At 53.5% G+C, this 139756-nt stretch overlaps 4 protein-coding genes across 8 annotated transcripts; 2 read left to right on the top strand and 2 right to left on the bottom strand.

Annotated features, from left to right (window-relative positions):
* Window positions 1-17016: 17016 nt before the first annotated feature.
* On the bottom strand, window positions 17017-33603 carry LARP7 (La ribonucleoprotein 7, transcriptional regulator). 5 transcript variants are annotated; one of them, XM_054563749.1, is made up of 13 exons: window positions 33442-33603; window positions 28017-28217; window positions 27432-27532; window positions 27272-27355; window positions 27002-27166; window positions 26824-26917; window positions 26383-26745; window positions 26113-26257; window positions 24437-24588; window positions 23521-23636; window positions 20618-20777; window positions 20298-20389; window positions 17017-17254 (listed from the first exon to the last, which is right to left on the bottom strand). In XM_054563749.1, the coding sequence occupies exons 2-13, from the start codon at window positions 28213-28215 to the stop codon at window positions 17174-17176; spliced, it is 1752 nt and encodes a 583-aa protein (XP_054419724.1). In that variant the 5' UTR covers window positions 28216-28217; window positions 33442-33603; the 3' UTR covers window positions 17017-17173. The 5 variants fall into 5 exon arrangements, with proteins under 5 accessions (XP_054419724.1, XP_054419715.1, XP_054419708.1 ...); XM_054563740.1 differs by having other exon boundaries at window positions 23521-23639; XM_054563733.1 differs by lacking the exon at window positions 17017-17254 and having other exon boundaries at window positions 20179-20389.
* A 2878-nt stretch (window positions 33604-36481) lies between these two features.
* ZGRF1 (zinc finger GRF-type containing 1) lies at window positions 36482-76293 on the top strand. Its single transcript, XM_054562166.1, has 29 exons — window positions 36482-36502; window positions 37871-37951; window positions 39093-39152; window positions 40446-40619; window positions 40921-43096; window positions 46144-46214; window positions 47586-47651; window positions 48723-48806; window positions 50276-50461; window positions 51879-51981; window positions 52077-52174; window positions 54787-54910; window positions 56369-56916; window positions 57543-57681; window positions 58142-58323; window positions 59425-59621; window positions 60695-60834; window positions 63262-63405; window positions 64430-64544; window positions 65830-66092; window positions 68060-68219; window positions 69640-69717; window positions 69916-70057; window positions 72743-72870; window positions 73313-73436; window positions 74603-74779; window positions 74904-75038; window positions 75733-75994; window positions 76124-76293. Exons 1-29 carry the CDS (start codon window positions 36482-36484, stop codon window positions 76291-76293), a joined length of 6348 nt encoding a protein of 2115 aa, XP_054418141.1.
* Window positions 76294-87308: 11015 nt separating this feature from the next.
* NEUROG2 (neurogenin 2) lies at window positions 87309-88055 on the top strand. The gene has a single exon (XM_054563762.1). The coding sequence runs from the start codon at window positions 87309-87311 to the stop codon at window positions 88053-88055; it is 747 nt and encodes a 248-aa protein (XP_054419737.1).
* A 15388-nt stretch (window positions 88056-103443) lies between these two features.
* Window positions 103444-131567, bottom strand: ALPK1 (alpha kinase 1). Its single transcript, XM_054563712.1, has 13 exons — window positions 131450-131567; window positions 129410-129564; window positions 118053-118251; window positions 115968-116027; window positions 114706-114792; window positions 114067-114143; window positions 113245-113340; window positions 111928-112032; window positions 109249-111265; window positions 107232-107385; window positions 106020-106182; window positions 104758-104944; window positions 103444-103637 (listed from the first exon to the last, which is right to left on the bottom strand). Exons 1-13 carry the CDS (start codon window positions 131565-131567, stop codon window positions 103444-103446), a joined length of 3612 nt encoding a protein of 1203 aa, XP_054419687.1.
* Window positions 131568-139756: the final 8189 nt, after the last annotated feature.

A 139756-nucleotide genomic window follows, 5' to 3' on the forward strand; every position in this document is an offset into this window, starting at 1 on the left:
GGTCCGGCAGGGCGGCGAGCCCAGTGCACGGAGAGCCAGCTGTGTGAACGGGTCATCCGAGTCCGGTTCCCTTCAGGACTCACGCGGGGTTTGAACAGCGTCCCATGGGGACAGGGAGCCTTGGAGCCCGTGGCGGAAGGGGGTGGGGGGTCGGGGGAGGGCGGGGCAGCGAGGCGGACCACACCACCCCTGCAGCGGCCACAGGGCGCGTTTCAGGAACAGGAGGGGCGCCCTGTCCACGCCCGCGCGCTGGGAGGGGGCGCAGAGCAGCCCCTGGGATGGCGCGGCGGCCGAGCGCAGCCTCCGTTTCCCTCTCCGGTGGAAGGGCCGCAAAGCGGCAGCTCGGGAAACTGAACCGCAGGCCCGCGGTTTGCGATGCGCGTAGACCGGACGCTGTCAGACAGACCCGCGAGGAGCGGCGAGAGCAGTGTCCGCGCAGGGGAAGTGGAGTCTCGTTCCCCAAACTGAACAGTTGATTCCCGTTTCTGCTCACAGTGCTCTCTCCGCTCCCGGGCTTCAGAGGTCCGTGTCTCTTAGTTCATTTCCAGGAGCAAAGTTTCCGTGTGTCCTTGAAACAGTTTCCTCCCGTCTGTGCGTCCCGTTTCTAACGGCGCAGAAGCGGCGCAGGGGAGGGTCCGGAGCCCGGGGCGCGTGCCCGCCCCCGCCGCGCTATCAGCCCTCCCGGGGCCCTCGCCTCCCGGCCTCCCTGCCCGCAGCTGCGGCAGCGCTTCCAACCGGCCTGCGCCGGGGCCCGGCGGACGCTCGGGGCGCATTTTTGCCCCCGCCCCGCGGAGGTCCCGCAGCGCCGGGCGGGGGCGCCCAGGGCGCGCGCTGCTCGCCGCCCGCGCCCCGCACACGGCGCCCAGCACGCGCGCGCTGGGTGGGTGGGAGGTTGAAGATTTTTAATGATAGCTGAGTGTTTATTATAAGCACAAAAATAGTAATCACTTTAAGTAGACATTTTCCTAACAGGCACATTGACCTCCCTGCCCCCTGGGGAGACGCCAGCCCTCCCGCCCCCGCCACCCCAACCCTCCGTGACGCGAACTCGCTCGTGGCTTCTGACCACAGCTCCGCTCTCCCGACGCCACCCAGCCTGAACCGGGGCCCGGGCTGCCACTGTGGGCGCCACCGGCACGGGCACCGGCCCAGCCCGGCCCAGGTGGCAGGCGCGGGCCGGCTGCTCTCAGAGGGGACGTGGCGCTGAGGGCTCTGGGTAGGAATGGCATTAATGGGTAAAATTTAGTGCCAGGCCACCAACTGAAATCCACCAAAATAGCCACCGGCGTTTGCGCACGCGGCTGGTCAGAAAACCGGTCACACACGCGCTGCGGGCAGGCGAGTCCTTCGCGGGCGGGTGGAGGCGCCAAGGGGACAGAACAGGAGCCTCGGCGACCGGGACCGAACCCACACCTTCCCGCGTCACCTGCGCAGGCCTGCGGGGAACAGCCTTCCTCCCTCGATTTCACCTCTAAAGTCCCTCGGCTGAAAAAATGGAGCTAAAAACACTCTTACTGGGTTGTTTGCAAACAGATTAAAATCACTGAAATAGTCAACAACAATACATTGTACCCCCAAAAGTTTGAGAGTAGCTCCTACGTCGTGTTCTTACCACAATAAAATAAAATTTAATGGAAGATAATTTAAGAACAGTTGCTTGTTTGGCATTTTCTCGTGTGGAAATGAGCACCTCCAAACTAAGACAGGGGTACAAATGAGTAGTTTGAGAAGAAAACTACATTCTCGACAAAATGACAGCTCCTCCATGTTTTACCGGCCAGGGCCTTGGGAGCCTTCAAACACTGGCGTCCTCTCCTGCCAAGCCACCTCCCGGCTGCGGCTCAGGCCCCAGGCGACCAGCCGGCTGATCTCGGAGCGTCTGTGGCGAGCACTTTATACCCATTTCATCACAGGAGACAGCAGATGCCGGTGCATTTTCGTTCCCGCTCTTTATCCTTTCATGGAGGTGCACTCGACAGAGAACGCGATGTTCGTACATCATGTTCTGTACAGCATGCTACTTCCACACTTCCATATTTTGTGGAATTCAGTAACTCCTGTGATTGCTGAACGATCACAATCGTTAAGTCTAATGAACGCCCGTCACTTCATGTAGTTACGATTTTTTGTTGTGACGAGAACTTTCAAGACCTACTCTTGTAGCAACTTTCAAAGGGGCAACCCAGTAGTCCACCGCTAACCACGGCCACCGTGCCACACGTCGGTCAGTGACTTGGGGACGTGTGACTGGCACTTTGTCCCTTCCCTACGGACACCATCCCCCCGGCCCGCACACAGGGCCTGCCCTCCCTCCCGGGACAGTGAACCTGCGGCAGCTGAACCCGGTGTCGCCCCACTGAGATGTGGGCGAGGCCCACAGGACGTCACAGAACAAGTGCAAGACAATGCAAACTATCCCCTCACTGTGGGTTATGCTGATTACATGTTGAGGTGACATTTTGTGTGTATTGGCTTAAGTGAAATACATTATTAAAATTAATTTTACTTTCTTCAACATGCTGCTGGGAAACAAGATTTCTCGCGTGCCTCCTACTGCACCTGCTGGGGTGTCAGCACAGCCCCGGGCGGCGGAGGCCGGGCACACGCAGCCCCACGGCCAGTGCTGCCCCACCTCTGCTTCCTCTCACGTACGTATCGAGTAAAGTAAATCTAGAAAATGAAATCGCAGCCCCCTCTGGGGAGAGAGCCCGTGGCGTGTCGGGGTGACCCTCTTTTTCCTTTAACGGCGTCGAGAGGAGAGCTGTGCAACCCACAACGTGTGAAAGCTGGTGTCCCGGGAAAGGCCTCCAGGGACACTGGTCTCTCTCTGGACACAATGGCCCTCTTCACTCATGGACACGGGCGGGTCTGAGCCACCGGTCAGCCCTTGTGTTTCAGCGGCACCCGGATGCCCAACCACAGCCGCCTGCCGAGAGCCACGGGGCTCCTCCCCGGCCAACAGCCCCTGGAAGTATCAGTCGCCCTGAACGGTAAAGCTGTGGCTTGGTGCACAACTTCTGTTTCATAATCAGCTATGTTTTGAAGTTGATAAAAGTATATAGTTCCAAACTGAAGAATTAAAATAATCATAGCATTTATTATTACGTTTATTGTGTCTTTTACTGCATGTTCATCTGTAGTACCTACCTTAAGGAGTGGTTTTAGAGGTTAAAAATTTTAATATATGTAAAGATCACACAGAGTTGGTACATAGTAAGTGGTCAATAAATGTTAGCCATTGTTATTACGAAGTATCATTGAACGTTGGCTCATCAGTTTCCCGAGTCCCCCAGGCTCCTGGGAGACACTGAGGTTCACGCAGCTGACGGTGCAGCCAGACTGCAGCGCCCGAGTCTCAGCTCTGTGCCCCCTGTGCCTTTCTCAACGGTGCAAATAGGTGTCTCACAGGAAAATTAAAAACAGAGAAGCAAGGAGAAAAAAATTAAAACTACTGCTCAACTGGCTCTGTCCTATTAACATCTTGATGTATTCTTCCAAATACTTTTCTTATTTAAAAAAATTCAGTCATCTGACTTAATAACATATTACAAATATTTTTTAAATATTTATTTATTTTCAGAGAGAGGGGAAGGGAGAGGGGAAAAAAGGGAGAGAAACATTGATGTCAGAGAAAAACATCAATTGGCTGCCTCTCGCATATGCCCTGATGGGGAATCGAACCAGAGGCCTTTAAGTTCACAGGTTGGCACTCAATCCACTGACCAGCCTGGGCAAATATTTTTAATGCCAATACATGTGATTCTACCACAATTATTTTTTTCTGCATAGACTTCCATTGTATGATTAATTATTTATTGTTATTTATTTTTGACTATTCAGATTGTTTCTTTTTATTTCATGATAACCTGTAAGCTATGCACTGTAATAAAAATTGTTGCAGTTGAATAACCTTACACCTCCCCGTTTATGGCCTTTGAGTGTCCGGCACTTCAAAAGGTATACAGTTGACCCTTGAACATGGGCTTGAACTGCACCATGCAGTTATACATGGATTTCTTTTTTTCAGTCCTGTAAATGTATTTTCTTTTCCTTATGATTTTCTTTCCTCCAGCTTTACAGTAAGAATACAGTATATAATTCATTCAACAGACAGCAGGGGGGCTCATCGACTATTTATGGCGTCCACAAAGCTTCTGGTCCACAGGGGGCTGTTAGTTGTTATGTTCTGGGGGAGTCACACACATTTTTGTGTGTGGGGGGGGTCAGTGCCCCAACCTCTATGTTGTTCAAGAGTCAACTGTACTTATATATACATTTTGAAGCTTTAGATACCGCATACAAATCTGAAAGATTTTATAAAATTCTATTTCCATGAGCAGTGAGTGTGTGAGTAGACCTTTCTGTGTATTTTATAAACAGTCCCCAAAGATTTTTAAAATGCCCTTCCCAGTTCACAGGTGACAGGCCGGGCATTGTTTTAACTGGTATTTCTTGATAACTAGTGAGTTGATGTCATCCTCTTGTCCAGGTGACCTTTGCTTGGCTGCAAACACTGTGTCTAGGGCTGCGCGAAGCACTTGATAGACGTTGTGTGACTTAATTTCCACAACAAGCCTGGTCCCCTTTTGCAAAGACGCTGAGGCTTGGGGAAGGTCAGCCCCTTGGCCAAGGTGAAAGCCAGTGAGGAGCCAGCTTTCTCCAGTCGGCCGGGTGCCGGGGACTGTAACAACCGCCATGGGGACTGCCTGAGGCCCCCAGACAGGCCCTGCCCCTGGAACTGCGCTCCAGGGGTCAGGGCGGCGGGAGGGCTGCAGGGGGCCAGGCCCACCTCAGGTCCTCGAGAGCGTGTCAGACACACCACCTCAGAGAAACGTCAGGTGCCTGTGACAGCCGTCGCATCTCGTCATAAGCTGTGCATCAGCTTCAACATAAATAATGTTAACCAAGACATTCACACGTTTTTAGATGTAATCTGTCAAAATGCTCCTATTCTGGGGAGCAGGCGACAAGCTGCCTTGCCTGCCAGACGTCCTGTGATTCCCATCGTTCAGCTCAGCCTAACACACGATTTGTAACACCAGCACATCTTGGAAGCTTTCGGCTTTCAGAACCGAAGTCACAGAGGAAATGAATTTAGGGTGCCTTTCTTGCAAGTGTTTGAGAGAATTCAGAGGGGAGAGCATATAGCCTTAATCTTTTGACAATAGTTGGTTCCAATTTTCAGAAAATTAATTTTGTGTCAGCAGTGAATGAACAAGAAAACTCAGCGGAGCTTAGTTGCAGCCAGGGAGGTGAGCGAGGGCATGAAGGCTACGCATGAACGTGTGGCTTCAGGTCGTCCAAGGGGCTACGACGTAGAGAGAACGAGGCAGAGCGGGAGGGCAGAGAATGGCAGGAGTGACGGATGGGAACACGATATTTTTAACAGGAGGCCTTGGCTGACCTCAGACAGGATCGCCCCAGAGGGACGGCGCAGAGGAGGCGCGCGCGCCGGATCCAGGGAGGCGCAGGTGCTGGAGCAGCTCAGCGTGGAGCGCAGGGCGGAGGGCGGGCGGGCAGGTGCACACCAGGCCACCGGGAGGCGGAGGTCGATGAGAGCCAGTCAGGCCACACCGCCTTGTGGAGAGAGGCTGCCGCCGCAGCCCTGGAAGCAGGGCCGGGGCGGCTGCTGCCCGGCCCTGGGCGCTCAGACCAGGCCCAGCCACAGGTGCTGCGTGGAGGAAAGGCCACCACGGGCGACACGCGGCCCCAGCGCCGGGACGCGGTCCTGCGTCCTTTCTGGGCGCACTTTGCAGTGTTTGCAGGCGCACGTTTTTCAGTAACGTCTTTTTCTTGATTCTAAAACTAATATTCATTGAATTTATTTTGAGAGAATAAAGAAAATATAAAGTACTATCCCCAAGAAGATAGTAAAGTCTTGAAAACGTAACTTAATATGCTTCTTTGGAACACATTTTACAAGATTTCTTCCTGTCTTGTCTTTCTCATTTGCACACAGCTGAAGATGCAGGGCACGCAGAACAGTCAACGCCACGATCTGACAGCCCTTCTTCACTCAACACAGGCTCTTAGCAGGTCATTTCAAGTTTTTCAAAACTAGGATCTTTAATGGATTCAGCTAAATTCACGTTATGAGTATAACAAACTTTTGTTGACTATGCCTACGTATCTGATTCTTTGGGAGACAAAAAATCCTGGAAGTGGAGCTTGTAGGTTAAAGGAGAGCAATTTCTTGAAAGCCCTTCGAGAGAGTAACCATTTCTTGTGAAAACAGCAGCCGTGCGCCAGCCAGCGGCGTCCGGGCAGGACACCCTCTTCTCGTTGGGCCCTGCCAGCACCGAGTGCGGACTTCTTTTAATTGCCAATATTCAAAGCAAAAGAAAAGAAAAAGACCATTCTTTATTGCTTTAATTTGCATTCCTCTGAATACTTAAGGTGTAAACCTATAGTCATCCTTGCACATCTTGTTTTCCTGTTCACGTCCTTCACAGGGGTCTCGGGTGAGGGCTCCCTGCAGGCGGAGACCACGGGGCCCCCGGGGAGGACGCCCAGAGGCCCACGTCCCGGGGGCCGAGCCTTCCTCCGGCTCCTCCCACCTGGGACCGGGACTGCTTACCAAGGACAGCTCGAGCTACCCAAGCTCACAGGCCGTAAACACTGATTTATTGTAAACGGGGTGTAGGCTCCCTAGAAACTGAACATGTGTTCTACTTGCAGATCACTCCTTTCCCATGGACTAGATATGTGGAAATCAGTTTAATCCTAAATTCATGGACAGTTAAGTGCCTGTTGCCTGCAAGTCAACGTGGGCCGCTCACAAGTAATTCGCCGGCTTTCCCTCGGACTTTACCGTCACGCGGAGGGCAGCGGATTCCCAGATGACCCGCTGTCGAAGACGAGGAGAAGGCCCACACAGACGAGCGGAGGAGGCGGCTGTCTGCTGAGCAGATGGGGAGGGGGATGGGAGGGGTTTTGCTAAAACCATAGTGGAGTACCCCCCGCAGAGCAGGACCTCGCAGGTGCCGCCGTAACCATGGTTTCCCCTGGCCTGTCAAGGACCCGAGGCCCTGCCGGTACAGCGGCCGCACAGCAGCGTCGGCGCTAGTTCTGCATCCTGCAGCGCTGCATCTTTAAGTTCAGAGCTTCGCCTGTGTTGGCAGAGCGCTGGCCACACCTAGAGGGACAGCTCATCGAGACTCCGACCTGCGTGGGGCACACTGTGTGTTAAGTGTTACAATATTTTAATACAATATTACTATCTTTTCATATATATATTAAAATATGTTCTTCAGCCTGAAAGCCTTTTTTTTCCTGTGTCCCGTGGGAACTCCAGCGCTGCCCCAGTCACCAGCTTCACCGGCAGCCAGATCTCCGTGGGGAGTGGGTCCCTGGTGGTCTGAGTCCTCCCGACCTCCCGAGCCGCCGGGGCCTGGTCCCTTAGGTGGAGGGGCTTCTCTTCGCCCTCAGAATCGACGTAACTCTTTACAGTGACCCCCAGGCCCCACACGTGGCTCGCGTGCCGCCTCTCCCCAGGGCTCCCTGCGCACGAGCCAGGCCGCTTTCTTGCAGCTCAACATCCAACGCAGCCCCACCTCAGGGCCCCTGGACTTGCGGTTCCCGGGGCTGACGGCGGCCTTGCTCCCTACTCACATCCTTCAGGCCTCTGCTCAAATGTCCTCTTCCCAACGAGTCTGACCCCAAGCGCCCTGCTTAAAATTTGTACACATATGTCCCTCCCAGGCTTTATTTTCCTCCATAAAATGTATCATAATCCAACATGGCGTATATGTATTTATACCTTTATTGCCATCTCTCTCCAGTATAAGCTCGACAAGGGCAGATGATTTATATTGTTGCCAATACTTAGCCTTTAACAGCTGCACAATAAATTGCTGAATGCGTCGTCCACATCGCCACTTGTAATGGAAGATCTAAGAAAGTATTTTAAGAACAGAACATGAGAGGAGGCATGAGACTCATGCCAGCACCTGAGGAGACAGGCACGGGACGGGGCCATCTGGTCACGATAAACCCACCCATGTGATCACGTCTCAGGAGGTGGACCCTCTCTGGTGGGCCAGGAACACCCTGTGTTAGCCCTGGCCACTGAGGAGACCTAAACTGATCTGAGTTTCCCCTGCACATTGAAACCCTTTGTGGCCATGGCTTGTTTGTGTTAACACATCTGTCCTTTTCCTCAAGGGTAACGGGGGGGGGGGGGGGGGGCGGGGGAAGCAAGCGACGGGCAGGGCCCGTCGGGAATGACTGACTAAATATAGCCGCCAAATGCTGTAAGAAATAAGGACTGACTCTGCTCAACTGGGTCCCTCCTGTCAACAGAGCACATCGCTCTGTTCCCGGCTTAACCCGGACGCAGGAAAATTTAAAAGTAATCTAAGAGAACCTGGTGATTTAATAAACCGACTAATGCCAGATCCAGCCAAGCCCAACAATGTCCGCAGAGGCCAGAACAGTCCTGCGAGCTGGGGGGACGCACGTGGGCAGTGTGCGGCGGCGCCCGCCAGGGCATAGCTGACTCTTAGAGAGGCAGGGTCTCGGGTCGCACTTGCCAGAGCCGGGCGCACAGGCAGGGCCGGCCGGGAAGCTGCTGGGCCAGGGAAACTGCGGCCCGGCCGCACCTGCGCGGGCGCCCTCCTGCCAGCGGGGCCTGCACAGCTGCCGGAGACAGACACGCCCAGACTGCGTCAGCGAGTCACTCGGATGCCTACGCCTCGGCCTCTCGACCTCCGGAGAGGAGGATGCTGGGCCCAGCGCACACCCACCGGGTGAGGCTGGGCTCCCCCCGGCCCCCGGGACTGGTCTCCCCCAGGTCCAGCCGCAGACCTTTGCCTTTGGCTCAGGTCTACGCAGTCACAGTCCTGACAGCAACACAGGTTCTTGAAAAGCACAGTACAAACTGGATCAATCTGACAGGAGGGGCAGAAAAAAAAGGTTTCAGAAATGTTTGGCAGGCCCTCCCTTAGGGCTTGTCCTCCACGCTGGGCTTGCCAGGGACACTTCTAGAAAGCTGTCCTCGGCATACAAATACTCCCAGTAATCCAGAGGAGGAAACGAAACGCCCAGCAATGACGGATCGGCTCATAAGTTAGGACAGGTAACGCAGCGGCACACCAAACCGCCTTTAAAGGCCACGAGGCTGTTGTCGGGGGACGACAGTTGGTGAGTAACAACCGCAAACCACGCACCGGAAGTGCTAGCGCCACCTCCATTGTGCACAATGAACACCTCACTAGGAGGTAGTGTTTATGGGCAGAAAAATCCTCACAGTATACTATTCAGCAGACACGGGAAGTTATGAAACTGTATAATAACCTGTAGAACTTTGGCGATTTCTTGTCCTTTTATGTTTTCTAATTTTTCTCCTCAAATATTTGTTTTAATTGTGTAACTGAAATATAATAGGAAGAATATTTTAAAATTCTGTCATTTTTCAGTTCTTGAGATAATTTTAAAACCTATTTTCATTCCTTTATTTACTTTCTTCCTGACTCCTTATCAAACTTCTTTGACTTTTTAAAACAGACGGGGCAATAGAATTGGTTTCCTTAGTAATAGCAGCTGAAGCTCCCAAACACTCTTCTTTGTTCATTACTTTCTTTTAAAACTGTTTGGACTTCCTGACTAATAGGTATGCATACTAATTATCGGTCCAATTTTATTTGAGCAACTTCAACATGATGACTGTGAAACAGCCCAATTCAACATTCAAACCAACAGTTTCAAAGCTCAAATCGACCGTCCGAAGCGGGGCACCAGCCCCTCCCAGAATTTTCAGGAGTTCTCAGCACCGCGGTGTGAGTTTAAGGGCCAGTGTCAGCGAGGGTTCTCATGGTAAACGCAAAGAGTGCATTTGAAGGATTCTTCAACTTTCTAGTCATATTTTTAAAATTAAATAAAGAAATGCATGTTCATGAAAATACGTAAACAGGACAGAAAGATATAAACGTGTCCACCCTTCCTTTAGTTCTTCACCAGAAGTATCCATGATCAATTTGTTATTATTCTAAAGTGTATTCAATGTTGTCCTATAGCATATGATATATGCTTTTATTTTTATTTAAGATTTTATTTATTTACCTCTTTTTCAGAGAGTGGGGAAGGGAGGGAGAAAGAAAAAGAGAAACACTTTCAACTGGGGACCTGGCCTGCAACCCAGGCGTGTGCCCCGACTGGGAATCAAACCCATGACCTTTCGGCTCACAGGCCTGTGCGCATCCCACTGGGCTACGCCAGCCAGAGCGTGAAAATGTGCTCTTAAAGGGAGGCAGAGTCTCTTCAATGTTCACTCAATGGGCTCATACTGCAGAACTGGCTTATGGCATCTTTTCTCCAACCTTAACTTCTGCTCAGTATTCAACCAGATAGATGTTCCATTATGTAAAGAGCTAGTCTTTTTTGGACAAGGCAGGGTCTGTCTTTGACAAACAGCCCTGGAGTGAGCAAACCCGTAACACAGAAGAACATCTAAATGTCGGGTTCTGTTTATCTAAAGCACAGAATCGGGTGGAAGTATCCCATGCTGTGAGGGTGTTTCCGGTACCTACAGTGATGTTTCTTGGGGTGGGTGCTGGGCACCCACGCGTGTTCCTCTTGTAAAACGCACTGATCGTCACTAAAACTTGAATGCAGTTTTCAGCGTCCCTGCCCTTCAGGAAGAAGCTGGAAGGTAGTCGTCAGTGTGACCACCGTTTGCAGGACTGAAGCTGATGTTCTTGCAACACAGTCATCAGCTCGGTTCCTTTTTTGCTTTAGCTCTGCATTTGCACATGTGACTGGAAACATGTAACCGGAACAAATATGGCTGACACGCCTGCCCAGCCTGTCTAGCGCAGCTTTCGGGGACCCCAGGTTCCTGGCTTGGGCCTCTTGCAGTTATCTGATCACAGGTCCTGTTTGTCCACTGGGCTGTGGGCCATTCCCCTTAGGACCCCACCCCCACACTAGTGCACGTAAGAGCTGACTCCCACCCCGCCCCACCCCCACTCCCCTCCTGAAAACCAGCTCCCGGCGCCTGCTCTCAGCCGCCGTGGTCTGCACCCAGCGACAACGCTCGGAGGGCTTTGGCGCTGTGCCTCCATCGCCTTCCGTGCGGACGGCTCCCCGGGCGTCGGCTCCCAGGGCATCGGCCCGCCGCCCACCCAGGCTCTGCACCCAGAGTGTCCTTCCATCTTCACGGGACTGTGCTTCTTCAGGATGGAAACATTCGAGTGGCTTTCTTACCTTCTCCACTTCAAATAGCTGACATACTGGTGCTGGTTTCCTTAGGCGGGTATTTCGTATCTTCCTCTAACATGTTCAGCTGCCTACAGGGCAAACATGAGTCTGACACGTAAGCGTCCATCCTTGTGGATGGAGCCTGTTCTTCATCTTTTCCCATGTTTTTTTTACCAACTGTCTCCAGCTGCCGAGGTTCATTCCCGGGTCACAAACGCGCTGGGCAGATTCCTCCTTCAGGATTTTCTCACGTGCTCTTCTCTCCACAAACAGTTGGGGTCAACACCCACCTAACAACCGGTTTGCCGGCTCCAGAAGTGACGCCCAAGGCTGCTATCCTCGTGGGTGTATCCAGGGTCCCCGCTCCTCTTGCGACCTCTGACCCAAGAGCGCCGGGCCAGGAGCTCGGCCCATCCCAGTCCCTGCCCCGCGGGCTGGTGTGTGGAGTGAGCGCCCCTGAGCCCGAGGGCACCGGCCCCGAGTCCACGGCGCAGGAAGGCCCGCCCCCGAGGGGCCCAGAGCCACCGCCAGCCTGGTGCCTCCTCAGCTGCAGGAGGCGGCCTCGTATCTTCATCAGGTCGAGCCTTGGCTCGGTCCCGGGGAGTTAGTTTCTCTCTCTCGCAACCAAAAGGGTCCTCAGTACCAGGTTTCCTCGCCTGCCCTCGCACACTCACGCTGCAAATGTCGCCGGGCCCTGCTCTGACGGACAGGTGGGGAGAAGCTGCCACGGCCGCCAGGCGCTCGCTTCGCAAGCCGGCCCCACCGGCCCGGGCGCTCTGGAGCGGAGCTCGGTCCCGGCAGTGGCCGGCGCGGCGGGCGAGTGACTAGAGATGAGCGGCGGTGCCCCAAGTGGGGACGCGGCCTCTAGGGTTTGACTCCACTCCAGGAGAGAGAAAACCAACCCGAAAGTAACCGACTAAAACCTTCGTGGGACATGGGGCTTGAGGTAGAAATTAAGTTGAATTATAGGAAAATATAGTTGTATTTCTTGTACATCTTTGTTTGGGGGCGGACATTCACATGCAAAGAAATACTGGGTTTTGTAACGTTTAGGGTAAGCACCGTGGGATGTACGCTATTTGACGATGCCCATTCAGCCCAAACTCTAACTTATTAGTTGCGCAATGAATTTACTAGCCAACCTGTAAGATAATTAAGATTAATTTTTAAATCCATTCAATTTCTGTACATACCACTTTCTATTAAAGGAAGGATGAGACGGGTGTGTGTTTGAACGGTTACTCTGTAAGTGACTCCATAAAATGTCAAGTGCAGGAAAGCAGGGGGCCTGACAAGTGTCATTCGGTCACACACACCACAGGAGACCTCTGGACGCACAAGCCCAGCTGTAGTCTAGTCAACACAGACCAAAGCAAGAGGCTTATCAGGCAGATTCAAGGCATAAAGCAGTCTCCCCTTCTCCTGGCGTCAGCTGAGCCTTCTGCAGAGACTGAAGTGCGTGGCATTCGCAGACGACTCTTTCAGTACTGAGTCACTGTAAGCGATTACTGTAAATACTACCATTGATTTTTTGCTGCACTGTGGTTCCTCCCTGTCAGCTGTCCAACCGAAATATAGTGAGTCATATACAATCATTTCCTAGTAGCCACACTGAAAAAGTAAAAATAAACATAAACTTTATTTTAATATTTTCTTTAACTCCATAAAAATATTTCAATATGTATTTAATATGAAAGATGAATTACATCTTATAACTATTATACCAAGTCTTCAAAAAGTTGGTATCTACATACATGTTCTAGACTTTTATACCTAAATTCAGGCTAGCCACATTTCAAGTATTTACCACATGTGTGCTGAAATGTGCAGCTCCAAGTAACTACAAATTAATCAAGAAAAAATTTACATAAGCTTTGGATTTCATCATTTTAGAGAGAGATGCCTTTTGCTTTTACTTCAATCTCTATAGATAGTTCCAAGACAGAAATTCATACGAAAACCCCACTAGGATGCTGTTTTACATGCCTGCACGCTCTTCAAGGCTTGGCCTACGCCCGTGGGCACAGAAGGGACCGGCTTCGTGTCTGTGCACATCTTATCACCTCCCCCACGAGGACTTCGTAATTTCCTTCTTAATATGAAAATATGCTGAAATCATACTGTCAGATTCCACATTCATTCTGAAACAGCTAAAATATACTGAGTTATTTTTTTAAAAAGATTTTTACCAAGTAATGAATGTTCGCAAAAGAGAGTACCTGCCTCCTGACATTCTCAACAGCAGGGCCCAGGTGCTCTAAAGCTTGGTGATCTCGCCCTGGCTGGCCTGGCTCAGTGGGCTGGGCGTCGTACTGCAAACCGAGGGTCACTGGTTCAACTCCCAGTCCAGGCCCGGGCCCAGGTCGTGGGCCAGGCCCCCACCTGGGCACGTATGAGAGGCAGCCGATCAATGTTTCTCTTGCATATCAAGCTTTCTCCCTCCCTTCTCCCCTCTCTAAAAGTAAATAAATAAAATCTTAAAAAAAAAAAAATCTAACAACCGTGATCTTTGCTAATTTAGTTTGTGGGAAGTGGCATACTGGTACAGTTTTACTATTTTCCTATTATGAATGCAGATTCAGAGTATTTCCACATCTCCAAGTCATTTTAGTTTGTTTTCTGTATATTGTGTTTATAGTATATATTCTCTTATTTTGCTTATTTGTCAAACTTTCCTTCAGTACAATTGTATCAGTTCACAAAGCACTATGCCTGACCACATTGGTCAACATCAAGACTTTTTATTTTTGTCAATCTAACTGACCAGAGAGGTGGGCAGGGTACATGTTCTACTTTCATTTGTGTTTCCTTCCTTCCTGGTGAGTTCAGGTGTTTGTTCACCAGGCTCATTGCCCATTTGTGCTTCCTAATCCTTGCCCGTTTTCTATTCCTCATTGATCCGTAGGGTTACAGACAAGAACACGACACTCTCCCTAAGACCCAGTCTCAGCAGCTGCGTGGAGACCAGTCAGGCTGATGCTCTGAATCAGGAAAAGCCACCTGTCCTGTGACAGCTGCAGAATCTTGGGGGACAGACCCCAGCAGACTCCTGGGTACTCCCTGTCCCTGAAGCCCTACTCAGGCAATGGTCCAGTCTGTGGGTGACAGATCATGCCTCTGCCCTGCACTGCTTGGGACAACTCACAAGGATGCTGTTCTCCGTGTCTCACGTGCTGGGTGGTCCTGTGCATAGGCCGTCAGCGCGGCAGCGTCTGGGAAGTCACCGGCCGTGGGAAACGCCCCAGGGACAGCCCTGCCTTCCTGGCACGCTGCCCAACTTCCATTCTCATTGCTTTTCTATATTATAAGCTTCCCAAGAGGCTTAACCCATCAAACGTGTGATTTGTTTTTTAAAGAAAAGTGCTGCTTTAATGGGGGTTGTATTTGGCTGCAAAGAACAAAGTCATGTTAACCCAGAAAGACCGCTGCTCACACGCCATCTGCGGACCTGAGAGTAGGAAACAGATGCAGGCGGGGCTCACAGGCACCCACCCAAGGAAACCGTTTTATATTTAGAGATGGTAACAATCACATAAAGTTCTCCTCCATACCAATCATTAGAAAAATCCATCCTACAAGAAACACGGGAGAGTAACGCACTGAGGACAAAGCATTACCAGGCAGGTGGGCGCATCGAGCTCAGGAGGACCAGCGACTCACCTGCTGGAAACAGACATTCTCGGAACCGCAGGAACGGAGGCCGGTTAGACGCGGCATGACCGGGAGTTCAGCACAGCGAATGCCCAAGCGCCCTCCGGCCCCCCGCCGCCCGCGAGGAGCTGCCCAGCCCCTGCACTGTTCCAGACGCTCCGCACCCCACCCCTCGGCCCCCGACTCCTCCTCCAGGGTCTGTGCTGAGATGGGACGCTCGCCGCAGCAGAGAGGAGCAGTGAGCCCGAGTCCCACAGTCTCTAAGTGACAGCATGTGCCTGCCTGCACAGGGCACACAGCAGTGGCTGCAGAAAGGGAAGTGAAGAAGGAAGAGGAAGGGGACAGGGCAGGGCAGAGGGAGGCATCTGGAGCAGGAGGGTCCAGACTCTGCGCCAGCCAGGGAGCAAGGGCTTCGGTTTCTTCACGTGAAAGTGGTGATGATAAAAGCACTGCCTCGCTGAGACGACAGAGCAAACACAGTAGCAACAAGGGCCAGTGAGGTTTTGCTTTGTGAAGATGATACTGAGCTACTGCAAGGTGGCCAAATAAAATCAGTTTTGCCGTTGAGGAAGCAAAGCCCACTGAGATGCACAAAGACAGCTACGCAGCAGGCATTGTAAAAACGGAAACGTGAGTCCTGAGAATGAAGATATCCTGTACGCAGCTACATCGTAACATCGGCGGCACACATTCCATGAACTGAATTAAACAAATGCCTATCAAGCAATTACTATGTAAAGTACGGGGAGAAAGACATTCACTTACCCACAGACCACACGCACACGGAGACCTGAAAGATCCTGGACAAGGAGGACTCGCCGCGTCACCTGCAATACAGGCCGACGGTCTGTCTTCCCTACGGCAGGGGCCTCGCCTCTTTGTATTTCTAATGTCTACGGTGTGAGTGTCTGATTGTAGTAGGGGCTAAATAAATATTCTGTTGGTTAAATGAATTAAAGAATAAATGAAAGCGTAAGTGCACGGGGTTTCCCCTCGTCCTTGTCTGTCTGGAGGAATTACCCAGCAACTGTGATTTGGCTGTTTCTGCTCACTGTCTCTCTCTGCCCCTGGGACGGGAGCTCCGGGACAGAGGGGTCAGAGTCTGAACACCTTCACGATCACCTCCCGTGTCCACAGGCAGGCACTTGCCCAAGGAGCGCTTATCTTGTCTTAGAAACTGCCAGGGGGAGATTCACTGCCATGTTACTTGATAACCTCTCCAAAGTCACCTTCAGACTGTCCTTCCTGAGGTCAACTGAGCTCCTGAAACACACACCTGCTGCTGACCATTCTGGACCAGCGGGAGCACAGGCAAGCAGAACGCTCACCACGGAGTCCAGCGACTCTTTGTCAGGCCTTTCCCTCCCTCCCTCCCTCCCTCCCTCCCTCCCTCCTTCGGTGTGTCTGGTGTGTCTGCGGCTCTGCTTCGTGGGCGGAGGAGAATGAGTGAGCCGCCAGGACACCCGTTTCTGGAAGGCATCCTGTTGGTTGCTGACCCCAACGGGAGAGGTGGCCACCTCCACCCACCTCTGGCCGCAAGCCCCGGAAATGCACCAGAGGGGCAGCCGGCCAAGGGACAGGGCTCTGGGCCGGGGAAAGGGCCCCGGCAGCCCCGGGCCTGTCCCAACTGCCTCGGGGGGCTGAGACCGAGTCACTAGTGGCACAGGCCCTGGGGCCCCCCCCGCCAGGGGCTCCAGGAAGGCTGCCCCTGCCCCAGCCCGGGGGCCCCAGGTGCCCTGTGAGACTCCCTCATGCTGGTGCTGGTTCCAGGGTTTCCCCTCCATGTGCTCTGTCTTCGTTTGTGGAACCCGGAGGCAGCACTTTTGAAATAGGGCATTTTAATTGAAAACAGGTCATATGGCCTGTTCAATGGAAATTCAGACGGGCCGAGTGCAATCAACAGATCGCACGCACGTCTTCGTGCAGCTGACCTGCGTGGACGCACGGGACACCCGACATGGAAGAGCAGCCTGCAGACGCGTGCAGGGGGCGTCTGCTCGTGTGTTCTCAGCGATGTAGTTATGCAGTACTGGTGGTTTTGTGGGGCGTTACTATGTTAGTAATGTAAGAACAACAAAATAACAATAATGTTCAAAACATTTATTTACTAAGCTGCTTTGAAGTTGATTTATGTAAGGTAATTTCAACAAATAAAATGTTTAATGAAAAAGTGTGGTTTACAATGTACTTGTCGCTACAAAAAAAATCTTATTTACAAGTTCTTTTAAGTAAAAGTAGGTTTAAAAAATTCATTATGCATTACTAATATAATAAAAATGAGTTTCTTAAGCGTCCAGTGAAATCTTAAGAGATGAACCAACATTTTTCATTCATACTCAGAAAATCTAATATGCTTACTTGCTTGTTGAGTCTTTGCAAGTCTAATCTTTTCAGCTTTGTTGATTAACTGCGGAGAAAAAAATCAGAAATTAGAATGTATTGTATACCTAAAAACAAAAAGATAATTATGACTAGAAAAATTTTACAACTATCAGCTTGAATAAAATTTCTTTCAAAAGATGGAGAGGAAGACAAATGAGATAGTAAGACTTAGGTCAAATCAACAGAAAGAACTGTCAAGATCATGATTTTCCATGTAGAATAGGTATTAAATCTTTAAATTATCTAAAAACCTTCCATTTTAATTCCGAGTTACTAAAAATGTTACAATAAAAAATAGCCACACTCCAGGCAGGCGATTTCTGTTACCTGCCCGGAGGGCTCAGGACCGACCGTGGGCTGCGGCCTGTCCGCTGGGGCCTGGGCAGCGGCCTGCAGAAGCCCTGGCAGGCTGTGCCACCCGCCAGCGAGTGCCCTTGAGGGCGCAGGCTTCCTGGGGGCAGACGGCACGTCTCGGGCTGAATGCTACCCAAAGGTTTGCTTACACATTTGAACTTTAAAATGTCCCAAATACAACCTGCTGCTCAGAGTACTTCTTATTCAATATTTATTACCCCAGAACACAAATCTGAATATTTTCAAAGAAGGCATGAAATTACGTGAAATGAGGAAGACCATTAAAAATGTCTAAATATTCCAGAAGCTTTCTTGATAAAAACATTTTAAGCATTTTAGTTGGCTTTGGAAGAAATGGAAATCTTATTCTCACAAAAATACAGATTCTGATGAGTCATCGCTAACAGTTTCTTTCCAGTGTCTGTGACACGTGGCCCTTGGCAGGACACTTTTCGGTCCCACGGAAGGTCTGCTCCCTGGCGAGTCGGGTGGCGGCTGCCATACCCACTCGCTCTCAGCAATGTTATGAGTGACCTGATGAGTATCTGACATACCAGTAACTGGGAGAAAACCACGACGTTGATAAAAACAACAAGCATTCAAACACGCGTCCTTTCACGCGGCGGTGGAGCAGGCTGGGCTGTCCTGCCAGGGAAGCGCCTGCGTCTCCCTGTGGGCTGCGGGCCTTCTCTGCGTAACCTCCCTCCCCTCACCGAGGGGCTTGCTCTGGGCTCTCCAGCTACACCCGTCCGCCACCCTCGCCTCCAGGCCTCTGCACTTCCTGTGGCCTCCCAGGAAGCGAGCGTCTGAGATTCCTGGCTGTCGCTCCCCCTGCGAGGCCCCAGACGCACGCAGCTGAGGAGCAGGCTCCCGGGGGAGCCTCGTTGTATTTTCCGCACAGCACTGTCCCCAGCGCCTACGCTGTCGCTCAGGGCTGTACCCTCAGTGAGTCTAACAACAGTGGACACTCAAAAATATGGACTGGCCCTGGCTGGTATGGCTCAGTGGGCTGGGCATCGTCCCACAAACCTAAAGGCCGCCAGTTCGATTCCCCGTCAGGGCACGTGCCTGGGCTGCAGGGCAGGACCAGGTTGGGGACGTGCAAAAGGCAACTGATTGATGTTTGTTTCCCCCTCTCCTTCCCTTACTCTCGCTAGAAAAATAAGTAAATAAATTTTTAAAAAATTAACTACACAGGCTGACAGAAAAGCCAGGGGGCACGATAACCGTGGCCTGTCCCTCTCCTCCGGAAAGCCTGGCAGGGCCTGTTTCGTGTGGCTCTTCTTTTCATTTTGCCAAAGGAGCCACCTGGCTGCTCTGAGGACAAGCCTGCAGGTGCAACAGGTAAGCGGGGCCGGAAAAGGACCCTGCGCCTCAGGGATGGAGCTCCTCCCGGTGCTTCAACTCACTTTATACTTTATAAACCCGCAGTTGATGTTTGTTTCCTTGCCTCAAATTTACAAAAATTGGATCTTTCTGAAAAAACAAAATTACTAATGTTACAAATATAAAATTTAAATAAAATTACACACCAATTACAGATAAAGTATGATTTAACAAAGTAGCTTCATGTCCGTGCTGAGTTGGGGATTAGTGACTTTAACATTTAAATAATCTCCAGCAGGCTTTCAAATTAGCTCCTCAGAGGCGGGACAGGGTGCCGAGGACGGAAGGCTCCTGGCGCGTGAGGCCCGCAGGCAGGGAAACAGAATTAACCACGACCAGCAGGGAACCTCCCCACAAATCATCCCGCATTCCAGTGAATGCAGGGGATGCAAGGCTGGGGAAAAACACTCGATGTTTAGGTTTAAGAAAAAAAGAATTTTATACATAACATACAAATCCAAACCAACAAACCTAGAATACAGAAACTATGACTTTTTAAGTGCTAACCAATGATAAAAGGATGTACATCTTTACAGCTTTACCTGACTTTCATAATTTACATTTTAAAAATTTGATAATAGTGATTTAGTTATTATGTACCCTGTTCTGTTCTAAGCATTTTAAAATGCACTAACCTTTGCATGTATTATAATTTGTTTTAAAATAATACACTTGACAGCTCACTAGAAACAATAATGATTTAATAAATTATTCATTGTCACTTAAAGTTATTGAAAGAGAAGCTTGCTTTACATTGGTTAATGTACTTAAATTTGTTTATATCACCTGTTGACTATTCTAGAGAAAAAGTAACAAAGCTTATCACTCATACAGGGAACATCATGCATAAAGTTGCTCAATCTTATCTCTAAAGGCTGTATCCTTAAAAGCGACACTCTAAATACTTTGTGCCTTCATCCTTAAGACAATGTTTGAACAATCATTTACCATCTAGCTAGAACCACAGCAGCCAGAGATCAAGGCTGCTTTACGTTATACAGCTAGTTTAAAAGAGGAAAAGAAAGGAAGGAGAAATACAAAACTCTAAATTAAATCATGTACCCTTGTGGGAAAAATAATTCTAATTTCGTGTATTTCTAAAATCTCGAGAATAAGAATTCCCTCTCAATCTAATGCACAGTGTGTACCATGTAAATGCCTGTTATGTGCAGCAAAACCACGGTTATTTTAGAACCGCTCATCACTGTCAGAGACCATCGGCTTCCAAAAAAGGCTTAGGCTACCAAAAAGACAAAACAAAACAAAAACCCCCACAAAAGATAATGAAATGAAAACGAAATGAAAACAAAATGAGAGCGACTGATCACCTTCTCAGTGCCTCTCTTCTTCTCCCGAGGCTGGTTCAGCTTGGCCTGCCTGTCTACCAGGATCTTCTGCCAATACCTCTGTTCACGATCCCCTGAAAACAAACGGAAACGCTGGTCACTGAACCTGAGGCTGCCTGTGAGGAAGCAGTCAAGGCATTACGCTCTCTGTAGAACCGGAATCATTGTCAGATTGTATTCAGTGCTACTTTACGCATGTAAGAGGACCCAAAAAATACTAGTTCCATTAGCCAAACTCAGAAAATATAATACAACCACCCCACAACACAACTGTTACAAAGGAGGGTTCCATGAAGGTTTACCAGAAAGAATCTCGAGTTGCCAGCAGTGTTTCTTTTTAATCTCCACATGTGCGTCTATCACTGCCTGTGCATCCTCCGGGGACTTAAACCTCACGTGGCACTCCGTGTCTCCTTCCAGCAGGTCGACATAGACCACCTCTGAGACTGCTGCCAAGGTGTCCTGCAGCAGAGGTCAGAGAGACGCGATGTGAAACAAATGTTTCACAACAACGCTAACGTTTCTCCAATGGTCATGTCAGAAAGTGTTACGCCACCAGAAGCTTAAAATGACAAGTAACTACTCTACATCAAACATTTCTTCTAAAATATATGCATATGATCTTAAAAATTGACATGGACACACTTCAGAACCAATCAGACATCGACTCTAGTCATAGCTTTCTTTTATTCAATCACATCCTTAAAAATCTCCCTGGAATGAAAACATTGCGTAAGGACAACAGACTTGCAGAGCAGAATGGACAGAAGCCTCCCTTCCAGCCTCCTGCCCACACGGGCGCCAAGCCTGGGTGTAGTCGGAACGAGGGGTAGGACTAAAAACAGGATCAAAACCCCCACAATGGACTGGGGTGAAGGTGGGTTTCTCTGCACCTCTGTACAAAGTAACTTAGGACTTAAAATACACATGCAAAACATCCAACTTTTTATAGCAATTCATGCAAAAAAAAATTTTTCAGTGAACCTACAAAAATTCTAGGTTTCTGAGTGGATCTTTGAGAAAACAGCTCAAACCCTCTCTCTCTCTGGCGGCACAGCTACGCAGCCCCCGAAACAAGCTGCAGTCCTCCACGCGGAGGAAGTGCCCCCCCCAGGCCTGCTGGGAGGCCCAATTAACAACATTCCTGCATGCGGAATCCTTCTTCACAGCAGGTTCTACAGTAAATACAATGCAATTATGCAGGAATGTTACACTAATTCTTCATTTATCAGTCTCAACTCATACAGTTAAAGAAATAACTGAAGATTCCCAACCAAAAAAAAAGAAAAAGAAACAGAAAAAAAAGATGCCTTATCCATCTCAGCCCCTTTAATTTTGATCTAAAATTTCAAGCCACAACTAATTTAGGTTACTTTTAGATGCTGGATTTTTAAAGTGTGAATTACAGGCAACTGAGAAAAAGCTAGAATTATTACTTCATCAAAGAATGAGGAACGTTTAGTAGTTAATAACGAAGGGTACATATGTAAATACCTGAGTCTACAGAAGCCAGGGACGAAGTCTTAACGCTTACATTTACAAAGGGGGCACCTAATAAATGTGTGCGAGTTCAATGAAAATAAAAGAACAAACACACTTGTCTCTTCTTCCCATTTCTTTACCTAGTTAATAGCACTAACTCTACACGAAAGGCCAAGTTGATAATATTTGACCATTCACTGGCAGTACAGCCACGTAACTGATTCTGTAGCTTACTAGAGTGCCACCGTTAGAGGCGTTCACTAAACCCGCATCCGCACCACAGCGCAATCTCTGGGCGCAACGCTCCCTGGGCTGACAACTGGCCGGGGACCCACAGGGCACGTCGCAAACAAGTCAGGCCCGCACAGCTCAGTTTTGTTCCGGCAAACTGTATGTAACTATGAGCTTGATTGATAGGTACTTTATGACTCTGGTGATCATAAATGAAGGATTTGTAATTGACAGAAACCTACGTCATTCCAAGTAACGAACTTCAAGTAGTTTTTCTATTAAATCTTCTGCAATATGACCAACCACAGCAGCGTTTCTGTCCTCCATTTTATCCCTGTCCTGTGAAATTCCATATTCTAACAACACTGCAAACTGGTATTACCAACTTGGAACAAACCAAGCCCCCGACCTGTACCCCAGGGGAGCCTAAGCTCACGGGCCCTGACAGCGACAGGAGGTGGGGAGACGGTTTCAGAGGGAGGGAGCCCCTGCCTGCCGCGGCTGGGGGGGCGGGGGTCGGGGACCCACGCAGGCTGTGCCTGGTCCTCTGTGCTGAGCGCCTTCTCACCCGACCGACCGGGTGACAGGCTGAGGAGCCGCCTCACAGAGAAGCAGTCAGTCAGAAACACTGCTGCACTCGTGTTCAAAAAGTTCTGTTACATAAATTACATAAAGTAAAAAAACCCACTGTCAAACAGCACTTGCAATGTACATTATGGAAAAGTCTGGATACACTTGCACGTTCACATAAAACTTCTATAGTTTTTTAAAACACTTGACACTTTTCTGTAATTGTCTCAAATTTTTAAAACAATGAGCATGGACTGAAAATACCAAAAAAGATTTTAAACATTAAAAAAGGCTTTTTTCTTCCAAAACACCGTGCATTTCTCAGGAAAAAAAATTTCAATTCACAAGAGAATTCATCAACAGGCAAAAAAGTCTAAATACAAGTGAAGAAAAAAACATGTACCTATTATCTCTTATTTCAAAATAGTTTTGACTTTTGGGACGGCCAAAATCTTTTACGAGTTTACTGAAAGCTAAGAGCGCTAATGAAAACAAAAAATTATCTAGTTTGCTTCAAAACCTGACAAGAGCAGGTAACTGCAATTTTAAAATAATTTGAGACCAACTCTCACGTTGATTAAATTGTCTAAAATTTCACTTCTCTGAAAACAAAACCAGTCCCCTACAAATGGGATCCTGGGGAAGGGCCTCGCCGCACCCACTCCCTCAGCCAGCAGGACGGCGGCACGGCCTCCCTGCCTGCGGCCCCAAAACGCACACACCGCGCCCTCCCCAGAGAAGGCGTCTGCGCTCACAGTAAACGTGGCCCAGCGAGGAACGTGCTCGTGGATTCTGCTGCAGGTCGAATTTAAGTGTCACTATGGACTCAAACCCTACAGAACACATTCTAATGCGATTTGTTTTCATATTCCACACGTATTCCCACCCGGGGGGCGCGCACCCTGGGGACTCTGGGCCTCACCCTGACTTGCTTCCTGCCCGGCAGGGGTTCGGCGCTGACGATCTTCACAATCACCCCACTCACAAACTGCGGCCCCGTGGCGGGGACCTGCGGGGGACAGCGCTCCTCCTCGTTTGCTGCTGATGGAGCAGGAAAAGACCAGAAAAAACTCTTACACCTAACCGTTTATCACGTAGGACCTCTCTAGAATAACATCATCATGTCTTAGGCTGCTTTAAATAATTAATTTACTTAATTTAAAACTTAATTGTAACATAATTTATGTAATTAACTTACGTTGCAAGCCATTGGGGTTCAGAACAAACTACCCTAACAAAGTCACAAGGCTGACTGTTGATTACCATGAAATAAAATACAAAAACTTTTATAACTGTAAATGCAAACTGTTACTTTTAGAAGAACACTTGTAAATTCTTCCACAAAAATGCCTCCTTTCCCTGAACCAAATAACAAAAAGTACTTAATAGAGAAATAAACAAGCATGGACTATAGAATATTCTATATAATCATTCAGATGTGAAAATTTAAAATATATCCTAATATTAAAGATTTTATAAGAATCTTGATTTTTGATTTGTTTCTGCTTGTGGGTAATACTATGGAATGAAATGACAAGTGAGAAATTACCAACCTTTGTCTATACAAACTTAATTCATAAACTAGGCACTGGTTACTAAATCTAACTTACGAAAACTAGGGAAAATGTAAATAACTGATTAGAAATTATACTGCTTTAAATGAGTCCTTAGAACGTTCTTATATGAAGAATAAGTCACACATCTGGACAACTTGCTAAATCAGTAATTTTTCTAATGACTATTGTATACTTAAGTTTTTAAAAATTAAAATTCATCCTATAACACAGAAATAGTATTTTAGTATATAAAAACAATACAAAAACTATCATAGTGTTTACATTTTTCATTTTTCATTCCAGACTTATTACTTTCTTCATGGTCTATTTCCATTTTTGACTCCAGTTTTATTTGGGATATTGTTTTTTTTAAAGAAGCCATACTGGCTTTTTGCAGTGCTAAATATTCTTTTTTCAAATCCATCCATTCGGTCCTGTAAAGAAGAAACCGTACATTAGAAATCACAGGTGATTAAATGTATCCACTCACTTAAACACTCAGGTTATTCCAAACCCACCCAGCAAACAAGCACAGGGGGCTGCCCCTGCCTCAACATTCACACTAAAGGTCTTTAATCCGCCGTTCCCATTCTTGAGCATGCTTCCACTTTAAACTTTGGAAACCGAAGTTTTAAGTTAATTAACTGGTAACATTTACTAGAACAGTCACCTCTGGGGGGAGAAAATGGGAGATTGAAATTTAAAGATTACTTGTTACATGGCTTCCAATTTCAGAGATAACATTCCTTAGTTATTTACAAGAAGGAAAAGGAATTCCTAAGGAAAAAACACCCCCTGGAAGCCACTTATTTACATGCATTCAGCACGGAGATGCTCCCTCCAGACAGAAACACAATGGCCCTGCGGGCCCCTCCGAGCCCCCATTGTCAGCCCTAATCTCGGCCATCAAACAGGCAGATAGGAGAGGGTTTTAAAAAGCAGGGGATCTTGTGGTAATGGTTTTAGCTGTTAACATTGACATCTGTATACTTCAAATAAAAAAAAAGTTCCAGACCCACCCAGGATCAGACCTTCCCTGAGAGCTGAGACATTAGAATATCAAAAGGCCCTTAATGATTCTCGAAGATAAAAAGGCAAAAGAAATTCAGAGTTAAGGATCCTATAAATACAGGAGCCAGGAATCCTTGCCTTTTAACCTTCTCGATGACGACGGGACCCTCCGGAGCCTCTGGCCCAGGGTAGTTAAGAAATGGTTCTTCCGGAAGGTTCTTCCAGAAGGTATGCGGGCCGCGCGCTTTCTCCCTCGGCTCCAGGAAGTCCAGGGCTCCCTTTCACTTTAACATGGAAGTGCTTTCTGTGACTTATGTAGTAAGTGCTTCCATGTTTTAGTAGAAGTGAGTCCCAATTAACAGCTGTGGATGGGAACCTCGCCCGTTTCCAGAAGCCACGGGGACCCCCCCTGCTTTAACATGGGGGTACCTGCTGTGTGAAACTGAGTAAGTGCTTCCATGTTTCAGTGGAGGTATCTCCAAACCCACGATCTTGGATCCAACTTTACTTTCTAAACTTACTTTACAGGTTGAAGCAAGATCAGGATTTCAAGATTTTCCAAGACTAGGCTCCCCACCACTTAAACGTGGATGTACTTGCTTTGGAACTAAACAAGTAAGTGCTTCCATGTTTTAGTGATGGTAAGTCTTGCTTTGCATTGTCTCAACCCTGACCCGCCGCCTGTGGTGTAGAAGTTCAGCTGAACTTAGGTCTGTTAAGAACACCCACTACTTTAACATGGAGGCATTTGCTTGACGGATAGAAATAAGTGCTTCCATGTTTTAGTGTGGTTGTTGCTTTTCCACCTTCCATTGTGCTGTGTGCAGATGTGGGCTGAGGCCGCCACTGTTGCTAATATGCAACTCTGTTACCACAGACTGGAATTGCACTTTAGCAATGGTGACGGCCTGGCCCGAGGGCCGACCCTGACCGCGCCGCCCACTCACTTGGATAGTACACGCAGGGGAATAACCTCTTCTCCCATTCTGTGCCTCTCCTTGTGTTTTTTCTTATGCTTCCTTTTTGTTTTTAAGAGTGACCCGTCTTTTACATCTCCCGTCTCCTTTTCCTCTTCAGTGGAGATTTCTATATCTTAAAAAAATAAAGATGGAACAAGTGTAATAGAACAACAAAAAGAGACCAAAATCAAGAAAGTTTTTCTTTTTTTTTTTTGGTTGAGCCAAACCTTAATTAAGGCTATAAAAAGCCCTAAATACCTTTGTTTTCTTTGGGCACTTCCGGGGCTTTTTCCAGGCTGTCTTTCTGGTCCACTTTCTTGACTTTGGATTTGGGAGTTGGGCAGCCTGTGTCCTCCGAGCTGCTTCGCTTCCTCTTCCCTGCCGGGGCTGGAGGTAAGCTGGTCCCTTCAGCTTTAACCCGCTTTTTCCTCTTCTTTGAGGGTGGCTTTTGGGGTTCAGTGCTCCCCCCTTCGGAGCCCTCCGACGTGGTCCTGGGCCTCTTCCCCTTGCCGGCGCTGCTCTCCTTCCCTGTGTCCGTGTTTGCCTCCTTGGTCTGCGCACTGTCTTCCTTCTTTACCCGGCCTTTCTTCTTTTTCTTCTTTTTCTTCTCTTCCTTCTCTTCTGTAACAATGCTAACATTAGTGCTCACTGCTGCAGCTGCAGCCAGTCAAATATTTTTACTTAAATGCCTTAACTCACCAGCTACTCGAAGGGCAGGAATGGGCTTATTTTTCACTGTTTTAGGAAATATCCCAGGTTTCCTCGGCGCTTCTTCTGGCGGGTTGTTAAGAAACTGAAATAAAACCAGCAAAATTTTGCTGCCATTTAAACACTTGGTAAATTTTTTATATTTTTCTTTTTTAGATTATGGACCTACCTCAATAGCTTTTGCCGCTTGTTCTTTTGTCTCAAATTCCACAAAGGCAAATCCCTTCGGATCGCCAGTCGACTTGTAGTGTGGTATGCTTACGTAAACCACATTGCCACATTTCCCAAACACTCTTTCAATCCAGCTGTGGTTCACGTTTTTGGGAAGTAACTCCTGTGATGAAAGTAGAAGCCAGGATTCTTACTGCAGGTCAGCGGGCTTTTTTACCTGGGTGTGGAGAGGCCCCCCGTGCCCGGTGGCCGTGAGCAGAAGGCTTACCACGTACACAGTCCGCTCGTCCTCGTCCTGGGGCCTCTCGCCCAGAGGCTGCTTTCTCCTGACCCTGGTGCCTTCCAAGTCCAGCTGCGGGGCATGCGCAAGGTTAGCAATCCAGTGCAGTAACGAGGGGAGAACCACACGGTGGGGAAACAGTTCTTACCTCTACGACTGCCGAGCTCTTCAGGGCTCTGGCTATTAATTTTTCATCTGTCGTCAACTTTTTCATTTTGTTAAAAGACACCAGAAGCGATATGTCAACATCTAAAGAAAATGTAAAAGTGAATTAAATTTTCAAATTACTGCAGTCATGGCTAGAAATTTCTTAACCCATGTCCCAATTTTTAAAGCTAATAAAGTTTTAGAATTTGTACTATATAAGAACACTGTCTTGAATTTTACTTCCTAGGCAAATGTGGGCCACATCTCTAATGCCCATCCATTCTCATCTGGAAAATCCACATGGTAAATCAAATTTCTAAAATTTGTCTTTAGAATGATTTTGGAATAACTGCTTTGGTTTAAAGTTCTAGAGTCCTATAAAGCCCTCAACCAAGAAGTACAGAAGTTTAAAAGTTCTAGTGTAATATGCGCATACACTCTAGTGTATAGTATATAAAACACTAAGATAGCAGTAATCTAGCGTATACTAATTAAAAGAATTAACATACTAATTCAGAAGTGAAAAAGGTAGTCAAAGGCAGCACATATGAGACCTGGCTCAATCATATACATAACTTCAACTTACATCCATCTCTAGATTTTTCTATCTGCTCTCGAAGAAATCTATCCTTGTGAAGATTTGCATCTCCAAACCAGAAGTCCACTTGCTTAGTGATGTCTGCAAGCACCTGTTTAACTCGAGACCGTTTCTTTTTCTCTACCTCTTTTTTTTCTGTATTTTCCTCTTCCATTGTCTTTTCTTGGTTTCCTCTTTCAGCTTCCATTCCTGTGAATTAGAAGTAAATACAAGTCTGGTAATAGAGGAAAATTTAGATGTCTTTAATTGTCTGAAGGGATAATGGACTCAAATTAGGCAATTTAGGCTACCAGGAGAACTTCAGAGGAGCAATTTCCAAACATTTCCAGCAATGAGCTGGGTAAACTATCATTGGTCTGTGGTTCTTTTAAACCAAGGTATCCTAGCATATAAAACCTGTATCCCTAAGCTTTAGGTTAAAGTGTAAGATTATGGAACCCCAACATTTCATCCCCACAGACCTCAAAGTTAATTCATTTACTTCCAATGAAATAACTGATTCCTGATGTTAGTTTTTAGATTGTTAGTTTTGGCTCACTACAGAGAAGGGGTGGGCAGGTCGGCTGTGGAATCGGCCCTTCTCAGGGGACCACCGCGTTCCAGCCTGAGCTCCTGGCCCCCCTCTCCTGCTGTTCTGGCCGGCTCCCTGCTCCCCATCCTCCAGCTGTTCCTCGAGCTCAGGCACTGCCTGCAGGCAACACGGCTGCTCCCTCACCTGCGATGACGAAGTGTTTCTGTGCCCTTCCGCGAGTGCAGGATGGATGAAATCAGTGTGTTTGCGTTACTTGCTGACGCTCCCGTCCCCAGTCCCTGGCACGCAGGAGTCACTAACACGCTCCCTGAATTTTGTCATCTGTACACACAAAGTGAATACCCAAGCAAAGTCTTAACATTGGGCCTGGGACTATGCCCGGCTGCCTAAGAATAGGTCAGTGCCGCTTGTGACGGTTTTCTTGGGAACAGCAGTGTTCAGATACATGGGCAGGGTTCTATCTATCTCCTCAGTCCCTATCAGCTGGAACACAGGCCTCAGCTGCGTGACCAGAGGACCTAACAGACTGGAGGGCAAAGGGAGCTGAAGCCTGCACAGACCGGGGCGACCGAGACACTGCCTCTCTCTGCGGAAGCCACACAGGCCTGCGGCAGGACCCGTGCAGCAGCTGTGGGTTACAGGCCGGGTCTGGGCAGGGGCTGCCCCGCCCCTGCTGCCGTCCCCACCCTCCCGGAAAGCTCAGCAAACCCGAGGACGCCCGCTCCTCTCTCAGAGTCTCAGCGAGAGCCTGTCCCTGCAGCAGAGGCTGCGCTCAGTGACAGAGGGCACAGAGCCCCCTTCCAATCTCCCAGCTCAGCACAGAGGACCTTGAGAACAGGCTTCAGCTGATCGGCCCAGTGTGAATTTTTAAAACAGGCCTGTGAGGAAGTATGTATTTACCTGACACTGGCGTAACACATAAGAGAGAGCTGCAGGTCAGAACGAGTTGTCAGAAAACAATCAGGTGCCTTCAGAGCTGCAGCCGCATCCCTCACCTGATACCCTCACCTGAGCCCACCCACCAGGCTCCCTCCCAGAGCAGCATCTGAGGTGGGAACTCCCTGGAGGACAGTTTCTTCGTGGGGCTTCCAGGAGAGTTTTCCTCCTCAACCTCCTCTTCCCGAGCCCCCACCCTGCTCCGCCTGCTCGGCCTGATGCCGCCCCGCACTGCCCGCATCGTCCTGGGCTCCCTTCTGACCCGCGCCCATCCTTTCAGAAGGTCCCGGTTTCAGCCGCTTGGCTCTAGGCTGATGGGGCACAAATCTCAATTCCCCAGCCCTGACTTCTCCCCTGAGCTCCCCATTCCAACACTCAACTATCGGTGTGACATCTCTACTTGTTGATCTGAACTGTGTATCTCGAGTTTAAAGTGGGAAAAATTAAACTCTCGAATTTTAACAAACTTATTTTTTGCCTCGTTTCCCACATCTCAGAAAATACCAATTACAGGACTGCAGAGGGCGAACCCCTGAAGCACCCCAATTCTCCTTTTCCTCAACCCTGCGCCCCTCCCCCGGCAGCTCGGCAGCATCCCCACCACCGGTCCGAGGCGGCAGGTCGCTGCCCTAACGTCAGCCAGCGCCGCCTCCCACCAGCACCCAGACGGGGCAACAGCCAAGCAAGCGTTTGTTTAAGTATGTAAATGAGACCACACGACCTGCTCGCACGAAATCCTCCAGAGATTTATCATCACACTCACCATAAAACCCCAAGTCCTACTCCCCTGGCCTGGGACGTCTCACTGGGGCCACCTCCCAAACCTCTACAGCCGCTCAGCGCGACCAGGACACGCCCCTCCTTCTGTCCCTGCAGCAGGCCAGGCCCTTCTCCCCTCCGCCCTTTGTACCCTGGCCATTCCCCCCTGCTTCCCGCAGGCCCCTGCAACCCTCCCTGGCTCAGACGCTTTCTCTTCACCCCGATTTAAACGCTTCCCTCCCTGCCCACCTCAACCCCACGCACCCCTGCCTCCTCTGGTCGCCTCCCCTTGCCACCGCCTCTGCCTGCCCAGAGGGTAACACGCACGATGAGGGCGGGGGCTTGAGCCTGGTCGCAACTAGACATCTGCTGAATAATCCAATAACGTATTTTAAAGGGTCTTCTGAACCGTAAAGTGTTAAGCATTACAATTCTTTTGTAAGCGGGTAGGATTACAAATAACATTCAAACGTACGCTGTGATTGTCAGTACAGAGGGATCCACTGCCGCCTCTCCTTTCTGAAAACGCCAGAAACGACAGCGGGCAGGCTACCAGCCCCGCAGCTCCCCGCCTGTCAAAGCCACCGTCCGAGGGCCGGGTGTAGCGCCGCACGCGCAGCCGCGCTCCTGCAGGGGGCAGGCTTTCCCCGCCACCCTCGCACCTGAGCCAAGAGCCCCCTCCACTGCGTCTCCTAAGCACTATTTTTGTGGCTCAGAGAGTGAAGCCAGAAACTCTTGCCCAGGTGCGCAACACATGTCTGCAACTGCAATTTAAAACGATGCTCTCTAGATACACAAATATGCCTTCACCTTAAAGGAAGGTAAGGGCTAAACAGACGGCAATGAAACCTGGCACCACGGAGCCTCTCCACGTAGTGGCTGCGGAGGACAGGCCGCCCGGCCGCGCTTTCTCGCCGCCCTGTGTTCCCCACGGGGGTGTCGTCACTCCGTTCACGCCAGGGGACTGTCCCCGCCCCGGGCTGCTGCTTCTCACCATCCTCGTCTAATTCAAGGATCCATATCCCCTGAGTTAGTCAATCAGGCTAATTACTAGCTGGTGGATTGTGAGCAAGTTACTGCATCTCTCTCCATGGGTTCACAAAATGTGGATGAAAATCATACCTACACACCAGGGTCTTGTGAAGACTAATCATGTACACAAAGCACTTCAAATGGCTGCTTTATGGCACAGGCTCAGTAATACGTAACCATTACCACTTACCGTTCACCAACCCGCCCCCAAGTCCCAGCAATCTGACCTCTGGAGAGGCTCTCATCTCCATCTGCTGTTTTCCACAACTACTGTCACCGTAACGTGGGGACAGTGTACAGACTGTCCCAAGTCACAGGAGCTGTGTAACTAAAACACATGTCTGATTTTGTGACTGGTGCTCAAACTCTCATTAGAAGTTTCTTAGCACCATCCTGTAACAGAGCACTTGTTTTTCAAACACTGTTAAATGAACCTGTGACTTTCAACTGGCTTCTAAACAAGAGCTTCAAACAAAGAATAAAAGCTACTGTGTAACAATGCCAATCAGTTTACACACAGGGTTTTAATTCCTCACCACCCCAGGAGGTAGTTTTTTCCAACTTCTTTTTCCAGAGGCTCAAAGATTCGGGGACCTGACAAAGCTTGGTGAGCTCAGGCGACGTGGGGTCGCCCATCCATTCCCTGTTCCACTCAGGGCCTCTTAACCCAAGGACACGGAATTTGAGGAATTCCCAAGTACACGGATGTCAGGAATTCTTGGGGTCCATGAAATGGTTAAACGATAAACTTTACTAGAAAGATAAAATTATGAGTCTTGTACAAATAGACTTTTAAGTAATTAATGAGGGAAATAATAGTGTTAAAGACCAAAGACAAATAAAAAAAATCAGACACACACAAATATTGGACTGACCAAAAAGTCCGTTATGTTTTTTCCGGACGCCGGCTCTAGCAGCGCTTAGCTGCCTTTAACTTCATTCAAAACAACTGTTAAGACTGTATTGTTACAGCTGTCATATCAGCATGCAATGAAAATCTAACCCAAATTGAGTTTTTTGTGGACATTTTAATGTTGAAGATAGAATAAAATATGCAACATTTCTGGTATATTATGCTTTATTATTTCAAGACAGGTAAAAACACTAATGAAACACACACAAAAGACTTGCGCCGTGTATGGAGAAGGTGCCGTGACTGACTGAACGTGTCCGAAGTGGTTTGTGAAGTTTCTCGGGGCCGCTGACATTGTACCCACAGACGCCTTTGCTGCGGGGCTGTCGCGTGCCCAGGAAGAGGCTCGGCAGCGCCCCTGGCCTCTCCCCGCTGGAAGCCAGGAGCGGGAGGCAGGTGGCACACTCAAAACATCCAAATCAATACAGTTATTGGTGAACATGAAAAATGTGTCTTTTATTTTCCGGGAAAAACATAATGGACTTTTCGGCCAACCCAATATAAGCACTGAGGAGAGCTGAAATAATTGGGTTAATAGATGCAAAACTGGCCGGGGCAACATCTGCAGAATGAATGAGCTGCAAGGCCAATTCCCATTGTTACCGTTTTCTACAAGTTACCCAGTTGCAAAGCAGCCCCGTGACAGCCAGGGCCCGAGAGCCTGGAAGGGCGCTGCCGGGGACAGGGGGCCTCTCTCCGCGGCCGCTTCAGAGGCTCGCCACCTCTCCCGGCGAGCGGTACGCAGGACGCTCTGACACCTGCGCGCATTTCCCCGGAAAGGCCCGTCCCTGGCTTTTACAGGTTTTTCAGGAACACGGCGCGCTCAAGGGGCTGACAGCCGTGGCGCTGGTCGCAGCGGGCCGGCCTCGCCGCCTCCTCGCCCGGGAAACGTCCCCGAGGCGCGCCCCCCGCCCCGCAGTCGGCACCCGGGTTTGCTCCCCTGCGCTCAAGTCTTGACAGAGAGAGTGACTTAGAGGGAAGACGCAGGTCCTCACTTCCGTTCTCCTCGGGCCACCAAAGCTCAAGCCTGTGACGTAGCGCAACTTCCCGTTAGACTCCCGCCCCAGCCGCTCAGTCCGTCGGCACGGACGCCGCAGGACCCCGCGCTCGCCTCCGCCCCCAGCCCCGCGCGTGCGCACCGACGGGCTCGCGGGGGCGTGGCGGGAAGACAGACAACTGGACGCAGTGACCTCACCGGACCCTCCCCCTCCTCAGCGGCTCTGGCTCCACTGGGAACTTACTCCGTTCGGGTCCCAAAATGCGGGCCAGAGACTGCGTCCTGGAGTCTTTTCCGCCTCCCGAGTCTCACAGTCGTGGTTGTGATCGCGTCATAGAGCGAGCGACATGCTCTCCCGGACGCCTCCGAAAGACGCTCCGAGGCGTAGCGCCGTCGCTACGTCCCAGGCGTGCGGCTCGGGCGCGGGACGTCGGCGCTTGCGGCCAATCAGAAGTTTGATTGGCGGGTGGAGACGGCTGTGCGGGCAAAGCGTCGGGTCGGCCCCGAGGAAGTGACGTCACGGCCCTTGGCGGGAGAATTGGAAGCGGGTTTGTGCTGTGAGTGAGAGACGAGTGCGCCTCCCGGTTTCCCGTGACTGAGGGCGTGGGAGCCGAGGCGGCGTCGCCGACTCGGGGGAACGGACAGAAGAGGCGACCCCAGAGCGGACGGTGAGGATGCCGTGCGGACCTGGTGGTCCCAGGGCACAGCCCCCGCGGACGCGTCTCCGCTGACGGGGGGCGGGGTCCGGGCGACGGGACCCCTCCCATCCCGGGTCGGTGGGGGCGCGGGGCCCGGCCCTTGAAATGGGACCGCGCGTTATTTGGATGGACGGTTTCTTACCAGGACATTGGTAAGAACCCATCCGAATTAGAGATTCGGAAGGAAGGCTAAAAACGTGTGGCACTGCCCGGGGACAGTGGCCGGGACGCCACGAGGGCGTCGAATGTTCCAGGCGGTGTGCGAACCGCACGTCGGGGCACCGGGCCGGCGGCCCTGCGCGTCGGCGGCCGTCGCGTCCCCCGTGGAAGCCTCTGTGCCTTCAAACCGTCCCCCAGCGGCGGGTCGGCACCGGAGTCGTTTGACAGGTGGACAGATGGGGACTTTCGGGGAATGTTTGTCCCGACACCTCTCTTAAATAGCACGCGGTGCTTTTGACTAAAGCCCTTTTCCCCGTTTCATGGTCAGGAAGCGGGGCTGACTCCTTTGAACGTAGGAAGCAGGGCTCTGCTGGGTGGTTTAAACTCCGACCGGCCTTTGCGTTTGAGGTTTAATCCTTGTCACCCAACCTGACACTTAGGAGAGTTTGGGGTCTTTGCATTTCGTTTAGGTTTTAACTCCCACGAGTAGAGCCTCTCATTTAGGGGAACAAGGTGTTGACCGGCAGTTCCCGAACGGCCGGCGCGTCCTCCGGAGCAGTCGGTTGTGGGGACCGCGCCCGCCCTCCGGGGCGTCGGGCGGAGCGTCCTGGCCGCTCGGTTTGGAGTCCTAAATCTGCCTTTTATTTACTTTGTGGTCTCAGGCAAATTGCTCACCTATTATCGAGCACAACCCCCCCTCCTTTTTTTTTTTTTTGGTAAAATAAACACAAAAGGTCATACCTACGCCTACACGGTGGTGGGCGCTTTGACCAGCACGCGGTGGCGCGGGGTCCAGGGCAGCTGCCCTTCCGCAGCGCCTGCGCGCCCCCGCCGCGTGCCGAGCACGGTGGGCCCCGTGCGGAGGGCGGCCGGCCCGGCGGCTGAGTCCGGTGGCTCCCGCGGCCGCAGCGGACGCCTGTTTCGCTGGCCCTCCGGGCGTCGTCCGGGCCTGCATCCGGGAGGGGCGGCCTGAGAGGCAGTGCGACGCCTCCGCGGCCTGCGGCTGCCCGCGGGCGGTGCGTGGAGCCGGCGCTGCCCGGAGCGGACTTCGGTCTTCGTACGGCCCCGGTCCCCGGCGTCTCCGGAAACCCGGCTGCGGCCTCGCCCTGTCTTGAGAGTCCAGGCCACTCGGCACGCGACCGAGGGCCTCTGGGCCCTGTTGTTATGGCCGCTCTTTCCGTGCCTCGCACTTGGCTCCTCCACTGCTGCTGCCTGGCGGACTCGCCCGGGCCTCGGTGCGTGCGGATTCCTCTTGGGAAGTGCCTTCCCGGGCGTCTTCCCGGTCACTGGTTCCCAGCCCACAGCTCGGCGGTGCGCCCTGCGGGCGCCGGGTTTGCTGCCCTCGGCGGGGGCGGCCCCGCTCCCGGGCCGATTCCTGCCCCATTTTACGGTAGTTACTGTGCGTCGCTCTGCAATACTGAAAATTCCTTGAGCTTGAGAATAGTGTTTTGTTCATTTTAGCCTGGCACATAGTAAGTACTAAATAAATAGTGTAATTTCTAAGTAATTTGTAGGGGCCTGTTTTATATGTATAAGTGAGAACGGGAATCCAGAATTACAAATTACAGTGTTATCGAACCCCCCGCCCCACCCCCGCCCTGGTCTTGAGGCCCGTGGCTCGAACTCGAGCGCCGTCCGCGTCGCCTGCAGGCTCCGTGAAACACTGCTGGGCCCTGACCCCAGGCTTCCCGGCGAGGTCGGTCAGGGCTGGAACCCAGCCGGCTTCCAGGGGATGCTGGTGCTGTGGGTCCGGGGGTCGTATCTGTGGAACCGAGGCTTTAGGGAAAAAAGTTTCTTTGGCATCTCCATTTCTTCACCAGCAGTGATTTTAGATTTTTCCAAGTTTGCCCACAATACAGCTTTACCCAGTGGCATAGAATAGCTACAGAACTGGCTGCGACAATATTGAAAATTATTTTTTCCTTGCAGAGAAATTATGTATGTTGAGTACGAGATAGTGGGTGGTATGTTGACTTGAAGGTGTAAAAGGAAAAATATAAAACACAGGGGGGCCCTCTTGTGGTGACAAAAACAATTCCCAAAACTAAAAATCAAAGTTCTGTACAAGGAACCCACCAGCCTGCGGGGAGGGAGACTCACGTTTCTGATCCAGGCGCTGGCACCTGGAAGGCTTTTTGCAGACCGCGAACCATTTGCATATTTTACTTTGTTTTCTCGCGTGTCCCATTCCTTCTCCACAGCGGGCTGCCACTCGCTGTGTGCCCAGGGGCAGGGGATTAGGGTTACCTTGGTAACTCTCCGACTCCTCTCTTGGGTCAAGAGTTTCTGGGGAAAATTATGTTTGATACTCAGTTTTTTCACCAGGGTTCAATATTCTTTGTCATTTTTCATTTTAGGTGTTATAAATGATTGAAAAACCACTGACTATTTTCTGGACCTTTCTAGTTTATCATTTCAGAAAACACAATGGAAAGCCAAGAATTTATTGTAAGTCTTACTGCTATTTTTTCCTTTCTTCCACATTTTACAAATGTTGCTAGAGTTTCCAGAATTGGCAAAAAAAAAAACCAACCCAACAACCCCAAAACCTAAAAGCAAGACACTTGGTTTACATGTCAGACAGTGAAGAATTCTTTAGTGTAAGTGTATGTGTTTCAAGTATTGCCCTGTAGTTTAACTGGCAACCCTTTCTCTTGTCTACTATGCACATATGTGCACAAAGTCCTTTGGAACAAAACCTTGCAAAGCTTCGGGACCAGGAGGTAATTTATTCCTCTTGCGGGACTGGCACACCACCTCTGTCTGGATCAGTGGTCTCAGAGGTTTGGTCTCAGACGTTCGGTCTCAGGACCCTTTTCTACTCTTGAAAATTATTGAAGACCCCAAAGAATTTTTTATTATGGAGCTCATGTCTATTGATGTTTTTTTTATTAGAAATGATAAGAGAAATTCTAAGAATATTTATTAAAAGCAACAAACTCGTTACACTTAACATAAATTACATTATTTAAAATGGCTGTTTTCAAAAACAATCAAAATAACAAAGAAACATTGCCAAGAGTAGCATTGCTGTTCTATTTTGCATTTCTATCCCTTTAACATTTGACATAATTCTCAGTTCTGCTTCTATATTCAATCTGAAATTGAATCTTACAGTGTTGCACATGAATAACCCATACACAGCTCCACTGTGCTTTCCCCAGGGAACGAGAGGGGAAAGGCAAGTAACTCCCTGAAATTAGTTTTGACTCATATACCCCGGAGAAGTCTTGGGGACCTGCAGGAGTCTCTGGACTGCACATTGAGAACTCACAGATCGGCAGTAGTGTGTACCTCAATACATTTTCCCTTCCCGCGATGACTAAGAAGCTCAAAATTATTTTTGTTACTAAGTTAACTTCAGTTTTTACTTAGATTTTATATCTCCTTTCTCCCCTTCCTTGCCTTTTACTACCTAGTTTCTTGTTTTAATTTTTTTTTAAAAAGTTTCACTCATTTATTTTTAGAGAGGGGGAAGGGAGGGAGAGAAATATCAGTGTGCGAGAGAAACATTGATCGGTGGCCTCTCGCACACCCCCGGCCCGCAACCCGACCCGCAACCCGGGCACATGCTCTGACCAGGGATTGAACCAGTGACCTTTTGGTTTGTGAGACAACACCCAACCCACTAAGCCACACCAGCCAGGGCTCTAGTTTCTTTTTTTAGTTGACTTTTTATCATTGTTATGATATCTGTGCTTTTATTTTGGTAAAAGATGTCTTAAATATATTTTGTTTGTAGAAGGGTATAAGATATATAACATTGAATGTTTATATTTAGAAATCATTTCTTCACTTTGTGCTTTTGGATATAAGGTACTGTATACTCATCAAAAGATGAAGAAATCAAAAGTGTGGCAAGATGGAATTCTGAAGGTCACTCACTTAGGAAACAAAGTAAGTTCAAAGCCGTCAATGACAGAAATCGAGAGCTCTGTGTCTGGTTTCAGTAGCTGGAGTCTGTGCAAGGTCATGCCCTTTAGACAGGGTTGGTCTCTGGATAGCTCTGTGCTCAGGTCAGGTCATTATCATTTTTAATTTTCTTCTTTATTGAATTTATTGGAGTGACATTAGTTAATTCTTCTGATTTGAATAGATGAATGTTCAGCCTGTTCCCATCTACATATATATCTATGGCTATATTTTTACATCCTCACCTAAGGATATATTTATTGATTTTAGAAAAAGGTGAAAGAAGAAAGAGAGAGAGAGAGAGAAACATTGATGTGAGAGAGAAGCAGCAATTGCTTGCCTCCCATGTTGCCCTGACGGAATTGAAACTGCAGTCTCTTTGGTGGGTGGGGCAGTGCTTCAACCAGCTGAGCCACTCAGTCAGGGCCCTGGCTATATATTTTTTAGTCACTTGTCTTAATCCACTCTTTGTCTTCATCCACTGTCTGATGTTAGTCTGTGTAATTTTTTCTTTTATATTCTTTCTATTTGGTTAGACCAAGTCTTCAAAATCTTACAGATTTTGTGTTATATTAAAAAAGACATCTAATTAGATTCTGAACATCCTTCATGTTTTCTTGTGATACGAAGTCATAATGTTAAAGTCAAGGTAGTGGTTTCCAACTTTAACTATCTCATGTATTTAATCTCCATTATATACCTCACACTGGTAGATTATAGGAAAACAAGATAAATTCAAATTAGCCCCCGAGATTTTCTGTGATCCGTGAAAGGTAATATCACCATATCCTCAGCCACTCCTTACACTGTTCCTCTTGCTCTAGTAATGCCTTTTCTCTGCCCATGCAAATTCTTGCTATTTTCCATTAACTGAGTTCAACAGACATTGCTGGTGGACTCATCGGTCAGGAAAGGAATGGAATGCCTACGTGTGCCTTTGTTCTCTTCGTAGAGGGAGGGACGTGCCAGACAGACAACACAGTTTCTAATCCAAGTTAACAAAGTGGGTGATCCTTTCCTGACATGATTTATGTACAGAACAATTTTAGATTTGCTATTGAAGATGTTTAAGGAAAGCAGAGTTATGTTGGGTCGCATCTTAACATTTTATTTTGTTTTAATATAGGCAACTTTATATGATGACAAAGGACAATGTTTGGAGAGTTTATTTCTGAAGCGTCCTGAGGTACTTTAATGTGTCTACCTTATTTTTAAGTATGGTTTAAAAATCTCTTTAAATATTTCTTTTATGAGTGTTGTTATTAGTATAGTGAAGGCACTAATACAAATAATTAAAGCTAGTATTTATTGGGCATTCATTATTGGCCAGACCCTGTGCTAGAAGTGTGTAGATATTGTTGGATGTGATGCTCACGCAGCCCTGTGACCGCAGGTTAGGAGTGCCGTGCAGGACAGCCTGGCTGTGGTGGGTCTGGGCTGTGGGCTCAGGCAGTGATTGGTCTGTCTGTGGCATGGCTTTGACAGGCAGAGTGACAGTAGGAACTATTTGCGGAGATGCCCCTGTTTAAAATACTGTCTCATGCATTGGGTCTGTGTGCTTCCTGCTGGAGGAGGAAGGGAGAGGAACCAAAGGCCGGTCGAGTATAAAGACTCAGGACGGTGGACTGCACGTTCCAGGTCATTTCCCACTTTCAGATCCTCCTGCAGCTCAGCGTGTGTGTCTGAGGCCCCTGCTGGACACGCCCCCGCGTGGGCATACCCCCTCCCAGCTGCTGCCGGGAGGGCACAGTTCAGGCCAGGGACTCTAAGGGTGCTCGTTTGTGTCGTCTTGTCATTGTGCTGGTTTGGGCCATGGAATTTAATCTGCTTTTAAATTTTATGTGACACTTATAGTGCTTGCGAGGTTTCTGTGTTTATCAAAAGAGGGTCAAGAAGCTCTGTTTTAATAGGTGCTCCCTGGTGGTAACTACTGTTCAGAACCATCTCACTCATTAAGCACATTATCTGTGATAGCACACAGATTTTATCAACTAGGTTGATAATTTTATTTTTATGCTACAGTCAGAGATGGTGGCAAATGCTATATTTCATTTTCTGAGGTGATCAAAGTGCTTTTTTTGGGAATACGGTTTAAACAACTAATACTTTATGATATTTAACTTGTGATAAAGCTATATTTGATATTTATTAGCTCTAGTTTTTAAAAATTATAGTTAGTTGTATGGATTCTAAGTGAACTTAAGATTGGGCATACCTTTCTTGCTTCTCTTTGTACCCGCAGCCTGTAGCAAAGGCCTCCTATGGGTCCCCAGTGTGCTGTTGAATAAACACATCGTGACGTTTTTATGGTTATTATCCTTTTATTTGTGCGTGTTGGTACTTAACTAGTACTTAATAATAGAGAAAAAATTTAGGTAATACCCATTGTGTCTTACTAGTACTAGTAAGCTTACAAGACCACATAAGCCATCAAATAATAAGAGGTATGCGATTTTGATGTTTGTTCTTTAACATCTAGGTGAACCCTGGAGATGACTTAGAAAGTGATCGGTACTTAATCACAGTGGAGGACATGCAAGTTGCTGGGAGCAGAGCTGTTCACCAGGAGGCGCCCACGCTCCATCCAAGGCAGCTGATGTCCTCTGGCCAGTCCCTCAGATGCCAGCCTGCTGGCTTGAAAAGGAAGTTCACTGTGAGTTTCTCTGTAAAAGTCCTGGCTCTGTGTATACCTGGGAGGTCATTCAGGAAGCAGTGAGTTTTGAAGCTGTTATAGTCACATTAACATGGCATTTTACAGTATACACTTAGGTAGAAAGTAAACCCTAATTAGAAAAACTCTTAATAACAATGAGTTTACACTTTAACTTTGCAAACTTTATATCTTAATTATGATTTCACCTTGCAAAATATACACATCCCTTTTTAGCCTGTTCATTTCACATTTTCTTTATAGGCAAGAATAGAACAGCTAATAATTGTTGTAATATTTTTAGGGTTTTCAAGGACCACGTCAAGTGCCAAAGAAAATGGTTATTATGGAAGATGGTGAATCTGCTGCGTCACTGGAGGCTGCAAACCATGATCCTATTTTTCTTTCTCCATTCTCCCGCGCACCTCCTTTGTTTTCTGTTACTGGCAAGAAAGACGTAAACAGTGTGCTGGTATACCCCAAGGACACTGTTGTCTACAAGGACCCAGGGAGAAATGGCCCACCTCTCTCTTCAGTTGGCTTGGCCCCGTCCTTCAAGGGCGATGCAGAGGTGCTGTGGGGAGAGGAGCACTCCGTTCCTTTACTGGCCAGTGAGCCCACGGAAAGAGGTAGTTTGGCATCTCACTGTTTAGGAGCTGCACAGAACGTCAGGAGCAAAGCACAGATCCTAGCTCTTCTGAGGTCCAAATCAACCAGTACGTCCAAGGAAGTAAATTCTGCCGTGACAGGACATTTCCCTCAGGTGCAGCCACAAGGAAGTTTAAAAATTCCCACTAATCTGAAGTGCTTAACTGAACAGGAAGAGTGTGTAGAGGGGAGCACAGAAAGTTTGCAGTACCAGCAACCGTCCAAAAATAGTGTGAGAAATAAAAGCCGGTGGGCTGTATATTTATCCTCGCAGAGCTCACCTGTTCATGCTTCTGCTGTAGACGGAAATGATCTAGAAAGGAAACCCAAACCTCTGGGAGATAGCATAAATTTAAATTTGAGAGACCTTTTGGTACAAAAAAGGATGAGTTTTTTTGAAACAGATGCTGAAAATGGGAAAAAGTATAATGAAGACAAGCTAGTAAACAATACTGATCCATCCTGGGATCGGGAAGTAAAATTACAAATTCCTTCATTCTGTGAAAGCAACAGCTTACCCGTTACCTGTGGTAATGTGGAAAATTATGGCTTAGTATCAAAATCTGATGTTCCAGAAAATACTAAAATACTTGTCAATCAAAATGACCCCATGTGCACAAAAGGCTCACTCATTAGAGAAAATGCTCAGGAGATAAATACATGTGGAGTACCCAAGAAGGAGTGTGAACAAACAGTGTCTCAGCAGCCAGAATCTGACCGTCTACAAATGGAATCTTTGCTAAGTAGCAGTTCTAGGACCTCTGATGGTGTTACTGACATGTTTTCTAGAAGGAATGCTGATTGTGAAAGTCTTAGTATGCATGAACCCAAGAGCAACGTAACACAACCAGTTTTAGCGGTAAATTTTAATCTGAACAATTTTGAAACCAGTGATAGTGAGGAGGAACCCCAGGAAAGCCACGGAATGGCCCAGGATCCAGAGGGCTGGGAAAAGGACACCTTGGCCAACGACTGCAGTTCAGGTGTTTGGAAGAATTGTGAGGCTGCACGCTGTGCAGAAGGTGGCAACGCACCTCTGCCCCCCTTAATGCCTGTTGGGGGTGAACCTACAGAGACGTTTCCTGCCGAAGAGACTCTGCCGTCACAGCTCGGGGGTGAAGCTGCAGATGGAGTGGACGTGTGGAGTGACCCAGCTCTGGAGTGGCCCAGTGATGTGTACGTGGGCAGTGAGGATGGTGATACACCCGCCCAAAAAGCGAGAAGTAACTGCCATTTTGCTTCACTCCCAAATAAATCTAAAGGTACAAATTCGAACTTACATATTCGTCATTTTTTAGACACAGACACTAACCAGATTCCTGAAAACAACCTATTTTCAGAACAGACTCAGCAACAGCCTTTTATTATGGGAAGTGACTTAGATGAAAATGATGACCAGGTTTTACTGTCGACCCCTGATAGTGACAACAGCATCCAGCTATTAAATGCCAGTGAGAGTTACACAGAAGGGTGTGTTGCTCTCGATAAATCAGACCCCCAAGTTTCCCATTTTTCATTTTACCCTCTGGGAAGAAAGCAATCTATTTCCAAAGACACAGAAGCACATGTTCCTGAATCTGAAGATGTGGGAGGGATTCCAAGTTTAGCCCATGACCATACTGAAGGAGATACTGCTGGAGAAAACAGACAATACTGGAAGAGTCCTAGGAATTCTCCAGAGCCTTCTGGATTAGTAAAGAGCATTTCCCTTTTAAAGTCGTTGTCTGAACACACTACAGCTTTAGAAGGCTTGGAAACACTGAAAAAGAAACATGCTGCCGTTGCGCTGCGAGGAGCGCTGCAGACCTGTGAGCCAGCGAGCAGCCCTGAAGGTTAGCGTGGTATGTCTGTTCTGGACTGTTCTGTCCAGAGCGTGAAGGACGAGAAGATACTTGCTCTGGAGGCTACATTAGAGAATTACAGGGTATTTCAGTAGGTGATACCCAGACATGGTGAGGTCACTTCTAACAGGAAAATGCAGTGAGAAGTGAGTCTCCTTCCTCTCACAGCCTTCAGCCCCAGGCAGCATAGTTCCCGTTCAAAAGTGTCATATGCACACGTCAAGGCCCCTGTCAGCACGCGTGTTACAGTCCATTCCCATTGTACTATACGTTTTCGGACACGTACTAGGAGCTACTTAAAACCCTTGAGTTCATAGTGGTGATCTCTGACTGCACCTGTGCACTGCAGCGTTCTCCTCTTTCCTCCATTCCATAGTTGTTTCTTTGTCCCCGGTGAGAAACGGCCCAGGCTTCCAGCCACATGGTCTGTTCTTGCCTTGGTGCTGCGATACACAGCAAGGGGCTTCTAGGCCACTGCCCCAGTACCACTGCCAGCTTAGAGCAGAACTGTACAATTCACCAGTCCTTGACAGTGTTTTCCTTTGTTTTTCGACTATATCCTACTGAGAGTATAGAGTTGCACGTTATGTTCAGAAATTACTTGGGTTACTTTTTTCTCCTCTACGTGACTGTTCAATATAAATAACAGTTAATTTCATTGTCTATATTCAGTAGTTGGGCTTTTTTTGGCCATCCATGTTGATTTATTTCTGACTGCAAAATGTTGGCCTTCCTCAAAAGGCAAAGCCACTTAAAGGCATATACTGGGCTTCCTTTCTTACGCCTTCCACCCTGTTCCTGTCTGCCTGCTGTGGGGAACCTCTGAGTCGTACCTGTGTTTCCGTTTGCAAAAATAAAACAGCTCCATGTAGCTCTTGTTTTCCCTTGTTCAGCAAAAGGCACCACACTCCAAACATTTGTGAGAACCTTGCTTCTTTTGACCTGGCAAGATGTCCTGGAAGTCCCCTCACTCGTGGGACGTGTGCTTACTCTGTTGACAGCTCTGTAAGGCTTCTGTGTGGCGGGACCATCAGTTCTGCAACCAGCCTCCAAGGCTTTGCTGTTGCAATGTGACAATAAGTAAGCTCATAAATCTGTGTAAATAGACAGGCGTTCTGAATATTGTTGGAGGTATGCAAGTACCTAGCAGTGGGGTTGCTTGGTAAAGGTGTCTTTATGGAGAACTTGAAAATTCCCTCCGTAGGAATCACACCACCTCCCACCCCACCCGCCACATACGAGTGCCCGTTTCTCCACAGCCTCGCCAGCTGGCAGAGGAGAGCTGGCGTCTCGGTGCATTTTAAGTTCGTGTCTGTGATACTGCAAGGGAAACGGAGCTGCTGCTCTTGTGTTTAAGCATCATTTCTATGTATTTATTCACGTACTGTCCTACCCCTGGTCAGTCCTCTCTAATGGTTTTTATTCTCGTTCTTTGGATCAGTTCTTTATGTATTCGCCTTTTACTGTGATATATATTGCAGATATTTTCTTCCAGTATGTCATTGTCTTTTGACCTTGCTTATGGGACATTGGCAGCACCATTTTTAAAAACAAATAATACAGAACACATTAGTAAATATACACATGAGTATGAACAGTGTACTTTATCCTCAGAAAATTTAAAATTAAGCTCTTATTTGAATATCTCAAGGGATTCCTGAAAAAAAAAAATAGGGATAAGTTATTGTACCTGCTAAGATGTGGCTGTAAAATGCAGTTAAGTTTGACAATTGTTACAGTTTAGTCTCTAAAAAAATCAAACAAGCAAAAAAATTTAAACACATTTGGGTAGATATAACAATATAACGCTATAAGGTACAACTTCCTGCTGTAAGGGTTTAAGGTTTAAAGAGCTTAGTTTTGGGAAGTTGGCTCTTGTTTTCCTTACGGAAAAGAAGGTTGCAGTTGATTCTCTTGACCTGCAGTATTTATGTTACATCAAGTCACTGGCGGAGGGACCAAGAGCTATTGCTTTTAGAGGAAATAAATTGGGTTTCTTCACACCTTACGTCGGAACATTTTCATCAACTCATCAAAACAATGCCTTGTTTTATGTGTGTTTCCATTTAAAGACACTTTCATTTACATTGTTGATGCATCAACATGGAAGTCTGGTCCTCAGGCCTGTGACAAACGTGGAAAGGTGTGCCCGACAGGCCAGGAGCAGGACACAGTTTCCAGGGCTCGTGTAAGAGCTGGGACAAGAAGCTGGAAGTGCTAATTTAGAATTTTTTTGGTGGGGGGAGGCAATAAAGAAAAAAAACAGTTTTCATCCAGTGTCTTTCTAAAACTCTTTAAATAGATAACACCAAGTTCCAAAGTCCACTTTTTTTGTGTTTCATTTAATACATTTGGAGTGTTTAACAGGGAAGTAATCAAACTAGAAATAAACAAATTGGCTAAAGATGAAGTTTTTACCAGGTACAGATATGAGGGTTTTTTTACAGTAATGATCACTTGAAAATGATCATCTTAGTGTATTTAGAAGAAATTAAGGTGACTGAATATGCATTTTTTTCTTTTAAGAAAACAGTTCTATTTTTAAACAGAGACCCGTGAGGAGGTCTGGCCCAGTCACGCCCCGCTCTTGCTCTGCTGGACCCCCAGCCCTGCCTCTGAGCCCCTTCTCCGGGGCCTGGACGCGGACCCCACGTGGCTGGGCCTCCCTGGCTTCAGGTCTCAGCCGAAGTGTTACTTCCTGTGAGGGGCCTGGCCACATCCTGCCTGAAGCTGCTCTCATGTTTCATTGATCTGAAACCCTTTGTCTCTCTGTCTGAATTTACCGGGCTTGTTTGGTTATTTTCTGGGTCCCTCCCTTTTTGAGGGACCTTGTTCGTCTTTTTCATGGTTTTTCCAGTGCTTGGCATACTAAGCTTTGAAAATAATGGAAGTTTTTTCCAACAATTATCAAGACTTTGCCACATCTTAAAATTTAAGTTATATTCCTTAATTCATTCAGTTTTAGAAACGGGTTTTAAAAATTTTAGAGCCCTGCTATGCAGATGATGAATAAAATCATTGGGTGTTGTCCATTACAGCTGGGAAACCACTGGTTAGAGCAGTTTCACCAGCTGTTTCCAAGTCTCATCTGAACCGGGATCCTCGGCAGGTACGTTCCTCTGTCGCTGTGCACGTGCTTTGGTTTTGATACAGAATGTCCTGTAATGTGTAATGCGACTGTAACACTAGAGAGGGCCCCACGCTGTCTAGTTTCATCCCCTCAACTCACCTCAGTCGTGCCTCAGCCAAAGAAGTACCTAGCAGGCCCGTGCCCCAGGTAGTCGGTGCCGCTGAACAAGTGGAGCGGTGTTGATTTTTCTGAGTTTTGAGATATTGACATGTAACATTGTATTATTGAAGGGATAAAATGTAATGTGGTACAGGTGTACATTGTAAAATGATTACATAAGTATTTAATGTTTAAGTAGACACACTACCTGGGAGCAGGTGAGATCTCTGTTCCACGCTGATTTCCCCAGGGGAATGGAGTTTCCTCATAGCGTCTCGGGACACGATGCCGCTGGAGGGACGGCCTGCGGGCTGAGCTCCCGACAGGCGTGCAGGTCAGCGCAGCCCAAAGCCCCTCGCTCACCGTGGGGCCGTGGCCGCAACGTGAAAACGGCAGCACTGGGCAGGATGAGCTGGAGCCCCAGAAGGAGCCGTCGGGACGAGTGTCCCTCGGGGACACGGCGCCTCCCAAGGGGCGGCCGCTCCACCGTGCGCGCTGCCCTGTCTGGCGGGCGGGGTGAGGGGGACGGGGGAAGTGCCCTGTTTGCCCCCGTTGTGTATCTTACTCTAGTTTCCATAGTACTGGGTTTTTTTCCTTTTAATCTTGCTTCCCTCCCCTTTTTCTAAATGCAGAAAAAGGTTAAGAAAAACAAAACCTGACCACTCAGATAATTATTAACATTTCCAGCTTTGGGGGGACTCTTTTTTAAGAAGATGATATACAAATAATTTTACATCCTTTCCTTTAATGTCATATTGTCTCATGGTGTTAAAAACCTCATAAATACTGTTCAAAGGGGGTTTACCGTTTCATCCTGTGCACACCCTATGCTTTGAACGGACAGCCACTAGTTTTGAACATTGTGGTTATTTCTAGTGTTTTGCTATATAAGTAAAACCTAGTAAGTGTTTTTACATATAAATTGTTAACCTTTAGGTTATTTTCTTAGATGGGATCCCTGGAAGGGTAACTAACCCGAAATGCTAAGAACAACTTCTTTAGGTTCTTGATATAAAGTGTCATATCTAAATACCTTACTGTTTACAAAATGGGCGCTTATTTCCCATCATAGTCACCAGTACTGCTAAGGTCTCCTGAAATCCCGGCCATGAAAATGGTGTTTAATCACCATTTAGTTATTATTTCTGCGATTGTTATGGTGTTCTTGCATGTAGAAGTCTGTATGTTGTCTGTAGAAGTCTGCATGTTACCTTGTAACTTGCTGTCGCCGTTTGGTTCCTCTCGCATTAGTGCTCTGCTCCGCCGACGGTGGGAGAAGATGCAGTTGGAGCAGGTGCACCATGGCAGTCTTTGCAGGCGAGTTAACTTCGAATGCGTCAAGGGGCTGGACGTTATTTATTACATTTGTGTGTGTGGGTGTGGCGTATAATCGTGTTTGCATTTTATGTGGTCAGTTTCCCACTCGCTCGTAACCAGTTGCCCTGTCACACTCACTGAGCTGAGCCTGCTGTGTTACGCATGAGCGTCCTCGTGGGCGCTAGGATTTGGTGAAGAGCTGGTCTTTTTTCACACAGCTGATTTTACAGCCTCGCAAGTGTCACCTGACCCACAAATTGTCATTGCAGGTCACAGCTGCACGCACAGCCCTGCTGCCTGAGGGGGACAGGAGGAGCAGTCCCTGTGCCGGTGACTCGGTCAGTTCTCACCGTGACGGTGACGCCAGGCGGCAACCTCGCTGTGTCACTTACAAATGGGCACGTCCTCGCTGGGTCTTTCTCTGGAAAAAATAGGGTGTAAACTTTTCCAAGGACAGTTATCACCAAGTATAAACTGCAAATAAACACCAACAGTGCATTTTCCTCCAGAAGGACTTGCATTGAAAAGAAATATCAAACTTTTTTTTTTTTTTTTACAAAATCTGTTGTAATCTCACAGAAATCTTGCAGCCTTTTAATTTTTTTAGCATTACTATGGGAGTACATTTGTATTTTTCTGATGACTTTACTGTCTTGGACTAAAAATGACTAGTTGCTATTGCTGATATCTTACGGTTTTGGTTGCTAAATGATTCATTCTTTCCATAAACTGTTACACTGTTAACAGTTTTCCCTCCTTTAATTTCATACTGGTTTGTGAATTAAGTAACCCTCGTTAACGTCAGTACTAGGTCTGATGGGCAATTTGCAGTGTGCCCAGTCATTTTTTTCTAGTGTCATCAGAGTCAGCTGGGTTTCAGGACTAGGATTTTGCAGTGCACGTGAGGTCAGTGCGCAGGTCCCTCCCCGGCGGCTGTGCGGCTGCTGGTCGCAGGTCTGGAGAGCAGCAGCAAGGCGGGTGGGTCGGGGTGTTCTCGGTGGGCAGCCTGACTCGGTTTCGGAGTGTTTTCCCATCAAACTCATGCGCACACTTCCTGGTATTTTATTCTAGTTCTTTTCCTTGGGAAGTGAAGAAGGGCCAGCCTTTGCAACTGTTACTCCTAAACAAATTGCAAGAGAAACCCGGGACCCTCAGGTAAAATTTGTGAAGAACACTGATTTTCTAACTCAGTGTGTTTTCCTGCTGTTTTTACACAACCATCAGAGTTTTCATAGGCAGAAGGTGGGTGAGTGGAAGGAGTTCTCCTGGTTTTAAGAACAAGGGAGACGAGGGACTCCTGCCCCATTTTGGCCTTGAGCTCTCCCTCTGTTACTGGCGAGCCGAGCACTGTGCCCACAGGGCCCCCGGGGCTGGCTGGGAGGGTGCGCAGGGCAAGTGGCGAAGGCCCCTCTCAGCCTGGGTCGGATGCGGCGGCCCCGTGTCCTCGCCCAGGCCCGAGTGGGCGCCATTCTGCAGCAGCAGTTGGTGGCGAGAGCAGCTGGCTGCCGAGGCGGTGCTGCTCCTGGAACGTAGAAGGCCTGGGGCGGGGGCGACGGGGGCGGGTGGGGGGACGGGCTGCAGTGCAGGGAAAACGAGGCCCCGCGTACTTGTGGAGAAGCGACTCCCACCCAGCTGAGCAGAGGTGCTCAGCCCTAAACAGGTGAGACTTTTACATTGAAATGTTTCAAAATTCAGAACAATGTTTTCAAAAAAAAGTCCTATGGAAGGGGATTATAGATTTGATTTTCCTTTTAGATGTGTGATTAGAATATTCGTTTTAATTAAGAGAATATTCAGATTATGCATTACTGCCATTTTGTTCATTTATCAGTTAGAAATACACCCATCCTCTAGGTACATCCCGTTGGCCCTATTAGAGGCCTTATATTCCCACGCTCTGGGAGGGCTCAGCCACCCTGCGCGGTTCAAAGTCTGGGAGCTCTCCAAGGACAGCAGGGAAAGCTGTCGGGAGCCTGCAGCTTCTGCGGGGGCGAAAGCCCCCTCCGAGCGACCTCTGCTGGGGCTCCCACAGGCCTTTGCTCTCAGGCAGTGGGATCAGATCTTTGGGAGCCAGAGCCCACTACCCCGCGGAGGGGAGCTGGTACTTGGGATCTCTAGCGGGGAGAGGCTCCCCATGCTCCGTCCCTCTCTGCTGGCGCCACGCCTGCTGACGGCCTGCTGGGCCAGCGGGGCGTGAAGTGGAGGTTGGCGCCCTGGGGAAGCCGCGGTCCTGTCCTTGGGGGCTTGCAGTGGGCCTGGTCCTCAGAGTGGTGGCTGGTGAGCCTGCAAGAGGGTGTCCTGGGACACACACTGAAGCGTGGGGAAAGGGGCAGCTGCGAGTGTCCAGCTTAAGTAGCTCGTTGCTGCAGTCCTTGTGCTCGAAGTAAAGCACTCATGTTAAACTGTTGAACTGGAACTCAGTTAAGTCAGTGCGCTTTAGTGCCTCTGACCTGTTAGAGGATAACAGTGTGTCCTGGGTTCAGCCTTAGTCCTTCACGCTTTCTGACGTTCACTAATGCTTCGTGGGAAGCCGAATGGTGTATCCTGTGCTACACCGACGCACCTGTGAGTGTGTCTGTCCATGTACACTCTGGCTGTGCTCATTTCTCGTCCTTTACCTCCAGCCCGTTGAGTTTCAAGGGCATCGAGTGCAGGGGTCGGCCACCAGCGCTGTGATGGTCCGAGGGCGCAGCTCCTGGCCGGCCTGCGGCCAGGCTGCGGGCCACTTCCTGCAGGACGGCCACGAGGCGGACGTGCGCCCTCCAGCAGCAGGGCCGCCTGGCGCTTGCCCTCAGGCTGCCTTCTTGCAGGTAAAAATATTTTTATAGTTGCATCTTGCCAAATCATTTTCTTTATGTCAATGCTAAATTTTCTAAAGGGAGTAGTATATTTAAATATTTGGACAGTTGTATATTTAAAAGGACTCTAGTAACTTGACAGAAAGCATAACATCTGAAATCAAACTAAATAAGGCAAAAATATTTTATTTGAAAGAGGTACTGCTTATTTTAGGATCAGGAATTTAAAGGATTACTTTTGTCTTGGGAGAAGACTAGGGATTTATGACCAGAGTGTGTAGGCAGGTTAAACAGAAAATTTTTTCCTTCAGTTACCCCCCAAAGTACAGCACCGAGTTGTCGTCACACTATCAGATGGAAGTCGTGCAGAGAGAGCAACACGCATGCCTTTGAATCATTGTCTCATAAAGACATTTTAAAATTTTCCTTTCGACTGAGCCATAATTACACATACAGAATCCGCACACAGCCCAGTCCTTACAACAGAGCGAGCCGCCCTCAGAAAACGGCAGGCCCAGAAACCCCCTCTCCCCAGTGTTGTTTTTAAAATTGTGTACAGCGTGGAAATAGAGTAGCAGGAGGTTTTTTGCGTCTTTTGTTAAATGGGGCAGCGCTGACAGTCATCCTGGCTGTTGCCCGTGGGGGCAGGCCGGCATTTCCGTTACGGGGGTGGGTCCCTTGTGTGAATACACCCCGGCGGACCCAGGCTTCAGGTGGGGTTCTTCGCATTTGAGGCTGCTACAGCTAATGCCACTGCAAACACGCGTGTGCTGCCGTGAACTCGAGCTCACGCGATGTGCTTCTGTTGGTTGCAGCAGCAGCAGCAGCACCTGCCGTCACTTTTAGGAGGCAAGGCCCAGCTGCTTTCCCAACCAGCAGGGCTCCCACCCCCACCATCTGGGCTCCCCCGCGGAGGCCGTTTCGGGTGGACTTGGTCCGAATCGCCAGCCCACACTCCCCCTCCCTCCCACAGATTGCGGTTCAGGGTTCCCGTTGCTCCTTAGTGTCCTTAAAGATAAAGACATGTTTCTCATGTCCTGTGTTTTTGGAGAGGAGAATACATTAGAGAGGTGCTCGTATTGGAAAAGAAACTCTTGTCCACTTGCTTTGTTTCTAACTGTTTTCTGCACGTCAGTATGGCCATGTTTACATCCTGAGTTTGTAAGAATGTTCCAAATGGCTGGACCTACCAACAGAGAAGAGTGTCTGTGGAATGAGTGTGACCAATTCCTGCAGAGAGCAGTCTCAGGGCGTTAAAAACGCTGCTTTGCGCAGCGCTCCGTGCCCTTTTATAGTTTGAGGCAGTGTTCTGTCTCAAATTACAACCACACACTACATGTAGGTGTGTAAACACAGAAAGATAAAGATTTAGATATGCCATACACACTTCTTTTTTCTAAATAAACCAATAAATGAATCTGTTTTATAGTTCCCAGATGAAGAAAACTTTCCAAAAGGAGGTGATATCTTTCATATTGAAGACAATTCTCAAGTGGTAGCTGAGTCTAATAAGGACTCAATTGAAAGTGATTGTAAGTAAATTATAAGTATGATTAACTAACATCAAAAAGTTATTTGACATTGAACAAACTGCTATGTAAAGATCTTTGTTTTTCTTTCCCCACAGCAATTTTAGATTTTCCTCCTAAAGATTCAGAACTTTCACATCATTATTTGGATTATCATTTTAAATCAGCAGAGAGGACTTCATGGGAAGCATATAAGGTATAATGTCAAAAAGTTTTACTAGTGGGGAGTAAAAAGTTTCGGTAAAAAAAATATTAAAAACGAAAAATAGGAAAATGTGAAGACCGGATGGCCCATTACCCCGGCTGCTAGCGTCGCCCGAGCGACGCCGTGGCCGAGTAGCTGCTGCTGGGGTGACAGAGAGCCCGCGGCTGCCGCTGCCTCTGCCACGTGAATATGTTTTGGCTTTTGCAGTGTGACATGAGATGAGAGGCATCTATAACTGGAAGAGGCAGAATTAGAATAATCAATTAAAAATGCAGAGTTATGAAGAATGGTAGGATAGGCACGGCCAAGGCCTTATCTTAATCAGAAGTCTGGGAGACATGGGGAATCAACTGAAATTTTACTGTGAAATAGAAGATTCTCAGGTAAATAGGAATTCAGCCGTATTTATTGAACGTGTTCTGTAGGTCAGGAACTTGGAAACGCAGGTGTCGAGCGATGGACAGGACAGGTGCCACCTTGGCCTTCAAGGCCAGCAGGGGAGACAGGTGTTAGTTGGGAGAGCAAACCAGCCGGCAGGCCAAGCTGGTGGCCCGGGACCTAGGGGACGAGGGAGGCGGCTCCGCCTGGGGGGAGCGCCTGCCCTGAGGTTGCGGAACTGGGGGGTGGAGAATGCGAAAGACCCTGCCAGCTGGGCGAGGGGTGAAAGGGAGCGAGGGCTACCCGAGGCTGGGAAAGTGAGCCGGGGGGCCCGGTGCACCCGGCCCTGCCCATGGGGGAGCCGGCGGGACCTGTTGTCGCCCAAGGAGTTTCCGCGGGAGGCCATGTGACTGTCCGTGGCTAAGGGGTTTTGCTGGGAACGAGGGCGGCACCCGCAGCGCGAAAGTGGGCGTAGGGAACCCAGCAAAGAGGAGCCCTGGGTGGCGGGGACCGAAGCAGGGGTGGCGGCAGGGCTGCGAGGAGGACTCGGCCCGGAGGGGGGTCCTGGGGCGGCGGGGGGGCCGAGGTGGGGAGAAGGGAAGGGAGAGCACGGTGCCCGACTCCCAGGGCGGGGCTCAGGCGATGTCCACGGGTGGCACGAGACGGAGGGCGTGTCGGTCAGCTCTGCCACCGGGCGGGGCCACAGCACAGGTGTGCTTCTCCGCCCCTGAGGCGAGAAGGCCAGGGCCCAGGCCCTGGCTGCTGCCGTTTTCTCGTGGGGACTCTTCCTGGCGCGCAGGTGGCTGCCGTCTCTCTGTGTCCTCCCACGGGCTTTTCTCGTGTGTGCACAGATCAGGGACGCCTCCCCTGGCCTGTGTCTTCATTAGCCTTCGGTGCCTCCTAGAGGCCCTATTTCCATATACGTTACCCCGAGGGGCTTCAACCTCAATTCTGGGGGGCGACACACTTCAGTCATACTTGGTTTTTAAGGTGATTAATTTCTGGAGGCACAAGAAAATTAAAGGCTTCTAAGGAGAGTAACAGTGAATAATATGGCTGTTGAGGTCTGAGCGTGTCAAAAACCGTCACTACAGATCCACAGCTCTAGACCTGAGGACAGAACAGAAGCTGCTCACCCCTTGGGTCATCTGCTCCAAACACGACGTCTCCACCTGAGGCCCTCAAACTGGAAACTGATCTTCAGAACCAAATTCCCATAACCCAGATGAATTCAAATCAGAATCTGACATGTTTCAAACAAATCCAACAGGTTCTGTATTTCACATTGCTATTTTTTTGAATAGCGAGTAATTTACTAGTAAGTACATGGTTTCAGTGGCACTGATAAATTCACCTGAACAAGAGACAGTAAGGAAATGAGAAGAGTAAGTGCTTGGTAACCATCAGAAACTCGGTGGCCATCACGCAGAAATGCATAGTCCCTCGGAGGACAGATCTTAAAGGAGACCTGTCCTCTTGTTAGTCCATAAGGAGAGGTCCATAGCGCCTGGAATCTGTAGAACAGTGTTGCTCAGCACCTCCTGACCAAACGTGACCTGCTGGCACGTAACTGGCTCCTAAAGAAATCTGACGGACTGTCGGTGAGGATCTGGTCTCCTTCCAAAGCAATTGCTCTTACAAATCCTTGACTTTGGGTCACTTGGGCTTTTTGCAATCACTGTGTTCCCTGTTTGGACACGATAAAAATGTCAGTAGAGATTTTCTGCAAAGACTACACCTGGGTTTTGAGTTGCAGGCTCCACTGATGGTCCAGGATGCATGACATGCCGCCTGTGCCGAAAGCACAGGGAGCACCAGGCAGGTAGCAGGGCGCAGCCTGCAGGTGGGTGGGCTCTCCCTGGGGCCCCAGGAGGTGCGTCCTGTGCGCGCTCTGCTGCTGCAGGCGCGGCTCTGCTTGCAGAACACTTCAGGGTCACTGCAGAGCTTCCAGGGAAGAATGTGAAGTGTCCAAGAGCAAAACCAGGGGACCGTGGTCTCAGAGTTCCTGGGCCTCAGGCCTTTCTCCCCGGGTCCCCGCAGGAGGCCCCACTGTTGCTGATTGTGGGGAATGTATTCTATCCTGTTCCCTTTGGGACACTCTGTGTCCACTATGGCTCTGCCTAACCTGATCGAAGGCGTCGTTTTTACAACACAGACTACTAGAATTCATTCAAACTGGGGTAAGATGGTTTTGGTCTGTGACTTAGTTTCTTCTTTCTGGATAGGTGACATCACCAGAGCCAAAGTTCTCTGTGTCAAACCCCATGTCTACTTTTTCTTGGAGCTCCCGAGATGGGGACTTCGAGCTAGAATCCTCTGAGGAGTCCCTGAGAGCCAGGACTTCACCAGGTGAGCGTCACTTTCTCCACCTCGAGAGTTCTGTGTTGCGTTAATAGCTGCCTGTCTCTGTGGAAGTCTTACATTGCAGAGGCAGCTCTCCCTTCCCTTTGGCTCCTCCTCTGAGCTCCTCCGCCCCCGCGGGGACCCCTAGCCGGGACCCCTGTGGCATGTCTGGTCCACACCATCAGTTGAATGTGGACCTGTTTCCCCTGTTCTGCCCGGGGCCCTGGCAGTTTCAGCAAGCTCTTCCGCGGCTGCTGCCCAGCTGTGTGCTCGCCCTGGTCCCTGCATCCTGGCTTCCCTGTGAGTGACTTCCTGCTTCTCGAGGAGACCGCTTCCTGTAGGATCCCGTCACTGATGCTTTCCTCTCGGTCCCTGCGACCGCCAGTGTGTCTCCCCTGATTCTGAAGTTAGGTTGGATGAGGGGCGCTCTCATGGGCGGATGACACGAAAAAGAACTTGGCGATGTACGTGGGTGTTTGGGTGGAGCGGGTAGTGGGGTGACTGGTAGACGAAATGGCCCCGGGAGGGCCGGGGTGGGCTGTGGGGTGTCTGCGACAGGTGCGGGGGCGGCGGAGTGACAGTGCCTCCAGAGTCCCACCGGGTGGTCCGCGCTGTGCCGGGGCCCTGGCCCCCGTCCGTGCTGCGTGCTGGCTGGTCAAGAGCACAGCTGGCCCGCCTGCCGCTCTGCTGGCTCCCCGAGTGCCCTGCAGTTTATTTCCAAAGCAGCAGAGACCATCAAGGAGGCACATTACTAGGGAAGAGGAAGCACCGCACCGTCTGATAAAACTTTTAAGCTTGTCTAGTTCTCATGCAGGATTATTTATTCATTTATTCAACAGATTTTACTGCTTTTTACATTTTTAGGAATGTATCTATTACTAACAGCGAAAATCTGCCAAACATGAGTTTACAAATCATGAACTCTTACCACATGTCAGTAGGTCAAACTAAAGCTAAACATCTTTACCCTGAAGGTCAAGATATTAATCCATGATTGTAATAAATATGTAGAGGAACGGACGATGATCCCGGTAAGCTGTGAACTTCAGTGTCTAGAGAAAGAGTATGAAGGTGAGAATAGACTAGGTCTGGGGTCTCGCTGCATGTGCTGCCCTAGGCCTTGGTTGTCCCATCTGTGAAATGAGGGGGCTCCGTTCTTGGCTGAATTCAGTGCCGCATAAATGGAGTGTAGTAATGGGGGGGACCCTAGCTAAGCGGGTAAGAGAAAGAGTTTCTAGTTCATCCACCTTCAAAAAGTTTCAGAGTCTATTAATTCATCTTTGAAAATGTTTTGAGGCTAAAGCCGTTACATTTTTTTTTTTAATTTTAAGAAAGGAAATAAAATGTTTCTTTTTCAAGGCAAGTTGCTATGTTTTTGCTTTTGTGTATAGATACTCATGGGTGTCCAGAGCCTCGGTGATGACCTTAAATACATTTTTACTTAATTGGCTTTTTTTCCTCCAGTAACGACAAATTTCAGCTCCCCGGAGAATCAGGACCTTCCAAGGCCTCCTATATTAAGTAGGGCCCGAGCCCCGCTTGTCACAGTGCCCGCAGCGCCCGGGCCTGAGGACCGGAGTGAAGCCTTCTGCCAGGCGTCCAGGGACATAGCCCCAGAGGCTGCTGCGTGTCTCCGCCAAACGCCTGCTCAAAGCAAGTGGCTGAAGTATCAGAGCACAGCCCGCAGCGGCCTTCTGACTCCAAGCGGAGCCAAGCTGGCCGCCCCAGCTGGCTCTGCCCCGGCGGCTCTGGGGATGTGCTGTGGCGCCGCAGAGGGGAGCCTGGGCCCCGCCGTGGGGGGCGGCCCCGTGGAGCACAGCCCTGTGGCCTCCACGCACCTGCAGGTGCTGCGAGGCGCGCTCCGCCGGCGGCAACTGGGCGCCGGCCCCCAGGACTGGGTTTGCAGAAACAAAGCCCTTTCTCTAAGCTCAAAGCCAACTTCGGAGGCGGAGGACCTTCGGAGCGCATCAGGAGGGCCCACGTGCTACAGCTGCGGCGCGCCGCATTCGCAGGTAAGAAAGCGGCGGGGCTTGGTGCTCTTTTTCCAGTAGCTGCTGTGTGAGTGATTTTGCTCTTGGAGCCGATGGCTGTTTGGATTTGAGTTCTCTGTGATGCTAGCTACAGCCCCAACTTCTTTGACGTAAGATCTTTCCTACCAGTTGGGCGCATAACTGAAGTTACACATCTGGCAGCATCTGGTGCGGTGTTTGCACAGGGCAGGTCCTCCGTCACGGCTCTGGCTGTCCCGCTGCTGGGGCTTCACTGACCAGCCCTCATCCAGGTGGAGGTGCATCTCAGGGCCCGTTGACAGTTGTAATCAGAGAGGGAGATGCCCGATGAGCCATTCACATCCGCTGACTGGTTCCCAGCGGAACCATTCAAAGCCCACTAGGGGGCAGACAAGAAAAGTTAGCTGCCTGTATTGGATGTGCGACACATAGCCATTCTTGGTATACGAGCTGCTTAGAATATTATTTTCTAATAGAATATTATTTAAACTTAGAATATTATTTTCAAGGATTCCGGAAATTTTTAAAAATGTGTCTATTTTCTTATACATATTCTATATAGAAAATAATTTACTCAGTAAATAGCATTTTTTGTGGTTGTTAAAAAAGCTTGAATTATTCCATTTCAGGAGATAAGCGTCTCTGAGCTGTGCTTCCCAAGCGAGCAGGAAGTAAAATCCGCTTGTGTTCCCCGAAGGCAGATTCACATACCAGCGGTGTTTCAGTCTCTGGCGCACTACAAGCAGGTCTTCACGTCCTGCCTCACAGGTACGACGTCACCTTTTTATGTCATGACAGCTGACCGCTGCCTAATGTGGGTGGTGTGGCTGTGCAGGAGTGTGATAGCACACGCTGGGACCTTACATGTTGCATGTTTTATTTGAGAATCGTTATTGCCCATGTTTACTCCAGTTGAATATCAAATCAAAATTGAGTTTTAAAACCAGTAAATGACAGTTTTGTCTTTTTCAAGTTACAGGTTTTTATTTTCTTTTATACTTGAAGTGTTAAAAATGGTTTTGTTAAGTAAGAAATTTTAAGTATGATGCACGGTTTGAGAGCTTATTTTGTTGTACAAGGGCAAAACTAGCCTTTAAGAAAAGGATATTAGTATTAAGTTACATTTTATCCTCTTAGGAGGCTCTTTTCACATTTACCTAACAAACAGCACATAGGTGATACAAACACAGAATTATTTTGTATTTAATTTTCACCTGTTTTTTTGTAGAACATCTGAATATATTGCTGTTTGGGTTGGCACAGAGGCTGCACAAAGCTCTCTCAGCAGCTGACATATCATTTTACACGTCGAACAGAGAGAACCTGAAAACTGTAGAAAATAAGGCGCCATCCTGCCATCACCATCAACCGGCAAAACTTGTCCCGGTTAAAAAGGAAGGTCCAAATAAGGTCTGGCTCCCCTTCCCTTCTGCTCTCCACTGACCCTTGTCTCAGGAACGGTGCACGTACCTGTTGCTTCCTGACGAGCTCAGTGGCAGTCGAGTCTTGACGCGGAGCCATCTGCCTGCGGCTTCAGTAACTAACAAGCTCTCAGTAGGTTTCTGCGGAAAGGTGGTCCGTGTGCAGGGACAAGACAGTACGAGTGGAGGCCAGCCGTCAGGGACGGCTTAGGGGCTGGCTGCACCGCCATGGGCGCAGAGAGGCGAGAAGAAGCGATGCCTGTGCAACTGGTAGGGCGAGGGGAACGCGCCCGAGTCCCAGAGAGAGCCAAGGGCCTGCGTGTGCCGGGCCAACAAGCCCCCGAGGGCGACCGGCACTAGAACTAGGGGCGGCGGGGGACGGAAAAGCCTCCAGACTGATACATTTTGCTGGGTGCAGACCTCTGTGGGAGGAGTTGGTAAAATGATCGTGTATCCACAGGGGGTTGGTCGTCATTGTAAGACACAGGAAGAGTTTTCCTCCGCTGTCTGTATAGTGAGTGTAAACCTGGGTTACATATAGTTGTCAGAAGCGAGAGTTCATAAATAATATTAGAACCATAGAATAAAATGTAAGAGCCACTAGAAGTTGTTTCTTTTAAAGATTATTTGATTGACATGGTTGTCATACTCATAGTACGTTGTTGGCTATAAGGGTTAAGTTTTAGAGTAGAAACGTATTGTTACTTCAGTTGTATTTTAAAACATGAAATGGTTTTCGTGTGTGCATCGTGTGTACACACCTCAGTGAGAGGGGAGGCCAGGTGCTCCGGAGCTGATTCCAGGCCGCCTACAGGGGGGCTCTCGTCATCATCTTAAATCAAAAACACAATAAACATTGTTTTTCAAATAAGCTTATAGTCTCAGAATAACGTAACGTTTTGATAAGGTGAAAGCAAATGGAAAACTATATGGTTTTAAATGAATGAAAAGATTAAGTTGTATCGTGACTAATTTACTGGAGTACATTAATGCCAGGTAACCTTTGTAAAAGTCTCAACAAAAAATACAAAACTAGTAAAAAGTAGAAAGGTTATTTTCCTTGCTAAATTGTATTCTCTTCTTCCATTAGGGTCGTCTTTTTTATACCTGTGATGCACCCCAAGCTGACCGATGCAAGTTTTTTAAGTGGCTCGAAGACGTGACCTCAGGACATTTGACACAGGAGGAGCCCCCGCCCGCCACCGTGCTGAGCGACGCGAAGAGCATCGGCGTGTACTTAAGACGCCGCCAAGTGCCCCTCTACGAGGAGTCCCGGCTCCTGGTGAGGTGTGTTCTGTGACCACGCATCGCTGCCCCCAGTGGCACCAGAGGCAGCGCCGCCACAGAACCCTTGTCAGTCTTAAAAGAGACTGAGATCAGCAAAGTGTCTGAAAGACGGAGCCCTCCCTGTTCCCGGCTGAGAGGGGCCGTCCTCTGAGTGTGAGGCAGCACCGGCGGCCTCAGGGCAGCCGCTGGGCCGGACGCTGCTACCGGCTTGGGAAACATGCGCAGCCCCCCAGGCCCTGTCGGCGAGGCGCAGGCCTCGTTTTGATCAGGGCAGGATGGCAGGCGGTGCCTTTATCGAGCCGTGCGGCGTGGCATTGCGTTCGGGGTAACAGAGCCCTGCTTTTTGGAAAATGAAGTGGAATTTTTTTCTCACAGAAGTGGGAGCACCGGAAGGTAAAGGTAACGCGCATTTGCCTGGTACTTCAGTAGTAACGACATGTGCTGGGAGCCCCGAGTGCCAGGCGGTCCTCCGAGCACTCTGCGCGTCCTCTTGCCTCGCCGTCAGGGCTGACAGGACGCGGCGTATCGGGGCGGTTTGTTGCTCCCACTTCACAGCACAGCAGCTCCTCAGGCGGCGGCTGCTGTAGGTGCGCTCCCTCTCGGCCTCTCGTGACGGGCGGCCTTTCTGTGAGGCTGCTGTTTTCCTCCTCTGACACAGTGCACTCTTATTTTGTACACATGTAGGAAAGAGAGTAAACATAGATGCATCCCGGTTCTTTTCATACTGTATTTTAAAACAAGATTTTAAAAACACTTCCACCTTCAAACTTCCAGCTATAAAATCAGTCAGTCCGGGGAGAGCCATGGCCGCACGCTGACTGGGGTCGGCAACGCTGCGTTTAGTGCACTCGAGAGCCACCCACAGCGGAGATCCTAGAAGTTCTCATCGCAGGGAAAAAATGTGCAACTACGTCAGTGACGTATGTTAACTAGACTTACTGTAGTCATTATCTCACTATATATAGAATTATTATGTTGTACACCTGAAGCTCATATAATGTATATGCCAATTTTATCTCAAGAAAAAATTTGTACCTTAATATTCAAATTCATTTTTGTTACTCATTTTGCAGAAAAGGATTTGATTTTCAAAGAAAACAGTATGGCAAACTGAAGAAGTTTACGGCTGTAAATCCTGAATTTTATAATGAACCTAAAAGCAGACTTTATCTTAAGCTGAGTCGGAAGGAAAGTTCTTCGACTTACAGCAAAGGTGAGTCAGTGCATCATGTTGGTGCATCTCAGCTGCATACAGCTCTGGAAACTATGTATATGTATGCATTTTTTCAAAATTTGATTACTTCTATTTAGTTAACCAAGAACCTTTAATTTCTCCCAGAGCATCAAAAGAGCAGCTTTTGAAGGGACTTTTTTCAGATCCTGTTTTCCTTTTAGTAACAGGACTATGCCGTGCAGGGCGGTCCCTTTCTCAGTGAGCCATCTCATAACCCATCTGTTCAGCTCTCGGTGGGAACGCTCTTTCAGCCGTACCTCCTTCCCAGTCTGTTCCTGTAAATGCCATCGACAGTTCCTCCGGAAGTTTCTCTAAGAGCGCGTGGCCATGTGATTAGATGTTTTACCTTCTGGATGTAACAGAAATACTTACATGCAGCAAAATATAAAACCGGTTTTTGGTTGTGTTGCTACGATTTACATGATGTATGTTGCCTAAGTAATTGAAAGATCTTTAAAGGCTTTGACAGTGGCTTTTAGCTCATCCAACTTTTTCTTTAGAAGAGGGTACATTGCTAATCTGGCAATTGCTCTTTCAGTTGCACACAAATCAGGCTTTGTGCAGGTTTTTAAAAAATTGATATCATCACCAAGAGCAGATTTAGTTGTGAATCAGGTTTCAGTTCCTTCCTGGCATGAATTTCTTCGCACGAGCTTGTGTCCATCTGTGGTTTTTGAAGAGCGCGTCTTCAGGACCCTTTCTTGACTTGTCTGCTGACACCCTGGGCAAATTTTCAGACAACCAAAACTCGAAGTCTCTTAAGTCTCTTCACTTCTTTTCTCCTCGTCTCCTCGTCACTGAGGTTTGGAGCCCCACGCTGAGCCTCGGAAGGTCTAGGGAGAGGACCCACGGCTCTGGCTGTGTGGTGCCTGTGTCCCCGCCCGGAAGCTCTTTCTGTTAAAGACGGCTTTAAAAAGGATGGTTGAGTATAGTGTATATTGTGAATTATGATATAATAGATCAGACCGTTCCTAGAAGACCTTCATCTCCTCTTGGACACTCTTCAGGTCTTTTCACTCCCCAGGCCTGTTCCCAGAGCCCCCACGGATACACTGGTGAGCACAGCTGTTCGTGTGTCGGCCGTGCCTCCCCCAGCTGGCTCGGCCTTCTCTGTCCTTCCCAGGTCACTGTGCGAGCAGAACACGCTCAGCGCGATCGTTTGATTGGCATAAGCATACTGGGACGCGTTTCATTTTTAGTTCTGGGGACGTGGTCTCCGTTACTTCTGCGCGTCACCTCTCTCTGGCTTGTATTTCTCTCCCCAGGACTTCTGTTGCCCAGATGTTAGCACTTCTGAATCTGTCCCCTGGCTTGCTTCACGTTTCTTCTTGCTTCTTGTCTGGGGTTTTTGTCATGTCTTCCTTCTAAATTGCTTATTTTTAAAATGCATCCATTCTTCTGGTCATCCCTTCAGTTATTACTTTACTTCAACTACCATATTTTTCTAAACTGATGATATTGTTCATGTCATTTTCACAGTTTCTTGCTCTCATTTTGCGTTGCTTCCACCTCCCCTTCCTCTTCATCTCTCTACCAGCCTCCCTGGAAATTCCTTGCCCATCTGTTCTGGTGTCTCCTTTTCTGAAGGACTCTAACCTGGTGTGTTTTTCTCTTGCAGTCTTTGTGCCCCTTCAATGTCTCATTACTTTGGCCTGGAGGCTGATTTTCCCCAGGGCATCGGCCATCCTTTCCAGTGATGCCCACGGCGGGGCGGCCCGTCCGGCGCTGCAGTGAGCTCAGGAAGTGGGCCCCGTCCCAGCTCTGCCATGTCCTGGCCCCCATTGTGGGTGGTTTAACCTCACTGTCCAGGGAATAATAGTAACACCTATCTGACATTTAAAATGTCCGTTGACCTGAAATACAGTATAGGTTCCTGTGTTTTACTACTAGGAAAACCCCGCAGACCCGCGCGCCGCCGTGGGACGCGTGTCTAGTAACCTGTCGGCGGCGCCCAGCAGTCGTGCAGGCGCCCCCGCCCCCACCAAGAGCTCCCCTGGTCTGCGGTGCCCCCGGCGCCTGCCCTGGTCGCCCTTGGGGGAGAGGGCGACATGCTCAGGTTCAGCCTCAGCTCAGACCCCGGAGTCTGGTGTTGCCCCCCGTCCTTCGTTGTGCCCGCGCGGCCCCTCTTCCTGGGGCTGCTGGGCTTTTGGGGGTTTTCCTGGGAGTTGGCTGGCAATATTTTTTTTTCTTTTTTCAGATTTTTTTTCTATCATCAGTAAGGATTAATAATTCCACAGAAAACACATGAATGAGATGTTATATGTTCAGGTCCTAGTTAGGGTGGACTCTCGCAGGACTAACCAATTTTGTTTTTTGAGAAATGAGCAGGACTAAGCCTCTAAGAATCTAAAGTAGCTTTGGATTGAGGATAGTTCTGAGCCCTTTAAAAAAATGTCTTTTTTTCAGACGACCTGTGGGTGGTGTCCAAAACCCTGGACTTTGAGTTGGACACGTTCATTGCGTGCAGCGCTTTCTTTGGGCCGTCCTCTGCCAACGAGGTGGAGCTGCTACCTCTGAAAGGCTACTTTCCTTCCCGCTGGCCCACGGACGGTAAGTGTCACCGCATCCGCCTTAATGCGCAGTGAGCGAGAGGAGCCAGGAGACGCCCCACAAACGAGATTGCTGCCTGGCGCGCGCTGCTTCGATCCCAGCCGAGGAGCAGCACCCGCCCTGCCGCCTGCTCTTGTGTCCCTGGAGACGCATTTGACGGCTGACCCTGGAGACACCTCCACGGTCCCAGCCGCAGAGGCATCAGCGCGATGAGATGGGGCCCTCACTTGGGTGTTCTGTTGACGTTGAATTTACACGGCGTGGGCCTGATTTTTAAATAAGAAATTTGTCCAGTAAGTTCTAATTCTCTTGGTTTCTTTAATTCCCATGGCTTGTTATTCTAATAGGGTGCATTCAGTAAAGAAATCGTTTATATTTACACAGAGAAGTTCCTAGACTTTGAGGAGGTCTTGAGAGCAGTCTGGGGGGAGGGCGCGTGACCCCCTGGTCCCCTGGTGCCCTGGCCTGGGCGTGCTGGGTGACACCGGGGGCCAGCGGGCCCAGCCGGCCTGGGCGGCTCCTGTGTCGGGAGCCCGGGTCAGTCTCGGACTCGGGACATGGTCCGTGTCCAGTGAAAGGCTCACGTTTTTAACTTCTGATGTTTCCTGCACCAGAACTGAGTAGTCCCCTTGTGAAGGGAATGTTTTGTCACTTGCATCTGTTCACATGTTGCAGTTGTTTCCTCACCAATATCAGCATCTAATTTCCTGCTTTCCATGTATTTCTATGAAATAATTGAGGAAGAAATGCCACAAAATGCTTGAATAGCACGCAGATGCTACGGGCACAGGACAGGGTGCTTGCTGTCACCGCGGTGGCCCTCCGTGTGCCTGTGCGGCTGTGTGGGGCGCAGTGCCATCAGGCCGCAGCCGCGGCCACACTCAGCGGCGGGCAGGCGGCAGGCAGCCGGCCTGTGCTTGGGGCCTGCAGTCGCGGGCTGCGCCCTCCAAGTTAGTGGGTCCTTGACCGGGTCTCACAGGCCCTCTCCCTCACGCTGAGTGTGTCCCCTCTGTCCTCTCCGCAGCGGTGGTCCACGCCCTGCTGGTCGGGAACGCCAGCACGGAGCTGACCGCCTTGAAGAACCTCCGGGACTGCCTGAACCCTGCCACCCTGCCTCTCACGCAGCACCTGTTAGCCATGTAAGTCTCTCCGCAGGGCCGAGTGCACGTGCAGGAAATGCACATCCCGGAAATGTTGCCAACAAAATTGTAATTGTCTTTCAGAGCCTAGGAGATTACTGCCTGTCGGTAGGTGAAAATTAAAAGAGAAAGGGAAATATGCATTGTTTCCCATCAACCATCCACTCACCCATCTGTCTGTTTATTGTGGTTGGAGCTAATGAATGTTACTGCAAATCTCTTTCCCATTGCCAGGGGATAATTTCTTAAGGAGCAAGAGTGTTGCTTTTTTTATTCATCTATATTTTATGCCACAAATTACTTAATGTTTAAAAGAATCATTTTATAGTATCAAAGTATCATGTACACTTTCATGTTATATATCAGATTTATTCAATTACAGATATTTAAATAATCATTTTACAGCTTGATTCTAGTATGTATATTGGTACTAATTTTATTCTTGACATAACCTATATCTTATTTTTAATTTCTCAAGCACCAAGCCTCCTTTAAAAAATAGGAAGTGATATTTTATTTAATAAAATGACAAAAAAACTAGTTCAAATTTGGAATGTTATGGTCTTTTGGTGGTGTTTCATTTTTCTTACCGCAATGAAGTCCTATGTAAAAAACAAACCAACCCAAAAACATATAATTCCAATGTGTCTTTTTCCTACTTTGAAATAAACTCAATCTTTATAGAACTAAAGCCAATTTATCTCTTGACAGTTTTACCGAAATATTGGCCCTGGCTGGGTAGCTTGGTTAGAGCGTCGTCCAGATACACCAAGGTTGTGGGTTCAGTCCCCAGTCAGGGCACATACAAGAGTCAACCAATTAAGTAAAATAACAAATCTATGTTTTTCTCTCTCACCTCCCTTCCCTCCTTCTCTTCTCCCCGTCCCGGGGGGAGGGGGGTAACCCTGAAAAGAAAAGAAACAGAGGCTATAAGAATGATCTAATAAGCCAGCTTGCGTAATAACGCATGGGCGTCAGTGTCAGTGTGCCACTTAGTAGCTGTGTGCTTTCTGGGAGAAACATATTTACTGTATCTCTAGGTAAATTAACTACTTCCTAATGTTGTAAGATTACAACAAATAATATATGCAATGCTTACCATAGTGTCTGCACATAGTAGGTACCCTACAAATGTTAGTTCTTGTCTCTCCTACCCTCCTCCAAATTAGAGTGCATATACATTTGTGCCCACAAAAAGATATTCCCTGTGAGGTTTGTAAAGTGAATGCAACTATTTCAAAAGCCTCTCATGTTTCTTTGATTTTATTTGCTGCCCTTCTATTAGGCCTTCATCGACTGCAGTTAGCAACAAGAGAGTGGATCGAAGAAAATTCTCCCCTCCAGCCTTCTCACACGCCAGCCCAGAACGTGGCCTGCCCAGCCTGGGGGCAGCACTGCAGGCGGCCAGCGAGGTCGCCCGGGCACACAAGCTGAACGAGGATCAGGCTGCAGCTCTCGCCCAGGTAGCTCGCACGGTGGCATCGCGCGGGCCTGCCGAGGAAGGGGAGGGGCCACGCCCCTGTGTCCCCGCCATCACCATGGTCCACGGTGAGGAGCAGGGGGAAGCGGTCCATGCCTGGCCATGTGTGGCCTCTGTCACCCAGACTCTGGCTCAGCGCCTGACTGCGCGCCAGCCTCTGTAACTTGGTCTGCTTCCCTGTCACCTCCCAGTCAGACGTGGTTCCAGACCAACTCTAAGAGATGCTGTGAACTCACTGTCGTAAACTACCAGCAGCACAGCGGGGGTGGGAAGCGCCATGCACCCGTCCACTGGAGTACCCGGATGTCTGCGTGTCGCTAAAAGGGCGTCACCTCTGATGAGCAGAGCCTTTGTAACTCCTGGTTGGCTCAGCCCGCAGTGTCCCAGCGGCCGCCCCAAACCTCCCTTCTCGTAGCCGTGCTGGCCCCTGGCCCGCGCCCTGAAATTCCAACACAGGAAGTGCAGGTCCACACCACGGCTGCACCCCTGCGTTTGCCATGTTCCCGCCTCTGGGTTCTGCCTCCGTGAAGGAGCTTTACTTTCTCCTCAGAGCTAACACTCCACCTGGCTGGGTCCCCCCTTTAGCGCCTTTCCTCCCTCAGACGCCCAGCGCGAGCTGAGCTGACTTTGTCCTGCTGACCAAGCGAGACCCCCGGGATTCACCCTCAGTCTCTGGCACCAGATGCAGCGCTTCCCCCAGCCTCCCACCCCTGTCCTGTGTGTCTGCCGCGCTGTCCGATGAGTCACTGTCACTTCCCCGTTTCTGTCTTCCACGGCGATTCTCACCAGTTCACGTGGACCCCTCAGTCCGAGCCTCCACCGACCGCCACGGCCCTAGTGGGAGAGACTGGGCCCCAGTCAGCCTCGCGTGGGGAGGGGGAGTGCCCTCCCAGAGCCGGCGCGGGCGGGCTGACCTGGACTAAGGTCCCCGGGGGCCCCGGCCCGATTGATCCCCCCTCCTGCAAATGAGGGCTCCAAATCCTTGCAGTTTGGTCCAAAAGGCACTGTCCTGACTGGTCAGAATAGAGCTGCTGCGATTGGTCAGTTAGGGCCACACAGCTCTGATTGGATGGGGAAAGCCTCGGTCCCGCTGGATGAAGCCAGGAGCTCCTCTGCAAGGGCTGCTCGGCGGCGGGAGCCCGGTGCGCAGGGTGCCTGCGGGGCCCGGGCCGGGGCTGCTGCGAGGCTCTGCTGCCTCAGTGGGGCCTGTGCGCCACCGGGGCCCTTCTTGGTAGGAGGCCTCCTTCTCAGGGTTCGCACTTTGTATTTCCACTCAACTGGTTTTTCCAAAATGTGTTATGATTAAGTCGATTTCATTGTTTGAGACCCGTCAGTAACTTCCCCTGGCCTTCAGGACAAATTCCGCTTTGTAGCCGTACCAAGCAGAGCTCTTGTGACTCGCCCCCAGCTGCTTCCTCAGCCTCGCTCTCGCCGGTTTGCGCTTGGCTCCGTGGGGGGGCTTCGCAGCCCCAGGCTTCACCCAGCCTCTGCCTAGGTGGCCCTTCCTTTACGGGTCCAGATGTCTCACTCTGGGGGACTTAGTTCTGCTCCTTCCTGTTTTTAAGAAGCATTCCCACCTCCAGCAAACCAGAGAGTTCTCTCTTGGATACAATCACAGTGTCCTTACCACGTTAACTACTTCTCAGTAAATCTAGTGGGGTCACATTAGCAGCATTATGTAAGATTCAGGTGTACAAGACCGCCGTTTGATGTCTGTGCGGAACTGCATGCTCACCCCCCAAAGCCTAGTTGCCTTCCATTACTTTCCTTTGACCCCCTTTGCCCACTGCTCCCTCCTGAACATGGGACTTCATTATTGTTCCTTTTCTTGTCTGTCTTCCTAAGGACGCAGTGGTCTTACTAAGAGGTCTTTTCATTATTTATCCCCGTGCTAAGCACATACTGGACACTCGATTAATGGTTTTTGAATAAATCAGTTAAATGAAGGAGAGAGGAAGATAAATTATTTCTTGTGCTTTCAAAAAATGTGTTTATGAGATCCTTTGTATTTTTTCTCTTCCTCCCAAATAATTAGGTGTTTTTGGAGCAGGAAAGAGTTATTTGTTGGCAGTGGTGATTTTGTTCTTGGTGCAGCTGTTTGAAAAGAGTGAAGCTCCTGCAGTTGGAAATACAAGACCGTGGAAGCTTCTAATTTCTTCTTCCACTAATGTAGCTGTTGACAGAGTACTGCTGGGGTGGGTATGACAAGTGCATTTAAGGCTCATGCTTTAGGTTTACTGTTGAGGGAGGCACCCTGCCTTGGGCCCTGAGTGCTGGGTTTGCCCGAAACTCAGGGCCTGTGTCTCCAACTCGAGCAAGATCCAGGAGATAGTAACAGGCTGACTGGCTAGTTTGTAAGTCGGAGAAACTCAAACATCCAACTTACAATTTTGGCACAAGGATGGGGTGCTCGTGTAAAAATCCAAGGTCAGCCAGGAGCACGCAGGGCTGAGAGGTGTGTCCCTGGCGGGGTGCTGAGGGCGCAGGGCCCTGACCGCCCTTCCCAGGGCAGGCCCCAGGGTCGCGCTGGCAGCTGGCAGCCTGGACCGCCGGGCTGGCGTCTTCCCCCGTGACTGAGAGCCTTGCTCGCTTGTTATAAACCAGGGGACCCCAAGCCCAGTGCTCCCCGTACAGCTCGGCCACTGCATGAGAGGCCCCCGCCAGCCCCAGGGGACCGGAGTGGACGGGGTCAGGTTGGCGTCCAGGCCGGGCGCGGAGGGGGCCTGCGGCCAGGGAAGGAGCAGCAGCACAGGGTCGGGACCCCGACGGAGCCAACGGAGCGGCTGAGGCAGGGGTTTGGCTCCGGCAGGAAGGGGCTGATGGCGGTAACCCTGGGGGTTGTGACTTTTTAGAACTTTATTAAAAATGCAGAGACAGCGTTACATAGGATTTTACCAGTATTCTAGTGTTTAATGATCTAAATTTCAACGTAAATGACAAAGTTTGATTAGGAGAAATAATTATGGGTAGGCTTTTTAAAACTAACTTTTATAATTACATAAATTAATGCTAATGGTAAAAATTTGTAGTCTGTACAGATAATTGTATTTCTTTACATTTTTTTAATACGTACACACATTTTGTTTTCCAAACTTGGTATGAATAGTATATATTGTTTTATATCCTGCTTTTAAATCTTTTTAGAAAACATAATTTTATAGCTCTATTATATGCAATGATTTGCTTATACCATTTTAAAGCAATATTTGATCAGTCCCTTCTAAATTTTTCCCATTATGAGTAATATTGTGACAGAGATCTTCAAATAAAAATCTTTGTCTCCGCTTCTGATTTCTTCTGAGGAAAAAGTCCCTGGCCCAGAATAAAAGGCAGAAACACACTTTGCAAGCCTGCTCTTCAGAAAGGCGCTGGGCGGTGCACTGCCCCCACTGAACAAGCCCCCCCGCAAGAGGACGCGCCCTTTAAAGTTCTCTGAAGACCACATTGTGTTAAAACTCTTAGCCGCTTTGCACTGACTTTGAGTTTAAGCATTTCACATAGAATTACATAACTATAAAGCATATTAATGACAATTTTAATAACAAATACTATATGAAACTTTGTTTTATACTCTACTTTCTAAATAATCAGGATCTTACTTTGTAATGTTTAAAGGCTTCTCAGTCTTGGATTCGAAAAATTTGTCAGAGTCGGGAGTGTTAGGAAGATCGCCAAGCCTGTCCTCCCTTACAGGTGAGAACGCTCAGTCCCGAAGGCTGCAGAAAGCCCACGGGAGTATAACAGTTTTATAGACCTCTTACCTTAAATTTGGTTTTGAAGCGTAGAGAAGCCTTATCTTTTTCTTGGTTCACTTAGAAAATCTGCACTCAGCTCTTGGGGCGTGTTCCGGAAGCGGAGTCCAGGGGCACCCTTTTCTGTAACCCTTTGCAGCGTGCATGCTGGCTCCGCAAACGAGCAGCTGAAAGAGCTGCAGGCGCTGATGAAAGAAGACCTGAGCCCCGCGGACAGGGTCCACGTGAGGAAGGGCATCGAGCAGCACAAACTGGGGACCCACAGGACGCTGCTGAGGCAGGTGAGGCGGCCTGTTCTTAGGGTGCAGAACCGCCGGGGTCTCGCCCTCCCTGCGGCCGGGCCGTGTTCCCGGGGAGGAAGACAGTCCGCAGGTCGCCCGCGTTTCACTGGGGTGTGAATCCGGGAACAGATCCAGCTCACCACGACTGCGTCTCCTTTTCTCTTTCTCCCTATTTATCTTTTTTCAGTCTTAAAGAGGAAAGTGAAGAGGCGGGAATATAGTCCTGGCAAGTTAAAGGAAACTTGATTTTTTTCCTAGGGGAAATAGAGGGAGAGAATGTCTGTCCCTGGGCAGAATATCCAAGTGACATTTGCCTTTGATGCTCCCTCAAAAGCCGGGCCTTTCCGGGTCGTCTGTGCCGGAGCCCAGGAGGCCCGGAGACGTGTTCCAGGCATCGGGAGACAGGACGGGGCCCACGGGGCTGGCTGCGCCCGCAGCTTCGTCTCCTTCCTCACCCCCTTGGGGCCCAGGGCAGCGGGGACCTGCCGGGAGGAGGCAGCGGCCGCGGGGGAGCATGAGGAGCGGAGGGGCGCAGGGGAAGACGGCTGGGCCCGCACACAGGGGCGGTCGGCCCACCTGCAGCCTGGCAGCCTTGGCCGAGGTAACAGACAGGGCTCGGCCCTGCGGGCCCGTGGGCGGGGCTTGTTCTGGGGGCCCCGCCTCTGGCGGGACAGTCCCCGGAGCGGGGGCAGGAGTGCGGCGGGGTGGGGGCAGCCTGACTCTTGGGGAAGGTGCTGCGCCACAGCCGCTCCGGGCCCCCCCCCCGGCCCCCCCGCCCGTCGCCCCCGCAGCGGCGGGTCCGGAAGCCCGAGGGCTTGGCAGGCTGGGCTCAGTCCCCGCGGGCCGCGGACCCCGCCGGTGGAGACGCAAGAAGAGCTGGTAGTGGTTCCTTCGGTGTTTTCTAGGGGAGAGCCCAGCTACTGTGAGGTGTCGCTCGCCGGTCTCACCTGTTCACAAACGAAAACTCTTTCGGGGTAACATTTTTAAAGTTTAACAGATTTCCAGGTACACGTTTAGGCCTGGTACGGTCCTCAAGTGACACCTTTACAGTGATACTAATTTTAAAAGATGCTTCATAGTTAATTCCCAGCTCAATAATAAAATCTATTTTGCTGTCAGAATCTCAGCGATATTATAAAAGATACAAATAATATAATTTTTTGAAGAAAAAACTTACTTTCTTTTGGTTTTTATATTAGATATTTCTGTAAATTAAAAAAAAAAAAAGCATTGCTTCCTGATTCACAACTGTGGGGCTGTCCTCCTGAGGCGGTTTTTGTCGGGTTCAGTTACAGACCCTGGCGCGGAGTGACGCTGCAGAGCAGCAACGAGCAGTGTCACTTGCTGAAAGGTGGCCTCTGCTGGGACACTGTGTTTACTTACTTTTCTTTTTAAGTTTCTTTTTTTTAGATTTTATTTATTTATTTTTAGAGAGAAGGGAAGGGAGGGAGAAATAAAGGGAGAGAAACATCGATTGGTTGCTTCTCTCACGTGCCCTGTCCAAGCCGAACCTGTGACCCAGGCATGTGCTCTGACTGGGAATTGAACTGGTGACCCTTCGCTTTGCAGGGTGACACTGAACCACACCCATCAGGGCTCTGCTCGGTCATGTTAAAGGGACTGAATGGTTAAAAACTGGAGGTTCTAATATGAAAGTGGCTTTCGGATTTTTGTTTTGTAAAGAAGGAAAACCTAACTGACAGAGGGCTGTTGTATGTGATGAATGTTACTTGTCATTTAAGAAAACAAAGTGTTTATAATATTTTCCCATTCAGAAGATCTCTAGAGGGAGTATTTAATTGTAAAATGTATTTTTGTCAATCACATTTGTTGCCAAAAGATATGGTTTGTATGGACTGTTCTACTACCACAAAGTGTAATTATACTTCAGATTGTGAGAAGAGAAAAGAAATGTGTGCACACGTGTGTAAAACATGCACGTATATGTGTATATGTGCGTAGTTATGTGTATATATGTAAATGTGCTGGTGTCTAGTTACATGTGTGCACACATGTATGTGTAAAGGTGTATGTATAGTTATAGATGTGTGTACATATGCATGTGCACGCACATCGTACACACATGTGCATAGACCACATCCAGTTAGAAAATTCATGAATTTTCTTCTTTTTTAGATTTTGTTCCAGAGATTACATATTAGCTTTTATCAGGCTTTTGCCTTGAAAATAATGCTACCCTGGTGTAATATTCAGGTCTGTAAGACTCGGATAAACTCACAGCTGTTGCGCAGCCACCCGGAATGCGCTTCTCGGGAGGCCGCAGGCACGCCAGGCAGCTCAGCCAAGGCCGTTTGTCAGCGCGTCCAGCGTGCGCTGCGGAGAGCCGTGGCCTGGGCTGTGTTTGTGCCGCCTCGTCAAGGGGGGCAAATGATGTGCGTTGCCCTTGACATTTTTTAAGTCCTGGGTATTATAATACCTTCCTTCCGGGTGTAAAAATGAGCCTTTTGTTCTTATTAACAGACTGTGGCTTAAGTCGCTGCGTTCTGGGATTTCCACTTCGCCCGTGGGAGTCACGACCACGTGGCTTCAGTGACCTGTGGGGATCCTAGTTTCCCATCGCCAGCAGTCACCGCGGACACGTTTTGATTTCACTACAAATCTTAGGGAAACACACCCTCTCGTTTTCTAAGTAGCCGACGACCACCACGCCCTCCTGTCCTGCAGGTCCGTGTGGTCGGAGCCACCTGTGCGGCCTGCCCCTTCCCCTGCATGGACGGCCTGCGGTTCCCGGTCGTGGTGCTGGACGAGTGCAGCCAGATGACCGAGCCAGCCTCGCTGCTGCCCGTCGCACGGTAACCACGGTCCTTCCCAAGGCCTGGGTGTCACGGCCTCTCCGAACACTTCCTCAGTCCAAACTCCTGCCGAGCGTTCGTGACAGTCGTGGCAGTTCAAGGACTAAACTGATAGTTTTTACGAACGCAGAGGGAAGCTCCTAGGTCCATATGCATAGCCCCTGAAGCTCGCCGCCTCCCCATGCGTGTTCTGTAGAGTGCTGGGCCCACGCGGAGGCCGGGGCACGCAGTCCACTTCACGTGGAAACACACACAGTCACACCGAGGGTTTCTTCACTGCGTGGCTGCTGTGCCCTTCAGTGCATGTGTCGGCACGATTGGGCCTTGTTTTCAGGGGGGTGGTGGGGGCTGAAGCCTTTGAAATGCATTTTAGAAAATTGTGCCGTATGTGTCAGTGTGAGCTTTTTCTGTCGTTTGGACTAACTTGGAATCCTGTTTTTAGGTTTGAGTGTGAAAAGCTGATTCTTGTTGGAGATCCCAAACAGCTTCCTCCCACTATTCAGGGATCCGACGCAGCTCACGAACATGGATTGGAACAAACTCTTTTCGATCGACTTTGCTTAATGGTACTGCTGCTAACCTCACGCAGAGCCACTGACTGTGGCACCCTGTGTAGGTTGATGGAAAATGAAAATATTTCCATCAATGTAATTGGAGTTGTTTAGAAGCACTCATCTTAAAGATTAGTAGAACCCCGTAATTTAAATGCCCTTTATAAAATGTCTTTTTCCTGTGTGTTTTAGGAGTAGGTAGAAAGTATATTGCTTTTGTGCTAAAATAAAACAAACAAACCTATAATCTATAAGCTATGTCCCCTGTCTTCCCCACATTTAAATTTTTTTAAATGAATCATTGCTATATTTTTAAATGAGGCGATATTCACAAGACATAAAAGTAACCGCCTTAAAGTGAGTCGGTAGCACCTGCAGCGTCCACGGTGCTGTGCAGCCGCTGGCTGCCTCTGTGTAGTCCCCAAACATCCTTGTCCACCAGAACCCACCGCACGTGCCCGGCAGCGCCAGCCCGCCCCTCCGCCGCCCTGCTCCTGGCGGCCGCCCGTTGGCGCTCCGTCCGGGTGGGCCGACCCGCCCGGACTCTTCATCTCTCGCAGCCCCACAGCTTCCCCACCGTGCAGCCCGGAACCACCCCGCGTGGCCTCTTGTGTCTGGCTTCGGTTGCCTAGCACGTGTTTGAGGTTCATCCACATCATGGCACGTTAGTACTCGGTTACACCATAGTCGCCCCTTATCCGAGGGGTGTGCCCAAGATCCCAGTGGACGCCTGCAACTGCAGACCCGAGCCCCATGGACGGGTCACCTTGCAGCTCCTCTGGGGCGCGCCTGAGCCAACAGCATCACCGCTCTTGCGCTTTGGGGCTCTTAGAAAGCCAGGGCGACAACACGGTAACACAAGCCCTGCGGTGCCGTGACAGCCCCCCGACACAGGCTGAGGGGCTGACGGCAGCAGCGTCCGAGGGGCGGGCGCGCTGGACGCCGGGAGGGCTCAGCCGGGCGGGGCAGGTCGGGGTACGAGGTTCCACCGCCCCGGTTCCTGCACAGCAAGTCTGAGGTCCGGCGTGGGCGACAGTTGATGATTTTGTGGTGTGATAGTAACTTACCATGATGGTATTTTTAGTAACTAAAAAATGTATTTACAGTTTACCATGTTTGTAATTCATTTACTGACAGCACAGTGTGGCAACACTTTAAATGTCTGCCTTTAAATGTCTTAGGGTCACAAGCCAGTGGTGCTGAGAACCCAGTACCGATGTCACCCTGTCATCGCTGCTGTCGCTAACGACCTGTTCTACGGCGGCGGCCTCAGGAACGGTGTGTCGGAGACGGAGCGGAGCCCGCTGCTGGCGTGGCTCCCCACCCTGTGCTTCTATGACGTGCAGGGGCAGGAGCAGGTGCCTGGCGTGGCCTGGCTGCGAGCGAGTGCCGGCTCCGCTTTGCGGCTGCTGTTTGCGTGATGCCCTCGGTCTCCCCCGGCCGTTCTGGGAAATGTCATCTTGGGTCTGTTTTTCGTTCCAGACTGAAGGAGGGAACAGCTTTTACAACATGGCAGAAGCCGCCTTCACGCTGACGCTGATTCAATCACTGGTTGCCGGCGGAGTGGTGGGCTCCGCGATCGGGGTCATAACGCTGTACAGGGCCCAGGTGGGCCAGGTTCGTGCTCGTCTCTGACTTGATTGGGTGTTACAGGGTGTCATTTTCTGTCACAGGCTTTGACCTTATATTTGTAATGGTTTGGTTTGGGCCTGGAGGAACTTTTGGGGCCATAATTAATGTATTCCAAAGGAAACATTCTGATGTGTGCCTGGTCTGGCTTCTTTTCTGTATAATTAAATGTAAACTTAACAAGGTTTAATTAAATTCAGTTTACAGCTGTTGGGGCAAAAATGCAAATAAACAAATTAGAGGGAAGAAAATGTGCTGTGTGCTTTGTGTTTTGGGACAGATGGGATTGAATCTGTTTTCCAAAATATTCTCCCATTATTATTACATTCTATCAGTAAACCAAAGATAGATACCAGATACTAATGTGTATTATGAGCCAATGACTTATAACGAGTTTTTTAGTTTTAATTTTTTAGTATTTTTAATGTTTCATTACTAGTGTATTAATTCTAAATTGGCTTATCCAAACAAGCTTCCCTGCATCAGATAAGTCAACACTTTTCAGCTTGTTCCATGGCTTATATTGTCACTTAGTTACTTATTGGTCATTTTAGAAACGAGGCAAATACATGCAGGCCTAGAAAAGAGTGAAATTCCCGCTCTGGTTAAGCTACAGCAGCCTCCGCAAGGGCTCCAGCTTCGTGCCCTGGCCCCTGCGCGCTGACCGTCCTCTCCCCCACAGCTGTGCCACTTGCTCAGGGCCGTGGCCTTGGACCAGCCCAGCCTGCGGGCCGTGCAGGTGTCCACGGTGGATGCCTTCCAGGGGGCGGAGAAGGAGGTCATCATCCTGTCCTGTGTGCGGACAAGACAGGTGGGCTTCATCGACTCAGAACCGAGGGTGAACGTGGCCTTGACCCGAGGAAGGAGGCACTTGCTGATTGTGGGGAACGCGGCCCGCCTGCGGAAGAACCGGCTGTGGGGCCGTGTGATCCAGCACTGTGAAGGTGAGCCGCGTGCGGTCCGAGCCGGGCGTCTTGAATTCACGCTGGACCAGGGAGGGCCGCGCTGATGGTGACTGAAGGGTGGTTGGGGCCGCTGTAAAAGTCGCCACCTCGCGGCTTTTCTCTTCTCAGGGAGGGAAGGCGGGTTGCAGCAGGCGAGCCAGTGTGAGCCGCAGCTGAACCAGCTCCTTAAAGAGCAGTCTGAGCACCAAGCAGAAGCAAAGCAGAAGAGGAGGAGAGAGAAGGGCGGACCTGGAGACAGAGCCCACCTGCAAAAGGGCGCAGAGCCTTTGGATTTGTAGAAACTCAAGTTCATTTCACACTGTGCATTTTTCATGTTTTTATTACCCCAAAACCCTTGTTATCAAGAAATACTTTGATATTTCAATATTAAATACATATGAAAATTTGCTCTTCAAAAGAGTATACATTACTTTTATTAATACAGACAGATGTAGAAGGTAATATGAAATTTCACTAACAAAAATTGTTTTGTAAATAAGAATTCTGCTAGAAACAGTTATCAAGGGGCAGGGGGAAAGCCTTCATGACTTTTTCAATGGTATCTCAGAGCTAAGTGAGCGTCTCAGAAGCTCATCTCTCAGAGCACTCGCCACAGCCTCCTGGGGGACAGCTTGCCGACTCATAAGGAGAACGTCTCTGCAGTAAAACCTGTAACCAGGATGGGAGGCGGGGGAACACCGGGAGCCGGCCCCCAGACGCGGCCGCAGGCCTGCCGGGCCAGCAGACGCCCCGCCGCCGCACTGCCTCTGGCTTTCTCCTGCGGGTTTGTTTGCCTAGCGATTATTGGTGTACAGAGTATAGAATGGCTTTCTAAATTTTTTATTACAAGAAATATATTCTGCTTATAGGAAATCTTTGTTAATTTACTGCCTCTTCTTTCTATGCTTATATTCTATGTTGAGTACCGTAAACAATGTGCTGGGCCATGTAGACATTATTAACAAGGGAGCATCCACTCATCCTGTGCGGAAAAGGGGCGCGGGCTTGACGACAGGCGACCTCAACGCCGGCCTCACCCATGGACAAACCTGCGCTGCGAGCCACTCAGTGTTCATTTTAGAGGCGTGGGGAATCGTCTGACTGACTGACTGTGCGCTAAAAGCGACCAGGCTACCTCTTTGAAACCAGCAGACGGGACTCGTTTCGCGAGCCTCGTCCCGCGCCCCACGCGGGTGCCCGGGGCCCGCGTTCGGCCGACCGCCCGTGCGCACCGCCGCCTCTGGAGCCGGTTCCGGCCGCCGGGCCAGTCTCGGGGCTGCTTTCCCGGAAGCGTCTGCACAGGACATGCTGGAGGCTGTGGCGCGCGGGTGGCGGGTCCCCAGCGCTTTGCTGTGCTCGGTCGTCAGAGGCCCGGGGAGAGGAGCCAGGGGCCGCTGACCCCTCGGAGGTAAGTGTGACGGCGCCACCCCGCGGGGGAGGCCGAGACCAAGGGGCGCGGCGTCCTGCCGGCCGAACCCGGAGCCGTGGCGCGGCCTTTACTGGCACAAAGGAAAAGGCCGGCCAGTACGGGATGCGAGATCTCCAGACTCCCGGAGAACGCCTGCTCTGTCCTCACATTTCAAGGTTGGGAAGACACAAACTGAATTTTTAGGAGTATCCCATTCAATAAACAACACACATTAAAATTCCTCATGATTTTACGCCATGCTCCAAGTGACAATGCCGGTTTTACCGTGAGCGCTGTTGCCTCTCTCTCCATAGCAACGACGTTAAAACGGCGGAGTCCCCTGTGTGGTCTGTGACGCGACTACGTAAGAATGTTCCAGGTTTTGTCTGTGGGAAAGGTCTATGCATCACCTATAGGTAGAGTGAAATTTCCAGGCTTTAATCTATTTGTTGGTTGCCTTTGCTTTGCAGGCCGGTTAGGTCTTTTTTCAGAATTCTTTCTAAAGATCACCCTCATCCCTAGTGAGGACGGGCCCTTTCCCCGTTTTCTGAACGACGCAGCCGAGGGCCAGAGCGACAGCAACCACGCAGGCGGGGCCCAGGCCTCCCTCAGGCTCCTGGCCCAACCGCCCCCGCCCCACCGCCGCCGGAGTCGGGTCCCCAGAACTGCGGTCCCCACGGGCCCAGACGCTCAGTCCCGAGGAGTTACTTTGGTCAATTTATTGTGTAACAATTTGTTAACTATTTATTTATTTGCACAGCTTCTATACCCCAGTGAGTATGTCTCACTCCAGAAAAGCAAGGGTGGACTTTCCTTGGAAGGTCTACATTTGCTGCCAAAAGATCCAGTTTGCTACTTACTGCACAAAAACTGATTAACAAAAATGTACTAAAAGCTAAGCTGGTGATTCTTCTATTATCACAAATTGATTAAAAAAATAATACATTTCATGCTCATCTCCATAGCCTGCCCCATCCTTATAAGCATACATTTCAATAGTTGAGTTACTTGTGGAAAGTTGCAATTTAAAATCTAAGATTGTGAAGCCCAGCATGAAACTTCATAATAAAATATAACTTTCGGTGTTCTTTAATATTTAAACAAAAAGAGCATTTGAGCTGTAGATGCCAAAGCAAATCCCAAAGGCTGCCTGCCCTTGACTGTTTAATCTAAAGACAGCTGTGAAATAGCTTTGTGCTAACTCAATTCCTTTATATTAAATAAGAATAAAATGGAAATTGGTGATTTACTTGACAGATATTGGACCCTGAAAATTAAATAATTGTTCTAAAAACATTAGCTCAACGCAGATTTGAAATGCCTGCTTTATAATTAGTCATGAGCAAAACCTATGTTTACTTCCATTGTGTTTTTTGTTTATATTTGTGTGACTTGAGTATAAAGTAAAGGAAAAACACAACCCACACATCTCTGCCGCCTCTGAGGTCCTCTTACCCTGAATGCTAGTTAAGTTGGTATTTTTAAACTCTGTTAGTCTTAGTTATGGGTTTCGATACCATTCTTTCTAATTGGGCAAATCTGGTCCAATTTGTGTATGTGTGATTGTGTGTGAATGTATTGAGTTGGCAAAACAATTCCTTTGGTTTTTTTCCATACAATGGCTCTAGTGATGCTTAGGTGTCTATAACCTCATTCAAAACACTTTTGTTTGTATTGTGACAGCTGTCATATCAGCGTGCATTTTTTAAAAATTGGTGAATTTTTTTGTAGCCATTTTAATATGAAAGATGGAAGAAAGTATGCAACATTTTTGGCATAGTATTCTTTAATATTTCAAGAAAGGCAAAAACGCAACTGAAATGCAAAAAAGGATTTGTGCATCGTACAGAGAAGGTGCTGTCAAAAATGATTTGCAAAGTTTTGTGCTGGCGATTTCTTGCTGGACGGTGATGCTCCATGGTCAGGTAAACCAGCTGAAGCTGGTAGTGATCAAATCAAGACATTAATTGAAAACAACCAGCGTTCTACCACACAGGAGACAGCTGACATACACAAAATATCCCAATCAATAAAGTTATTGGTGAACATGAAAAATGTGCCTTTTAGCAAATGGACTTTTTGGCCAGCACAGTGTGTGTGAGATTGTGTGTGAGCGTGCGTGTGACCAGATGGCATCTCCCACTGGCCTGGGACTCAGCTGTGGCAGGCCCAGCGCTGTGAGTGGAGAGGAGCGGCCTGGCCCACGCGGGGACGTCCCTGGCCACGGATTCAGGGCATCAGGTGACGGGTCATGAACAGCCAGCCGCCCAGGGCAATTGCTGAGTCTAGATGTTGTGTGAAATTTGCGTTTCAGTCAGGCTGGGCAGCAAGCAGTCTCCCTGCTAAAGCCCTTAGGCTACCAACCATAGTTGTTTAAAGTCCCTGGTTTGATAATTACACTGAGCGGCCAGGACTGGCTCCCATGCTGTCTCTTCAAGTTGTGTGTTTTGTCTTTCGTCTCGGAAACACGATTCAGCAGGAAAAGGATGAGCTGCAGCTGCAGGATAAATCTGTCCTGACTCGAATTGCGCTGTTGCTGGGACAGCAGCGGTGGCTTCAGTAAGTAGTTTACTCTGCACGCACACAAGTTTGGGGGCGGAGTCGGGGGCGCGGGGCAGAGCAGCTGAGGGCCTCTCCCAGGCTGGGGTTGGGGGGTAGGGGGGGCGGGGCAGCTGCTGCTCCCTCTTCCCAGAAGCAGGAGGAGGGAAGAGGGGAGAGGGGGCCATGCCTCTACCTCTGGAAACCTGAAAGTGAGCAATGCCACGTCTGCTGACACCTCAGCGGCCAGAGCTGGGCTGGGCTGGCCACTCCTAGCACAAGGACAGTGAGAAGCATCGTCTTCCCTGTGGGCGGCCCTGCGCCCCACTGAGAGCGGGGGTCCTGTCACTAGCCGAGAACTGGCCAGCAGAGGCCCCGTAGTCTCTTCCCTGGTAGTGTCCCATTTGGGAGGCTCCCTCCCAGCGCATTAGGTAGGAGAGGCCTATTTCCAGGAATTGTTGAAGGACTGGGGTGGTGGTGTTTCTGTCATTTTTGGGGTGGCTCCCAGCCTTGGGCAGTGCTTCGGATCCGGGTATGGGTGTTCGTGGGGACATGGGTTCATCGTGGCTGCTGGTTTTGTGGCATATTACTGTGCTGTTTGCAGTTATGTGTCTGATGATACTGGTTTAACATAGTGGTTCAGAAGTACGACACTATTTGTTGACACGTAATGGCAGCCAAAGGACACTGCCTAGATTTCTCTGCACACGGAACAGGAAAGTGGTGGAGCCCTGACCCATGTGGCTCCGTCAGGTCAAGCGCCATCCCATCACCGAACGGTTGCAGGTTTGACCCCCAGTCAGGGCACGTACGTGGGCTGCAGGCCCAATCTGTACTTGGGGCACGTACCAGTCCTCATTCTGGGTGTGTATGGGAGACGACCGATTTGTGCTTCTCTCTCGCATTGATGAGTCTCTCTCTCACCTACTCTCTCTCTGAAAGCAGTGAAAGAATGTCCTCAGCTGAGGATAAAACAGTGGTGGACGTCATCACACCATGTCTGGGGGTGTGGAAGGCACCCAAACTTGGAGTTTTCAGTGGCAGTTGTTTGGAACTTGTGTGGTGAGTGTCATTAGGTAGCTTAAAATATATGTATGTGTGTATAATTTATCACATCAAATTAATACTAATTTGGATGGAATTACCTGTATAGTTGTGTTTGCATTTAATTTGTAAACTTGGTTGGTTTTCGTGATTGCGTAAGAGATATATAAACATCAGGGATTTACACCAGGGTTTATGTTTGTACACCTCAAACAGTAGGAACAGCCTCTGCACTGAGGGACCACCGAGAACCGTCCTTTTCAGGAGGGCCGCCACATTGCTCAAGGAGAGGGCGCAGGCTGGGTGCAGAGACTGCCGTCAGCGTGGACCTTGGGCAGCAGTCTCATTTGTGGAAGTGGCGGTGTCGTCCTTGGGATTTGTGTGGGGACCGAACGGAACACTGAGAGTTCCCAGCTGGCCCGGTGGTGGGCCACCAGGGTTGGTCTGCTTCCCTCTACACAAAGGGGTAGCTTGGCCAAAAGTCCCTGTGGTGTTTTCCATAAAATAAAAGACGCATTTTTTCACGTTCACTAATAACTTTATTGACTTGGATAGTTTGAGTATGCCGGCTGTCCCCCATGTGGTAGAAGGTTGATTGTTCTCAGTGTCTCAATTTGATCACTACCAACTTCAGCTGGTTTACCTGACCATGGAGCATCATCGTCCAGCAAGAAATCTCCAGCACAAATCTTTGCAAACCTCTTCTGACATGTTTGATCAGTCCCAGAACCATCTCTGTACACTGCACAAATCCTTTTTTGCATTTCAGTTGCATTTTTACCTTTCTTGAAATATTAAAGCATAATATGCCAAAGATGTTGCATATTTTCTTCCATCTTCAATATTAAAATGGCCACTCAAAAATTCACCAATTTTGATGAGTTTTTCCTAAATATGACAGCTGTCACATACAATTTGACAAAAGCGTTTCAAATGAAGTTAAAGACAACTAAGTGCTAGTAGCGCCATCATACGGAAAAACCAAATGAACCTTTGGCTAACCCGGTGCAACCTGGTTTTGCTGTTGTGCTTGGTGCTGCCCAGATGCAGTTGAGGATGAGCGCCCCGCCCACCCCCGGCGCTGCCACCAGGTAAGGGCAGCTTCTGTCAGCAGAGCCAAAAGCCTAAAAGCGTAGGAAAGCAAAGCTCAACATGTTTAAGAAGAATTAGATGCCAAGAATTTCCTGCCAGCAAACATTATTAAATAAGGGAATGTATTACTTTGAGACACTGGGAAAAAAGCATTCTTTAGAAATCCATCAAAACTCTATGATGTGAACTCATCCCTGGGAACATGAGATGTGATTTACGCAGAATATAGAAAATCACACCGCTGGGAGCTCGCCCTGCATTGCGCATCTGTCTGTTCAGCCAGGTTGCACTGCAGAGCGTTAAGGGGAAGGTTGCAGCCTCCCAGCAGCGGGCCCGGCCTCGGTTTTAACGGTGGGCAAGCGCTGTGACCTCCCAGCCCTCTGCAGCCGTCGCTGACGTCCGAAAACTTACTTCCAGTCGGTGAAGACGGCAAAAGACAGATGGACTGTGCTTTTACAGCAATAATTTCTGATTGTAAATGTTCCACAATTTACTTGGAAAACACAGAAGAAAATTGACCACACTCCAGTGGCAAAAAAATAGGCGCTATAAATAATCTATTTCTCCAGGATGTGCATGTTAACAGTTCTCTCGATGGCTGAGGTACGCATGTGGTCTGCAAATGGGGGTCCTACTAAGCACCCCTCATGATTTTCAAAAATTAAATACCCATCCGAAACATTTTAAAGTCAGCTTGACGTGCGCCCGCAGCCCCACGTCCGGCGTCTCTGCTGGCGAACGCGAGGCTGGGAGCTCACAGGCGAGGGGCGCCCGCCTAGGTCCCCGGGTTACCTTCGCCGCCCGGAAAAGCGCAGTTGCCGGAGAAAGTGAAGGACAGTGAACCTCGTCGGGGGTGAGATGGAAACGGGGGCGGAGGGAAGAGGAGTTGGGGCGTCGGGGTCCACGGGGTGGGGCCCAAGACGACTGGCCCTGCGCGCCCCACCTGACACGCGTGAAATGCCACTTGGGAGAAGGAGAAAAACGCCCACCGCCCAGCCTCTGCCAGCCTGTCGCGTCGGGCGTCCCTTCCAGCGCTGACAAGCGACGCCCTCAGAGCAGGGGCGCAGGGCCCAGGCCTTGCTGCCACCGGGATGGCGGGGTGTCCCGTCCGTCCCCGCGTTTCGGCTCCGGGCGCGCGCCGCTGACGCTTCGGGGTCCGAGGTCGGAAGCGGCGGACGCCCCGGGTTTGCGGCGGAGCCGGGCGAAGGCCCGCGGGCCGCGGCGCCACCTGAGGGCGAGGGGGCGCCGGGATGGGGGCGGGAGCTCGCCCCGAAATCAAGGCTGCGGGCCCGCCAGGCGGCCTCGGACACGGCCGACGCCGCCCCGCCCCGCAGGGACTCCGCGGGGCGTCCTGCAGTTTGTGACTTGGGGACTGGCTCGCGGGGACCGTTGTACTCTCTGGGAAAAGCGACCCCCTCCCCTGCGACAGCCGAGCCTGGCACGGGGACCGCTGTCCTCTGGCCGTTTGTGAGGTCGACGTGTGGATGCCATGTCGCCGGTGGCCCCTCGGCAGAACCCACCCTCAGCGCCGGGCCGTCGCGGAGGAATTCAAGCTTCTTGGAGCAACAAAGCCTTGGCGACGCTGCCCTCGCTGGTCCCCACACGCCCTCGGCCGCTCTCCCTGAGGCCCCTGAGTGTAAATCACGGGGTCCCATTTCTGGACGACCGCCCGCTTTGAGCTTTTGTTCCCTTAAAGTGGGATCGCGCTGTGAAAGCGGCTGGGGATGAACAGTTTGACCCCTCAGGACAGTTCACGCGGCGGGCAGCCGCCCGTGGCCACCCTCGCTGAGGCCGCCCCGCCCTCCCCTCCCCCACGTTTCAGCCCCGCTGCATCCGGACAATCTCGTGGACCACACAAGAGCCTCTTGAATTCATTTGAGTTAAAAGAGGCCTAGAAGCGTCCCGCTAAGGGCGCCGCGTTGGTCGCGTCGTTGCGAATCTGACCGCCAATCCAAAGTGCTTGCTTTCAGCAAAACCGGCGCAATGCTGAACACACGGAATTCTGGGACTGGGTATGAACGGTTGGCTTCTCCATTGCAGTAGGTTGTTACATTTTTCTTGGCGCTGTTTCTTCTAAAAAAAGTAATAGTCTTCATAGCAGGAGATATTTCCAGAAGTGTTACCAGAAGGGATGCTTCTCTTAAAAGTGACTACAACACACAATCGAAAGCCGTAGATGCGTATTCAACCTGCTCTGTCTAGAGGGTGCTTTTCCAAAGGGTCTGCACAGTCCACCGTACCACACTGCACACACCTGGAGAAGTCCTTACTTTGTAAATAAAGTCCTATAAACTCTATGCTCTCTCCACATTTACATGGAGACCGGTTTATTGTCGGCCTTCGAATACGTCCACAGCCTTAAGTTTCTTGGCATACTTTTCCTCTTGAAGGGAATATCTGGAATCGGAAATGTGCAACTGACCCGAATACCTTCCCATCCCCAGGCACACTTAACTAGGCATCATTAGCTTGGTGCTCGTACGGGAAGCTTGGACTTTGACAAAGGAAACCATGGACCTGTCAGTGCATCATAAAGACATAAAACCTCAGGAGAACACCAATCCCGGGGGTCTGACCCTCAATACTGTGCGCACACACACAGTCACCCTTATGTGTGTCCCTAGCACTGAGCAGTCTCTGGCCTGTGGTCACACAAGGCTCCTTGGGTTTCCTTAAGCCTCCAATGAGCTGCATTCCAATAGAATCAATCCAACACTTCCAGCTAAACCAGCATTTGAAAACCACCTGTCCAAACAGCTACTAAAATAAATGGTCCCTGTTTTCCATTGGCTGCAGCAGCGAGATGCAGATATACAAGGTTCATGCTGTTGCTTCAGCGTTTACTTTCAGCACCTCGATCACGTCCTCGGAACCCAGCTTTCTCAGTCTGTTTCATTCGCATTAACCCGGGAACCCTGCTTCCACAGCCACGTGCTCCTTCAGTCCCTACCCGGCTCGCCAAAGCCTCGGCCGGCGTCCTGGTGGGTTTGGTGTCACTGACCATTGCCTGTAAATCAGGGCTAATGTGCCTTCTGGCGCCTTTCTCTCCTGTCTTGTCTTTCACTGGATCCGAGTCTTTTACGAGGTTCTGGCTCAGCAGGTTCGTGGTGCAGACGAGACCAAAGGAGGGTGAGAGGGAGACACTGCCTCTTCAAACTTCTGCGCCTCTGCCCAGGGAAATCAAGTTCTTCTGAAAGGACTCGGAGGGAACTGGGAAAACTGTGCTTTCACACGTAGGGGGTTTGTTTTAAAAGGCGGGGGAGACGCCACACAAATGCTGGGGAGCGGGGCGCAGAGCGCAGCACCTCTCAAACGATTCCAAGACAGAAGGGAGCCTGGCAGGTGGGGACCCGCCTCGCGTGACAGCCTCCCTCACATTTTCACTTTTTAACTCGAGCTTCCCAGACCTGCTGTTTCTCCCCGAAGAAAACGTTACACAGATCAGAACCACCTTCGCCTCTTCTGAAAAATAACTTGCTCCCAGTTCCTACAGTCCCAACCGGACAGACGCACAGACAACAGTGTTTTTGTCACCTCTCAACTCCTAACATTCCAAGTGCTCTGGCTCCAACCTGGTTCGCAGAAGGGATCGCAAGAGACGGCCCTGCAGGCGGGAGCCAGACTCACCGCGGCCCACACCGCCCCCCGGCCCGCACACTCCTCTGGTGTGCACACACCCGGCTCGGGGCTTGTCCCTAGAAAAGGCAGCCGGGGCGACAAGAGGGCTGGCGTGAGCGCGGGAGGAGCAGGGAGGGGCTGGCGAGCAATTCAGAACAAGCTGCCCGAGCCCCGGCGCCCTTGAGCCCTTTTTTCCTATTGAAAAGCCGGGAGAATCGGGAGGCCGGGCCCCATGTCCCCACAACGCCCCCAGCGCGGAGCAGGGGTCACGGAAATGTCAGCGCAGCCCCATGAGCTTGCGGGACAGCCGGTCGGGGGCCCCTCGGCTCCGCTCCTGCCTTCCGCGCAGGGGGGCTCCTGGGGTCACCCCCCAAATTGAGCCGCGACACGGCCCGGAGCCTGGGTTGGTCACCCGTCCTGGGACAGCCCCGCGCCCCTCTGGAGGGCCCCCCGGGAGGTGCCTCCGCATGTCCTGCCACGCCCCGTCCTTTGCCCTCCGGCCTCGGCTACAGCGGGGCCGAGCGCGCTGGTCCCCACGTGCCCACCGCGCGCCACCCGCACCTCGTTCTTCGCTGAACCGAGTGATGTGCTTAAACTCCTTCACTGTTGGGGGGGCTCCCGGGAGGCTCTGCCCCTCGGGGGCCCGCGGCACCAGGGCCGGCCGCTCCCCGGGGGTCGAACCCGCATCTGCGGGCCGGGGGAGGGGGCCCCGCCGCCCCCGGCCGCGGCCCCTGCCGCGCGGCTGAAAGGGAGCGGGCTCGGTGCGCGTGGCTCGCGGCCCTGCCGGCGTCCCGGGCGCGCGGATTGGCCAGCTGCGTCTCGCGACCTCCATTCATTAATAAATTAGCGGCACGCTCCAGCCGAGCGCGAGCCGCCAATCGCGAGGCGCTGGCGGCAGCCTCGGCCTTGGAGCTCCGAGCACAGCCCGGAGCTCCGGCGGCGGCTTTGGAATCATCTTATGCTGATTAGATAAAGGGGGAGGAGGGGCTAGAGGAGGAGGATGGGGGGGCGGCAGGCGGGGGAGGGGGAAGGCGAAGAGAGAAAGGACTGAATGGCAATAAAGCGGTGAAAGGGGGCAGCGGGGAGGGGCAGGCTCAGGGAGGGGGAGGGGAAGGGGGCCTGGGGGCGATCCGATTGTTTTCCGGGGGGTATATAAGGGGTTTTAAGGAGAGTCGTGTGCCAGACACGCAGCCACTGAACCACAAACCGCTTCGCTTTAACTGGAGTGCCGGGGGGTCGCGTGCCGGACGCCGCCGGCGCGGGGCTGAGTGACAGACGGACACGCACCGCGAGCACACGCACGAGACCCGCGCGGCAGGAGCACGCGTCCCTCCCCGGCCGCGCGCGCGCTTGGAGAGCGAGCTGAGTAAGTGTTTAATCGGAGGGCGGCTCCCGCACCAGGTCCCGCCGCGTGTCAGCGTCCTGGGCTCGCGCAGACCTTTGTCGCCGGCGGACGCAGGACCGGTGGGCTGGCGCGGGCTCCCCACGCGGGGCGCTGGGGGGTTCTCCCCAACTGGGCTTTCCTCCGCGCGCGCCTCCGGGACACCGACGCTTCTGCGTTGACGCCCGTTTGGTGTCCTCCCCCACCCCCTCGCTCCCGCTCCCTTCGGTAGGATGCTCGTTAAATCCGAGGCCCTGGAAGTGAAGGAGGAAGCGGACATGCTGGTGTTGCTCGGCGCAGCCTCCCCCGCGGCGGCGCGGACCCCGCTGCAGTCCAGCGCGGACGAGGACTACGAGGAGCGGGGCGCGCCGGGCGGGGCGCGCCGGCCGCGCGGGGCCGGGCCCGGGGCACGGCTGCTGGGCCTGGGGCACGAGTGCCGGCGGCGCCCCTCCAGGGCGAGAGTCGCTTCCCGCGGCGCCAAGACGGCCGAGACGGCGCAGCGCATCAAGAAGACCCGCCGACTGAAGGCTAACAACCGCGAGCGCAACCGCATGCACAACCTGAACGCGGCGCTGGACGCTCTGCGCGAGGTTTTGCCCACCTTCCCCGAGGACGCGAAGCTCACCAAGATCGAGACCCTGCGCTTCGCGCACAACTACATCTGGGCGCTCACCGAGACCCTGCGCCTGGCTGACCACTGCGGCGGAGGCCTGCCCGTCCCGCTGCGCCCCGAGGCCGCCCTGCTGAACCCCGGCGGCGCCCTGGGCAGCGCGGGGGAGAGCCCGTCGCCCGCGTCCACGTGGAGCGGCACCGAGAGCCCTGCTCCGCCCTCCTCCGCGCCCTCCACCTCCACCTCCCCTTACAGCTGCGTCTTCTCCCCCTCCAGCCCCGCGGGGTCGGACCGGGACTGCTGGCAGCCGGCTCCGCCGGACAAGCGCCGCCCCGCGCCTCGCCGCCCCGCGGTCCGGGAGTGCGCCTAGGCTGCGCCCCGCCGCGCGCCTCGCCCCCCACTTCCCGCGCCCTGGAAACCGGCTCGCGCCCAGAGCAGACGCAGACGTCCGGCCTCTCGGCCGTTTGTCCCTTGGCGAAGGGCTTCCTTTATTCCGACGGGCTGAGACGCAGCCGATCGCCAAAAAGACGGTCGAGTGCAGGGGAGGGGGCGCTCCTAGGGCTAAAAAGACGCCGGGAGGGGGCAGCGGCGGCGGTGGCGGGTGTCCCCCGCCCCCCCCTCCGCAGCGCCGAGGACTCTGCCGTCCGAGTGCGCCTCCGCGGGACGCAACGGGTCCCGGCGTCCCGTCCCCTCGGCTCCTGCATAGAGATGTTAATGTCGAGTAGAAAGAAACGCGTCTTAGCATCTGAATGACGCTACTGGTAATAATATTATCCACAGAGTCGCCGAGCCTGGCATCTGCTCGGTTCCCAGTGCTGCCCGCGGCTGTGGGAACTTCACCTGTCAAACCAAACTTTCCCCCTGACGTGCACTTTGTCCCGTCTCCCAGATTCGTCACAACACCTATTGTCCCACCCTTCTCCTTCCTTTTTCTTCTCCATTTTGCCATCTGTCTCTTATGATTTATAAGGGAAAAAGTTGTTTTGTTAAAGGGCCAGGTTAGAAGTCATTGTATAATTTGTAGGCTTTGTACTGATTGAATGCAAGCGTGGAAATCTAGGCTGAACTCTCTATCGAAAGGAAAAATGTGGAGGAAAAGGGAAGGGATGCCTCATGCATTATTTATCTCGACCTTTTAGGGGAGAGGGAACTCCCCTTTCTTTCAAGAGATTAAAAATAAATCAACAGACTGAAAACCTAAGCAGACACGGAGCTCTTTGGGGATCAGCCACACACGTGTTCCTCCCTATTTATTATAAAGAAAATTTTCATGGGAAAAGTATGTATTTTTTTGTATATTCTACAGAGTTTATTCTAGTATGTATTTACCTCTTTAAAAACAAGAAAATTGTTCTTGTGGTTAAACTATAAATAAAATATCTAATTTTCATAAGTCTGTAGTTTTATAACTTTTCCCTGCTAGCATGGTTTTCAGAAGAATAGGTTGTGTTTCTCTGAAAATTTTCCTATGTATCAAATTGAGTGGCGCACCTGTGTCTCCACCAGCATTTGTGTGTAGGGCCACACTGATGCGTAAGGTCCAAGAAATCCTCAGACGCTGAATCATGCGTGAAACGCCCCCGCCCCCCAACATGAGAGTGACTGTCAGCACAGACAAAGCTTGGCTTTTAAGTCAGTTTCTGAGCCACCGAGACTAGTTAAAAGCGGGGTGGGGGGGCAATAATTAAGTCACGATAAGCTTCAAAGTTCAGAGACCCTGCCTTTAAACATTAGTGAAGGTGCCATTTCCTGGGGGACAGCGTGGTGACCTGGCTCTCACGCTTAACTCTCGGAGCCTCGCGGCCTCTGGGCGCCGCAGGGATGTGGCCGCGGTTTCCAGGAGCCCCTCCCAGCACCTGTGAGTCACGGGCGATTTATAAAGTCCCCGTTGAAAGCCGATTCACTTCTAGCCATTTTAACAAGCTTGTTGGTCTGAAAAGAAAACACCCAGAGAAAAGAAAATATTCAGAGCGAGCTGAAAGAGCAGCTCAGCGTTCCAGTCATCTTTGTTAATTACATAGTCAAAACTTCTTCAAAGAGAAAGCGCGAATGGTTTCCTAATCTCCGAGACACATAATTCTAAGTCTTGCACCTCCATCTCCAAAGCAGAAGTAAATGACCTTTGCGTGGCCTTGGGTCAAGGATGACCCAGTGAAGGCTGACCGCGTTTTCGGTGGAAGCCCCTTGAGGGAGCGTATCCATGGCAACGCACGCGAAAGTCAAGTCACGTTTGCAAGAAAGTTGGCGGTTAAGCCTCGCCGGCCCTACACGCTCCGCGTCTTCTTCTGTTTGGGCCAAACCCTCGCTCCGCGCGAAGCAACGAGCCTAGGTGTCCAAGGCTGGATGTGACTCCCTTTGTTTCTATGAAAGGAAGAACCGCTCCAGGGGTCGTTTGCTTTTCGTAGCTGGACCAGGAGAGACCTGTTAGGAAATGCGTTCTAGTGTAAAGATCGTCGGCTCACTATTATCTGTAGGAGGAGAAAGTATTTCTCTTACATTCACTCGTGTTACTGGTACTTAAAAAAGCCAAGCCGGCCCGCGCAGCAACGGGAGCTTTAGGACCTCGCCGTCCGCGGGTGAACAGCTGCTCTGGCGGCGAGGCCCTGCGGCGCGCCCTCCGGCCGCTCGCGGGAAGGACAGGACGCGGCCGCAGGCCCCCGGGTGCGGGGCCTCTTCTGCGAGGAGCAGGTGGCGCTGGGCGCTCCGGTGGAGACGCCGGGGTGGGCGGGGGGCGGCCCAGGGCTCCCCGCCGCCGAGACGAGCCCGGCAGCCGCCTCGGCGTCTCTCGGGGCCCAGATCCGCGCCCCGCGGAGCTGACAGGTAGGTCCCCAAACACACCGGCCGCGCGTCGCACGTGCTGCCTGCGATCTGCGCTTGGACTCGCCCGTCCCCACCCAGAGCAGACGTCGCCTCACACTAAGCGGGTGGCGTTCTCTTTCCGGCGCCCCTCGTAGCGGCGGCTCAGAACGACGTTTCGGCCTCCCTGGCGCTGGTCCCCGCCCCCGCGGCGTCCCGTCCCCTCCTGTTCGAGCCACCGGCCTTCCCCTGACCTCAGGCTGCCGGCTGCCTGCTGACGACTCGCCGCCGACACGGCCGGCCGCGCCGCCCCCGGGCCGGACCCTCGCGCGTGGCGGGTTCGAGGCGCAGCCCCGCGCCCGGCGGCGTCGGCCGCGCCCGTTGGCCCTGAGGGCCTGGCCCTTGTTCGGGCGCGTCCCTCCCCCCGCGGAGGTTCCGTCGATCCGCCCGGGGGCTCCCGGGGAAGAGGGGTGCGCAGCGAGGCCGGGCGCCGGGTCCGGACGGCCGCGCGCTCCGCCGGGGGGCCCGGCAGGTGTCACTTCGGGGCGCGCACGCCCGGTGCCGCCGATTAAATGGGGCGGCGGCCTGGATAGCGCCGCGCTTGGCTCCCGCAGCCGGAAAGTCCCGGCGTCCGGATCCGAGAAGGGGAAGTGGGGACAGAGACTCGGCGACGCTGGGTGAGACCCGCGGAGCGCGGCCTCGCGCTCCCTCCGCTGCCGGGCGTCTGGCCGGGGCCGCGCTCCCGTCCCGGGGCGGACGACCCCCTCCGCCGGAGTCTTTCTTAAAAAGCCGGTGTTCGCGCAGTCGCCGCTCCGGGCGCCGGGGCAGCAGCGCGGATTTGCAGGGAGGTCAGCTGTCGCGTCTTTTAAGGACCCGCTTTAATGATTAAACTTAGGGAATGTTCCCAAAAGGGAGGGGCTGACAGCCGCGCCGTCGCTCTCGGTCGGGAGGCGCCGCGTCCGGGGGCCGCTGCGTCCCGGGAGAGTCCGACCCGGCAACGCGCCTGAGAGGTTTCAGAGGGTCCCCCGGTGCGGGAGCAGAGGGACGCTCCGTCCAGGACCAGGACAAGACAACCAGGTGGCCGAGCTCCTGTTCCCGGCCGGCCGCTGCCCTGAATGGCCGCTGGTCCCCGCGGTGCCGGGGTCGCGGGAGGCGGAGCGGAAGGCAGGGCCTCTGCCGCGCAATGGCCTCAACAGCCACCAGCGCAGCGCGACCAGTCAGCCAGCGCCACTGAGGGGACCCGAGGAAAGGGCCGGACCGGCGGCAGGGACCTGAGAGCCGGACACAGGACACGGCAGGGCGCGGGGCCGGGGGGGGGGGGGACCGGGAACCACCCGCCTCCACACACACACACACACACACACACACGCACGCACACGCACAGTTCCTCCAGTGACGGCGGCCGGCCTGGCAGCGCCAGCTCTGTGTCAACGCTGCTTTTACTTATCTTTCGCTTTTACTTATCTTTCGCTTTTACTTATCTTTCGCTTTTACTTATCTTTCGCTTTTACTGTTCAAGGCTGTAACTGTGAGCATTCCGCCTTCTTCATGCCCAGCGTCTGGCAAAAACCAAATTTCTTAAGCAAGCAGAGGACTTGGGATCCGAGGTTCCCCTGGCAGTGCTTATCTTGGCTGCACCCCCGTTAGCTCGTTGCGGATACCAAACACCCCAGAGAGAAAAAGAGTGAAAGTTATTTCAAAGGACACACGTCCGAGGGGCCGGACTGCCCGGCCTTGCAGAGACCCAGGGTCGGCTGCGCACCTGCCCGGTCCTGTTGCGTGTGGGCCCACTGGGGGCGCGTCTGGAGATGGTAAACAAAGGAGCAAAGAACCAGCACCTTTCCCTGTTTTACCTGATGGAAAACAACTAAGGAAAAGGGCTGTGCCTGCCCCCCTCTCCCCCGAGAATGGAATCAGGCTCCTTCCAAACAGGCAGAGACCTGGCGCAGTTCCCATGGCAGCCGCTGGCCATAAAGCCTAATTCCTTGTGACAAAGGGGTCATCTTCCTTTTCAAACATGTTTGTGGGCCCTCTGCACACTGTGCTTTCCCATAACGGCTTCTCTGCTGCGCCAGGGCTCTGCGGGCCCCGGGTTCCGGCCTCCCTGGTCTGGGGTGGGCAGCAGAGCCCGGCCGGTTCCGGGGCGACTGGCGAGGGCCTGGCGCTGCCGACCCTTTCTTCCAGCGAGACACAGTCCTGCTGTGTGTTGACATGGTTTTACGGTCAGGGCTCCTGAGGTGCCTGTAATTTGATTTTGTATTTTTTCAACCTTTTACGTCTACTGAAACACCTCACGCAAGACAATACACGAGGACAGATTCGTTGTGAGGGTGTGATTCATTTATTTTCTTGCCTCAGTTTCCAGGTAATTCTGGAAAAGAAATCAAATGAGGTAAAGAAGCCTGAACCGCTGTGAGACTGTGTGGAGGGAAGTCCAACCATGAACTCCGGCAAGTTCTGTGTCATCGGCGTGTTGGTGCTGCCTTCGTATCACAGTGGTCAGAGTGGTCGGCATGTGTTTTCAATCGAAGCTGCATAAACTAAAATATTTTTCTTGACTCTCAAAATCCCATGGCAGCCGCTTAGAAGTCGACAGGGAGAAAACATGGTCTTGCCGCAGGGCGGGAAGGCAGCTTCAGAGTCCCGGGTTCAAGCCCACCTTTCCCGGGGTCACGGGGGCCGGTGCTCCGCGGCTCTCCAGCGGGGCAGCCGCCTGCCGCTGCCCTGGACGCGCCTGCCCTCGTCCGCAGGCCCGCGGTCCATCTGACTGCAGCTCCGTGGGGCACGTTCCAGGAAGGCGCAGTGAAAAATGAGCTGCTTTCTCCTGTGAGCAGATAACTCTAAAAGGGTTTCAGTTCCACCTGCGTGGAGCTGGTCAGGAGTCAGCTGCCACGCTGTCCTGCGGTGGGGAGGGTTCTCACCGCTCCCCGGGGCGCTTTCAGAAGCAGCGGTTCTGGGCCGCAGAAGCCTCGGCAGGCCCGCCCGCCCGGCGCTCTGAGCCTCCCGGCCCCTCCGCCCCCGCCCCCAGCGCCCGTAGTGGAGCTAACGGGCCGCGGGGGCGGGGCTGCTGGGGCCGCCCATGGTCCTGGCCCTCCTGCGGCCCCCCCCCCCCCCAAAGAAGACCAGCGTTCAGTTTTCTCCGGTAGCTCCCTTTCCTGCCCCAGCAAAACCAGGGGCGCCGCAAGGTCTGGGACAACGGGCATCACAAACAGATGGCTCTGCAACCCCGGTGTTCATGGCACGCTTCTGGGTTTTAGAAATTTTGTTCACATGCTGGAAGGGATTCGGGGTCAGTGAGCAAAATCAAACGAGGCAGCTGTGGTCCCACCACACAGGACCCCGGCGGTGCCTCCCAGCACGGGTGACGTTGGTGGCCGCGGCGGCTGGCCTCCCACCTTGAGTCGCCGTGAGGGCGGAACAGGCCTTGTCCTGACAGTTGCCCCCACGGACACAAGGCAACATGCGTGCGTGCTCCGGGAGACACGCTTTCATTGTTCCTATCTGTGCGCATCTCCGCCACGTTTACTCAAAGCCTGTCCCTTAATTTCATTGCACTGCCTATTGTGGATCGTCCCCCACCTCCTCCAGCATCTGAGGTTCCCACCCACGGGGTGTCCACAGGCCCCTGGCAGCCAAAGGTCAAAGCTGCTGGGCTTCTGAGCAGCCACACGGGGAGCAGTGGCCCCATGAGACACCCAGTGGGTGCTGCTCGACAGAGGAAAACTTGTGACTTAAAGCCACTAAGATTTGATGATTGTCAGTGCACCAGATGGCACTCAAATTAATATGGGTGTGTATTTATCCAAGGACTACAGAACTTATTTCTAGCGGGAGTCTCAGAACTGACCAAAACTTGGTGCTCCACCTCTGAAAAGTTTGAAGATTCTGTTAGAAACACCACTTTTATTCTTTCATTTGTATTCCTTAGCTACACAACAAAACTTTAATGCCTTGCAGTTTACAGCCATCCTAAGAGTGATTTTTTAAAAAAAATCATTGTAGCCACTTTGAGTGTAAGCTCAGTAGCCAGCAGGCAGGCTGAGTAGGTCCGCGCTGCCGGGCAGCTGGTCTGCAGAACTTGCCACGCAAAAAACTGAAACTGCGCCCACGGGACAACCAGCCCTCTCCCCTCCCCCAGCCCTTGGCAACTGCCACGCTTCTGTTGCAGTGAATTTGAGGACCTTACATGCCTTATATAGTAACAGCTGTTTTTATTTTATTACTTATTAATTTATTTTTAGAGGGAGGGGAAGGGAGGGTGAGAGGAAGAGAAACATCCATGTGTGGTTGTCTCTCCCACACCCCTGCTGGGGACCTGGCCCGCAACCCAGGCCTGGGCCCCGACCGGGAACTGCGCCGGCGATGCTTTGGCTCGCAGGCTGGTGCTCAGTCCACTGAGCCACACCAGCCAGGGCATGTTTTTATTTTTAAAGCATGGAATGTCCCTGTCCCCATTTTTTCTATGTCAAAAATAGATGGTAAAACCAAACACGTAGTTGACTTTTATAACCGTGCAGTTAAAAATGGAAGCTGGGCCCTGACTGGCTGGTTCAGTTGGTTGGAATGTTGTCCCATGCACCTAGAGGTTGCAGGTTTGACCCCTGGTCAGGGCACATGCCTAGGTCGTGGGTTTGATCCAGGTCTGGACGCAGTACAGGAGGCAGCTGATCGATGTCTCTCTCTTTCTCTCCCTGTCTCCCTTCTTCCCTCTTAAGACCAACGGATGTGTCCTCGGACGAGGATTAAAATAAAACAAAAATGGAAGCTGGAGGCTGGAGGAAGCAGCCAGCTGTCCCTCACCCAGGACAACGGTAACACTGACGTCTGAGATGCGCCGTGCCCTTGAATCCGATCTTGTTTTCCATTTAACGCTGAACAGAAGCTCGTCATTCCAGGTGGGGAAGAAAAGCAAACTTCTAAAAAAGATTTTTAAAACCTTTAAAAAAAGAAACATTCTAAGCTGCTTTCAGGCAGAGGATGGCTCCTTCTGTGAGGCAGACCCCTGTCCCCTCATCCCCCTCGACTGTGAGGGGCCCCCGAGCTGGGCGCCCCCGGCTCGTCTGTACGTCACACAAGTAATTTAAAATCGCTCTTCTCGGGGGGAAAACAGATTAAGTCTCAGCTCCCCATGAATAGCTCTGCTCTATCCTTTTTAATAACGAAGAGTTCGACTGGACCAGTGCCGGTGGCATATTTACCTTCATGAGCTAAAAAAAAAAGAAAAGAAAAAAAAAGTTAATTACTGCTTGGAGCAAGTTGGTCCGGCTGTCCTGAGCTGTCTTTTATTACTTGTTCCCTTCATTAGTTTCCCTCCCTGGGTTTGCTGCTAATAGCTGCCTGGTCGCTTCAGCTCAAAGCCGCATCTGTGCCACGGGCAGAGGAGTGGGCCCCTGGCCAAGCGGGTGGGGCCGCGCGGAGCCGCCGGTTACTCACCAGCTCCCGTTACCAGGACGCCTGGCTCGCCCAGGGGGCACAGAGGCCGGGGAGTGCGGCGCCCCCCGGCCTGGCGCTGGGAGTCGTGCCGGCTCCTGGGAGCCGGGTGCCCCCGGCATCGGCCAGAGAGGCTCTTTTTCTAGAAGGCTGATGGCTGCACCCCCTCGTCACTGAGCCTCGCGGAACGGAACAGGAGTCCCGGCCTTCTGGCCAGTTGAAAAAGTTTTACTTCTCAAAAAAATCGATGTTTGACTGAAGACCCTGTTACATGTACCATGGGGTGGTCGATGGCTGGATAAAGAACTGTGTGGAGAGAAAGGCACGGCATTTCTCTGTGTGATTCCGAATAAGTTCTTTAGGCTTTCTGAACTCTTTTTTTTAAAATTGATGTATAATTGACATATAATACTGTATGAGTTTCAGAGGTACAACGTGATGATTCGATAACAGGCACAGCGCAGAGATGTTGTGGGTTCACTTCCAGACCCCCACAATAGGGCAGACATTACAATAATGCGAGTCACATGAAATTTTCATTTCCCAGAGCATATAAAAGTTGTTTATACTGTACTACAGTGTATTAGGTGCGCAATAGCACTATGTCTAAAAAAATAGACATAATTTAAAAATACTTTATTGCTCAAAAACGCTGACCGTCCTCTGAGCCTTCTGTGGGTCACCCTCTTCCTGCTGCTGGAGTGCCTGGCCCGGCACTGGTGGCCACTGAGGCCGCGGGGCCGTGGCGGGTTCTGAAACAAGACAACGGCGATCTTGCCGGGCCGACCGCTTTGCGGGCAGAGAGGCCTCCTGCAGGCGCGGTGCCGTTTGGGGGAGTCTCGCCCCCAGCAGAGCTGCTTTCAGAATAGGAGTTGGTCCTATCAAACCCTGCAGCTGCTCCATCAACCAAGTTGAGGGAATATTCAAGATCCCTTGTTGTCATTTCAACAATTTTCACAGCATCTTCACAGGAAGTAGACTCCATCTCAAGAGACCGCGCCCTCGCTCACTGACTAGAAGCACCTCCGCGTCCATTCCAGCTGCACCCTGAGGTTGCAGTAACTCAGCCCCGCCTTCAGGCTCTGCTGCCAATTCTGTTCCCCTGCTGTTCCCGCCGCGTCTGCGGTTACTTCCTTACTGAAGCCGTGAACCCCCCGGTCATTCACGGGGTTGGAACCGCCTCCGTCCAGACCCCCGGTAAGTTGCTGCGTCGGCCCTGGCCGGGGCGGTTGGGGTGTCACCCTGAGGCACCGAGGCCGTGGGGGCGAGCCCTGCCCAGGGTGGGCGCAGGAGGCCACCAACGAGGGCCTGGGTGGCTGGGGCAACGTGTCGATGTCCCCTCTCTCCCTGTCTGCCTCTCTCTCTCTCAAGTCAGTAAATTTACAAAATAGTTGCTATGTTGCCCGCTTCCCACAAATCCTGAACTGTTCTTAATGGCATCTGGGATGGTGAATCCGTTCCCCAGGTTTTCAGTCCACGTTGCCCACATCGATCAGATGCGTCATTATCTGCGGCAGCTGCAGCCTTACAAGGGGTGTTTTCTTAAATAGTAAGACTTGAAAGTCGCAATCGTTCCTTGACCCATGGGATGCAGATGGGATGGTGTGTGAAGCAGGCATGAGACCACCGTTGACGTCGTCCGCCGGAGCTCCTGGGTGGCCAGGGACATTGCCGACGCGCAGTCATATTTTTAAAAGATAAGTTTTCTCCGGTACAGGAGTCCTCCGCTGTGGCCGTGAAGCACTCGGTAAGGCGCGTGGCGCAGAAGTGGGGCCACCAACCTGCGCTGTCCATTTGCAGGGCAGAGGCAGGTAGCCGGGGTGTCCTTTCGAAGGGCCCTGGGTTTCCAGGTGGCGCATGGGCACTGGCTTCAGCTTCAGGGCACAGCTGCACCCGCCCCTCCCGGGAGAGCCCGCCAGCCCGAGGCGGTGAAGCCAGCGCTGCCCTCCCGGCTCTGAAGGCCCTAGATGGCATCTCCCAGGACACGGCTGCTTTGTCTGCGCTGAAGGTCCTGTTCGGGGCCGCAGCCTTCAGGAACCATCCCAGCTCGGTCTTCTGCATCGGCGCTTGCTGCTTCCCCTGGGATGCTATGCTATGTTAGGTTGTTACATAAATGGCTTCTTTCCTTCAACTTCATCAACCAACATCTACCAGCTTCACACTTCTCTTCTGCAGCTTCCTTTCCTCTTTCTAATTCTTTTAGGGTGATACTGTGAGTCCTCTAATGCTTGCGTAGTGGTATTAAAGAATGGTTCTGAGCCCGATCGGCGTGGCTCCGCGAGCTGGGCGTCGATCCCGCAAGCCTGCGGGTCTCCCGGTCGATTCCCATCAGGGCTTGGGCCCAGGCTGCGGGAGCGCGGGAGGGGACCGAGCGCCCTTTCTCTGGCACATTGACGTCCTCTCCCTCCCCCCCTTCCCCTCTCTCTAAAAACAAATCTTAAAAAAAAGAATAATTCCAAGATTAAGAAAAATACAGGAAACGAGAGCCGTGTTTTGGTTACAGAAGCCGAGGTGCCCATTTCACTTCCGTGACGAGCCCGTGACCTCAGCGACGCTCACCCGCCCAGGCTGAAGGCGGGGCCGCCGCCGCGACTCTCGGAGCCGCAAACAGCCTTGTCAGGGCACTTAAAGGCACCTGGTTTCCTAGCCGAGACCAGCAATAGGCCTTCTCTATCTGTTATTTTTAAAATAGTTCGTGCTTTATCTGAAGCATATTATGCGATTTTATATATATACATATATATAATAGTACACATAATGCATAATATATAAGAAAGGATAGCAACATTTCGTGATCCTCTTTCATAATCGGGGTGCGGCCGCCCTCTGGCTGCGCAGGAGGGGAGCCCCGTGTGGGGTGCCGGGGTGGGGGGCGGCCCGGGGCCGCGCGCTTCACTTTCTGCAGCGTCACATGTGCAGATGCATCAAAGAACGATCAGACTCAACATAGCCCAATACGAGGAACAATTATTTTTGTTACCAACTTTAATTGGTGAACCAAAAATAGTTTAATTTTATCAGTTAAATAAGCACTAACATTAAAATCATAGGAAACGAGGGACCGGCTGTCAGGAAACGGTGAAGCACCGGAGCATTTTTACTTTTTTCTCCAGACAAAAAAAATAAACAAACAAACAAACAAAAAACCTGTCCACCCAGGAGCTAATCCATTTTCCACACTCATTACCATTCAGATGAGTCTTTTGAAAAACAGAGATGTCGGCAGAGCTCTTGCCAGTGTCTGAGAACGCCTTTCTTATTCGATTCTACAAATAAAGAGGACCCTCTGGATCTAATTAAGAGATTTTTTCACCTGCCATCCCTCCTGCACTCGGCTCGCAGACGTGCATGGAGCACGTGCAGGATGCAGGGCGCGATGTCGAATGCTGTGCTGCACCAAGCGTGATGCACAATGGGCCAATCATAAAACTACACGCTCAATTCATCTTGTGATTTTTAATGATTCACTTCCTTCACTCGGCGGGGCCGTGTTGGCACCCGAGGGCTGGGCTGGCCCCAGGGCTGACGACGCGGCCCTGCCATCCCGCGCTCACAGCCTAATGGGGAGGCAGAGACCTGGGCAAGTAATTACCGTGCGGTTGAGGTCCTGCCAGAAGCGTCTGTGACCGTGTAAGGAAGCCTCTGTGGGCGTGCATGTGTGCGCGCACGCGTGTGCCAGCGTGTGTGTGCACGAGCATGCGTGCGTCTGTGTGTGCGTGAGCGTGTTTGTGCGGGGCTAGGATGGAAGGCGGGCTGTCTCCTCCCTGTTTCTCCCGTCCCACAGCTGAGCGGGGTCAGTTCTACTTAACGCTGTGGACAGCCCCTCTTCCCGCTGAGAACCAGCCACTCACAGTCTGGAGTTTTAAAAGGTTCTCTCCAAAAAAAAAAATGGGTATATTTCCCTGAAGGTCACACTGTTGCACTGCGGCTTGTGTGTCGGTGGCCCCTGAACCCTGCCTCTTTTCATAAGAAACATGCTGTGAGGGCGAAGGAGAAAACAGCTCTGGAGTTATTCTGCAGGGACGAAGGGGCCCACGCTCAGCAGAGGGGACAGGTCATTTTTTTTGAAGGGAACACGCCCATAAACATGCAAACCTTCCCTGTCTCTTCTCTTCCAGCAATTGAATGAGCCATCTGTACCAGGCTCTGAAATCCTTCCTGAAAACAATGTTTTCTTGAGAGCTGGGTTGATTTTTGAAATTGATAAAACATTAATTTTCTTCAAGGATCTTTCCAGCTCACCTTTCAGAATTTGAGATCCAATCTGGGCTGCAGATGTTCTGAGCACAGCATTTTTCGTGCATCTTCAAAAACTGACAGGGAAGTAAAGCAGTTGACATCCACCAAATGACCAAGCACTTAATTCCTATTGATCTGTACTTTATTTAAGGGTTGAAGTTACTGGTGCCGAAGACTGGCCTTCCCCTGACACCCAGGGCACGTTGGAGCTGTCTGCACGGCACCACCAGCGGCTGGGCGGCCGTGACCGCAGCAAGAGGTTGCGGCGCAGGGCGGACTCTGTTTCCCTCTGAATGGGTTGAATGTAACGAAACCCTGAGTTGAATGTAACGAAAGCTGATGGTTGGCCAGGCGCTTTTAGAGAAGCCAAGTTTAACCCGCTCTGATGTGAGATCCTGTTGTCTTGGGAGGCTGAGGGGTGATGCTCGCTGCGTGTGTGTCCTTGCTCAGCTCGGACGGTGCGGAGGCCACACTGCGGGGACGCGGGGACGTGAGGAGTCAGGAGGGATGGGCGCACCGGTGGGACGGGAGGTTGTGAGGTTGCACTGAACTTCGGCGGGCGCTCTAATACCCAGCTGAGTCTGGAAGCCCCGGTACATCGTATTTTAAATTTCCTTTGTTGAAACAATTTATGGCTTTGAGTCTTCGCACAGGGCATCTTGCAAAGACTCCTGGGCTCCGTTGCTCTTAGCATTTATGTGCATTGAAGGGTCCTCCTCACGTGTGCGTGCTGGGCAAACAGGCCGGCGGCTCAGACAGAGCCTGTGTGCCGGCCCGGCCGCCCGGCTGCGGCACAGACACGCCCCGGAGGCCGGGAAGGGTGCAGCTGGCCAGGGGCTCCGGTGCCTGGGTCCCGGGCCTGCTGACGCAGGTGGCTCAGCGACCGTGGTCCAGCCCAAGGGGACGCCCCACCCCCCGGGGGCCCTGCCCAGAGAGAAGGCTCCCCACTGAGGGCCAGTCGCTGTGGGCCCCGCTGTTATCTGGAAAAGACCATGTCAAATGTCTAACAAAAGTGCCTGAGCAGCCCCTCCGCTTCTCCGTGATTACGTGGGAAAAGAAGGCCGACCCCGGAGCCGGGCTTGGCGGAGAAGCAGCACACAGCCCGCGGCTGAGCTTCGCCGCGGCAGGGCACCCACCGACCGTGCAGGCGGCAGGAGGGGGCAGTGTTTGAAAGTCTAGTAAAGGCAACGAAACAGCTTCTCTGATTCTAAATCCCTTTGACTAGAAAAATGATCTGTACTTTAAGAGAGTATATTCAAAATATGCACCAAGTGTAAATAACGAAGACATTTCTAATAACCGCACTGCTTAAAATCCACCAGGACTGGGAAGAAATTGCGGTTCTTTCTCTTTAGCGTGTATCATTTCTGGTCTCTAAGTAGCAAAACAGAAATTAGACTTTAAAGTTATTTCAAGTTTTAAAAAGTGTTGAATTAGATATTTTTCTTACATTGATTTGAATTAATGTACTTATTTCATATAAAATTAAACACTACCTGTGTCATTTTTTCCCCTTGCTTTTGAAAATCAGTTCTAAAAACAAACATAGCACGCGCCCTGGAGGTCCAACGATTTAAAATCACTGTTCCCTGCAACGCGATAAACACGCGCTCCGGCTCTGAGCGAGGGCTGCGCCCTGGCTGGCACTGCGAGCCCGTGTCTGAGTGAGGTTCCGGCCGGACCTCATTCCTGTGTGGGCCACGCCACGGGGGCGAGCGAGCGCCCCGAGCCCGTCGCGGCAGGACCCCCGCCCCTCCGGAGGCGCGCCTCTGCCTCCTGCGGGGGCGGCCCGGGCGGACGGGTCCCGCTTTGCCCGTGGTCTGCAGGGAAGGCGGGTTGACGGAAAATGGCATCCTGGGCGACTTTTCCTGTGAAATCCTGCTTTCCACCTTTTTCAGCTTCTGGAAATCTCTGCTGCCTGCCAGGGGAGCCTTTGGGCCGCACGACTAGATAACCCACTTAATCCTGGGGGCGCACGCGAGTCGCCAGGTGCCGTTTAATGCGCGGAACACGGGGGCCGTGTCCTGTCGCAGGCCGGCCTGACTTTTCTGGGGGCAGGGGGCCCCCTGGGCCGGTGATGGATGGCTCGTTCTCTTTGAACAAGAGTCAAGATGGCGAGTGCCCCGCGGGGGCAGACCGGTGTGGTGGGAACGGGCAGAGCCGCCCGGCTCAAGCCCACCTGGCCAAGCCGCCCCTCTGAGGAAGCATCGTGCGCCTGGCCGCTTGGGCTGGAGGCGCGGGCTCCCCACACAGCTGCCAGGCTCGTCCCTGCGCCCGCACGTGCGCCGTGGCAGAGATGCGCTTTGCTCTCACCCTCCCCGCCTCCCCGCCTCACGCCTCGCCTGTCCGGCGCGTGGCCGGGCCTGTCTGTGGGGCCGGCAGGGCCCGACGTCTGAGGGGACGGAACCCAAGGGCCCTTAAGGATGACTCCGCCCCAGGACTCGGCTTTCTAGATACTGTCATCTCACCACTCTGCAGGCAGAGATCAGAACGCAAACTAATCATTTCGTCCAACTTAGAATGGCGGTAATGAAGTTTTTGTAAGAAGTCACTTGAAAATTTCCCAGTATCAATTTCACTGTGAGAAACAAATATTAAAGACTAGGGAAGAAAATTAGAAACATTTAAGATATCACCTCCCTAGTTTTATCAAATACGCAGTCACATGAAAACCCCCGGTTGCTTCCCGATGCTGTTTTATCACTGGGCGATCGTCCCACTTTCGGGGGTCAGACCGACTGAGGGGAGCGGCTCAGCCAGCAGCTCCGCCGGGAGACCCCACCGCAGCCCGCGGACAGGGACCGTGGACAGAGCGCCGCCTGCGGTCACCTGGCCCAGGTCCGCTCCGTCACAGAATGCAGTACGGAGAATCCCCAGCCGTATCATGGCTTTATGCCCAGTTTGCAAAGAGCTTTTAACCAGGAATTGAATTTCAATTTTAAGTGATTTTTTTCTGTATCTTTTGATATTATGACTTTCCCCACTTATTTTGTTAATAAGATGATTTTTTCCCATTTCTGTAATAAACTTGTTAGTACAGGTTTTTCAAGAAGCAAATACCAAGGAGCGATCAGACCTACAGGACATTTATTGGGAGAAATGGCTGTGAGGGACGATGGCGACTGTATCAGAAGCAAAGAGCCTCCACAGCGTCTCACCCTGGGCACGATCGACACTCATCAGCTCCCCTCAGAAGTCACGCCCAGACCCGGCCCACGGGGGCCAGGCTGGCCGAGCGGCCGCGGCCCGGAGCGGCCTGCCCACCGGCCCCCCCGCCCGCCCGCCGCCCGCGACTAGTCTGGGTTCTCAGTGAAGGGCCTGGTCAGAGACAGGCGATGGCATATCTCGTTGCACTCCACGTGCTGGTGGTTAAAGAAGTAAGCAATGCCCCGTCTTCCAAAGTTGGCAGCGACGCCTTCCTGCTCGGCAGAGTGGATCTGGGGGTCTGTCAGGTAGATGAGCCCCTTCCCGTCACCGGTCACCCAGCCTGGAGGAGGGAGGAACACGCCTGAGGACAAGGCCTCTGTGAACGTCATCAAAGTATTTCAGAAAAAATACTTCCGTACCTACACAGACACTTAAAACTCAGTCATCCTGTGCTTTACATTGAATACATTTCTGCGAAGGGATTTGGTATTACGAACTCCAATGATTGTTTTTAAGAAGAACTGAATACTGGATAATTAAATATGTCATATATGACATATCCAAACCACCGATTTTCGAGGAACTAGAGAGCAAAAAAATGCACTTATGTAGTTACTAAAGTCACAATATTGAATGGTTCTTTCAAATTCACACATTTCTTTCGTGCCTTATTCACTAATCTGTATATTCCTTTGCTTAACAAATATTTATTGAGCGCACATAGTGCACAACGCACTGGTGCAGACGCTGGCGATACAGCGATGGACCAGTTCGTCAGCTATGTCTGCGCCCGCTGAGCTGACATGCTTGTGAGGTGGGGCAGACGGAAGACCGATCGGAGCAAGCGCAAGTCACAGCGTGACAGAGAGTCGTGAGGCGACGGAGAAGATCTGGGAGGAAGTCAGAGAGTCACTACCAGAAATAATCACAATTAACCTCATTTATCATTTAAACAAAGTGTAGAGTGTTGGCTAATGATTCTGGCAAATAATACACCAGAAGAACGGAAGCAACATTAAAGTATTAATGCAGAAAGTGAAAAGGAAGTCAGATCCAAGGACACACGGTTCTCGGTTCCCGAATGATCCCAACATCACACCTGTAACAAAGGCGGGAGGGAGGAAAGAGGCGGAAGATGTTGACACCCTGACAATGTGCCCCGAGGACGCCTGGCCACTGCAGTCTGCCAGGGGACATTTAAAAGGCTGCCACGGCTTTGCTCCAGAATTTAGTGCAACAGAATGTGAGCCCAGTCTTTGCAGTGACTACTGGGCACCTTGGAGACCTACAGACATTTTAGGTATTTTCTCAGGCATCATTTGCTGCATCGAGTCAAATCGATTAATTCCGAACGTTCACTGCACAGTGTATTACAGAGAGATTGGTAGAGCTAGTTACAAAACCTCACGTTTACAAATAAATAATGCTAAATATAAAAAGCAATCCCCAGTTTCACATACCTTGTAAATCTACTACAACATCTCTGTGATTGGAAAACTCGTAACAAAAGTGGCCGTAAGCCAAGCCATATTCTGTGGCCTTGTATTCTGTTTTCACCACTTTTGTGTTATTTGATAATTTTACAAATTCTCCCAGTATGTAAGGCTCCACACTGACGCATCCTTGTATCGTCTTGTCCTCTAAAATCTGGAAAACAGAAACGGGAGCAGTGTGGCCTAATGTGAAGGCACGGGCTTTGGAGACCGGGAGATGCCACTGTGCGCCTTGGCTTTGCCACTCGGGAGGTTGGCCACTTCCAGATGTTTGCATGTGAAGTGCTGAAGATGGTACGGCACAGAACAGAGCCCGAAAGTATTACCCTTGCATTAAAGTGCTCGCGTCACCCGTGGGCTGTGCTCTCTGACCCTGGGCCCCGGGGTGGGCTTGCCCGGGCACGTGGCCAGGCTGTGAGTGGGGGTCCAGGCTGCTCCCCCCGCGCAGCCCCTTCTCTGTGTGAACCACTTTGTAGACTTGCTTCAGAGGGTTAGGGTTGATGTTAAGTGCCTGGCATAGTGCTCGACATAAAGAAAGTGCAAAACAGAAGATAGTTGATTATTGTAATAAAAATGGGCCTGACCAGGCCTAAAACACCTTCAGGTGTGAACGGGGATCTTTGGAGAAGCAGGATCTTCTCAATCCAGAGGGGAGACGAGTCGGCGGGGGCAGCGGCCCTCGTGTGTGTGTGTGTGAAAGGGCGTCTTGTGAGGAGAGTAGACCCTGTGGTCCCGACAGACAGAGCTGAGCCGTGGGTAGAAATTAGAGGGGGGCAGATTTGGAACAAAACCTTCATAACAGATTTATCGGAAAGTGAAAGCGTAACAAGCACTTTTTCTCACTGCAGGTGCTGAGGCTGCGGCATGGGGTTGGGGGTCAACAGGTACGAGATGGGGCCCGTGTGCCACGCTGAGGGCACAGGCTGCGTCAGACGCAGCCTCCGAAAGTGGAGACGCGGGAAGGGAAGGGCTGCTGAGGGCCAACCTGGCCGCGCGGGGCCAGACGCGGGACCTCGGGGATTCCCGCGTGACCGGCCCACTCGGGGGACGATGGTCCTGCTCTCGCTCACCTGTCTGTGTGGAGGAAGCAGGCAGAGGAGGCTGGTGAGCGGGCTGGCTGAGTTTCCCCGGAAAGGGGTGGAGGAGGGTGGATGGTGGGTCGGGGAGAGACATCTACCCTAATCGCAGGTACGGCCCGCTCACCCAAGGGCCGCGCCCTTCAGCCTTACCAGCAGGATGGCAGACGGGATGTAGAATATCTGCGTGGGAATCTTCTGTTCGTAAAGTCTCTTGTTGAACTCAGTCACGTAGTGCTGGGCGGTCATCTGTCGCTCCACGTCGGAGAAATGGAGCCACAGCTTCTTCGGGCTCTTGTACTCCTTCCCAACGTATCTACGAACACACGAAGCCACCACGGTGGCCGTTCCTGGAGGATGCAGCCATTGCGGCTCCCTGCTCCGCGCCATGCTCTCTGACCCTGGGCCCTCGCCGGGCAACTGCGCCCTCCGGTCTCTCAGCCACCGCCCCGAGCAGGTGGCCCCGGGCTCCCAGTCGTGTGTCGACCGGGATGCGCCGCACCCCGGGCCTCGGAGGCCCTCTCGCCTCTTCTGCAGGCCTGCAGATGCGCCAGAAGGGTGGCCTTCCTGGTCTAGCTCGGCCCCTGCCGGACTCTGAGCCAGTGCCTCCCGCTTGCGCTCCTGCTGGCGGGCCCACACGCCACCCGTCTCGCCTGTCCTGTAGGGCGGCAACGTTCCCAGGCTGGGCCTGAGCCGTCGGGCCGTGCACGACAGCTGACGTAGCGTCGGTCAGCCCGTGGAAACTGTTCCCAGCCAGTGAATGAGGGTGAGAAAGGAGGGGGAAGCTGAGGACGCGTGTTCTGGCCAACTTCCTCCGCCTTCTCGAAAACCCGTAAGGGATCACGGCGGCCCGCCCGTCAGCGGAGGGTGTTCCCAGCCCCGGGGAGACGCCTGAAACTCCGATTCCTCTACACGCGACATTTTTCCTGTGCGTGCACACCTACGACAAGGATTAATTTATAAATTACTCACAGTGAGAGAGTAACAATAACCAATGGCTCGCGCACTGTATAAGGTATGCGAATGGGGCATTTGGATATAAAATCGGGGTGACTCGAACCCGGGCACTGGGATACCTCAAGAGCTGACCTATGACAGAGATGCTACTCAGTGACCCACGGGGGGGACACACTGGAGGAAGGGGCGCGTCATGCCCCAAGCGGGCAGCGGGGGGTGGTGTGAGGTGTCCTTGGAATGGCACACACTTCAAATTTACGAGTCGTTTGTTTCTGGAATTTGCAGGCCGCGCTTGACCAGGGGTAAGTGAAGGTGCAGAAAGAAAGAGCAGGCGAGGGGCGGCCGTCGTCCGCAGAGGGGAAAATCAGGCCTTTCCACGTGAGTGACGCCGACGCTTTTGAGCAATACCTCCCCCGAGCTTCCTCTTGGTGAAGATGATGAACCCAGAAGGCGTTTCTCTGTCTGCCCTTCTTCTTCACGGCCAGGTAGTCCCCCAGATAGACGGCGGTCTCCTGGGCCGTCCACAGGTCGGCCTTCTTAGAATACTTCAACAAAAGAGCGTCTGCAGAAAAAGAGGAGGACAATGGGTCTTATTTTCCAAATGACGTCTCCATTCAGGGACCAAGGTGAGGTGACACAGGTCCTCGTCCAGCTTATCGGAAATCTTCGATTTCTTTGTGCATTTCTCAAATTTTAACCGTGACTACCAATAAAAAGGTAGCGAAGCACAACAAACTAGGGAAGCTTTAGAATAACACGAAGAGCAGACTGCGAGCCACAGAGTCTCGCTTGCGATGGCAGCGCTAAGGAAAGGCAGGGTTTCCGCGGGACAGCAAGGAGGCGAAGGGCCCCGGAGACGCCCGGTCCCAGCCCAGGCACCCGCTCTCGTCCTGACGACCTGCGCGCCTGGCGGCACGGCCAGAAATGACTCAACAGCTCCGGGGACCCTGGATTCCACCTTGACACACACCCCGGTTCTCTCTCCCTTGTTTCGTTTAAGCCGGGAAAGTCCAGGACCAGCCACTGGACGAAGATGTAAACTCAGCTGAAAAGGAAAAGGTAGGAAAAAATAAGGACCGTCTCGGCCGTGAAGAACGGAGGAGCAGGAAACCAAGCAGCAGCCCTTTGAGGAGAAAGACCAATGTGGACCCTGAGGACGAAATGCTCCACGTTAGGGCCTCGTATGATGTCGCTTTACACGGCATAAAAGACAGCGAGCGCGAGCGGAGCTGCGGTCCCAGGGGTGGAGGGCAGGGTGGGGCGGGCGCCGAAGGAGGCAGCTCAGCATCCAGTCCGGGGTGCGGCGGACAGCGGGCCCCGGGCAGTGGGCCACACACACCGGGGGCCGTTCAGGGAGGGCACCCTGAGAGCCCCCCTCATAAGGAGAACGTTTTCCTCCTCCTTCGTCTTTCTTCCCTTTTTATTGTGTTTACATGGGAAGACGGGTCCAGGGAGCCGACCGGGTTCAATTCATGACACACACGGTCACGCGTCCTGCCATGCCCGGGACCTACACAGTGGTGCCCGCTGATCATTTCTCAATAAAACTGGGAAAAAAAGGGGGGGAGTCCTGGCGCCTGACCCACAGCCCGCGGTGTCGGACGGGGCCCTGTGGGCGAGGCCCGAAAGCCCAAGGGCCCCGGGGCCACGTGGCTCCAGGACGGAGCCGGGCGACTTCAGACCCCAGGGTGCAGCGAGCCACAGGGCTGCTTCTGCAGGGCCCTTCGCTGTGGGTTTTTTTAAAATTTCAATCATCCTTCAGTGTCTTGGGCATTACAATGGGATCCTCTGGGCTGAGAGGAGAACGCTCTTTTGTTTCCTTCCCAGCGTCTCCACCCTCCTAAGCCGACCGGGGCCGCAGGGCACCCGGTGGGCGGGCCGCCGCAGGGGGAGCCTCGGCTGCTGCTCAGGCAGGAAGCAGCGCTGACCGTGTCGGGGGACACCTGACCCGTCCACTCGCTGGCCGAAGCCTCTTGGTGCGCAGGTATGGGAGCCTCTGCCCTCGGAAGGCTGGTGCTCCCCGAGTCAGACTGTCCCTGGGGAGCTGTGTGGAGGAGCTTGGAGCAAAACCGCGGCGTGTTAGTAAGAACGAAGGAGCAGACGCGGCGAGGAAACGGCTCCCGGAGCTGCCCGGAGCCCGAGTGTCCCCACATCCGCCAGGACTCTGTCTCCTGACCCCCTTGTGTGTCTATACAGCAAATCCCCAAACACCAGGCGGCCGAGAGGCCTCTAGTCCTGGGACCTGCAGAGCCCACCCACCTGTCAGGGTGCCTCAGGCCCCACTGCACATACCCCCCCATTCCCCTCCCATCCCCCCGCCATGGCAGGCCCATCTCCCCTGCACTTTGAGAGGCGAACGCAAGCCCCTCCCGGGCCCCCAGTGCGCAGGCGCCGCGGGCGCCGCGGCCGAGGCGGGCGCACTCACCGTAGGCCCGGTGGAGCCGGCTGGGCCTGAACACCCCCGTGTGCTCCAACCTCTGGAACAGCCACTCGTGCGTCACCCCTGCCAGGAGCCTTTCGAGGTCACCGGGCTGCAGGGTGCGAGCCTCGAGGGCCTCCTGCCTCCCCGCTCCTGCCAACGACACGAAAGAGCTCCCGCTGGAATTCAGGTAGGACCAGGGCTCGCCCCATTCGGAGGACCCGCTGGAAAACAGCAGGGAGTTCCACCCGCTCGCCAGGGACGAGCTGGAGCTGTGGCTGCTTCTGAGCACATCCGGCGCATCCCCTTCCTCGGTGGTGGTGCCGTCCCCGCGGCCCGCAGGGGCGAGGGGCGGCCTCGGGGTGCAGAGCCCGGGGTGGCCCCACTGCCCCGCGGGGCCGGGGAGCTGGCCCTGCTCGTCTGCCGTGGAGGCGTCGGGGTCCACGTCCGGCTCCGGGGCTGAGCCCCTGCACTGTCCCCAGTCCGGGCCCCGAGCGGGCCAGAGCGGAGCAACAGCGCCAAGGGCCACCGCGGGAGCCCGGCCCGGAGAGTCGCCCACGGCCCCCCGGGGGCCCCGGCGCGTGTCCCCTGTGCTGTCCGCAGTGTCCCCTTCGGGGTCCACCTGCGGGGGGCTCCCTGTCCATGTCAGTCCTGTGCCGTGGGTGCGTCCCCCCGCCTCCCCTCCACGCTCATCTCCGGCACCACAGCTGATCCCTGGAAAGTCATCGGTCGCTTTGAAGGGTTCTGCTCCTTGGACTGAAGGAGGCAGGACCGTGTTCCTGGGCCAGCCAGGGTCTGAGGACCAAGAAGCAGGCCCAGACGCAGGGCTGGGGTGAGCAGAAGCGTCTCTGGAGCCCGTAGTGGTGACTTCCTGCGTTTCTTCCCGCCGCCCCGCGCCGGAGGCCACGGACCTGCCCCTGGTGCCAGGAGGAGGGGCAGTGGCCAAGGGCACGCGAGATGGAGGGGACTCGGCGCTGTCCTCTTTGGACCCTGGGAAAGAGAGGCCACGAAGCTCCGAAGCCAACGAACACAGGGCTGTGCTCCCTTTGTGGCTCCCCTGCGCCTCGGCCGCGGGGCCCGGCGCGCCCGCCGGACGCTCTTCGCTCGGCTCTCCTCTGGCTGGGCTCCTGTCTCCGTGGTCACTCACCCCCTCCCAGCTGGTGCAAGAGCTGCCCCCTGAGAGCGCGTCCCAGGAGCTGGAGCTCTGGCTGTCACTCAGAGGAGCTCCCTGGCCGCTGCGGTGGCCCGGTGGTTCTGCCTCAGTCTCCGCATTGGGGTCCGAGGGGACTTGGAAGGCGTCCGAATGGGCCCAGCCTCTCCTTCCTGCCCTCCTGGGCACCTCCTGGTTGCCCTGAGCCACCCGGGAGGGGGACATTGCCCCGCCTGCCTGGGGACATGGCCTGTCCTCCGTGCTCACGGTCTCTGCACTTCTTGTGTCTGTTCTAAGTGCAGTGATGCAGACTCCTGGGTCTGCATCATTGTGTGTGCTTTTCTTGTTTTCACAAGTGCTTCGGAATACTTCACACACGGACGTGTGGTGCTGTGAATAGGTTTCGAGGAGCTTCTGGAAGTCTGCCGGCCCGTGCAGCATGGGCTGGTGTGGCCCACACGTGAAACCCGCCGGGACGTAAGCCCCGTCTTCTGAGACTGCAGAGCTCCGCACCTGCAAGTGGTCCTTCACCTGGGCAACAACGCACATGATGTCCCGAGCGAGAGCGGCTCTCTCCTGACTCCCGGCGGACACGGCGAACGCGTACAGCTTCCCCAGGGCCTCGCTGCAGAGCTGCCTGGCCGCGCGGCCCGGCCCCGTCTCGCCGTGCAGCTGGCGGTGCGCCGTGGCGAGGCCGAACGCAGCCCGGAGGAGGCTGTGGAGCTCCTGCCTCCCGGTTGCCGGCTCGCCGCGCCTCTGGGTGAGGAGGCCGATCTCAAAGGCTTCTCTGGCTTCCCTCAGGTGCGTGGCCCTCGCAGCCCGAGGACAATCGGCAGAGCTGGTGTATGACAACAAGCACGTGCCACGGATGTTCTGAGAAAACACCAACCACAAAATTAGGCGTGGAGCCGAACGTGGGCGGTAACCCAGGGGACCGCTCGCTCCTGGAGAGCAGCCCTTAGAACACGGAGGAGCAACATGCGCGGGGGCGCATGACGCCACGCAGGCGCCGCGGGCACGCTCAGAAGAAGGTGCCCTCGAACCCTGAACGCAGTCCTCCTGGTGCACGCGGAGGAGGGCCGGCCGGGGCACTGGCCGGAAGGAGCTCCCCGCTGGAGCCCCAGACCCTGCAGCCTCGGGTTTTCCGTCAGTGCTGCCGCAAACGGCGTCCGCAGGGGCTGGGGCAACAGCCTCTTGTGCAAATCAGGCTGCTCTGCAGAAACGCAGCGCTCACGCAGCGGGAACCGCAGACGAGCGGCTCCCGGAGCCCCCGTGTGCTTGGGTCACCTGGGCAGCGTTTCAACGCTGAAGGTCTCTGGGAACCAACCCCAGAATCTGGGTGCAGCCCAGGGGCGTGTCTTCTGAAGAGGCTCCCTGGTGAGTCCCAAGGGCTGGGGACATGGCCATGGGGCCGGCGACACCCAGTCCTCAGGGGAATTAGCGGGGCCCGCCAGGGTGTCCCCACCCTGCCCCATGAAACCTCCGCCCGGGAAGTCGGATCCCGTGCGTGGCCGTGGCCCCCGCGCCCTGCTTACCATGGCCGTGAGCACGAAGAGCGGCGTGTAGGGGCTGAGGGCGGCCGCCAGCTTGCAGGCCTCGGCAGCCGCCAGCAGGCGGTGGTCCCCGTCCCTCAGCAGGCCCTGGGAGAGAGCAGCCGCAGCGACAGGCGGGCTGTGAGGGTGGGTCTCAGGGATGCCCTGCCCCCCACCACTTGAGAACTGGGTCACGAAAGAGTGACCCCTCCCATACCACCCCCACCCCAGAGAGGGCCCGGCGTGGGCAGCAGCTGTGGCGCAGGCGGCACCGTCCTCGCTGACGGCCCTGGCGGAGCTCCGCACGTGCCGTGGCCGGGTGAGCGGCCGCTTCCTGAGTTGTCCTCGGCAGAGAGCCCTTGGACCTATGGATTCCCGGCAGCTAAGTTTTCTCTCTTCATTTTAGAATCACGCACGGAGCACCTTGGTGGGCGAGGTGCTGCGCTAGGCACGAGGACGGGCAGGCGGGGAGCTGCCGGGAGCTCGCTTTCTGCTGGGGGTGGGTCTGACCCAAGGGGAGGGCCACGCCTGCGGGCGGGGCTGGGAGGTGCAGGAGGGGGACAGCTTCGCTGAACAAGGGACAGGATCCTCCTGCCGCGTTTATCTGGCAGCAAATGCAACAGCTAAGGTTCCGATCACTGCGAGCAAGCTGTGTGTGTGTCCTCACGCTGCTGGCACAGAGCGCGGCCACCACCGTCACCTGGCACTTAACAAAGACGGCGACCTTGGTGACCGCATGACAACCTCAGCTTCTGCGCAGTGCGGGAGGGCAGGCCTGCGTCCCGCCGAGGGAGACCCTGAGCCTCGGGGCCGGGCTCTGCTGTGGGCGGCTGCCTTCGCGGCTGCAAACCGCACGCCGCCCTCAGCCCCTTCGGAGCTCAGCTCCTCTCTCCCTGAAATGGGAGGGACACCTTCTGCCCAAAGGGCTTCATGTGGCTCATACCCCTGCTTCCTGGGTTGTAAAGCAACGTACAAGCAGCAGGAATTGTTATCAGCGAGCCTAGTGGCCTCGATAGGCGACTGATGCTCTGCTTTGAACAGATGATGGTGGCACTTTAAAAATTATGACCCCTTTCCTCGGTCGTTGAGGGGGCCCAGGTGAGGAAATTGAGTTTTGCGATCATTTGAAAGCTCCTCCCCCATCACTGAGCGCCCATGGCAGGTCCGGGGCCGGGTGCTGGAGTAACACGGCCCACGGGACACACGGAACTGTCCCCTGCAGTGTGGACGCCGCCTGCCAGGGGAGACGCTGTGCTCCCTGACCCCGGCCCAGGGGACGAGACTGACCGTCCGCACCGTGGTGCGGCAGGCGATAGTTACCAAGTTCACCCGTGGGTTGTCTTTGAACTTCTCGTACTCTTGCTCACTCATGGACACGAAGAGGTCTGCCAGTATCCCTAACGATGTGGAGATGCCCTGTAGGGAAAGACAGACAGACAGACAGACAGACGGGAACTCAGGGTCGGTCACTGCTCTTGCCCTGGCCTGAAGGTGATCTGCCCTCCCTGAGGACGAGGGCCTAGTGTGATTGCTGTTCCTGTGACACGTGAAATACTCTCACACCCCGAGGACGCGGGTGCCGTGCCCACACAGCTCGTCCTAGTTGGGCTCGGCCGGCTCGCCCCACGCCGCGGGCTGCCGGCAGCTCAGGGGACACAACCCGATGTCTCTGCGGTGGGAGGACGTGCCCGGAGCTACAGAGAATGAACCGCCTGCAGGAAAGCAGGTCCTGCGTCTCAGCTTCTTGAATGAAGACCCCACGTAAATAATTAAGCGACGCCTTTGTCCACGCAACTCAAGGAAACAATTCTACGTACAACCAGCTGGGTGCTCTCAGCGTCACTGTGGAACCGCACAAGGCTCACCGCATAGTGAAGCAGACGCGTGACCGGCCCAGGGGACGGGCACATGTGGGCAGAGGGTCACAGGTCAGTGCAGAAACACTCACGATCGGCCCGGAGTCCAGCGCCAGCGAGAACAGAGCGAGCGCGGGAGCTGGCGGCCCAGGGCCGGTCCTGCGCCCACGCGGAGCCAACAGAACCAGGACCAGCGCAGCCGACGCGCGAGGAACCGGGTTGCGCCACAGGGGTCGGCCGCCCAGGACGAATGTGTGGAGGGAGGAGGAAAGGGCTCAGAACCAACCTTCTTATCCGGCTGAGGAAGCGCCAGGTACCCTGCGACTGAGGCCCACACCAGCTCGGCCGCCTCGGACCACATGCCTGGAAGGGGGACACAGGGGCACTGCTGGTGCTGGCTCTCGGGGCGGAAAGGAGACTCGTCCGCGCCCGTCAGAGAATTTCAGGCTGGGTCTGGCGGACGGACGTCGGTGGACAGCAATCTGCTTCCCAGTGTGTTCAACACGGGTGCCGGGGAAAGGGTAGGAGCCACCGTGCATCGTATGTGGTGTCATGTGTGCGAACACACAAAAAGTCACCTCCGGTGTTTGCAAGAATAACAATCACCTGCCTCTGTGACATTTTCAAACACTTCACTGTGTGCATGTTGGAGTGTAATTACGGTTCTGTAAACTAGGCTTGAAAACTCCTAAGTTCCTCCGCGGGTGAGCGGGGAGGGAGTCGGGGAGGGAGTCGCTAGTCAGGGGACCGAGGGTCCGCCTCCAGAGAGGACGCGGCGAAGCCCAGGGCGGCGCTCGCGACGGACAACCAACGGTCAGCCTCGGACTCAGCCGGACACGTTCGTCGCCCGAGCGCCCATCGCACTCCCGCGGCCCCAGACGCCCGCCCCGTTTGCAGGGGACAGGGAAGCGGCCGCAGCGCGCACCCAGCTTCTGCAGGACCTGCCCGCGGAGCTGCACGCAGACGGCCTGCACCAGGACCCGGTCGCTCTCGTCTCTGTACAGCCAGGTGCCTGTGAAAACACAGGAGAGAAGCGGAGGGAAGGCGCTCGAGGCGGAGCGCAGCCCCGTGCGCGATGTGTTGGGGATTCGCGGCTGCCCTTTGCCGGCGCCCGAGGCCCGGAACCGACTCCTCCCTCGGCCACCCCGGCCAGGCGCGTCCCTCCTCGGGGGCCCACGTCCTTGGACTCCTGAGCAGACAGCTCCTGCCGCGCACTCAGGCCTCAGCCTCGGCGCCAGGGCCTCCAGGGCGCCCCGCGCAGCGAGGCCCTGGCAGCAGAGCATGTGGGCGCGCGAGGGTAGGGGTAGGCCTGGCGCCCCGCCTGACCTGAGCGGGGAAGGTGGGCGCGGCTCTGGTTTTTGCTGTGATGAGGGCGGGGCAGGGACTCACTGGTGGGTGAATGTCAGCCAGTCTGGGTGACGGCAAAAGGCGGGGGGACGGGGGGGGGGGCCGGGGAACGGGCCGGGGCCAGGACTGCCTGCCAGACCCCCTGGGTCGCCCTCCTCACTGTTCTCCGACTGGCCGCCCTCTGTGTTCTCGCCCTAGCTGTTAATTCCGGTGTGCACGCCTGTGCACACGTGTGTGTGTGCATGTGGGGGGGTGGAGAAGGGGAGCAGGGGGGCCACAGCGAGGCCGTGGGGTGGGCACTCGTATCCCAACCGGCCTCCCTGCTGGAAACGTCTGCAGGTGTCAAGGTCCTGGGGGCCTTACGTCCCAGTACGTGGAACTTGAACTCCACTGGAAATTGTGTTCAACTTACTGGGAAACTTCTTGACCAGAAATTCAGACAAGATATTGGACACATTATGTGATTTGTTACCCAACCTTTAGGACTTGCTTCCTTCCATGTGTGATTAAATATTGAAATATTTTTATTAAAGTTCTCATGCTGCAAAGTTTATTTTCCCAGCCACTGAGCTGCTGTTCCCCGCAGTCCCTCCTGAGGCCCCGGGGCAGCTGCCGTCATGGGGCCACCCTCTCGACCACGAGGCCGGGGCATACGAGGAGCCTTGGTCACTGCATCCTGTTCGCTCTTAGTTAGAGACAGTGGTGGGCAGGGAGGGGAGTGCTTGGCCAAAGCCACCGCCCTCATGGGTGGCAGGTGGCGGGAACGGCTGAGAACGGGTCCCACGCTGGACCTCGGGGACCCGAGGCTGAGGATCGCGGGAGGGTGTGAACGCACTTTACCTGTGGCTCCGTTGTTGCTGATCAGACTGCTCAGGATATATTCCGCTTTTAATAGCTTTCCTGCAAAGAAGCAGCCGAAGGCCACACCATCAGCTCTGAGCGTGGCTTTAAGCACCGCCCCTGGGTCACGCTCTAAGAGCAACACACCAGAGCGGGGCGTGCGACTGCCCTTGGAAAGGTTCTGCTCTGAAATCTAGAACCATAACTTCATCATGAACGAAAAGGAGAAGACGGACTAAGTCCCAACAGTCGGCAAGGCCAGCAGCCGCGGGGTCCGGAGCTGCGGCCCGATGCACGCACAGGGAGGGGGCGCCGCGCGTGGCGCCCGCGGCTGGAGAGGGGAGGCAGGCCTCTCGGGGCAGAGGCGCTGCCCCAGGACAGGGCTCTCACAGAACCTGTTTCCAGGACGTGAAGTTTTAGGGGGCAGGAGGCTCTTTCTACAGTGTTTGCTTCTGTGAGTTATTACCACCCAGGAGGGGCCTAGCCCACGGGTGGCCGTTCCCGTGAGCAGGACACGCAGTCGTTTACCGCCTGCCCCGCCCTCCTCGCCGGCGCCGGCAGGCCCTCCGGGCCCGTCCCCTGCGGCTCCTCAGGCCTCACCGCCCGGGACCCTCGGCCGCCTGCTTGGGTTGCGGTGGCTGCCTGGCTGTCCATAGACCCTGAAGGGCAGTTCACGCCCCAGGTCTTTGCTCTGTTTCAGTCTCCCCACGCAGAGCAGAACCGTCGCACGCCCGCCCGCCACGGCCCGCTCCCACGTCACACCCAGCAACGGCACGCACAGCGAAGGCCATGCCACCTGCTGCCATCAGGAGGAGCGCTAGTTGTCCGTGTTCCCTCGGACCCAAACCTTATAACATGTCCCAGACCCGGGACGTTTAAAGGGAGGACTTTCTCCCAAGGTCAACTCCGTCCCTGTGGTCCATCTAGAAAAGCGAGCGATCAGATGTGGGCGCACTTCAGGATCAGCCGCAAGAACGGGAAGGGGCCTGGGCTTGGCTCGGAGGGCAGGGCAGGACCCAGAAGGCCTGGCGCTACATGGGACGAGCCAGTCAGAGGAGGACGCGTCCCGCGTGACCTCACCCACGCGTGGATCCTGACAAGCACACCGAGTGACAGAGAGGCAGACTCCAGAGGGCGAGCAGGCCGACTGTGCTGCGGGGTCGGGGCGGGGCCGGCGGGCCGGCAGAGGGAGGAGCAAAAGAGAAAACAGGAGGAAGCCTCAGGGATAGGGACAGCAGTGCGGTGAGTGTGGGGGGAGGGGCGTGCGGAAAAAATGCAACGGAAGTAAATTAAAAAAATTAAAATTAAAAAAAGGAAAGCGAATGGGCTCGGGCATTTGAAAGGCCCCTTTCTGCCCCGTCCTGTCTCCTCGGTCCCTCTCTGAAGTCAGCTGTCCTCCCAGTGAGTGTCGTCAGTACAATTCCCGTCGAAGGGAATGCAGTGAAGACGCATTAACTGCTTACGGACCTGAGTCCCCGGAACAATAACGGCAGCTAAACCGTTTCTGAAAATAAGCCAGTCCTGCTCCCGGGCTGGGCAGCTCCCACTTTGGTCCTTTACTCTCCTCCTCGGAAACCAGGATAGCAGGCCACGCGTGCAGCCCTCACGGTCCCGGCGTGGGACTGCTGGGCCCCGTGGAGGGCGACTGGCTGGCCCTGGCGGAGCCCCTCCCCCACTGCGCCCGAGGCGCACTCGGGGCCTCCTTTTCTTTCATTTGCAGTGACAGGAGTGACAGGGGCGTTCCTCTCCGCGCCGCGCCCCGAGGGAACCGGGAACCGGGGCTGCCCCAGTGCTGGTGAGCCCTCCCTAGGGAGACGGCGGCGGAGGGAACGGGGAGCTCTGCTCTGCTCTCCAGGCTCCTGGTCAGGGGCCCGGCGACCCGGATCCCCTGTGTGAAAGCAGCAGGACGGGCCTGTCCGGAGACAAAAGCTCCAGTTGGTGCTCCCCACAGCCTTTCACAACGGTCTCCGCGCTCTGGCTCCCTTTATGCCGCGTCTTTGTGCTGGGGATGGCGGCCAGGGCAGGCAGGGCCCGCAGGACAGGGGGCCGCGGGGCGGCCCAGACGGGAGGGGCGGGCGCGCCTACCTGCGTTGACCGACACGCGGGCCTGGCGGATGACCAGCTGCGGGGCCATCGGCGCGGCCGGCCACAGCGTGTGCAGCGCCTTGGCCACCTGCAGGGCTTCGCGGGACGCGTCAAGCCCATACAGCAGCCGGTCGCTCACGAACAGGATGGCCGCCGCGGTGGCGTAGTCCCGGGCAAGGATGGAGGCCTTCAAGGACACCTGGAGGTCGTGAAGGGACACAATGAGCTGGTGAGACCGGGCGCCTGCCCCGCAGGGAAGAAGGCGGGTCTGGGCCAGGCGCCTGGTCCCCCAGGTGTTTCTTCCCTCACGAGGACAACAACAAAGCCTCTGGAGCAGGAGAAGGGATGCCGTGTCAGGTCACTGAGCCGAGGGGAGGGAAGTAAGGAAAAGTCCAGTTCAGCTGCGGGATAAACAGCACTTGTCTCCCTCCATTTCCCCGTCCGCTCCTCATACAAACAGTAAACGCGCACGTGAGGTCTGTCCGGAAAAAACCCAGCCATCGTTAATCTAATGAGAACAGTGCGTGTGACATTGACGTCACCCGGCGGCCAAGGAGAGGGGACTGGAATGCACACGTGTGAATAATGACGACTTCACTGTATGAGCCAGTGGGGGTGCTGGCTGCCCGTGAGTGAGCATGTGCCCTGTGCGACGCTCACATTCAAACTGACTGAGCGTATAGAGCAACAAATCTGCATCAAATTTTCCATTAAGCTTGCACATTCCTCCCTGGACACTGTGTGGATGATTCAGAGGCCGTAGCCATGGGCGCCTGGTGATTGGCAGCTTCATCACGACAACGCTCCCGCCTCATGCATCGCATCTTGTGCAGAGGTTTTTGACAAAACATCCAAATCACCCCGCAGACTCAGCCCCCCTACAGCCCAGATTTGGTGCCCTGTGACTTCTAGCTTTTCCCAAAACTAAATCACCTTCGAAAGGGAAGCGATTTCAGACTGTTGATGAGATTCAGGAAATACAATGGGGCAGCTGATAGCGACTGGGAGACCTGTGTGAGGTCCCAGGTGCCTAGTATGAAGGAGATGTCATTGTCCTCTGCACAACGTTTCTTGTATCCTATATCTTCTTCAATAAATGTCTCTTTTTTTAGGATTCCATGGCTGGACACCTTCTGGGCAGACCTCGTATTACCAAATGACACGAGGTAAACATGGGAAGTGCCCCTTCGTTTCCCAACTCATTTTCTGCCTCTGCCCCGTGACCCGGGCGCAGGGCAAGGGGCGGCCTGATCCGGCCCACACGCCGGGCGCGGCACCGGAGCTGCTCTGGCTGGAGGAGGCGGAGTCCTCTCTGCTCTTGCGTGACCCGTCTCACTGGAAAGCCACCCTGTCCGTGCTGTCGGGCTTGGCCGAGCGATCCCTCTGACGTCACCGGAAGCCCCCGGCTCTGGGCCTGTGGGCGCCAACCCCTGGGCTCTGACACTGAGCGACATCTCCCAGGCAGCCTTGGCCAGAACGAGAGGTGCTGCTTAACTTCGCGTCTGTCTGAGGCTCCTGCAAAGGGCTCCTCTTCCCGCCGCCAGGATGCAGGCGGCGAAGGCCAGACCCGCCCAAGGGCCCGTCATTCTTGGTGCCCGACAGACCACAGCCTCCGAAGGGCGACCGCTCTGCCCCAGGCCCTGCCTGTGAAGCAGCTGTGTGTCCAGCTTCTGGGCTGTGACCCCACCTCCCCACCCCACCACCGGCTGCAGGCTAAGCTGGAGCACCTGCGCCACACCTGGCTCCGTGGCCCTTTGAACCGGCTTCCAAAAAGGGAACCTGTTCATCTGAACTAAGAGCTTCCAGGTCCCAGGACAGAAAGCAGCAGGAAGGAGGGTTGCTCAGGCACCTGCGGCCAACACCTGAGTGAAGGTCCGAGAACAACGGCCGCAGGCCAGGCCGCCTTATTGTTGGCGCGGTCCCCCACCCTTTCGTCCCATGTGTGTCTTCGTCATAATGTGGCTTCAGAATAAAACGCGCCCCATCCATGAGTTTGCGCAAGCGAGCCCCTGTTCCCACCAACTAAAAAATCGAACTGAAACGGAAATGCTCAAAACTCTATCAGGGAATGTCAAATGAACCATCAATCTGAAGAACGCAAGTTTTTTATTTTTTAAATATGTCCTCAACTGAAGACATGCTTATTGATTTTAGAGAGAGGGAAAGGGAGGGAGAAAGAGAGGGAGAGGGTCGCCAAGGTGAGAGACATCGCTTGGTCGCCTTTCGCCCGCGCCCCGGCCGGGGCCCAGCCATGCAGCGAATCGGCGGCCTTTCAGTTTGCAGGACGAGGCCCCATGAAATGAGCTGCTCAGCCCAGGGCCAAGGAACACAGGTTTTAAAGGAGAACGATTCATTCATTCGACGTCCATAGAATGAATATTCAAAGATGGGAAAGAAACGATGCTTCCTGCCTGCCCCGCTTTGAGTGCTAAGGCTGGTTTCGGTGGGGCCAGCCTCTGGCCCGCAGCCTCTGCTGCTTTCTGTGGAGCTCGTGGCTTCTGCTGAAACCTGCCGGGCTCCCTGCCATCTCATCTAATGTTATTGCAACCAAAACACCTGAGTAAGACAGGGAACCTGAGGCTGAGAGGTCACGTGGCTTTCCAACGTCATGAAGTCGAAAGGGTCCAGCCCGGAAGGAACTCAAGCCTCTGTCTTTTGCTCTCTCTCGCTCTTTTTTTTTTATTATGGTCAAAACACAAAACATAAAACGCACCCTCGTCACCATTTTTAAGCGTCCACGCGAGCAGTGTAAGGACGCACCTGTTTGAGTCAGTTTTCTGGAACAGTTCCGTCCGGCAAACACAAACCCTAAACCCATTCAAGATCCCCTTTCTCTTTCTCTTTCCAGCCCCGGGAAACCACCATTTTACTTTCTGTTGTTATGAATTTGACTATTCTGGGCACCTCAAATAAGGGAAATCGTACATTTTTGGGGTTTTTTTTGTGGCTGGCTCACTTCGCTGGGCACACCGTCCTCTGGGGTCACCCCGTTGCGGCAGGGACGGGGCTCCCTGCCCTGGAGGCTGACAGCACTCCCTGGTACGTGTGGGCCACGCACTGCGGGTCCATCCACCCGGCACCTGACGTTTGCGTGGCTTCAAGCGCCTGGTTATTGCGACGAGTGCTGCAAATGCCTCCTTGAGACCCTGCTTTCAGCTCTTGGGTAAATCCCCCCGGGGTGGGGTTGCTGGACCTTTTAGCAGAGGATGCGCCATCACTGTTTTCCGTGGAAGTCACACCACAGAAGTCACCCCCCACCCCCGGCCCCTGGGCGCGGAGCTCGGGTCCCCAGTGCTGCGCTGCCTCAGGCTTGGAAGGACTATGGAGCGGACGCTCTGCGCGGCGCCTGGTGTGTTGTGGGTGCTGAGTGAATGACAGGGAAAACTAGGGGACAGGAAAAAGTCGCCTCGCGCATCCTCACGGCCGTGCATGACGAAACTGAGACACGCAAAACCGGCCTCCCGAGTTCCTGCCAGTGGATCTTCCAACAGAGTAAAAAGGAAGCAACAGCCACGCACCCAACACCTACAGGGCTTATCTGAGAAAATGGCCAAGTCTCCAGGTTTTAAAAGCTCTCTCCTTCTCTTCAGCCCTTCTGAGGTGTGTGGTTGCTGGAAACCGAGAGGAAAGGGGGTGCGGGCTGTGGCAGGGGTGGAGGCACCCCGTCCCCCACACGTGCGGGAGGCTCTGGGCCCCGTCTTTGGGGGCCGCACACCCCACTCTGGGCCCCATGAACACGCCGAGCCTCCGGCGTGGCCTCATCTGTTTTCCCTCCTATTCTTAATAGATTGGCGCACAAAAGCCTGAGAGAGGGTGACCTGCCAGACAAAGGCCCTTTGAGCTCCTTGGAAAGTAGACTTGGAGGAGATGGAAGGGGTCCAAGTGGCCCTATTATTTCCACTTGCACTAATTAGACATTTTTCTGTCAGCCATTGAGCACTGCTGAGAGGCCAAACTCGCTGAATTCACTTCTAAAGTGTTTACAGAAGTTTGCATCTGTTTGTGTCTCTTCAGGAGGAAAATAAGCACTTCAATAGCTTTGTGGGAACCCGAAGGAAGCCGGGCTGGAGGGCCGGCCAGCTGCATAGCTTAGCTCCCGCCCGGCCGCAGGCCCAGGGGACGCGGGGGAAGCGGGGGACGCGGGGGCGGCCGGCCGCAGGCTTGTCGCCCCTTCCGACCCGCGCCCGCTGGGCAGGACGCGCAGACTGGGGGCTTCGCTCGCGGGGGCTGGCAGAGCAATCAACGCCCACTCTCATTTGCTGCCAAGGGCAGGGCAGCACATTCCCCAGCAGCAGAGCAGAGCCCCCAGCGCCCCGGGAAAGGCCCAGGACGCGGGAGCCATGACAGAGGCCGGAGCGGGCGGCCGCGGACACGGAGGAGCGGCCCCCACGGGACACGGCTGGTCCTGCGCAGTCACGTTCACTCCAAAGAGCGCCCTGCCCCGACAGGCCGCAGCCCACTGCCCGCGGGGCAGCCTGGGAAAGGCGGGCTGGCGCCCGGACTCCGCCCGGGCCTCCCGGTTCGGGCTCCTGGGCTCAGGACCGACCCGCCGCCGCCGGAGGTCTCGCAGGCACAGCCCTGTGGGCGTGTCGCGGCGCCGGGACCCAGCGCTGGCCCCGCCACGGGAGCTCGAGACACGAAGGAGCCGCGACGCCGTCCTCCATTCTCCCTCCGCGCCGACTCGGGGAGCCAGTCCACGCGGCCACAGAAGTCCACGCCCGGCGTGGGGGCGGGAGCTGTGTGTCTGCGGCGACAGGCCACACGCGGCCCCTCCGCAGGCGTCTTTGGGGCGGAGATTCGGGTTCCCACTGCGTTTAAGGCACAAAGGGAGCTTCGGGGCGGGGAGGCTGAGTCAGGTGCTGAAGGACTTAAACTCCGCCCGGAGGTTCAATGCACCCCACGACTGAGAAAGTGCTGAAGGGCCCCCTCAGGGCTCCGGCTGAGCGGCCGCGAGGAGCCGTGTGCCGTGCGCACGGCGGCCTGCACCCGCGCCGGCCCCTCCTGACGCCCAGCAACCGCGGATCCGCCAGGGGCTCCGTCGCGAGGGGCTCCCGGCAGTGACCGCGGCAGCTGATCGCACGTGGGGGGCGGGGCCTCGGGAAGCCGTTGGGCGCCGCCGGCCCAGGAGCAGGGGGCGGGAGGCTCCGCCGCGGAGCCCTCTGGGAGGCGGGAGGCGGCGGGGAGGGCGCGAAGGGCGCTGCGCGCGCAGAACTGCAGCCGGGAGCCCGCCCACCTGCTGGAGGGGGAGGGACGGGGCGGGGGCGGGGGGTGGACGCTTCCCCGGCCCGTCCTTCATTTTCCCGAAACAACACGCGGACTCAAGCACTTTTGGAAAATAGTTATAATCCCCTTTTCTATCTCAATACCCACGGCTCCCCCCCCAGATCTACTGCAGATGACGCCTGTCTGTTTAAAGAAAAAGGAAGCAGTGCCGAATCCGGCAGCCGCCTGCGCCTCGGGGACCCAGGCCCCCGCGAGCCTGACCTCTGTCCTGCAGGTCGGGAAGGCCCTGGTGCCCCAGCGTCGCTCCAGTGCCTTTGGCATCCACAGCGGCTCGCCTTGCGCCCGAGCCCTCCGCGCCGCCCCTCGCCCCGCTCCCCACCTCCCCCGCGGCGGTCGGACCGGAGCACTGGCCGCACGAGCAGTCTCCCGTCGCAGGCTCAGGCCGCCCACCCTGTTCGCAGTCCCCCCCCACCTTCTTCGGGGACACTGGGCTGCACGCGCCCGCCTCCTCTTCCACACCGTTCATTCCCTCGTCGCTGCGGGGCCCTTCTCCCCGCGGACAGACGTGTCCCGATGGCTTCCTGGTCAACACGCTCCCCCGAGCCGTGCGCCCCTGCCTCCGTCGGTCCGGCACAGTAACGGGAACACGGCCAGCCCGGGGCTAACGCACAACAGGAGCACGTCTCGCAGCTCCGAAGGCTGAGGCCCAGGCCGGGCCGCGCAGTTCGCTGCCTGGTGAGGACCAGCCTCCGGGCCCACAGGCGGCGCCTTCTCGCCGTGTCCCTCGGGGCCTTTCGCACAGGCAGTGACCCCGCTCAGCAGGGCTCTGCCCTCCTGGCCTCATCACCCCCCAGGGCCCCACCTCCACACCCACCACCCTGAGGGTTAAGTTCCAAGGAGTGAACTTAGGGGACACCAGCGTCCAGGGCACGGCAGCCTCCCTGCAGCTCCGGGTCCAGGTCTCTGCACCTTCACAGCCGGTCTCCAAAGCCGCCGTCCGCACCTCCTTCCTCCAGCTGCCCCTCACGCTGTCGCCCCCACCCTGGCCCCCCTCGAACCCACCCTGCGAGGTGGCCGACAGCCTGCCGACCAGTGGCCGCTTGCTGATCCTCGTCTACTTCAACCTCCTAGCAGCGTCTGCTGGTGACAGTCACCCTCCGCGAACCACGTGACTTCTGGTGTTTCACGCAGTCCTGGCGATTCTGAAAACGCACCACAGTCGCCGTTTGACGTCCTGATAGCGAAATTCCGAGAGAGGCTTGAGTGCTCTGTTTGATCTTAGCTTCTGCCCATCCCGCCTTATGCTGCTGCCGCGGTCGCGTCACGATCCTGCTGCACCGGTCTGGCCCCGGGCCGCGCGCTCTGTGAGTCCCGCGTGGGCGACCGCAGCCGCTCCGCGCCCTCGCCGTCTCCTCCACTCGCCTGTGAAGCGGCGCGCAGGTTGCTACCGCTCAGGGACGCCGAACGGAAGCCGCCGCCGCCCGCGACGAGACGGCCGTGGAGGAGCGGCAGGGGACTCAGACCCAGACCAGGCCCCAAGCAGCGTCTCCAACCCGGCCTGGGCCGCCTCGCTCTCCCTGGAACGTCCCTGTTAGCAGAACCGGCCCCTGGCCTCGGGCAGCTGCAGGCCCGGGGAGAGCCGTGTGGGCCCCGCGGCCCCGGGCTTCCTGCTCCGTCGCGGGGAAGGGCCGCAGCCGAGGGGATGAGGGCCTAAGGGTGCGGGGTGTGAGTCCGCAGCTGTGCGTGCGGGGAGGAACCGCGGAACCGTTTCTCGCCCTCCCTTCCGTGACTCCGGAGAGTCCCTCGCATTCAAGCACAGCAGGAGTAAATGCTTCATCAGCAGGGTCAGCTGTGCTGCAATCCAACCTCGTTTAGACGTCGCAGACGACAAGGTTCTGACGTGCGAGCACGAGGAACGGCTCCGTGCGGACACGGCGTCCACGCGTCGCCGCCGCCGCGTCCCTGAACAGCTCCCCGCCTGTGCCGCCGGCTGCCTGCCGCCGTCTTCGGGTCCAGGCGGAGGCAAAGGACGCCGCCCAGCTGCGAGCCCAGGAGGCTGGTGCGGCTGCTCGGCGCGGCGGGTCCCATTTCGCTGGCGGAGGCGGCCCCAAGGCCACGCCTGGGGGCGCTGAGCAGCGGGCTCGGAGCGCCTGCGCAGGCGAGGCGCCCACGGCTGCGAGGCCACGCGACCGCAGGCCTCCAACCGCGCGCGGCCGTCCCTCCCTTCTGGCGGTCGTGACGTGGGCGGGGCTTCTGCTGCTTTCGCGTTGATATCAGAGCCCCCGGGAAGCGCACGCCGCCCACGTCAACGGCAACGTCGGCCGCGCGGAGGAATGAACACGCGGTTGCATCCACTTTGCGTTCTGCGTCCTGATGAGGAAGAGCTTCGCCATGAAACCCAAAGCCCTGAGGGGAAGGTGCGACTTCCTGCGAGAACAGCAGGCGCTGGCGGAACCGCAGGCCGCAGACGCCGGCTCGCTTCGCACCCTCTGTTACCGACGGGAAGCCGGTCCCGGGATGAGCGGCTCTCACTTCGCGTTAAGGACAAGATCCGACCCAGAGCTGATGCGCGGGGGAGCTTCGCCGCCGCCGCGGGCCTCCGCCCTGCAGCGCTGGACACAGCGGCCGCTGCTTTTCCACCTGCTCCGAAGTCCACACTTGAGCTGTCTCTTCCTAAAGCCACACTGCAGGGTTCGACAGCACTTCCCTGCCATCGGGTAAGGACCAACTCTCCTACTCATTCTCGTTTGCGCTTTAATCCTTGATCCATTCCGGGTGTAAGTCGTCCAACAATGAAAATATCAACAACTTAAAGCACCAAGAGTATCTGAAAAGGCATATTAGAAAAAAAATTGTTCTGGAAGCTGAATTTACCGAACTTGATTTATCCACAGATTTTTCGCCCGCGGTAGCATTAGAGAACAGCTAAGCCTTTATTTTCTTGGTCTCTCTTGAAATACCACGAGGCAGCCTGGACACCCCCAGCGTCCGTGGCACGAAGGCCGATGGGCGACCCACGGTCACAGCTGCAAAGCTGAAGAGGACGTGGACGAAGGCCCTTGTTCTGAGCCCGCTTCCTCTCCTTGAACGCCCCTGCAGCCACCGTGTCGTAAACACGGCCGCGGGTCCCGCGCAGGACCCCGGGGGCAGGTTCCCAGGGAGCCAGGCCAGGTGTCTGCCTGGCCGCGCCCCGCCTCAGTCCCCGGGGCCCAGGCCGCCCGCCCACGCACACCCTGTGTCCACCTCTCAGGAGCTGTGTTTTCATATCTTCTTCTCATTGCGTAGAAATTGTTCTTTCCAGAAAAGGGAAGGTCGTTGGAAACAAAGGTGGCGTCCACGCTGGGGCCGGGCAGGCCCTTGCGGCCGGGCGGGCGCCTGGGCAGAGCCGCGCCCGCCTGACACAGAAGCTAAATGCCTTCAGTACTTTTGAAAACTCCATCAAAGGTTTCCCTGAATGATATTTGTAAGAGCCTCACTGTTCTCTTTCAGAAACTGAGACGCCTACCCTGGCACTTGAAAAAATTGCTCGTGCTTTTCATCTCTCCCTCTCAGAGTGTAAACATTGTTGTGAGTGAAAAGAGCTGAAGGAGAGCTTACTTTCCCTTGAAATTTTATTTTTAAATAAGAGAAGGAGAAAATCCTTTTTCTTACTAATACTAATAATACAGGTCAAAGTGTCAGGCGATATACAATTAAATAGAAAACAAAAAGTTCCCCCTCTTTTCCCACTGCACAATGGCCGGGATATAAATCAGCGATGGAGATGGAATCACACTTCAAAGCCGCGGGGCATTTCTGTGGCTGAGGAGACGGTCGGGGGATGGTAACCCTGGGCGGGAGGGCGTCCCTGAATCGTCGGAAACGAGCGCGAGCCGGGCCGAGGTCCCCGCAGCCTGCGACCCGGGATCGGCTTTGTCTGCTGAGGGCAGCTGCAGTTATCAACAGATGTTTTCGCAATAAGTAACTGGTATCATCCCGGAAAGGGCCCGCCTCCCTGGGGAGAGGGCACGGCGCCAGGAGCCCACCCGGCCTCTCCGGCCGCGTTCACCTCCCAGCGCCCAGGTCCCGGGGCGTCCGCAGGCGTTTCTCAGGGACAGGGGGGCCGGCTTCGTGTGGCGGGGAGGGACGGCGGTCCCCTCCATAAGCTTCTGCCTGTGGTCACACGCCGGAGGGTGGCAGAGAGGGTGGGGCCGGACGGGGGCAGCAGGGAGGGCGGGCAGCCAAGCACAGAACTCGCACCTCGCTCTCGATGGAGTTCGGCCTCAGAGAGGGGCGCGTGAACGTCAGCCACTTGGGCCTGTGGAGAAGAGGTGTCTGGGACGCGCCTTTTTCTTAAGTGTCCCGTTGGCTCTGCTCTGGGAAACTAACAAACACACCATGTTGACACTCTGTGTGTGATGATGATTTTTAAAAGGAGGAAAAACATTGTAGGGACTGAGTCACGTGAGGAAAAAAGTTGTAGAAAGCTTAGATTTATGAAAAAAGATCCCCCCGATCCCCACCCCACTGTTCTCTCAGGACAGGGGCCCCCCAACGCTCGCGTCGCGGCACCCGAGGGCCTGCCTGACGCTGGGGGACAGGCCCTGGGCCCAGGGCCTTTGACAGGGTGGCAGACGGGCCCAGGAGCAGGTGTCCCCATGCTTCCAGGTGACGCTGCCCCTGCTGGGCACGGGCTCCCGTGCAGCGTTTCTGCCTCTGCCCTGCGCTGTCTGGGGACACGGTGGCCTTAGCCGCACGTGGCTACTTAGGTAGAAACGGAAATAATATTAAATAAAACTTTAAACAACCCACTCTGCAGTCTCACTCGCCACCTCTCAAGCGGCTGCCTTCAGGGCGAGCCGCCCCGATGCCCGCACCTGGGCCCCTCCAGGGACAACCGGGGTGCCCCCACCCCCGCCTCACTGGTCTGTCCCCTGGGCTGGGCCAGCTCCCTGCTCCGCACGCAATGTCCTTGGGGCAAGGGGGGGCGACAGAGGCGACAGTCGCCGGAGACCTGTTTGGAGAACTCAGTGAGACGCCACCTGTGCGGGCCGTTTGCAGACGGCGCGGTGACGTGTGAAGGACGTGGCCCAGTCCGCGCGGCTCTCGAGCCACCGCTCGGCGCCCGGCCCAGCCTCGCCCCTGCCCGGCCGACCGCTCGGCTTTGCCGCAGCCCCTCTGCCTAACCCCCCTCTGCATTTTTCGGGGGGTCTGGGGTAGGTGGGGGTTTCATTGCTGCTGTGCTGTGTGTGTAGACCAGGGTCTGTCTTGGATTTGTGTTCTGAAGGCAAAGACAATGTCTACATTTATTTGGAGAGGACCCCAAACACATTCCCGGGTGAACTTCTAACATAGAGAGTTTAGGATATCGCCATTGCCTGTCATTCCTGGTCTCCAGACAAACATATTTTTATGTGAGAAAAAAACGCACAGGAGCTCGTACACTCCCTTCCTTGACAGCATCTGAGACAAAGTGGACGAGGAACGACGCTTCCGGAAAGGCAGCCAGTGCCGCGGAGACTCCCTCAGGCCCTGCGTGGAGCGGGGCCCACACGGCTGGGCTCCGCCCCAGGCCCTGCTGTGCCCGCCTGGGGTGGGGGGGCGTGTGGCGCAGGAAGGAGCCGTGGCGGCTCTGGTGCAGCGGGGGCTGCGGGGCGCCGGGCCGAGCCGGGCGTCACCGCTCTGACCGCAGCGGCGGGAACTTACTGAGGGGCAGGAGCAGGCTCACGGCTGTGAGTACGGGGACACGGAGCTGCTGCTGCTTTCATGATTTATTAATGACTGCATTATTTTCCATACGAGCAACTGTGAACCTGCTTTTGCCCCACCCTGTCCTGAAGCTGCCCAACTTGCATAGGTGGCCTTTGCAAACAGAAACGCCACGAGGCCCGGTGCCAACAGGCTGCTGTCCGGCCCGCGCGGCGTGCGCTCCAGGGCGGCAGCTTCAGCTCGGCCGCCGGGCGGCCCTCCCCTCACTTAACCTGGTTCCTGGCAGCGGGCCCCCCGGGCGGCAGTGCTTGTCTGAGAGTGGCTCCCTGACATTAGTCAGCCTGGCGGAGGTGACCGAGGGCGCCCCCAAGAAATCCCATCTCTTGCACCACGGACGGCGAAACGCCGGGGTGGGGGCCGGGGTGGCCGGTGGTGTGGGGCCCTACCAGCAGCGGCTGCAGCCAGGCTCCGATCACGTCCTGCAGGTCGATTCTGTCCTCCGGGCCCACGGTTTGTTTGTACTGCCACCTCTCAGGCACGAAGGGCCACTTCATGTCCTTGGCCTCCTGGATGAGGGTCCTCAGCTCGCTGGGGAGGGGAGCTGGAAAGGTCAGAGTTCAGGTGAGGAAATGGCTCTCAGAGAAAAGGCTTGAGCTTCCCGTGTTGCGCCGAAGTGCCTCGTGGCGGAAGCACCCCTGCCCCCTCCCAGAACGACGGCGGTGCCCGGCGGGCCTGCAGGTGAATGGGGGCAGCGAGGCATGAAGCCAGGTTTAGCAGGAAGCAAAGCACTTCAGTGGCTATCTCTGCATGAGGAATCAGAGACAGGGACGGAGGAAACATTATTTTCCCTGTAAAGTGAGAAAGGGCCTGAGTCAGAGTGGCATTCGGGGCCGGTGGCAGCTGGGGACGCAGGCTCTTTGTTCTCCAAGCCTGACCTCCCCCGCACTTTCACTGCGGACGCCCCCGGATGCAGCCGGGGGTGGTCTGAGTGCTTCACAGTTGCAGATCTACTTATTTCCCTAGTGGCCACCCGACCTAATTCTTGATACCAGTCTGCGATCTCCTATCCAGACTTCGTAGACCCAACAAGCTCTGGGGACGTGCCGGTTTTTCTTGAGTGTGACCCCCAGAGCGACTCGAAGTGACTGGAGGCTGTTTCCAGCCACGCTTACCGCAGGCTGAGCCTAGCCAAAGGCTTTGCTGCCAAAACGGTCATGCCTGGCTCTCGGCACCGCCCAGGCCCTGCTGGGGAGCAGGTCCCCGCAGCCACAGGCACAGTGCGCCCTGAGCGCGTGGACACTCGGTCCCGGGGCGCAGGTGCGACCCTCTCACGGCTGCCAGCCAGGCATCTCCAGGTGTCTGTCGTGTGAACACCGCAGACTCCACGCCTCTGAGACAAGGCTCAGCGTCTCTTCCACCCCCAGCTCCGTGTCCCCTCTCACCCGCTGCTGGGACGGCCCTCTGCCCACACCCTGTGACACCAGGTCTGTCTCCTGGGCCGTTTGCTATCTTCCTGCCCGAATCTAACTGGGCTTCACCTCTGCGGACCCTGATATCCACTGTCCCTCTTCATCCCAGCGACTCCTGCCTGCCTCTCAGCCCTTCCACGTCTGGCGGCCTTGTTTTCCTGAGACGGGGGCCCGGTGCTGGCCTGCGCGGAGTGCGGCAGCGGCGCCCACAGCCTGCCCCCCACCCCCGCTCCGCGTGGGTGCTGGGAAGCCACGGGCGCACCCGCAAGCTCGTGGGAAGGAGACCCAGAGCCTCTGCTCATCACCATCAACGATGGAGGGTGTGGGCGCGGGTGCAGGTGCCCCGTGTGGGGCCCACCTCTGTGAGGAGCAGGAGGCGCTGCAGACAAGGACAGCAGCGAACGCACGTGCGAGGGACACACCCAGAAATGCAGGGACATGTATTCTAATTAACCGGAACCTTAGGGAAGAAGGTTGTCTGCCAAAGCGGCTGCAGAGGCACCAAGCAATCTGCAGCTCCCCAGACTGACGGAAACGCCCGGAACAATGCCCCACCTGAGACTAAGGGCACTAAGCATGAAATGAGCAAAAGGCCCAGCTCTCCCACCCTGATCACCCTGCGAGGGGGTTATCTGCGCGAGCGCCTTTGTTGTACAAGCGGACGGGACTCGGCCTGAGAAATGTCCTGATGGCCCCGGACAGAGCCCGGGGGGGCGGGGTGGGGCGGGTTGGGGGGAACCTGCGCATCTATGGAAACCAATGGGGCGCAGGAGCCCAGTTTGAAAAAAGATGTGCGGCCGTTGACAAGCTGCTTCAGTTTTTTAATAATTGAAATCTACGGCACGGGCCACTCGCTGCCTTTGTTCTTCTCGAACTAAACTGTTTCCTGGGGCCTCCTGTTTACTGAAGCCTGAAATGAGAACTGACAGCAATTCACAGCGGCGAAGCCTCCGCGCCCGCGCGCACGGTCACCGGCAGGTGGGGGGTGGGGGGCAGGAGGGGCAGTGGGGGCCTCACCTCCGTGCGGCTCGTCCTCCTCGCCCTCCGCGCCCCGCGCCGGTGCCTCGCGCAGCTCGGCCAGCAGGCGCCCGCAGTCCTCCAGGAGCGCCGCCGCGGCCCCGCGACGGTCCTCCATGGCCCAGGAGGCTGCGTCCCAGCCGGCTCGTCACCTGGGAGAAGACACGAGTCTCAGTCAAGGAGGCCCTCGCGGGAGAGCCAACTACCTGCAAGGCCACGCGAACGCGCGGAGGGGCAGGGCGGCCCAGATGGTCGGGCCTGGTCTTCCCGCAGGCCTGGCGGAAGCTGAGACGCCACGCGGTGGCCTCGGAGTGAGCGCCCCCCGGTACCGGCCTGTGCGCCCTGCGGGTCCGCGCGGTCCCGCGACACCACCCCGCTGGCCTCCCGGGCCAGGCTGGGCCGCGGGGAGCCCGCCGCCCAGACGCAGCCACTGGGCTGGAGGTGGGGGCTCGGAACCAGGCTGACCCCCTGGGCGCGCTCTTCGTGCCCCTGGGACCAAGACAGGCGATGACAGATGTCACGGGGAAAGCCCAGTTTCCCAAACGCATCGCACAGATCAACGGGCCTCCTCCCACTGCACCTTGACCCACTTGTGTGAGGCTGACGCGTTTCTTCCGTAAATGCGACCGCATTGTAATGAGCTCTTACATTCAAGGCAATTCGGGAATGAAATGGCTTCCTGATGGGGAAAAATGCCTGACAAATGAATTTCAAAATGTATTTGATTAGCAAATCTTTTTGTCTGTCTGCCCTTTATTAAAGAAAGTGTATGATAAGCAGCTAAAAGAAGTGACTGTCTGCCTGACTTTTCTGGAACAGACAGTGGAGCCGCGGTCTGGCTTAGACACTGGGCATGGCAGGTGCAACGTTGTTACCACAGCAAGAGCGTCTGTGTGGGCCGCCTCCTGGCTTATCCGTGCCAGGAAGGAACCACCGAAAATGTGAAACACAGAACCGCCTGTGGGGTTGGACCAAGTGTGTGCTCACACCCAGCGGCCTTGCTTGAAGAAGTTGGCGTAAAGGTGACATCGAAAGCAGTCATTTTTTTCATCTTTTTTCTATTCTATGATGTAACAAGAACAGAAAATGAACGATGATCTAACTGTACAATATAAATGTTGTATTTTTTATTTCAACCTGGATGGTACGCATCCTGTGCTTTGAGTTTTATAACACACGCAAACACACACACACACACACTGTACAATGTTTAAGGATGCGACAGGCTTGTTTAATTGAAACAGTTGTGTGTTTGTGGGTGAAGGACAAGCAGGGCTCTTGGAGGCAGCATTCTTGTCACCTGGAAGAGCACCCACAGGAGGGAGGTGGGGAGGAGTTCGCCGCGGGGGCGCTGAGACGAGGGGGTTCCATCGGTCTCCCCTTCCCAGGCTGCGCTGCTGACTGAACGGTTTCCATGTTACTTTAAGCTCAAGTGTTTATGAGTCGCTGTTTTGCAGTACAAGCTGGCCATTCGCTGGCCTTCCCATGGAAAGAGCCAAGTGGCTAGAGCTGGTTGAGAGCCTGTCAGTGGACCAGAGAGCGTCCGAGGCCCTAGCTCAGCCCTGAGCAGGGAGCCGGTGGCCGTAATGGGAGGTCAGAGTGGAGACTGAGGACGAAAGCTGGAGGCCGAGAAGGTTAAGAACAAGTTTGCTCGGCCTGAGCGGCGAGTGAGCAAGTCACTCACTTTTCTTCAAGTCTAAATTAAAACAAGAAGCCCCGGCCACTGTGGCTCGGTTGGTGGGAGTGTCATTCCATAGACCGAAGGGTCACAGGTTTGATTCCCAGGCAGGGCGCAGACCCAGGCTGCGGGTTCAACTCTCATTCCAGGGGCACACGAGAAGGAGACCAGTCGGTGTTACTCTCTCACGTCAATGTTTCTCTCCCCGTCTTTCCCTCTTTCTCACTCTCTGGGAGCAACAGGGGAAAAATGTCCTCAGGTGAGGGTAGAAAAATAATAATAATGAAGCAAGGAGGGGGGTTCTCTTCCCTAAGGTCCTTTTTAAGACTTTGCTAGAAAGAGAGGCAGAAGGAGAAAGTGTGACCAGCTCAGCACAAGACATGAGACTGCTGTCATCGTACTGGCTCGTCACCCGTTGTCGGAGGGCACAGTGGAGGTTCACGGCGCAGCATCAGCCACTTGAGGTAGAGAGCAGCTTTGCATCATTCGGCCAAGTTGGGACAAAATTTAACATCTCTGTTTCTGCGAATGTTTTAAGCAGAGACAGTAGGTAGCGATGAAAGCAGAACCTAGAACCAGCGAAACAAGGACACCTCACAGCGTCCAGAGATAGTCACTGGCCGAGTGTCATTGCCGTGCAGGACGCCTGCGGGGCTCACAGTAGCGTCTGTGCTTGAGGGGTTGTTGGAACGATTGTTAAAGCCCTTCCAGGTCTTAAATCACTGCGTGGCAGCGACCTAGGCGCCCCGGGCTGTCGATGGCTGGAGAACAGCTGATTGTATTTACTGAAAAACTGGCTCCTTGGGGAACCCAGAGTTATTTTTTTTATGAGTAATATTTTTATGTATACCTATCTCTGGGGTTTAGAAAGGTCGGTTTGAACCTAAGAGGTTTGAATCTAATACGTCCTTGCTTTTGTGTCCACACTTGACACCCTAACTCTTGATGCGCAAGATCATAAATCTCTTTCTCTGTCTGATGTGCGACGCCCGGGTCTGTGAGGGAGCCTGACCCAGCCGTTTGGGTAAAGGGGGGCAGGTCAGGGCCCCCCCGAGGGGCGATGCCGGGATTCAGCTCTCAAAGGGCACAACGCCTAAGGAGCTGGAGGAAACAGAGGGGGGTGCGAGGAGGTCAGGCCAGCTGAGCTGGGGATGAAAGCTGGAGAGGGAGCGGAGCTACGCCTGCCCAGTGAGCGAGCATGGGCTCCCAAGTGCCGGAAACTCCTGGTACAGTAGGAACACGGCCAGTTTGGTGTTTGGGAAAGATCTCCCGGTTTGGCTGTGGCACGCGTTGGGGGTGCAGGGAGAGAGCGGCGGCCGGCGCGCAGGGAGGCGCGCACCGCACTAGCCCAGGTCGGGGCTGGCGAGGCTGGGCCGGCGCGGCCGCGTTCCAGGTGCAGGAGGTGGCAGACCTGAGAGCTGTGAGGGAAGCAAGGGCAGCGCTGAGCCGGTGGGCGTGACAGCCTGAGGGAGGGGTCCCGACTCGGCCTCCTCAGAGCTCAGAGCTGCGTGGATGCTGTAACCACGCTTGAGGCAGGGAACGCAGAAGAGATCTAGGGAAAGACATAAATGCATCTGCTGTTTTGTATTTCTAGTAATAAAGATAGAGCTAGGTAACACTGTCCAAAATCAGCAATCAGATTTTAACCAGGAAAGCATTTCCAAGAAGGAAGGAGAGATTTCCAAGATAATTAATGTGTAGTGCCTGTGACTCCCCAAAATACATCAGAGATAGTCTTTATACGTTTTAAAAGTTAGAGCGTTTCCCCTTTCTCTGCAGAGTTCAGGAGCGACAAGGGCAGGAGGGTGCTGCAACCCCGGTCTCCCCGCCGCGGCAGACGGGCCCTGAGACGCCCCCAGGCGGGGGTCGCGCTGGAGACGTGGGCCAGCTTCACCTGTAAGAAATCATTTTCGATTTCAGCACACACCGGTTTTTTGCCCTCCTGAGTGATTTTTGGCATCTGTGAACTATACATTATTTCTAAATTGTATAATGGGGATTTCTTGATTATTTTTTGTAAACTATGGGCTACTTTTTTTTCTATTTTAATGTCTCCCATATATTTTTTTCTTAAAAGTCAACTAAAAAGAAGCCATACAAAGCAATCAAACATACAAACAGAAAATTCTAGAAAAACGCTGGATGCCCAAGCAAGGGAATCACTCGCACCGAGGTGCGTCACGTACGCATGTGGCCGGACGGTCACGTCCCATGCAGCCTGTGTTGGATGTTGACATGCAGGTGCATTAGTTTTTACCGATGACCTAGGTTAAGCTGATTTGTAGGATAATTGACACACTGGTCATTAAAAATAAGCAAATAGGTGGATTTTTCAAAGCTCCATTTCTTTTGGCATTTGCGTTTGACTCTTTCCCGCCGGACAGTCAGGGCCAGCGATGGGGGTGAATCAGGAGAAATAAGAGAGCGTCGGGGCTCCCCAGCCCACCGCCACCACCTCGGTGACGGCCCAGCGGCCAGGGCCAACGCCGCCTACGGCCGGGCAGCGCCTACCGGGAGAGCGAGGCGCGCTGGAGAGCTGTAAGGGCTCTGCATTGGTCAGGAGGGGGAGAAACGTTTGCTTTAGACTGTGATAAAAATTTTAACATAATACCTAGAAAGTGATATTAAAACATATAACTTGGAAGCTATTAGAAGGGGGAAAAATTGAAAAAATTCCAGAAGAAGGCAATAAAAAAGTTAAGAAATACTCTCCCAAATCACTCACAGGTCAGAGAAGTCCTTGTTATGGAAATTGGAAACTCTTCTAATGGGATGATAACCACCATATTCCAACACTGCTCAGACCAGCCCAGGCCAGGCCCGGGGCTCGGGGCGCAGCAGGGCGGACTCCGAGGGCCAGCGCGAGCAGGCGGGCGGGCGCACCGCGGCGCGGGCTCCGCTCAGACTTACAGTTTGGTCTGTGGGCATCCATCATGCTCCCTGCCCAATACACCTGTTTTATATTTTTTGATATCTATTCGATATGTAATGAAAAATTAAAAGAATGGAATGGAACTGCAGCCCAGGTTATAAACATGAGCTCCTGCCCTTCAGGTAGAGCCTGTCGCCCCTGCGGGGGCCGGGCCGGGCCGGGCCTGGGGCTTCTCGGCGTCCGACTGGGGTCGCTGGGGAGAGAAGCGGGGGCGGGAGGCCTAGTTGGGGTCAGGCCTCGAGGAGCAGGCCCTCCTCTCGTGCTGGTGGCCAGGGGAGCGTGGGCTTTGGGGATGGCGGAGGCGACAGGCAATTGGAACCATTGGTTTAACAGTTTCTTGAATTGCCAAGAAATTCAATTTATCTTTTTATTCCATTTACAAAGAAAATGAGGGAGTGCGCTGTGATTTTTAAAAGAGGATTTCGGGAAATTCTTCAGGAGAAACGAAGCTCTGCACAGTGGCACTTGTGCCTCAGCCCGAGGCCACACCTGGTTCAAAGAGGAGGCCCTCGCTGCCCGGCTCTCCGGCCAGGCCTCGCCCCGGCTCACCCAGCCCGGCTGCGCAAGGAGAGTGTTCCGGGTCGTGGACGGGTCACCTGCCGGCCCCAGGACGACAGGGGAAGAACGAGAAGAGCCGCCGCCCCTCGGCTACAGTTACCTCTCCATCAGCCCCGTGACAGGTGAGGGCGGCAGCCTGGCCCGAGGCTGGGAGGGGGCTCCTTGGGTCAAGGGGGGTCAGGCCTGCCATCTGTCCTGCCTGAGGCTCCGAGCGCCCCTTCCGGGGGGCGCTCTTTGTGTCTCTGTGGCCCAGGGGAGCGGCGGGCACGGACGCCCAGACACAGCGACTCGGCAGAGCCCCGAGCCCAGGGCCACCATGACCCCAGGAAGCATTCACAGACCGGAAAACAGGCTCAAACAGGCTCGGGAGACTCGGGAGGGCCTTCCGTCGGAAAGGCACGCCCTGGGCGGCGGGCCTTGTCCGCCCAGCTCCAGTACAGCGCAGCAGGAGCCACGAAGAGGCGGCGGGAGGCCGGGACGTCGAGCTACTGGCCCAAAGCCCTGAGCAGAGAGCAGGACAAGCAAACTCTCCTGGAGGGAAACGGCTCGTCTTCAGAAGAACAAATGGAGCTGTCGGTGCTGCCACGAAAGAGGCCACGGAGACGCCCGCCCGCCGTGGGGATGCGAACCCACAGACGCGCCGGGGGCTGCGGCCGTGCAGGGAGGACGCGGGAAGCGCCTGTGACAAGGGGCCGCCAGGGCTGGGAAGCCTGTCCCGCTTCTCATGAGGCCGGCAGCGTGGGATTAAAGTTAACCTTGCAACAAAACGTGTTCAGTCCTGTGTTCATAATTTCTACAGCTGGGAGAGTTGTTTTGCAAAGAGCCAGGTAGATTTCTGGAAGTGAGAGCCCACGAAGGACCAGTATGTCTTGGGGGAAGGGGATGAGGGAGAAGAACACGACATGGAAATGAAAATCGCTTTTCCTCGCCTGTCGTGAAAGGCGACCAACTTCTCGTGCAGCTGCGGCCAGGCTTCCAGGCCCACCTGTCGGGGCTGCGGCCGGCCAATCGCAGCCCGTTTCCTTGTCGGAAGGGATCTCAATGTGAACAGTCTCACAGAGGGGTTTTTTTTTTTTTTCAATCTTATTTGTTAGAGATGGGAAGGGAAGAAGAAGGAGAAGGAGAGAAACACTGATCAGCTGCCTTTAGTTGGCCCACAACCCAGGCCTGTGCCCTGACTGGGAATTGAACCAGTGACCTTTCTGGTTGGGAGGACGACGCCCAACCCACCGGGCTGCACCCGCCGGGGCCCTCACAGACGTTTCTAAGGATCAGTTAACACATGTGAGGCACAGGTGCCTACCAAGTAATAAGTGCTTTGTACCAGACAGTGTTCTCAAAACTTTTCATTTTTTGAAGGGTTACCCAATTTTTTCTTGGTATATTTGGATTCTGGTTCCTTGGTTTCTTTAGCATTCATGGTTTGCAGGCCCATCAACAGACGCACAAAGGCAGGCTCCGTGGGAGATTTCAGTGGCCTTAGGCTTCCGTAAAGCAGCCTGTAAACACCCCTGTATGGACACCACGTGTGCTCTCTCACGCTGCTACTGAATCAGTGTCTACCAGCCTGGTCCTGAGAAAGTTCATCAACTTCTTTAATTCCCTCTAAATATACTAGAAAAGAAACAGCTGAAAAGCCGGCGGCTCATTCAACGATCACTCCTACTACTCTCACGTTGGAAAGGTGACTGCTAACAGCCGCACTGTCCCGGGACACCCCCCGGCCCCCCGGCCATAACTCAGGCCTGGGCCCCCCCGTCCCGCCCCCGCCCCCGTGCCCGCCGGGCGGGAAGTGTCTCCTGACAGATCATTGGACACCCGGCAACGCGCTTCCCAGGACTTCTCATTCTTCTTTTCCCCTTATGAAAGAAGAAACTTTAGCTTAAAAATGAAGATGAGATTTTTCTTCCTTTTTCTAAAGCTGGGTGTACCAACTGGCGTCGGCTATATTAAAATCAGGAGAAACCTCCATCAAAAAGCCCATGGAAGGCAGACTTTGTTACTACGCAGCCACATGAAAGGCTTTCTTTTCATCCGATGCAGCCGCAGTGTGTAAATTGCGGGGCTCGGCGGCGGGGACCTCGGCGGCGACCTCGGAGGTAAACGGGATTTACATTACTTTCTGACAAGAATTAAATGAAGGCCTTGTGGATGGGCGAGCGGCCTGCGAGGCTGCGGCAGATGGGCCTGAATGTGCTCCCTAGGAGAGCGGTCAGTGACATCTGTGTTCTCCGAATTCTGGTGGTCTCGGCCAATTACGGGGGGGGGGGGGGGGCGGGGGGCGGGGGGGCTGGGGGGCTGGGCGGCGGCGGCACAGAGCAGCCAGCGCAGGCCCGAGTGTTTGCGTCTGGGCCCGCCCGGCTGCCGCTGCCGCGGGGGCAGCGCTTTGTTGTCATCGCTCAGATGGAGGCTGTGGCTTACAGGCTATTTGTACACCCCGGTGAGGATAATATGATTTTTCTCATTTGACGGGAGGAGTCGGCCCTCTGGCAGCTGATATCATATTTCAGGGCAGTCTCTTGGAGACGGGAGTTTACTTTGGTGTCTCCAGGCCGGCTGACGGTGGTGCTGTCTGCTGGTTTTCTGAAGATGTGAACTCTAAGACAAAGCAGAGATCCTTCCCCAGAACATTCCTCTTCAAACTCTCCTACTTTCCTCCTTCAAAGGGGTGTTTCCCGATTTCACAAGGAAGTCAAAATCAACGCTTCTCCATTAAAACCAAGTCAAGCAAAATTATCTCAGATATTTTTAAGGAAAGGACAGAGGGTCCATTGAGGAGACGGTGGATGAGCCCTGAACCCAGCCGTCCGCTCCTGACAGACCTGCTGTGCAGGCGGGAGCAGAGCCGGCCAAGCCCCGGCCAGGCCAGGGGCCCCCGTCCCCATCCCCCCCCCGGGTCCCCCTTGCTCTCAACCCAAGGGACCAGGGTTGTCTGGCCTGGAGCCGAGTGCTGGGAGGCCAAACTCGCTCGTTCGGCCCTGGGGGCGGGTGGGGGTGCGGCCTCCAGGGTGTCCCAGGCCCGGCGCCACCTGGCCTGGCCACCGAGAGCAGAGGCTTTGGATCCACGGTGCCACGCCAGGCTTGGCCGCGTGCTGGGTGCGAGACGCGGGCAAGCCACTCAGCCTCCCCCTGGAAAAAC

Source organism: Pteronotus mesoamericanus, unplaced genomic scaffold (genome assembly GCF_021234165.1).
Source record: "Pteronotus mesoamericanus isolate MK-2021 breed Mesoamerican mustached bat unplaced genomic scaffold, CSHL_Meso_final contig_163, whole genome shotgun sequence".
In the NCBI taxonomy this organism is placed as follows: domain Eukaryota; kingdom Metazoa; phylum Chordata; class Mammalia; order Chiroptera; family Mormoopidae; genus Pteronotus; species Pteronotus mesoamericanus.

Excerpts from the sequence above, each read along its gene's own strand:
- LARP7 (XM_054563720.1), bottom strand. The coding sequence starts at position 28,215 with ATGGAAGCTGAAAGAGGAAACCAAGAAAAGACAATGGAAGAGGAAAAT. Across the intron at positions 23,640-24,436 it reads TGGAATGAAAAATGAAAAAT|CAGCAAACGAGGAGGAGCGC; the intron begins GTAAACACTATG and ends CTGCTCCATCAG. Across the intron at positions 20,778-23,520 it reads CGGGCAGGAAGCAAGTCAGG|GACACCTTGGCAGCAGTCTC; the intron begins GTGAGGCCCAGA and ends CCTCTGCTGCAG.
- ZGRF1 (XM_054562166.1), top strand. The coding sequence starts at position 36,482 with ATGGAAAGCCAAGAATTTATT. Across the intron at positions 58,324-59,424 it reads AAAAGGAAGGTCCAAATAAG|GGTCGTCTTTTTTATACCTG; the intron begins GTCTGGCTCCCC and ends TTCTTCCATTAG. Across the intron at positions 72,871-73,312 it reads TCGCTGCTGCCCGTCGCACG|GTTTGAGTGTGAAAAGCTGA; the intron begins GTAACCACGGTC and ends TCCTGTTTTTAG.
- NEUROG2 (XM_054563762.1), top strand. The coding sequence starts at position 87,309 with ATGCTCGTTAAATCCGAGGCCCTGGAAGTGAAGGAGGAAGCGGACATG.
- ALPK1 (XM_054563712.1), bottom strand. The coding sequence starts at position 131,567 with ATGGAGGACCGTCGCGGGGCCGCGGCGGCGCTCCTGGAGGACTGCGGG. Across the intron at positions 129,565-131,449 it reads GGAGGACGAGCCGCACGGAG|CTCCCCTCCCCAGCGAGCTG; the intron begins GTGAGGCCCCCA and ends TGACCTTTCCAG. Across the intron at positions 107,386-109,248 it reads CCGGCTCCACCGGGCCTACG|ACGCTCTTTTGTTGAAGTAT; the intron begins GTGAGTGCGCCC and ends CTTTTTCTGCAG.